Raw genomic sequence first — 126374 nt, 5'->3', positions numbered from 1 at the left:
TCTTTGATAGTAATAAATGGTACCCAGAAACAATCATGAAGCACTGTTTTTCTACATGAATATATGCATATTAGTTGTGTTGTCGCACGTTTCATGAACATGAATCAAATAGCTGGCCTGCCACATATATATACACAGTTATCCTCACATTCTTGGATATGTTAAATAAAGAATCTCCTAAATCAGTTTAACAACTCCAGACTGAGGGCCTTAATTACATTTGTTGCTTGGCACTTGAAGCAATTTATGAAAATTTTCCATTTTCCAGTTGTTGGTGGCTTTGTTTGATTAATGGAAGTTTAAGTACAACCAGTTCCTAGTAGAACTAAACCAGGCAGAAACTTTAGCACATCTTTTGTTCAAGTTTATAATCTGTCCTTGCTGGTTTTGATCTGTCTGCGATAATATCAGAATATATAGACTTTAAGTGCAGTACTGAATCAGCTAGGGTGATTCAGACTTTCCATTAACATAGGCAAGAAATTTAACCGTGAAGATTGCCTGAGATATGCGTTTAGGGTTTGAGGCCTTCAAATGGCCTTGTTGATAATTCTACAAAAAAAAAAAAAAAAAAAATCGTTGGAAAAGATTTTTAGCCTACATTGTATACACCAAGAGCAACAGCCACATTTATACATTCACAATCCCACTCCAGCTGCCTTTTGCTTTTTGAAATTGTCTTTCTATTTATTTGATAGTGAAAGCTTAGCAGTTAGAACCTTAGCTTTTGCTTTATATTTTCCCAAAAGCAGTGATTTTTCAAAGGTAAATATTTAGGTAGGATTGATCTACATATTATATCATGTAGCCAAGTTTCAATCATTTCACGAAGCATACTGCTTTGTTGACAGTTTGGGAATTTATATTAGGTGATCTTCACTAATGCATCAACAACAGATAAACCAAGTCCATTTATGTATTTTCTTATTTGGAAATGTGTTTAGCAGAAAGTGAAAGTACTTTCATGGTATAAAAGTTTTGAAAAGCCGGAATAAGAACCAAAAAAAAAAAAAAAAATGCAGTTGAGAGTCCTCGGTTTCATCTCAGAGTTAATCTTTGTCGTAATTGAAATATGATGAAAGGTGAATTACCAAAAAATGAAAATCTATAAACCACAAATTCCGTTTCAGTCAAATTTTTTGCCTTAAAAAGTTATATTTGATTGGTTTGCATCAACTAAATAAAAGCCAAAAAAAATTCTTTGTTACAATGGAGATTTGCCGTCCAACATGAAAATAATTAAGATTGAGACTCAAGTGTAAGATGTTAATAATAACGAAGTGCAATTTAGTCAGTAGAATGTTCCACACATAACTGAATTCATTCAAGTTGTCAAAGATCAAATGAAGAATCACTATCGATTCTTGCCCCAAGAAAGTTCAATTACTTAGGGGGCTAGGGCCAGTCCAAGCTTACAGGACGGCGGGGATGGTCAAAGGGTTGATTCGTATGCAGCTAGTATTACTTAAGGGCTAGGGCTAATAAGCCCAGCTATAGATTTGGGTAGTATATGCCTATGTAATAAAAGATGCAGAGGTCTAGATCAGACATTTGACCATGAGCAACCCAACCCAGTACTGGTCCCTGCCTAAAACTGTAAAACTAGTTTTCGGCCTTAAACCATTTTTTGGCCTTCTAGCCATTGAGTTAGAAGTGCATTGTTATATCAAAACATTACCAAAATGAGCAATAAGATTTTGGGAAATCTTGCATGGAGAGGGTAAAAATTTCTACGTTTCCGTAAATACATTTTAAAATCACTTTTTTACCTTACATATATTAAATCGCTACGGTGCATTTTCTACAAAAACTCTGAAAAATTGTAATCCAAACACAAACTTTTGAAGTTATAGATACTAAGATGGAGGATTTCAAAAAAATTAAAGGCAACGTACAAATCATGGCCCAAAGCCGAAAACGTCGCTTAACAGAAATTTTCTTTCCTGTGATTGTTGATCGGTCTAGAATCAGTTGTTTGTTGTAGTATAAGGATTTAAAGATGGTGTGGATAGTGAGACTATAAGCAATTCGTCAATGGCTCAAAATAATGGATCTCCTGGGTCCTGACAATTCTAGAATCCTGGTATAAAATGGAGAAGCTTCAAACAATTGCCTGGGGGAAGAGAAAGAAAGCAGAGGTTTTTAGTGTACATTTACGTGGAAGAAATCTGCACAGGAAAAATGGCCATATCAGTTTACAAGCCAAAAAAAAAAAAAGGGGTGGTCTTACTAAGCAATTAAAGAAGTTCCATTTTCAGTTCGCATCAGAAGCCACATCAGTTCTCTGTGAGACTCGAGAATTTAGAACAAGTACCACATTTTTTTTTATGCATATATATTTCCAGTTTTGTTTTCTTTTAACTAGGCTATCAAACTAAAAGAAACATCAACGTGTCGGGGGGGAAAAAAGAAGTAGATAAAGGCTAAGTACGTACAAGAGACTTTTCTTAATGAAAGAAAATGTTTACTCTGAAAAAACCACCAACTTGACAAACTTTGCCCTCACCACATTGCAGCATTTATTTGCCACTGTTCTGCTTTTGGATTTATCAGCTTTTGGTACCACAATCCTGAGCCCAAATGTGTGTATTTTTCTCCAATTTGTCTACAGTCAAACTGCATGAAACTTGAATTCTTTTGCTCTGAACATGAAATGCCCCAACTTTTAGTTCCAATCCAAGATCAATTGAGAGGAATAGAGGGATGCGAATTTTTGATTTCTTGCTATTCATGCTTGTCTCAATTTCTGCAGGCAACTTGGATCCATGCAGCACAATTGATATAGCTGTTGAATTCCCCGGATCTTGATCAAAATTTTGGAATTTTCCATGCGCGATTTTCTTTTGCTTGAAGGACAGCGAAACATTAGAGTCTTGATCATAGGAAATGCTCTTATGCTTATTTGGATTACCAACTTTCAGCCGAATATCGAACTCTGAACGTGGCTTGTTGTACATAAGACGCTCAATTTGGAAACTGGGATCATCGAAGCCCACAAAAATATTAATGATGACACCAATGATGGCAATAATTAGGACAATTACAGCAACCAAACTGCATAAGCACATGCAGCGAGAGCAACAACAAGAACCGCGGCCTTTTTGGGGTCGACGAGAATCATCCTGACGCCCTAGATGAGCTGCATTTTGAGGCGATGGAACACGAAAAACTTGATCTTTGGGGACTTGCACGATATATGTCCCGGCACCAGAGATAGGTCCAAAATCGTGAGGTTGATCAGGCAAGGGTTGATGATGGTGGATTGCAAGATTGTCTGCAAATGAGAGAGTTCGAGTCTCCGGGATCGATGAGTTGTGATAATTTCCATGCCGACCACGATTTTTGGAAGGTTGCTCCCTCTCCTCCTCCATAGAGAATACAGGGAGCAGCGTGAAGGAGAGAGAGAGAGGGTGGTAAGGGGGAATTGTGGACAGGGATGGTAGCCTGCATGAGAAGAGGTCGTAGCATGAACAAATGTAAGGCTGAGCAAAGAGACAGGGTGGTTGAAGAGGATTAAAAGTTCGGACAAATCTTTTAATGCTACATGAGTATCATAACTAATGCTAACTTTCTTATAATAAATGTTTTTATTAGGAATTAATTAGTTTTGTTTAAGATTAGAAATAGTAATTATTTTTATTGGAAAAATCTATTAGGAAGTACTGAGCATATATATGGTGCTCTTTCATAAATCCCAAGCACTAATTAATTAGGGTACCATTCCTTCAAAAACCCAATTTTGTATGGTTAATTTAAGCAGCCTTGATTTTCAGAATGTTCTTCATTTTTTTGAGAAAAGGTCCCCTAGATTGTGAGATTGCATGTAAGAAAAACCCCTTAATTCTGTATCGTGCTTCAAAAATGTCTTCTCAATTCTGATGTCCAAAGCATTATGGCGTGTAGAACCGAAATTATCCCTACGAATACTTAGGACAAAAGCTAATAATGGAAGAAAAAAGAACATATAATAAAAAAATATATATCTGTAACAAGAGTATGTAGGGAATCACAAACCAAATTAAACACTAAGGGGTCATTTGGTAACGTTCATATTTTTTTGTTTATGTTCTTTTGAATAAATAGAACAAAACACTTATTCTGTTCTTTAAAAAGAACAATACATAAGTATGTTTGGTTCACAATACCGTATCCAAAACACAAGAGGTAAACACGTTTGGAAGTTTTCTATTTGTTGTAATTTTTCTAAATTTATGAAATTTTTTGATGAATCTCTATATTGCAAATGTATTAACAGCACAAAGTCATGTTTGAATTTATTATCTGTACCATTCATCCCATATTTTCTTATAAGAAGTACCACTATACCTATTGAAAAAAATAACAACAACGACAAAAATGTACAAATATTCTTTCTCTAGGCTTTTCCCAAAAAAAAAAAAAAAGACCACAAATAAAAGAAAGCAAAAAAAAGGCTAGAAAGTGGAAAGTGCTCGTTTAGTACATTTGGAAACTGTTTCGCTTTTCCGGAACTCATTTAGATCGCTATTTTTTGAAATTTTTGTACAAAAATATACTATACTATTTGATGTATGTAAAATAAGAAGGTAATTAGAAAAATATGTTCACAAAAAACGTAAAAATTTTTGTGCAAAATTGTAATCCAAACAATTAGTTTATTTCGTGGATCAAGTGTTTAGATAGACACCAAATAATGCAAGCAAAACCAATTTACTACCATTTTCTCCCCATGCTTTAGTGAAATGGAAACTTACAGTCAAGAATTGTTGAGTCGAAACAATATTATTGTATTGAGAGAGTAGTTGTTAGAGGGTGCAATTTCTGACTCAACATAAAAATATGGCATGAATCTAATACGAAATTAATGAATTTGGGTTAAGCTTTCACAAGTTTGAGTTAGAATCGAGTCAAACTCGATGAACTTGGAAAAAAAAAAGGTTGAATTCAGGTCATCGGAAGATTGACCCGATAACCCGTATATAAATTAAAAATAATTTATCTAACTAGACTAACTTACTCTTTTCTTCCCTAAGGCATTAAGTCATTAACCACTCAACCCTAAATCCTTATCTGATTATTTTTTTCACCTTTTTCCTCTAACCTCAGTACCTCACGCCATCGCCCTTTACCTGTCACTAGCAAACGTTGACCAACAGCAAGGTGGAACACCGGAACTGCCATTCTTCTCCAAGCTTAAGCATAGCTTCTCTACCGTCTAATTTCCGAACTTATGTGCCTCCTCTAAAGAAATCAGATTTCAAATCGATTACTGAATTTGTTTGGCTTGTGTGAAGCTGGAGTTGTTGTGTTTGGCAGATGATATATAACATTATTTTCTACTTTTATGGCGTCTTAATTTACTTTAGATTTGACCTAGAATTATTTTATCAGAGTCTTTATTACTTGATTATGTAATTGGTCTTATGCGGAATTGGGAACTACAACGGTAGATTAATAAATCGAAGTTATGTTTGAGATCATATCAGGTAATTCGGATGACCTGTTATCCTGAAAATTTCATGTTCGGATCGAGCATCTTGAGCCATTGCAAGTTCATGGGTTGTGTTCGGATCAGCAGGCTTCCTGTTATATCTGGGTGTCAATTCGATCCGCGAATTTGTTACTGACCTGATTGCCACCCTAATAGCTGTTAAACCGAAATTGATCGAACAAGAGTCACAGATTGGTTCTTACGTAATGGGCCTATCTCAAGCGTCCCCTTGTTGGGAATAAACCATTTTATAGTTATTGGAGCGGCTTTGGAGTGGAAGATTCGGAGGCCAGCCTATTGTTTTGCTTGGTCTCTTAGCCCAGTATCTCTTCCTTCCAGAGCGTGGATTCTTATCATCCTCCGCTGCGCCTTACATTTTATCAAACTTTAGTTTTTTTAATTGCTAAGTAATTGAACAGTAGCTGAAGAGGCTTAATCTAGAAGTTAAAATTGAAATTCCAAAATTAAAGGGTTCTTAAGTTCCAACCCCTCCTCTCCTACTGTTAAAAAAAATCTTTTTTTTTTAAAATTCCGACCCTCTCCAACTGAAAAATAAATAAATTGAAAAGCAGCATTTCTTTGAATAAATATTGAGAACACTAGTCTTTCCAATATCATTTTTCTTATGAAATCTAGAATCCAGTCCAATCTTTGAACTTAACATTAAGAGGAGCTGCCCCTTAATCTAATGAAAATGGTGGCTTGCCCATCATTAATGTGTCTGACTCCTTTGCACTCTAGCTGCGACTGTTTGTTGTGCTTGCTAATAATGACCAATTATCACATGTTTTTTTACCCCAAAGAAGACAAGTTTAGTGAAACTAATTGTCCTAAAACCTTTATATAGGTGACTTGACCTAATTCCTGATTGCTTAATTCAGTGGACTTCTTCTAGTGGCTTTTGCGTTCCTACCCGTGAATGCAACCAAAAGAAGATGACGTTTTCTCTCTAGGATCTATTTTATACAGTAGTAGAATACAAGCTTGTCTGTGCTTTTTCAGAAAACACGACTTCATACGGCATTATGAGATTTAAATTCAACGTAAAGTAAGTTTCAAATCTAAATTATGTTGACAAGTGTACACAATACGAGCCATATTTTCTATTCTAAGAAAAGGATCATCATAAAGCTACAATTCTGACTCATTGAATCGAAATCTATTTTATGTGATAATGGAATCACATGCCACTTGTACCATCCATCGTGGCACTTTTTAAAAGAAATTGACGAAGACAAAAAGTCTTTCTTTTTTCTTTTTTTTTTTTCAAATGCGGGTGACTGTCAAGTTTTCTCTTTCTCTCTTCTCCTTTTTATGCCACTTGATATTGTAAGTAAATGGAAAAAATTAGGGCGATACCCAACTGCCAATAGAATTCATATATTCTACTGAGTTTGCTTGATTTGGAAAAGCCTGGATGTGGCTCGACTTCTGTAATTCTGGAGTATTGAGGCTAAAATCGCTTTTTTTTTTTTGGTTGGCTCCAATTTCTACATATACTAACATTTGCAGGATGAAAAGAAAAGGAAGGAGCATAGCTAATTACTCACTCAATTATTTCTTGCTAGAAAACATGATGTGCCATACAGGGAACAATAAATTGCACCATGAACGCCCAGAGAATATATATATATATATATATATATATATATATATATATGAATTAATCTTTCCTATACTGACAATATATATACTGTCAGTTTGGATGACTAACTATTATGTAAAATTTAAATTTTAATAATTAACTTTTGCACATATGTCATGAATCCAACGGTGATAGTGTATATATTGTCAGTGTATATAAGATTTACTATATATATATATTTATTTATTTTCTCAGTTGATAAAGACAAACTCATCAAGTAGATGTGGAAAGCTTGTTTAATTAAAATCATGAGATCAACAGGCTGGTTAGTGTTGTAATTGTGATCCACGTCACTTTGATTCACAAATCTATTTGATTATCATAACATATTATTGAGCATTTTCATGTGGTTGCAATTTAATCTCTTGATCATTGAGTTCAAACTGATTTTTATAATGCATCACAACAGATGGTCATGCCCAAATTTGCTAGAAATCAGGTCGTGATTAATTTACTAATGGTCAGTGGAAGTATGAATTAGTCCTTTAGCAGACTTCCGCTGAAACTTGTTGGTTGGCTTTTCCAATGACAACAGCAACCCTGTTAAGTAAGTCAAGGGTTCGTTAGACGACCTATCCAAATCCAAATTATGTGGCCAAAATAAATAACAAAGTACTTTTCATCTAGAGTTTAGATAATTCAAACCATTAATACCGGAGAGAGACTGAACAGACAAGTTAACAAGAGTTCTCTCTTTTGCCTTGAATTAACTTAATAGCCAAGTAACTGTCGTGCTTTTTTTCAGTATAAATTTCGTCCACCATGTAGTCAAGGATCGTAATTTTCCAAATCTAAAAAGTTTAGGGACGAAATAAAAATTCCGAATATGCTTCGGAAAACTATTTTATAAAAACTCCCCGAGTAACTGGCATGCTTTTTTCATATAAGTTTCGTCGAAAACACGTAGTCAAGGATCGCAATTTTTTTCCGAATCTAAAACTTTAGGGACAAAATTAAGACTTTGAAAGTTTTTTATGAACTATTTTATAAATTTTCCTATCTTATATTTGTATCGGTTCAGAGGCAAAAATATATATTGCCGACAAGTGTACACAAAACGAAATCCCTTTCTTCCGAAAACTCCATTACATGTACGAGTTGTTGTCATTTTGTCATGCCTAAAAGGCAAAAAGCTCACAAAGCCTCATTCTGACCCTTTAAAGGAATTTCCTTTTTCTCTACGTTTAGCAATTGATGATACATGGTAGTGGTCCTTTAAAAAAAAGAAAAAGGTCCAAAGATCAAAATCTGAGTTATTCCTTTTTATTTCTTTTTTGGGGCTACTTAACTGTCATTTTCATAGTATTTGTTATCAGCTTAACAGCTGGGGAAACCTTTTCGTTAATGTTCATTAATGCGGTGGCAATCCGCCAATAGAATTAATTGAGCTGAGTCGGATAAACACTTTCGTTTACTTGACTTGGAACTTGCAAAAGCCTGGGGTTTTTGAGTGAATGTGGTTGGCCAGGGCCTGGGGTCGACTTCATTATCCACCATCACTTACTTCAGGACTCATCATATTTCTGGATTTCTCCTCCACGTCTTTACAGGGGCAATCTTCTGTAGTATGTGCCAATGGGGGATTACGCAAAAAATTTGCATAGACACGGGAAAATATATATATATTTGAATAAAGTTACTCTTAGAGTTTGCTAACATCTCCTAGAGTTACCTAGTAAGAGTTTTTTTTTCTTTTTTTTTTAAAAAAACTTTTTTAGTGGGAGTTTTCTTCTTTTTTAGAGATTTAGTAAGAGTTTTAGATAGTTTTTTTTTTTCATTTTTCTTTTATTAGATTTGAGTTTTTTTTTTTAAGTTTTGATTATCATATTTGGATTTCTCACAATAATAGTTGAACTTGAAACAATTAATCAGCAGGTTTTGCGATTAACTGCTTCGAGCATATTATTCAGATACGTAGTATCCATTTTTCAGATTTGTTCTTTTATATTTGTGTGTATGTTTGATGATCTAACTTTCATTATGAGTACAGATTTTAATGAAATTATGATATTTTATCCAAAAAAAAAAAACAACATATTTTTAAAAACTCCAACACATCTCCGATATCCGACTTTTCTTGTCGCATATACATGAACCTAAAAATTTTCGAAAGAAATAACACCTCAAAAATGAAGCTAAATCCCACTACCAATAATTTGCTTATGCAGTTTGTCTCGCAAGTCACAATCATCATCCCAGGACCCCAGCCTCAACTTGAGTTTAAAGTCGAAGTCATTGTATAGATTGGACGACCTTCTAAATGATTATTCTTTTTTGTTTTTTAGTTTATAGAAATATTAGCATTTTATTTTATCAGAAATTACAGTTGTCCCTAGGAGCTGGTTTCCATTATTGTCTTGCTCATCGACATCAAGATCTGAGTTTGATTCACAAATATATATATATATATATATTTTTTTTTTTTCTCTGGGGCCAATCATAACCCACTGTTGCGGGCTCCTTATCGCTAAGTACTCAGCCAAGCAAATAAATTAAAGCATCAAACTGAACTGTCACTTGTAGTAATATCCTAATACGTACTTATCAATTCATGGCTAAATTAATGAATTTGATTAATGCAAGTGGAACTATTATTGCTGGAAATCCGTCTAAACTTGGTTGGCTTAATACGGTACAACTGCGGATTCTTGTGAAGTCAAGGAATCAGAAGAGAAGCACCTTATCCAATTGGTGTGGATCATATAATAATAAAATGTGTTCATTAACAAAGCTCCAAGTGTGAGGAATTGCATCATCAGTTTGACATTTTCAAGAAGAGCAGTGTATTATATATATTTTTTTTTTTCCAAATTGTCGATCAAATGACTTTGGGCATAAATACAAGGATATTGCTGTTAACTAGCTAGTTGTCATGCGACCAGACAGACGGCTGGTTTTGGTAGCCAATCAGTTAGTAAGGATTTTTTATGCTTGTTTCTTCGAAGATGAAATAAAAAGATTCTTGATGCTAATTTTTTTTTTTTATTTTTGCATCCAAATAATTTATATAACGATTTTCCCTATTCAAATAGAAGATTTGAGCTACAGAAAGTTAAGAAGTGATTTTTTTTTGAAGTAGGAGTATAATTTGATTCACCGATCACAAGGTAAATGCTACTAATTCATGTAATTTTGCTATTTTCTTGCTTCCAGCTTGTGCAAATGATTTATATGGCCTTTTCTTCTAATATAAGTTACTTCTCAAAAACAAAAAAGAAAGATTCCAATATCTGGTTGGTATATACATATGAAGACCCTTGGCTTGCGTGATGGCTTTAGTTGACATATATAACCGGATGATAATCTATATGTTAGCCACATGATGATTTTACAAAGTCATGGCAAGTTTGTGACGAGTCAAGTGATAGTTTGAGTTGCAATTGGTCCATTGTCCTGCCCAAAAAAAAAAAAAAAAAATTGGTCCATTGTAATTTGAGTTGTAATCTATTAATAGTAAAAATAACTGAAACGTTATATTTAGAATTTATAGAGAAATTTAATGGAAGATAAATTACAATAATTCAAATATTTATGTTAAATATGCATTTGATAAAAATAAAGTATGAAAACTGAAATCTGAAATCTGAATCTATTAAATTATTGAATTGTTAAGTACTAAATCTGGCATATTTGAGTGTATCTTACATTAAGTGATAAATGAATAGTTTATTACTTATTTTTGAAAATAAGTTTTGCCTAGAAAATTCAGTGTCACTTAATTAATTCAGATGCTTAATTTTTGGTTATTAAACACATCCGAATATATTAAGATCTGAATCCTTTAAATTTAAGTGCTGAATTAGGTTATCAAACAAGGTCTAAGTGTTCAAATTTTAAAAAATTAAAATGCTGGTTTTTTTTTTTCTTTTACGAACAACTAAATTTCATTCTGACAAACCTAAGTAGATTCATGTACATTTGATCTTTTCAAACTATTAAAAACTTATGCACGAAAAGTATTTGATTGTTTGAAAACACATTCCATTTTGGTTCATTTATTAAGTGTTCAAGTTGATCAATTTGTTTATTAATTATACTTACCTCTATTAAGATTGAACTTGGTCATGCTCGCGAACAGTTGAGGCCTACTACAAAACCTTCGTTTTCAAAATACTAAACCTGCATCTAGCCAGGTTTTTCTACTCTATGTCTAACCTAAATTGAGAGTTTTCTTATTAGCAAAGCCGAAGGAATATTCAATTGTCGCTATCATCTAAGAAAGCCGTAAGAGTTCAGTTTTCCATTCTTCTTAAGAAACAAAAGCCAAATGACACAGTAGAAAATCAATAATGTGTCCCTCCTTAAACTTTGAAGCCTGTTTCTTTGTTATATATAGCATATGAAATTTTGAATGCTAGGACACATTTCTTTTTCGTCCAAAATTGCCTATTTATAAATTTAGCTCGTGGAACAAAACATTATTATTTGCCTGGTCCAATCATGACCCACAATTAGACTAGCATTGGACTTAATTTTCAATGGAAAATCCCAGTAAATATTGACTAACTTTTTTGCCTTTATCCATCATTGTCCACTTTGTCTATGGGATATCACGTGATGCTTCTAACTTCTACATCCAAAAACAAAAAGAGAGAACTCCTGATCCGAATCGATCATCAATTTTTACACTTCACTTCAACGGTAGGATTTACATTTTACAGGAGAAAGTGTCAGACTTCACCTTGGTAGGTTCAACAACTCTTTTCGGGAACACAAGCTCCCCATTCCCCAACAAGAAGAAGTATTTTTGCAAAGAATATATAGGAGTGTTTGGATACCTTCATTATTTCAAATAATATTTTGCTTGCATCACAAACACATTTTTCAACCTATTTTTTTATATTCCCAATCACCTTTTTATCTCACATACATCACATCACAAAAAGTGCTATAATAATTATTCCAAATAATATTTCAAATAATACACTATCCAAACAAGTGTTCGTGTATGGCTCTTCTTCAACCTTTGAAATATCTTCACGTGGATGCATAGTAATATAGGTGGTGGCTTCTTGGTGCCAAAAGCAAAAAAGAACAAAACATAGGTGCCTTGATATTCAAGATCTCATTTAGAATCAGATTCAACTTTTTTGCATAAAGGTAGTTCATCCATTTTCCTTTGAAATCTTTGGGCTTAGTTGTATTTTTTATTTCTATCCAAATTTTTTACACGTGAAAAATGCCCTTTTAAAAATCAATACCCGGATATTTTTTTTCTCCATCCACGTTTGAAATGCCATTTTTTCTTAGAAAAAATTTTACTTTTTTTGTAAATAAATTTTTTAATTACTTTTTTATCTTACATGTATCAAATCGCTACATTAGGTTTCTACAAAAATTTCAGAAAGTAGCAATCCAAACGGATAAGGATCCAAACTGATCAGGTAAAGTAAAAACAGTGGTCTCATGCAACACATCGAACAACTTTCTTACTTACTCCTAGAAGAATTAAAAAGGAAGAGAAGAAAACATTATGGTTTATACCTTTACGGTAACTCTCTAGTTGAGCAAAACATCATTAAGTGGATTTAAACTCAACTGATTTAGAGCATTATCCTAACTAAGCCCAACTAGGATGAGCTTTCAAAATCTATTCTACCTAAAGCTCAAAAGTCTCGAACTAATAAAACTATCAAACTTAAGTTTGTTCCTTGAGTAAAAGGTAAGTAACTACTGATGCGTACTAACTTCTAGGTACTCAAGTTTTTAGTTAGCTCCAATAAGTGCTTCCAAAAAAAAATGCTCCAATGAGAGAAGAATACAATAAAGAACATGGATCAAGCTATAGCGTTAAATTTTTAGCAAAAGTTAAATTATTTTTTAAACAAAAGTGTGTAAATACAGGAAGTGCATTAATATAAGTGTATTAATGAGCGTCCTAAAGATATTCGAAAAAAAATCAAAATAAATATATGATACAAGTAACCAACCAATGCCAAGAGAAATTAAAAAAAAAAAACTAACCCAAGCGAATTTCTCTTTTTCTCATAGATTGCCTCGATTCTTTAAGAATATACAGGAAAAAAAGTAAGTGGCAATCAAACGTGGATATTCTATCAAAAGAAGTACTGTATTATTGTTACAAGGGTTAATTCCACTTTGTCCCCCCAAACTTTGGACGATTACCCACTTAAGTCCCTAAACTTCAAAATGGGACACTTAAATCCTTAAACTTATAAATACCTCCCACTTAAGGAAAATTATTAACAAATCCTGAATGCCGTTGGTGGTCGAAGTGTCCCATTTTATAAGGGTTTAGGGATTTAAGTGTCCCATTTTATAAGTTCAGGGACTTAAGTGGGAGGTATTTATAAGTTTAGGGACTTAAGTGTCCCATTTTGAAGTTTAAAGACTTAAGTGGATAATCGTCCAAAGTTTGGGGGGACAAAGTGGAATTAACCCTTGTTACAACCAGACTAACCCTCAATATATTCTTTTTCACTTTTTGATTGATTCTCTGATAATGTACAGTCGATTGGATCAGTTCATTTTCTGACCTTGAAAGCTATAGCCTGCAACCCCACTAAGAAAATCTTGCACAGCCCTCATTTTCCTTAATAATCCTATGACTGTTGAGTCCCCAAGTCAAATTGAACCAGGTGTAATCCAATTATAAAATGGTCCCTCTGCGAAAAATATGCCCAAGCTAGTGTCCCACTAGCCACTCAGAGCAGTGGCGTGACCCATGAAAACAATACCAGAAGCCGCAGCCCACAGCCCGCATTTTACCCAAAAGGAGGCATAGGACAAAATTATGACCACTAACATCACCGCCCTTCATAAATTTTCTCTTCTCAAGACAAAGACCGGCAATTATGAATTATCCCCTTTCAACTTTTACTCAATTGTGAACTTGTGGCCAACGTAGCAGTTGGCAAACGTTTAATTGCAATTTTACCCAAATAAAGAAAAAAAATCCTACGTTTATTGCAATCGAGCAACAATTTAAGTTTAAAAAAAAAGATATAACTTTGTAATATCGCAAACTAACTCATAATTAGCTAATAAAAATATTATTACGAACCTACCTAAAATGGTGAAATAAACACTAATACATACTCAGATGAACACTAACACAAAGTCAGACTAAAATCAACATCAGATATAACGTGAATTTTAAACTAAGAACCTTCAATTTTTAGCATTAATTTTTTTTATTAATTAGGGCCTTGTTTGGATTGTCATTTTTTTTGTTTGCAAAAAAAAAATTTACATTTTTTGTGAACGCTTTTTTCAATCATCATTTTATTTCATATGCATTAAATTGGTATAATACATTTTGCTACAAAATTTTCAGAAAATAGCAATCCAAACGGGGTCGAAGATTTTTACTGATTTCACCTTTTTTATATTATATTCGATTTTTTTTTTTTGTGACAAAGGAAGGTTGATATAAGAAGCAAGGAGGTGGATGGGCGTTTAAATATAGAATTTATAATTCTTGAGTTCAAATAGATGAAATACTATATCATAAAAGAATTTCCTTTTTAAAAATTGTCACGTATAGAATTTTTTATATCCCTCACTTTTTCATAAGACGCACAAGTTTTTGTGACTATTTGGATATACACAATTTTTTCACCGTTAAATTATTTCATATTTGAGTATACACAGTTTTTCACAGTTAAAAAATTATTACATAACCAATAAAAAAATTATTACATAACCAATACTTCTTAGGTACATATTAAGAAGAGTTATTTACAATTAGTCCCCTCAAGGTGTATCCCATTTCTCACTTTATTCCCAACCTTTAATTTTTGTCACTTGATCCCCTATTGAACAAAATTACCCTTTTATTATTTGACTTTTTTCCTTTCCCTCCACCCCTACTCTTATATTTCTTTTTCTCTTTCTTACTTCTTCCCTCTTCCCATTCTTTCCAATAGAAAAACTCCATCTCAACGAAAAACATTATCTTGAGTTTGCAATTGCATTTTTGGGTGAAAAGTTTTAAAAGACATCAAAAGCTAATTTCGATCTTTTGTATGATGCCATGTGTTATAAATTGCAATTAATGATTATTAATTAGGTCACAAATTCGTCTTGTTAAATTTTCTTGAGAATAAAATAAGAAACTAAAAGCGCTTCTCAGTTAGGATGTTTGCGGAATGGCAATACCTCGTCTAGTTAATATGTAACGGCCCCTCTATTGTACCAAAAAAAAAACTGGAATGGAAAAGGAAAAATTCAAAAGAATTGAAAGGTTTAAAAAATGGTATTTTAGGGAAGTGGTTTGAATGTTTTGTGATTATTTGAGGAGAACATAGATCTCTACAATTTCTCTTTTTCACTTTCAATCACTAAGATGAAATTTCTGAGAAAGAGGAAAAATCAAAGAAAGAAGAAAGAAACAAAGAAAATAAAGGAGGGAAAATGGGGAAAGGAAAAGAGAGAGAGAGAGAAAAAAATAAGAGTTTAGAATAATAGAGAAATAATTATGTACCATAGAGGATACAATGAGACAAAAAAAATGGATTATTGGATAATTGAGAAATGGGGTGGGATTAATTGTGATTAACCCTATTAAGAAATTACCTTTTTTTTTTGGATGAAAAAATCACTCTAGTTAACGGGTCAACGGTCAAATCCGCAACCCCCTAGGACCACCCCCCAAGCAAAATCCGCACTCTGCCATATTTGGTGAGTTCTTCGAGCCTGCTCTCTTCTTCTCCTTTATATACCCCTATCGTCCCTTCCTCTTTCCTCCCCTTTCTTCTCTTTTCTCTCATTAAACAACCAACTAAATTTCAAAAAAGAAAACCACAGCCAAAAATTTCCCTTCCCCAGAAATGGAGATTAATGTGAAGCATCCGGCTTATGGATTCGATCAGTCCGACGGGTTCGACTCCATACCCGACCCGATTGTCCTCCACATCTTCAGCAAAATCTCCGACATCAAAACCCTAATCCGTTGCCGCTCCGTTTCCAAAAGGTTCAATTCGCTGGTTCCTCAAGCCGACTCGCTCCTCCTCCGAGTTGACCGAGTCATCTCTACGACCGATTCCGACGACGACGATGGCGACTCCTTCTTCCTCGCCTTCCTACGATCCATCGTTAAATCCCTCCATAATTTCATTTCCCCAAACAAGCATACCCATTTTGGCAGCCCGACCAGGACTCAGAACTCTCCCACCCAGATCCTCCGCGGGTTCGAGAACATCCGGAGTCTCCAAATCGAGCTCCCCTCCGGCGACCTGAGGTTGGAAAAAGGCACCACGATTAAATGGAAAGCGCATTTCGGGAAGACCCTGAAGAGCTGCGTGATTCTGGGGTTTCGCGGCGGATCTGAGGCAGATTTTAGCGGCGGTGGGTTGAAAATGCGGGTGGTTTGGACGATCAGTGCGTTAATCGCAGCCTCGGCCAGGCATTATATGATGCTCGATGTGATTAGAGAGCAGACGGATTTGTCTAATTTGGTTGTCAAAGATAAGGACAACGAAGGAATGGTTGTTATGGATAAGGGCGGATTGAAAGAGTGCAGAGAGCGGGGAGGAGAGGAAGAAGAGATGAACAATAACAACAACAACAGTAACAGCAATCGGAGGGCAGGGGTTTGGTGGAAAAGTAATCGGACAACTGTGCCTGCAGTTAGGATGAGGATGAGGCACGAGGCACGGATGGAGCTATCAAATGGGGTGAAATTGGAAGGGGCGACGTTGGTTGTTGTGAGGCCCATAAATGCTAGTGGATGTGGTGGTCGCGGAGGAGGGAGTGAGGCGGAGGAGCAGAGCGGGGATGTGGGATTGGCGATGGGGGCGTTCGGAGGCGATGGAGTTTATGGGGAGGCTATTGAGAGGTTGCTCAAATGCAGGAGTTATATTCTTGAAATGAACTCCTTTTGAGTAAGCAACTGTATGATAGAGATATCAGTGAGTTATATTCTTTAGATGAACTCTTTTTGATTAAGGAAGTGTATGATAGAGATGTCTGTGAGATGTGTTTTGTTTCCGACTCTTTGATAGCTAGGCGCCTTTTATATGGTTAATGATGACCTAGAACTGTCCTTGTGATTTGTATATATCCTAGTTTTTTTGTTAATGGGATTGTACGAGTTTTGATGCTTGTTTGTCTGTCGAAAATCTGATGTACTTTCCATGTTCTTGCAGCAGATTAACCATTATGCTGTTTTTTGTGATTACCTCTTTCAATGGCTTCCAAACTTGAGAAAAGGCCATAACATAAATTTGATGTTTGAGGAATTTCAGGTGACCCTCTGTGTATGTTTTCTGTTTCTGGCTGGCCGAGCTTTTGCATTCTCGTTCCTTCCAGTTTGGGATTATATTACAGTGACTGCATTTATGCTGATGAAGCCACCATGAAAATGAAAACAGAGTTGTTGGTTCTGTGATCGTTTACTTAATTTTTTTCTTGGTGATTTTGTTGGGATTTTTTTCTTTATTGCATAGGAGTTTTTGTTTGTGTTTCGATAGAAGGTTCCAGATTCTTATGTCGGTAAGAGTTGATAGCTGCGAGCAAATGAACCCTTACATTTTAAGAACCAGCGATGCAATGAACCTTGTTATTTGTCTTGGAAAATATACGCGACAATAGAAAGGAGTAATGCAATGTTTGCAGTTGTGTTGGTAAATCACTAGCCATCTAGTGTTCCGTTGTCCCATTAGTTGCCCAGAATTCAACACAAATTCAGCAACTCGACATGTCAAAGCGCCATGTTCAGTCGCTGCAGTCACTACCCACATCGGCATCGCCTTCGTATAGTTTACAAAATGGGGAGGGCTGGTTGGGTGGGTGACGCAGGAAGAGTGTAAATTAGAGGTATAGTTTACAAAATGGGGAGGGCTGGTTGGGTGGGTGGCGCAGGGAGAGAGTGCAAATTAGAGGTCTGAGTTCGAGATTTTCTATTTACACAAAGAAAAGTCTCCCCCTCTCTATATATATATATATAGTTTAGAAAAGAAACGACTGAATCTGTAAAAGCAGGCCACAGGGTAGATTCGAGATGACACTTGGGTGGGGGCATAAACAAACAGATTTCTTCTATTGAAGGAAGGTTCCGCATTTCTACTGCAAAAAAAAAAAAAAAAGGGGAGGAAAGTTCAGCAACCTATAGCTAGTTTGGGAGTTTAGGAAAGAAAAGAAAAGAACAGAAACCTTGAGTTAGAAAAGAAAAGAAAAGATTATAATATCTTTTCATGTTATTTGGGAGTTCTGGAGAAGAAAGGAGATGAAATAACTTTCCTTTGTTTGGAAGTGGAGAAAAGTGAAAAGACAAGATTCAATTTTACATAAAAATCCTTAAATCTTAAGATATCATGAGAATTTTATTAGGTTATATAGTTATATTTTAATCTTTTAAGGGTAAAAATGGCATATGATATAATTCATTTAACTCACTCCACTTTCTCACGTTTTCCGTCCGTTTTGGGCAGAAAGTTTTTCTGACGTGGAAGGGAGTTGACATCCGTCCGTTTCTTTTCAATTCTTTCCTATCCAAAGTCCCAAATGTGAGAAAGATTCAACTTTCCTTTGCAATCTTTTCTTTTCTCACCAAATCTGCTCTTCCAAACTAGCTATATGAAAGAAAATAGCAACGTCCACCTGAGATTGCGGGAAGGATAAAGGCATTCAATTATAACTTAAGCTGCTCATCATAAGAGTAAAACAGAAGAAAACCGTGATACATCATTACTGATGATTATGTTCCCCTGTACGAGAATAACAATCGATCATGACTCCTGAAAGGGAAAGAATTTTCAAAGAGCTGGTCCCCAGAAGAATCTGATCCCTCAAAATCCAACATATTGTTCGATTGGCAATAATATTTGCTAAAACAAAAATTTAATTAGATATTTTACATGTCTGAAACATAAATCCATGGGGGCAAAAAGAGTTGCATTAAAATTCGTGACTTGGATCTCCATCTCTGCGGCAATGAAGTGAAAAACTGGGGTCAGCAGAATCAGTGCCGTCTCTGTGTATGCAGTTGTACGTGCCATCATGTCTCTTTCCTATTCAAGTATAGACATTAGAACACCACAGGGTCGGAGCAATGCTGAAGCCAATATGCAACGGAAACTAAATCTATCCTCAAAACTCAAGTACCGATAAAAGCTTAAGAGTACGAACTGACCATAACCGTACATGTATCGGTGAATACAGATGACTGCACATAAAGCCTCTGTAACATTTTGCTTTCTCCCCCCTCCCAAAAACATCGTGGCAGCCTGCCTAGGTGCTTCCACAGGGATGTGCTATGTTTCGGACTCTGATAGATAGATCTTTGAAGTGGTTATTGATGACTTGGAGCAGTTGTAATTCGTATTATATATTTCAGTTTTAATTTTTGCTTTGATGGGATTGTACAAGTTTGATGCTCTCTCTTGTTTGCCGAAAATCTCAAGTATTTTCCATGTTCTTGTTCGCTGTTTCTGTCACGAAGAGTTTCTGAATTGCTCTTTTTTTTGGCAAGGGAACCCGCAGCTGTTACCTGAGAGTGTGCACTGAATAAATCCTATCCCACGCAACAGCTCACAAACTGCACGAAGGGGTAAGACGCACCAGACAAATCCTGTGCAACGGATAGATATTCCGGAAGAGATTCGAACCCGAATTGATAGGAAGACATTCACCAACTCAAGGGACTCTAAATTGCTGTTATTCATTGCAATTTGGGATTATAGCTGCTTTAATTGTGCTACTGAAGACACTGTGGAGTTGGTTTTGGACATTCTACGATATACATGTCATAATCCTTGCAGTTTTAGTCATTGATCTGGTTGATCTTTTCCCTGATATACATATCATAATCGTAGCAGCTTAGGATTTAGCTAGGGAAGTGGTTTGCTTTTGCTTTGCACTGTCGGAACTTTTTGTTGAGAATAATAAGGCCATCAAATGTTCACCACCTAATCTTGGCCATTTAGGTGAGGAAAGTGTTGCCGCACTTCCGACAATTCAGATACTTTTTTTTTTTTTTTTTTGATATTCATCGATACAAAATCTTTTCAAGCAAAATGTTGGCAAGAATTCCAAGGAAGGATGCAGTAGTAGTATTTGCTAATTGTGTTATGAATAACTCGACTCACTAGCCAACTAGTGTTTAACATCAGATTGAAAGCATTAAGCATCCTTTACCAAAGGACTGGGCCATGAAAGGAAATAGCAACGTCCACCTAATAATCATACCTGAAGCTGCTCATAAAGAGTAAACCACAAGAAAACCATGATAGCAGTACATCATTACCAATGATTATGTTCCACTGTACGAGAATAACAATCAATCATGCCTCCCAGACAGGACTCAGAGAAATCTGATCTGACAAAATTTAACATGTAGTCTCAATTGGCAATGTTTTCTAAAACAATATACTATCTAATACTACATGCAACGGAAACTAATCTATCCTCGAAACTCGAGTACCATTAAAGCTTAAAGTACGAATCGACCATAACCATGTGTCAATAAATACACACAGATCATTGCACATAAAGTCTATTTAACATTTTGTTTCTCCGGTTCTCCCCACAACTGCATAGCAGCAAGCCAAGGTGCTTCCAGCCACCGGGAAGTCTCAAAGACTATATATCAACTGGACGGCCGGCTTTTGAAACAAGGGTTATAGTAGTGGTTATTAGATAAGCCTTCGGGCTCGTTCTTGGGCAGACATGGTCATTCTTATGGAATGCTCCACATTCTTTGCAAACTTTGGTTTTTCTGATGTAATGGAGTCGTGTCATGCCTTGCTGTAATACTGAAGGAAGCAATGTAGGATGATGCACTCGCACACATACACACACAAACACGCTACGATAAAAATGAAAACACACTTGGAAAATTCAGAAAGCTGAGGATAAATTGACTGCTAAGTGAATCAAGCACCTTTCCTGACTCTTTGCCAGCAGTTGCTTTTACGTCTTCACAATCTCTCCCATACGCTCTACCGGTGCCGCAGATCTTTGTCCTTCTTGGGTTTTCGAATTTCTATACAAGGTAAATCAAAGTAAAAGCAGGTATCTGTATGAGCAGCTATCCTTCCCTACTTGTGTCTGGTTAAATTCGCTATTGAAAACAGAGACGATTGTTATACTGACAAGAAATAGGAGCCTTCTTTCACTCTTATATTGCTATTTCTTCAGTGGCACTTGAACTCATGGAGTTACGATCTCCTCTGGAGAGAACAAATGCAAGACAATGGAATCACAACCAAGTACTTGAACTTCTGCGCTTCAGTATAGCGTCACACGAGTCCCGTTTCCAAATCTCAATTTCTCAGAAAACCTAGCATAAACCATGGCAAGTTTAAGGAAAGCCTTGAGCACAATGAGTTGCAATTTAAGGAAAAAGATCTCAACACGGGTTAAGGAGAAAAACAAGAACGCTTTATAGTACTCAGAAATCAAGAAGCCATCAAGTAGTTGTAAGTAGATGCTATGTTTCTTCTAAATCAATGTTGCTGAATGTAGGGGATCTGGTAGATTACAGTTCCAAAGGGGCAGAAGTTTAATAAAATGCACTTCTCGATGAGTACAAAATCCTTGTTTCTGCATGAAAATCTCAAAGTTTCGAATGTTCACATGTACTGATACCGGAGGATAACCAGATTCTAAACTTTGTGACTAGTTAAGAAGAACTTCTCAATGTCAATGGTGACTAACAATTCGCCTGCAGTTAAACAAAGAGCCATTACTTCCTAATATCACAATTCTGCTAAAAAAAGAAAAGAATCCCTTGCCAGCAAAGTTTCTGATGAACCTCCAGTTACATCTGTATTGATATCATTCCAATTATTGTCACCTCAAAAGTCATTGATGGCAAAAAGTGTCGTCAGTTGCTGAACGGAATTTATATGAGGATGCAACAAGAGAGCACATCTTTTATCTTGCCAAAAGTGCATGATTGGAAGTATCTGCAGGGTTGTTTCTTGCAAGGGTACATCCTAGCACTCATCTTAACGTTATAACATCCACGTCTATGATATTACTCACTGAACTTGAAAGACAACAATAAAAGGAACACAGTTTTATCTTTCTCATGTTTTGGAGACTGCATACAAAGTATCAAATAGATATACATGAAGATAATGCACCCACCTACATGAACTAATTAAAGAGCTTGGAGCACTAAACAATAATCAGACAGAGTGATTAATCAACAGGCTATCTTTAGCAAAAATCAGTAAAACATCTCAATCCTTACAAGATTACAAGATTTGAAAGATTATAATCTTTACAAGAGATGCCATGAAGCACTAATCATTTACTTTTGGATAGACAAACAGTTATTGATCAGCTGCAGTTTGACTTAGAGACTTCAAATGTGGTCAGGTGGAAAGATGGCAAAGATCTGGTCTCGAGTCTTTCTGTCAAATTGTCATCTAGAATAATCAGACTGGGAAATATCCTTAGCCCATGCACCCTTTAGTAGCAAGTTAAACTCATCAACTTCATCTACATAAGGGAAAATGAATTTCTTTAAGAAATAAGAGTTGGAAGTCTTATATAATGTTGACAGACTAGGCCATTGCTTAAGTAAATTCCTAGTTTCCAAAATCTGTAAAGCATTCAGCCGTGGCTTGAGCCTCTTTTCAATACTGCAAGTAAGCACTTCGGGCTGGTCAAATATATCTTCCAAATTATACGCCCCAGAATCAAGAAAAAAATTAACTGTCTCCTTAATTTTCCTGCAGGAAACAGAAAATGCCTGTGGTCTTCGCTGGAACATTGATAGAACTTTGTCTTCCGAAAATCCCAAATCTCGGAAAGCATCCCATTTAAGTTCCCAGGCTACAGGACTCATTGAGGCCACACTCCGAAGGGCATGAAGAAGCATCTTGGATTTCGGATCACATCCCAACTTCTCGAGTTTTTCAACAAATTTCTTCATTCTTTGTGGCCTCTGTGTTAAAAACCTAGGAAAGATATATATATTTCTGATAATTCTAGGTTTGCTAATCCCGCAACTCTCCAAAATTTGAATATTTGGAACCATGGTCTTCTCCAAATCACATTTCAAATATACCCCGAAACCAGCATTCCTTAACACCTTAGCAACTTCTGAAGTAGAGCCCAGAAGATTCCTCAAAACCATAACCGAAGGAGCAATTGCATTATTAGCACTACGCCCTAAAATCCAAGGGTCCACTGAGATAATATCAGCAATATCAGGGGTTAAAAAGCCTAAATCCTGGAGAATCTTGATCTTGGGCTTGATAGACTTATCAAGATTAAGAGATATCACTTGAGGGTCTTTTTTCACGAGTGTTTCCAAGTGGGCTCTTGAAAAGCCACTATCTTTTAAGAATGATAATACCGAATCCCACTTTTGTATATAACCATATTTTTGTGGGATTTTCAGCTGAGCTAATTTATAGGCCACAGTAGTAGCAGCTTCAGATGAAAAATCATGTTTTCTCAGCAGGGCAATGATTTTTGGGTTAAGAATTCTTGAGGTTTTTTCTTTTAAGGATGAAAAGAAGAGAACAGATAAAGAGAAAGCCCCATGGCCATAGGGTTTATGGATGAGATGTGCAGGGTTTTTGAGAGAATGAAAGATTAAGCTTTTACATAAATGAATTGTCATTTTGCTGATAAATTCATTGACAAAGGTAACAAAAATCCAGAAGGAAAACAAGCAAAAGAAAGAACGTGAGTTGGCAGAGAAATAAAATACCAGGATCTCGAATGCCTTTCAGATTGGTAGCTTCCTTTGCTCAAGAAACTGCACCAACTTGAGATTCAGTAACATATTTTCACGGTTTAGGTTCACTTCAGGGTTGAGGGAAATGGGCTTTGCTAGGGTTTTTGGGATTGGTTCCGGAGAGAGAGAACGGCTAATTGAATTGGCCGGCCTTTTTATTTTATTTTATTTTGGTTTTGATTAGTTGTTTTTGGAGATATTTTTCAAAAACAAACTGTAACTGTATATATGAAAAATACTGCAAATGTTTTTTGAATTATTTTTAGAGATATTTTTAAAATGTATTTTTAAATTTTTATTATAATTTATAATTCTTTTAGGATTTTTTTTTTAAAATTTTACATCACCTACCACCACCCCCTCTCTTTTTTAAAATTGAGGAATCAAAAAACTTGTTTTTTTAATTTGCTTATGGGGTTGGGGATTAGGAGTTAACTAACTTCATGAAAATTTTTAGTTGCTAAACTTGTAATTGGTGTATCTGGCAAATCTTCATTTCAGTCCCCCCATACTTTAAAAATTAAATGGAGTAATTTGATTTATTAGGTTATTCACTAATCTTCATTTTTTTTTCTCGTAATAGAGGAAGATGTGGAATTTAAGAAGAAGAGAGGGAATCGAGAGAGTAGAAATTCATTTTAAGATTTTAATTTTAGCCATTGAACCAAAGCTTTCTCAACTCACTAATGTTTACTTGTTTGATATAAAAATCCATTTTTTTGATTATTTTGATTAAACAAAATGCCATGCCTATGCTAGATTGACTAACCGCGATTCTTTCTAAGGTTTGATGATTAAGTATTCTTCTTTTTATAAATTTCTGTTACTCCTTTTAATCGAGAAGTTTGTTAGATTGAGTTTTTGGTTTCATAATAATGAAAAAACAGATTATGTTCTAAAGATATATGATATGAAATTTAATAGATCAAATTGTTTTCTTTTCAGGAAAAAGATGGTTTCCTTTGATTATTAATTATTAAAGGAACTTGCCCAATAACTCACATGAGTTATGGAATCTAAAATGGATCATGACCTCACAAGTTGAGTTCCAGTTTAAATCGATTGATGTAATTCTTATGACTTTTATTATGAATTTATATAATTTAAGTGTAAATTTGGATCTATCAATTCATACAATTACATTGCTAATTACATATAAATTGTATGAATTTACATTAAATATAGCAAGAATTACATAAACGCATTTGAATAAGCCATAACTCAATTTGTGAGAGGCCCTAATCCATCTAAGATATCAGCTCAGAAATACTTTCTTTTGCAGTAATTTCTTAAACTAAAACATCAATGTGCTGCGGGCTAGGCTGAGTAAGAACTAGGCTGAAGCCTAGTTTCTTTCGTGTGTGAACTCAAAGCCAGATCCACGGAGGAAGCCCAATTTCTTCTTCAACTTCTTATTTTTGACCATTTCATTCAATAAACCTGCACTAATGACAGAGTTTCTTCTTCAACTATGACATACAAATTAAACAGGATTTGGAATATCTACAGTAATAGGTGCATTTGCAGAATTTTCTTTTTCTTTTTGACAAAAAAACTTATTATTCAAAAGAAAAAGAAAATGGAAAATGTCAACAGCGAACCGTACAGATATCAAATGCGAGGGCTAGGTCATGTAAGTAAGATTAAGCCTAGTCATTTCAATAAGCCCAGAACTGAATCTTACTTCTTTCTTCAAACTTGTCTCGGAGCCAGTTATTTCTCTACCTAATATCTTGTGGATCCTTTAGATTTCAATACGCAGATAACAGGAGCATATCACGAAGATTTGTTGTAATCGATCATTCATTCGTGGGTTCAAAACAAGACAACCAAGTTTGATTTAAATGTATTGCTGGAACAGGAATTTGAAGAAACAAGAGTAGCTGCCCCTGCTCCATGTCCAACATACCTTCACCAGTTAACAAGCCAACTGGCTTCATGAAATCTGACAAAATTCAACATATAATTTGTTCGTTCTTCCATGCAAAATCAATGTCACAATTTCCTCAAACATTTTTTATTCCAGCTTAAACTTATATACTTTGTCTTAATTCTGCAGGCATCAGAAAATCATTGATGGGCAATGTCAAGAACAAGTGAACAACCCACCCCCTCGCGTTAGTGGGACTAATTATATTTGTCCCGAGAAATGGCTACAATTGCATCGGGAGATTATACACTTTTTTTGGACTGCCGGTGCATGGAGCAACTCTACTCGCATTACCAGCAACAATTCCACTCATGGCAGTTTGGCCAAAAATGGCAAGTCATTCATCTCTTTTTCTTTCAACTTGACCTCAAAAAACCACCATTAGTTGGCTTATATACCACTCACCACGTCAACCGGAGAATTCAGGTTAATGCTGGAAATTTACAGGGCTTTCTTTTTTTTGGCACAGTTTTTCTTTCTGTGGATCTATGGAGCTGCTCATTCTAAACTGCTCTGGACCACATATGCAATGATTTGGTAGACTAAACTAGAGCAATTTATACGCTTGACCTTGACAAAATCCCGGTTGTAGGAAACCTAGCGTACACGGAACAACAGAGGACTATTATTTTAAAGAAGATTTTGGGTCCTGTAATCCGTAGTTACGGCATAAATAACACCTTGCATCATTACTACACCAATAAAAAGATTAAAAAAAAGAAGATGGAATAGCATTGTAAATGGTGTAGGTATAAGAATCCAAAATGACTTGTCAAATATGCGTTGGCAGATGGGGGATCATACCTTTAATCCTTCTTTTTTGCCACTTTTTTTTTTAATAATATACTGACACTTGGAACTAATTAGAAGTAATGTCAGTTAGGAGCCCCCAATTAAACTAAAATTCAATAGTCTAACAAGTGAGCTGATGTTATATTTTTAAGTGTATTTGACAATAATAATGATTCTGGCATGAAGTTGGGAGCTTTTAGTTTGCTTTACCTGCAGGCTTAAAACTACAGAACCTTGTTATCTCCTAGCCAACTAACTGCATTATTGGATCAAATTATTCCATCACCAAAATCATATCATTCTGATGGAATATCATGATCCCTATTTATAGGCTTGGTATGATGATGAAGGGGGGAATCTAATAGTCATCTGTGTATATAGCAGACTGAAGCTACAAGATTAAAACAATACATCACATGGTTTTTTCATGGTTTAAAGAACACATTTTTAAGTCCATCATCAGAAATTTCACACAACTCAACTCGTTAGTTAGGTCACCAGACTTTGTGGATCTTCTCAAGATGTATTGGCCCTCAGATAATACTAAGTACCACATTGGTGGTTACATTACAATATGCTATAATGCTGCATTATTTTTCCCAGTCCTTTCCTGATAGGAAGGAATCTTGAGGGAACTAACTTTACATCATCTATCCACCTCCCGCATTGCCAAATAGGAGTGCTACCTCAAAGCACAGACCTCTCAATTTCTGAGTTCCAACCATTTTCTTCCAACCCTACATGTCCATGGGCATGCACCTTAACAAAAGTTTATAGTGACCTATTTTATTGTACATTGCATTTGTTCTCAGGCTTTCCTGCTCCCGTTGGCCCCCGTGCTTTTAATGCCTACCCCTCTTTATAAAGCTCAACACCAAAAGTCAGCAACCTCTTTAAAGTTGAGAAGTTTCAGGGTCCTGAAAAAGATTCTTTACTTACTTATGTTCTTATTTTTTTAGGAGGGGAGGGGTTGCGTTGTCTCTGTCATTTCTGGACAGGGATATACCAGCAGCAGATTCGAAAGCCAGAGGTAAAATAGATAATGCTAAACGGCAGTAAGAAGCAATTGCAACAGTTTCTGTTGTGTTGGATTGAACTTCAGTGTTTGCTGATTGGGGAGGAAAATTAGACATTTTGCCTCCTCTAACCAAGGAAAATGGGTGCCATATGTATCCACTTTTTGTATTCAACCTAATCAAACATCTGAACTGGTTTCCTATGTGTCACATTTGCCTCTGGCAACAAACTAGTGTCCAACTCTTCATTCACTGACAATGTGTAAGGCTTTTTTCCAACCTGAGAATTGCAACCTCAAATTCTCTTAAAGTAACTAACATGATATAAACCACTGGCCCAATGGCTCAGTGGTCACCAGGGAGGGGCTTAAGTCCCTCCTTGGGCTGTAGGTGATGATTCAAATCTCACCTGCAGCGAAAAAAATCTAAGGGTTGTGTCAGAGCACTCCCTTGGTCTAGTTGGGTCTGTATATCCACTAGCTTCCTACCACAGCCTCCTTAGGCTTCCCCTCCCTCCTAGATTAGGATATACAAATGTATCGTTGCTTACAAAAAAAAAAAAAAACTAACATGATATAATATGGGCAACTGCAGAAGGTATAGGTAACGTGATATGAAATTCTTTTGTGGCTGGAATTGGAAGCCTTTTAGAACATGGACAGTGCCTGAAGAGCTTGAATCACTGTTTCGAAAGACACTAAACAGTGTCAAGACATCCATTTGAAGGCATTAATGGGAGCAAATTGCCTGAAAAAATAGTTGCCAACCCTTTGTCCAAGCCACAAGGCGGGACCTGCCCTTTTTTCCCTATCTCAAAATTTAAAGTGACAAAAAACTTCGTGGAAGGACCAAACCCAAAAGTTGAGAAGTCTAATCCTAAAGCAAGATGCAGTTATGGGTTGGGGGCCATCCCTTCATTATGGCATGCGCATCACTTTAGTAATTCCACATTTTGTTACCATCTAGCTAAACTTTTGGCACCCTTTTCTCTTCTCTGCCAGAGTATTTGTGGAGAATGCGGACTAGATTGTAGTTATATGCCTTCTCTTTTAGTGCATACTTCTAACGCGTTAACAAATGCAGTAAGAGGTGTGCAGGCACTGATTTGCTACACAAATATAATTAAGATTGAATGAGATTCGATGATTATCTTCCGCTGAAGAAGTCCCTCCTAGGATTTGAGCTCACCAAAGCCATTTTATAATCTAAAGGTTAATTTGGCAAAGAAATAAAGAGTTGTTTGGTTGTTGACTGGTTGGAACAATTTGTGCGAAATCAGGACTAGGAAAGCACTATGGCTAGCATGACCCTTAACTGGCATGGGCTCACTTTAAAGTTGAGAGCTAGGCATGATTGGATCATGAAACAAGGCTCGTGGGCATCAACTTTTCATTTTTTTCTCTTGCTTTATTTAATTTGGTTTGTCAAAAAAGCAAAGGCTAAGGAAGAAGTTCGGTATTAGACCAGTGACCCTATTTTAAATAAAGAGAGCAAAAAGGAGTGGGATTGCAACAAAATCGACATTAAAGATGGTAAAGAAGGACACATAATTCATAAACAAAAAGTTATAAAAGGAAAGCTGTCAGTGCTTTGCCTCTCTCACATTTATTTTAAATCTCATCAAACCAAAGCACCACTCAAACCCCACGCATCAAATTTCGCATATACAGTTCATCAAGCACAAGATCTAAAGCCATAGTAACTAGCAATAAGAAGAGCAACTAGAGGAGCAAGAGGAAGAAGAAGGCAAAATGAAAAGCAGAGAAGGCAAAGGGCCTCCCTCCACAGATCTATTAGTATGTTTTCCATCTAGAGCCCATCTGACACTAATGCCAAAGCCAATTTGCAGTCCAGCTAGGCCTTCAGAACCAAGCAAACGCCAGCACAACCAGCACCAGCACCAGCACCACCACCCGCACAGCCACCATCATCACAACCACCGCCACCACCTAATAAAGAAATCTAGCACAAGAAATGGAGTTGCAGGCCAAGCAAGCCCAATCCTGTGGGCCAAAAACAAGCCAATGAGCAAGGAGATTGATGAACCAACATCACCAAAAGTCACTTGTGCTGGCCAAATCAAAGTAAAGCCTAAAGCCAGCTCATGCAAGAATTGGCAATCTGTCATGGAAGAGATTGAGAGGCTACACAATAAATCAAAACACAAGAAGAGACCAGGTTGGGCTGAAGCACTAGGATTCAAGAAGGATGTCATGCAGTTCTTAACATGCTTAAGAAGCATTCGATTCGATTTTCGATGCTTCGGTGCATTTCCTTCGACTTCAATCACTTCTGATGATGAAGATGACGTTGATGAAGATGATGACGAATGCCACCAAGATCACCATCAAAATAACCATCTTGGCAAAGATGCAAGTGACGATCATGATAGTGAATCTTCAAGAACTGTTTTCTCCAAATGGTTCATGGTTCTTCAAGAAAACAACAGCACTAATAAGACTGAGTTGGTCAAGACAGACAATAAATTGATTAAAGAAGAAGCCACTGAAGCACCTTGTGCTCCTCCACCGAATGCATTATTGCTCATGCGCTGTCGATCTGCTCCCGCGAAAACCAGGCTAGAAGAAAAGGAAGAAGATAATGATGATAAAGAAGAGGAAAGGCATGATGATGACGATGATCATGATCATGAGAAGCAAACAAAGGAGCAAGAAGATGGTAAAAGGGCTGAGGTTCTAGCCATTGAAGAAGAGAAGAAGCGGAAGGATAACTTAGTTGTGATGAGATGTGGCACTGCTGATTTCTACAAATTTTCTTCTGATATAGCAAAAGAAACTTGGGTTGTTGGTGGGATTAAAGATTCACTATCAAGAAGTCGAAGTTGGAAGAGGTGATACATGATTATTACGATCAAGGTCCCTGCATTTCCATATTCTTCTTGCTTCAAATTTTCTTGTTAATTTTGATAATTTTTTTTTTGGGTTACGTGATATTTACCTCCTATGATTGATGTTATTTATATTCTGAAATTGCGTGGAAATCCTTGAAATTCAACTTTCTCTTTTTCTGCTTAGGAAGTTGAAGTTGTATGATGTGGTCTGATGTGCAAAGCAGATACTCTCAATCCATATGTATATAGCCATTTGAAGTTTAAAGTTCCCAGCTCAAATGCTACATCTGATAGAAAGTTATTCTGCCAAACGCATCTTCTTATGAGCAAATCCATTACATAATTAACAGTTAACTGATCATGCCATTTCCTAGCTCTGCTCTTTTTTGTTCATTAATTTGTTTTCGATCTGCTAAATTTTCTGATTGATGATGAAAGTTTGACATGAAGATGAAAGCTAGTTTCTTTTGGCATGTTTTAAGGGGATCAGCACTGTGGATGTACCAAAGAAGAGTAGGAAAAGCGTAATTTAATCTATATTTTTGTGCTTTTGTAGCAACAAGCGAAAATAAATGGATGCTTCCAATATTATTGAAATTCAGAAATTCTTGGCAAATTTGTGAATGTTGAAGGAAAAAAAAGAAAAAAGGTCACTCGAACCGAGGATGATCTAGAAGGCCCTTGGAAAACTCAGGCCTTCATGATTACTGATCGGAAATTCGGGATCTAAACTCTAAAGAAGCCGCTGCACATGACATGAAGAGCATCTTTCTTTTTCAAGGTGCAAAAGTTCTTCCTTAATTTCCAGTTAATTGCTTGGAGCATCATGCAAATGAAAAGAAATTATTGAAAAAAGAAAGAAAGAAACAGGAAGGCCATGAAGATGGAAATCCAATTAGTAATAAGCTTCTTCAGGTTTTTCAATTTGTAAGCCGATGTCGTAAACATAGATATACATTTCATAAACCATGTCTCCAATTGCTTTAAGAGGTTCCAATATTTAAATTTATCGGGAAAGAATCCAAATTATTTTAGTTTTTGGTGCACAATTACTTAATATTGTACTACGACGAGGTGTTTTTTCTTTTCCTTTCAAGCAAAGAGGTTGAAATTCCCAAGAAAAGGAAAAGAGGGGGTTGTAATTTAATTTGAACTTGAATTTGTGGAGGGATTTTATTTGGACTTGGGCATCGTACAATGACACTAGTAACTAAACTTTATACTTCAACGTTAGGTATTTCTCCCAAATAATCCTTGGAACTTATTTTTTTAACCTTCCAAGATAAAGGGGATGCTAAAAGCACAACTTTTTCAAGTGAAAATAACAAATTTACTAATTACATTGTTGGAATTCGTTCAGCATCATTTGCTCGACAAAGGTCAAAGGAAAATTCTGAAGAGATTCTAATTGATTGATTGACAGACTTTGCAAAATATGCTAACTACTATGTTACACGCATCTACTTAACTCACGCCTAAAATTCATCTAACTTCCATTTTGGACATACGATTAGAGCATATGTCCCAAATTTGCTAGCTTACACTCAGATGTTTCTATTGAATCTGGCAATTGAAAATCTGCTAGTTAGATTTTCTCAAACAATCAAGAGCATATGGATTGAAGATTTTCTCAATGAATCATTCATTCATTCTACCTCTTTCGTTATTTTCATATTGAGTTAGGCAGTTAGGTGGATAGCCACTGAGGGGGTGGGGGGATCTTCAAAAGGGACATTATTATTGCCAACAAAGAATGTTTGGTGGTAGCAATGATATTCAATTATTATGTCCCTCTGTTATTTCAATCCAACCCCAACCCTCCTTATTGCTGGTATTTGGATGAATGATGGTGCTCCCTTTGTCATGGACTTTCCAGGCAACGCAAATTTTCAGGCGGTCAAATTGTGAAATCAGAAATCATAACAAAACAAAACAGACAGCAATCAACAATCAGAAACAGTTTATAAAATGAATGCAAACAAACATTTGATGAATTGAATAATCGAAATTGACTAATAATTAGCTTAATATTCTCAAACAACTAATAGAAAGAATAGAATAGAAGACATGAAAGTGTACTCAAGGTGAAAAGATACACACCCAAAAAAAAAAAAAAAAAATTGAGGAAATATATACAAACTTCCACTTAATGTCTGACGGTTTCCTTTACTTCTTTAATCTCCACAGTTTCTAAATTGCTCATGTATTGGATTCTCTTAGCATCCAGAACCTGATACAGTCATTTGGCACCCCACATGAGCCATGGCCATCAGACATGTAAACCAAACAAGTTAAAGAAAGTCCTAGCAAATGCTGCATCTGATAATTTCCAAAAGTTGTTATCTAAACTTATATATTTGATCACTATCTATGGATAGTAGATACATCAATTTTCAAATCCCTTTATTGGCAACTTTATGTAGTTGAGGGGATGCAATGCAACTGCTCCCCCAACTTTGAGGAAATTATGTTTTAAGCTTAGAAAATTTAGATATTTTGAATGTTGTTATTTATTTGTCCCCCTCTACCCCCCTCCCCTTCCCTCACAAAAAATTTTAAATTTTCTTTCCTATTATATATTGCTCTCCCAAAAAAAAAACTAAAACTTCATGAATATTACCCTTTACAAGAGTGGAGTGGTAGACCTACGAAAAGTTAAAATATCAATGGAGAAGAAATTTTCACAACAAAACTTAAAAACAATTTAGATTCGAAAGCATATCTAATGTACAAAAACAAATGAAAATTTAAAATATACGTGTTTATTAGTTTTAAACCGTACTATTGCTACATTTCTTGTAGTCTCAAAGTTTGATCCGCCTAAGTTTGGGGTCTTTGACGCATAAATTACAAACCTTTTTCATGGTTAATGGGTGAAAATTTCTCTCAAGGTTGTCACAGAGCGGCCGAATTCAGTAGTACTAGTAGCAGCAGCACAATTTGCTCCACTGCTGGTATCAAAATCAATCCCATTTGAGAGCTTGAAGCTGGTACTACTACCATAGAACTCTGTATCCATCGAAAGCAGTAAGGAAGTGTAGGCATTGATAAACAATTAAACCCGATAAAAATACAAATGCATGCAGGATTGGCAATCAAATTGTGAATTACCGGCTGCTGTGAGAATTTTTCCCACTGGCTTGTTGCTAATGACTGACTTCAAATCAGAACTGGTTCTTGGCTTTTCTACCTCATAGTTGTGCTGCTTTTTCACCTGCTTTCTTGCTTCTTGGAATCCCTTTGTTACCTCCTCATCCCCGGGAACTACGTGCATCAGCGTCTCATAATCTTCCAGTGCTGCCTCCCATCTTTCAAGCTAAATCATATGAAACATGAGAGAGAATAAGCGATCTGTTGTTCATAGAATTGGAATTAAAGCAAGGCATCCAGGTTTTTGTTTCTTTTTTCTTTATACTGTTGAAAAGCCAAGGAAATTGGACAAGAAATTATGTCCTTCTACTGAGAGCTACCTTAGCGTTGCTATCCGCCCTTCGCAACCTGGCTTTGCTATACGAAGGTCGCACTTTAAGGGCCTCTGTACAATCTTCAACTGCTTTCTCATATTGTCCCAGTTTAGATCGGCAAGCTGCTCTATTGCAAAGCAAGACAGAGTTGTATGGCACTTCCTCTAGTGCTGAAGTATATGCAAGAGAAGCCTCAGCATACCTTGATGCATTGAAAAGCCTGTTTCCCTTTATCCGTGTTGATGCAACAAAATCAACCTTCTTTACAAGTGATTTCACATCATCACTGGAATCAAGTCGTGCTGCGTGTCTTGCAGCAGCCACAGCATCCTCAAACCTGTCAAACCATCAAAGGCAAAGTCCAGTTTAGAATATTAAATCTTGTTTCTTTATTTATGATGGTGTTACATAGTAGTAATTGGATTGTTTATCCTCCTTCCAAGACAATATATCTCGTACCACAGCTATCTTGAATTAACTGATTCCTCAAGATACATAGAGTAGGATTGAATGAACTTGTAGGCCCAGAGATGACTATTCTACTAACCTGCCTGCAGCCATGAAGATCTTAGATCGAACTACCAATAACTTAGCAGTTTCAGCTGAGCCAAGAAACCTAGTATGAAGTTCAATGTCAAAATCAGGTCCTTCATCATTAACTTTGTATGCCTCGTCGTCCCTGCAGAGCTCCATCAAGGCCTCTGCTTGCATAGCATAGATCTTCAAAAGGACAGAGAAACAGAAGGCGTCAAACAGTATAATGACTGCATGGAACATGGGACAATGAATTTTTAGGGATTAGAATTTTCTTCATGGAATAAAATATTAAACCTGTGGTGCTGAATCTGCACCCATTAATATTGCAGCCTGACTGTGATTGAGCAATGTCTCCCAATCCTTTCGTCTCCGAGCTCCGGAGCACCTATTTAGGTGTGTCTCAAGATTCTCAGCATTGGAAATGTCCTTACTGCTGGCCTTGCGCCCTGATTTCTCGAAGTGATCTATGGCTTTCCCTGCTTCTCCCAATCTGTTTGATTGTACGGACAACGATAAGTTCTGTTAGGTTTCAGACATTCCAGCAGATGACAAGATATCAAGTTTTCATTTATTCTAGAATGATTTCATTTTGAGCAAGTTCAGATTGTTATACCTGATAAACAATCTTGCCAAACGATAATGAGCATTATGATACGAAGGATCCAGTCGGATGGCCTCTTGACACTCAAAAACTGCCTCAATGAGATTGCCTAAACTCATCAAAGCAGCACTCTTGTTGCTATAGAAAGATGCCTTGCTTGGATCAATAGCAATTGCTTGATTGTACAGGTCCAATGCCTCCTCGAACTTTCCCTCCTGGTACTTCTCATTACCAAGACATTTCAGTGCCTCAGGGTCCAACTTATTCAACGAACCAGAAGTATGGTTCCTTTCAGTTGGCTTCTTCAGAATGTTCCCCATTGCAGCTGTGGCCGGGGCAAATTTACCACTAAGATTTCCCTTCTGAACAGTCCTAGAATTCGCAGAATCACTCAATGATTTATTGTGTCCTTTCTGCTTCAAGTTTCCCAAATGGCCTACAAGCATAACACTGCCTGTAGACGCACGATACAGATGTCCTTTGCTACTGACATTGGATTTCCTGTGACTTGTCACACTAAACTCGCTTGAAGTGAAGGTTGGTTCCCTCCTTAACATCCGAGTGTACTCAGAATTCACTACTTGCGAGGTACTGATCATACTTGAATTGTTGACAAATGACATTGAGCTTTTACTAGAATGTCCAGTTCTGTGGCCTTGTGCGGTGGAAAACATTGTGCTGTCCATGCTCGGTTTTCGCGGTGCTTTTTCAGCTAGCTTCAGAGGAGGTTTAGCTACAATTGAGGAGTCCATGGCGGCTGCCATATCATTTTCGTCCGAGCTGCCTCTTTGCCTCTTTGAAGCATAAAACCTCAGAAACTTTACAGGTGTTCTCTTGCTGCTGTCCCGAGGAATTGGCGACTCTGATGTCTTTCTTGGCTTCAACACCCCACGTTGCAAAATTGCTCCCACCAGTCCACACCCCTCCTTTCTAATCTCTGGAGTTTCTGCCATGGAAACCTCTTCTAACAAACTGGCTGTTCACTGAATTTGTCAAACAGTATAAAATCTACCTGATGAGTGATGCAAGAAACAAAAAATAATTAATTTGTTGCAGGAGCTTTGAACTCTCTGCTGTTACGTATAAAATAAACAGGTGATCATAAATCTTGATGTGAAGAATAAATTAGCATACCATTTTAATCTTCAGCCCTGTAAAGAATTTCAAATCACATAAAGGAGAAGAAGTCACAATATGGCTTCAGAGAGAAGAGTTCAATGAAAGGTCAAGTTCATCAAAGAGAAGTATATACATATATATACATCTTTGAGCCTCAAGAGTGGATGCCAAGGAACCAACTTTATATCTTTTGCCAGTTGAGGCTCTGCCAAGTCCAAATTACAAAAGACTAGCCAATAATCATATTAATATACTAGGATTTACTTGGACATCTTACCAACAGAGTTGTAATAATAATCTTGTACTTCGACAAAAATTTTATAAATTTTTGTGACAGTTTCCAATTAGTACTAGAAATAAGTAGGACCTGTTCAAATCATATCCAGTATATGGACAGTAAATCAGCTCAATGGTTTAAAATATTTCAAGTGCGAAAGCCTTTTCATGAATTAGAGCCGGTTCAATTCAATAATAAGGAAAATGTTAGATCGAATTTTTCTTTTTTGAGGAAACTCAATTCAAAAATCAAGACAGATAACAATAATGATGTAAGGAATTGGCAGCCTCCATTTCCTGGTCATATGACGAAATTGACAAACTCCATAGTGCACACAAGGAACCAAGAATAATTACGTGTGAAAAAAATGACATGCTTCATAAAATAAAAATGTCAAAAAAACAGTTGTCAAACGTTTTAAATTAAAAACCAATGATGCATTTACTCAATTGGCAAAGATCGATCTAGTTCACGTGAGGCATATATAATTACCAAAATATGTAAGATCTAATCAGCCAATATCTGAATTTCTTGAATCAAACAAAATTGTTGTATTGCCTTGTAAATTGTAATTGTGGCTTTTGTTTTACTATTGGAGCTCAAAAGAGTGGTTCTGGAGATGGATATGGTCATTGAACAGAAACTAACCCCCCAAAAAAAAATTAATGATCTCGTTTGGATAAAAATTACTTGTACCACACCACAATTTAGTGGAGACATGAAATATTTTTATTTTAGAGCTTTTAGAGTCGGTGCCCTCTTTTCCTTTTTTTTATTATTATTATTTTTTTTTTTTTTGTGCCTGAGTGGAGGAGTTGGAATTGTGGTTGGCTTGGTTATTTGTCTTTTAGGGTACCAAAGATAGCACAAACGGACTTTGCTTAGTATGACCTCTGATCACCACTTGGCTCGTTCTCCGCCTTTTTTTTTGGAGAATTATTAGAAATTAGTTACCGCCGGCTTTAAGTAATTGATAGTACAAATTAACAGTTATAATTAAAGAACCAGCTCCGGCCGGCAACACGAACCCCCTCACAGAAAACATCTCCATCAAGTTTGACCAGATCAAAAGATGGGCTAATTATCCTGAAGAAATTAAAGTGAAACCATCCATGAAAATTCCTTCATTGAGTAGCAGATGATAGGGTATGAAAGTTGCCTAATACCCTAAAATAGTTTATCTCAGTATCTATACCACCACGTAGGAGGAGAATGCAGACGGTAATTTTACGTCTACTGAAATATTACCTAAAAATTGATTAGGGTCAATTTTCATTTAGATGGAACTAATTAAAGAAAAAAATGAGAAAGTAAAACTTTTCACTTAACAAATTAAACAGGCCATTTTGATCTTTTTGGTGATGATCCATGCATGTTTTAACTGTAAACAGGCCAATTTAATCTTTATGAGTTGCAAGCCACTGTATAATTTTTTTTGCCGACAAAAGTGAAAAAAGAAAAGAATAAAAATTCTACAGTCCCTTTAGATAGAAGTAGATGGAAGATGATGAGGGAGCCACAGCCAAATGCTACAACGTGGCTCATAAACTAAATCTTATACAATCATCATCACTTCTTTCTGAACTTCCTCAGCTAAATGCCGAAGAAGTAGTCAAACTTCACACCTCATTTGACTCAAGCAGATCGATCCTTTAAGCCAAACAGAGGTTTTTGTACCCCATTAACCTTTAGTAAAATTTGATTTAACCTCTTTACAAGCATATTCTCTTCTCTTGGATGCTGTTCATTTGTGTGTAATCCCAGAACTGTGGAATGTGAACTTGTACCAAAACCTCTTGAAGAACAAGAAATAATGGGCTGAAGTGGAAATGTGAACAATTGGGTCCAAAGTCTATCTAATGCCGTATAAGAGGCAATTTTGTTGTGGCGACAAACAATATATCTGGAAACCAGAAAGCAGGAACTGGCAAGACCATTACCATTTCATCTTGAAGAGGACTGCATTATGAGTAATCTTTTAGTAATCATTTGATAAAAGTATTATTCCAGCTGTGTATTGGAGATGAAAATGTCCTTTGAGTGAACAGCACCTAAAAACAGAATAAAATTCTTGCAGATTTGATCCATGGGGAATTGGAAAGTAATCTTTGGAATTAAGTGGCTACATCTTTACATTTATAATGATATTCCAAGTTAGAAAGGGACAATTAGTTGTATATTATTCTGCCCCACGAATGATAAATTTATGAGTCGTCTATTGTTTCCCTATCAATCTTTGTAGGATGATTTAGCAGATAAGAACGAGTTTCTCAATGTTTTAAGCTAAAACTATTGCTTAATAACTCTTGATTATCATATACTAGTTATTTTCTTACTTCTTCCTCATTCCCTTTTTGAAACCAGAAACTCCTGGAGGTTTCAACGAAGCAAGAATATGGGACTACCCATATATTTGAATCCCCACTTTAGTGCAATTAACAGCTACCATATACTTGTACCGTAATTAGTAATTACATAACCAATTAACCATTTAGTATCTTCATGAGGAGGACTCATTTCTTCACTTGTTTTACTGCATTGCTTTGATCTACGACATTCGTAGTATAATATTTTTCAAACTCAAATTTCTCTTGACCGACAATGTCCACTGCTGCAAAAAGAATTAGCACTTTTATTCCGCCAGTCATATTAATTGAACGCATGGCTCATTTGGAAAACGGACTGAAGCAAGGCACACAGTATAGAAAGATCGCACACAATCTTTGAAACGTCAATAAATCTTCCAAGTTTGCATGCCAACCTAATTATTAGCCAGCCGTGAGCTATCTCCAATGGATTTTTGGCTTCCTCCAATTTTCACTTCTTTTTTTCCTTTTTCTGACTCTGACCCTATAGGGGAAAGATAGAAGAAGGGCTTTAGCTTAAGGATTTTAGAATTTACAAATTTTAGAAGTCTTCATCAGTGTTAGTACAAGTTAATTATGACATTTCGAGGGGTGTCACATGATTGAAAATTTATTCATAGTACAATAGATTGATTTCTTCTTTCCCCCATTTTCTTTATATCCGGCCAAAGTGGGTTTGTTTGGTCGGGGGAGTTATTATGGCTTTTTGGCAATGTTATGAGTGGAGAACCATTCAGCCTGTAGAAAGCAAGACAACATTTCACGTGCCAATCTGTGGAGCAGATGCTCACTTAAAAAGTGAAGCTTCAAACACAGTACATAGCAACACTGAGAAAAATATTTGGCACAGAATTGCTGATAAAGGTGAGTCCATTTTCTTGATTCTTAAGCACTCGAGATTCTTCTTCAAGCTCCTTCTTGTTTAAGCTGAAATGATATCGATCGTAGGGGGGAAAAAGTACTAATGAAGAGGAATTTTTGCTAGAAAGTCAAACGTAGAGGGTGAGAAAAGTGTAGGCACCAACTGCATTTTTTGCTATGTATGCACGTAAAGCAATAAAATCTGGACGCCTGATCCAAGAATTCAAGTGGGAGCTAGGTTTTTGCTTCATATTTGGATATGCCCTGCTTTCTAAAAGACATTCCCAGTTGGATCCAAAGGCTCATCCCATTCCTAGGGCTTTGGAAATCTTCCTCAACCAGCAATCCTGTTGGGGGTCCTTGACTTATCGAAGATAAACCTACACAAAATGCCTTTAATTCGCTCGAAATTAATTTATTGATGATGTACCATTTTTCTTAGCTCAATTATCCAGGATACTGTTGTAACTTGTACTTTACATGTTACATCCAGTTTATCTGAGAGTCTTTCTTGCAGTTGCAGTGAGTGTGCTTGGATAGCTCGTTATTTGTAAATATTATTATATTCACATCATAGACATATATTTTAGTTACTTTATTTTTTATTTTTTAATTATATTTTTATTTCACGTACATCACATTTCAAAAAATACTGTAATGTTAAAAAAAATTAGTTACATTACAATTAAGTTATTAATTCACCCGTTTCAAGCGCATGTCATTTTTCACATAAGTCCTTATAATACCAAGTTCCAACCAAATAAATCATGCTTCACACTATGCTTCAACTTTTGTCCTACTTGAAGCAACTTTTGTCCTACTTCCACAAAAAAATTTAAAAAAAAAAAGTTTGAAAAAGGGGAATTTTCATCGGTCGGAGCCCCAGTAATATTTGTGCTAATTCATTTATCACAGTCTGCTATAAAACCAACACAGAAGAAAGTTATATTCATCATTAACAGTTGCATGCAGGGGAAATATAAATTAAATTCTTCCATCCTGTTGTATGCAGGCCTTTGATTTTTTTTTAATCGAATTTTCTTATCAAAATTTTTGTTTACTAGAACAAACTTTAATAAGGACGATTAGATTATAAAAGGTACGGTTTTAAATGCTTAGAAAGCATTCTTTAAATAAGCATCTCGGAAACTAAAATTCAGGCATGGTCCCTTTGGCGACTTTTGATAGAAATCAAGCATGACTCTTAGGACTGAAAAAAAAAATCAAACTATTTGTCGAATCCAATTTGACTTGGCAAAAGCTCGTTTGAGTTGATTTGCTAACTAGTCAAATCAAGTATGAATAGCATTTTGTGTTGCATAACTTTTAAATTCGATAAAAAAACTCGTTCAATTTAAATTCGATCACTAAGCAAGTCAAGTTTAAACAAAATTTTAAATTTGTTAAAATAATCAAACAAATTTGAATATTAAGGTATTCGACTTGATTAGTTTCGTTTATCCCCCTAATGACTCTTTAGATCAGGCACTGCACAGGAAAATGGTAAAGAAAATGATGACAAAAATATGTCCAAAGTCAACTTTGTGAGGGCTTGAGACGCTGGACGCTAATACAGTCATTACAGTTCACTCTTTTTGATAGACATAATTAAGCGTCAAGTTTCAAAGCCCATTGACAAAAAATGTCACAGACCCGATCAAGAATTCTACTGTGCTGTTTAAGAAGGAGTGGCATGTATCAACAATGTGGTCCAAAACACTGATAATAGCCTTTGCGGGAACGGGCACTAGCTAGCAGATTCTGACTCTGAAATGGGCTTGGACTAATTCTCTGTCTTAATGGACAATCCAACGTAGAAAACCTCTCTTCGTTAATCTCGTCTGTCAATCCGGAGAGGCCCAGAAACTGACCACTGTTCGTGAAGAATATAAAAGCTCTTCAACAAGTTGTAATTCACCTTGTACATCTTAAAAAGATATATATTATGTTTAATTATTGTTCATGCGAGCTTATATATATTAATTGCGTTAGAATAATGTGACATTGGTTCTTGCATATTGAATTTTTTGTTTGTTGACGAAAAATTGACACATAACATATTGAAATGTATGACGGAAATTACGTGACATTTTTTATGAGAAAAAATTACGCAACGTCCATTCTTGGTTCGAGTCTAATATCCTTTCTTTCCCCAGAAGTGGAGTCTCCCTTAAAAAAAAAAAAAAAAAATTATGCCGATAACTTTGGACGGTTAAGCACATCTAGCAGTATATTTCAAAGTTGTCAAGACTCAACTAAGTTGATTAGGACACATTGCTCTCAGTATTTTGACATCCAAAATTCTAGTTTCATCATTGTTTAAAAAAAAAAAGGGTAAGATAACGTAGCATTATTATTCTCTCAACCAAGCAAGGGAAAAGCAAAACCAAGAGTGGGTGTCAAATGCTCTCAGATTAATCTTACAAACGCTGTTAAAGCAGTCAGTAAACGGAGATAAGACTTGGGCAGTGAGATTGAATTAATTTGGAAGGCATCTCTAGGAAAGGTCAGGTCAGGTCAGGTCAATCAACTAGTCCCTAATGGCAAAAACATATTCCTATCCTACACAGGATGGACGTTAAAGACAATGCAAGCAAGAGAAAGATGGTTAGTTATGAATAAATCTTCAATTGCATCCAGATGAGAAAGAAGAATTCAGGCATGTGAAAAACAATTAGGAGTAAATCAAAGGAAGAGTGCAGCTCAAACTAGAGTGAATGAAGAATCCCAAGTAGATGGAACCATCAAACCAACCAAGCAAATACTAGGTCACCAACCTATTAAGTTTTCGAACGCAATGCAATTAATCCAAGAACTCCCTCCCTATCATCTTTCAGTTTCAGCCACCAAAGTTCATCATTATCTTCTAAGTGGACCCTATTCTAAGTTGGGCTCCTCTAAGTACATTTAAGGTACAGTGTGTTACTTTGTAAAATTATTTCGATTTGCTATGCTAATATGCTATGCAGTAGTAAGATATCATCCTAATATGAAAAATAAATACTACTTATGATCTAAGATATAATTAACATCTTGAACCGAGTAGAAATTAAGGTTTTGACAGACATAAATTACTACTCACTAGTATATTCGTCAAAATAAGAGAAAAGAAAATGCAATTGAAATGCGGCCGCAATTCTTAAATATTCCGTGTGGAACTCAAGGAATTTGGATGTTAGAGTCTGGGAATTTGATTGGTAGGGTTGGCCAATAGGCATTATCGGAGGGGGAATATATTATAAAACAGGTGAAAGAGACGTATATCACCCAGCAGCAGCAGCAGTAGGATTTTAAAATTGATTCTTTGTTTTGGAAACACACATTGGATTAGTAGTAGTAGTAGTAACACGCCGTGGAATCTCTCATTCATCTAAATGACTCGGTTAAACCATCGATTAGCACTGATAATATTTGTTTAATGCCCATAAAAAATTGTATGGTTGCAGCTAACTGGAATGTGGTTCAACTAATCAATCTATCTCTATCAGAAGAAAATATATGTTTAGAATATCCACCCTCATGGGAAAATATGTTGTATAAAAGATTTTGCGAAAGATTGCAAGAAAATATTAAAAAAATTGTAGGATAAAAATGGTTCATGAACCTACAACAAATCCTGTGGCTTAGGTTTTACCTACGTAAACAATTCAACAAGCATAGGAAAAAAGTTAAGCTTAAGCAAGAAATAATTATGACTTGTAATCTTAATTCTTGGAGGACGAGGACTGTAAAAAGATTCCCTGATGTTGCTCTCACCTATAGCTTTTGAATACACCACTATTGTTTTCCAATTCTCGACCAGAATTTCTGGGTTCAAGACTGACGACTCAGTCAAAGACTGAGGCAAAGAGAATTTTACTTGGTTATCTATTGTTCGAATAATTGGGTAGCAGGTGGTAGTTTCTGATATACTCTCTGCCTTTTGGCCCTTTTCCGGCTTCTTCTCTTCTTTAACCCCCTCATCAACCTGCAAGAGAAGTCAAAGTTGCTCATGGTAATTTTTGTGGAGAAACAATCATATTGTTAATATGACTAGCAATAATATTGCGATGTTTAATCACTTTTCTGCTAAACATTTACGATGATATAAAATACTAATTGCTTGCTTGCATCTTTATTTATTTAGTAAAAAAAAATATTTACATATATATATATATATATATATATATGGCAATCCATCATTAATTCTTGGTGATATGTTCAATTCGCTGTGTATGTATGTATAAAATATGGGTATGCATGAATTATTATGATTCATGATAGCAGAATACAATATGAGATGAAATGAAATTTTGAGTTCCCAAACATGAAATGAAATTACTAGGAAAAATTTGATACAACAACTGAGATGAAGGTAGATAGCGGCAGAAGAAGTGGCTATGGTGGTACCAACTGTAATTTTGTTCCATCTCATTCTCTCCCTCACAACTACCTTTAGCCACCTCATTCTAGTTCAGTTGCCTACCATCCTTTTGGATGTTTTCTTTTCTTTTTTTTTTCTTTCCTTTTTCACTTTGATGATTGAATTACTACTATAGGTTCCTTGAATCATTTCCCATTTGTGAAGAGTTTTATTTGAACCTTTTTGTCACATATCCTTTTCTTGCTTTCACACTCAATTTCACAAAACCATTCTCTCAATCTCTATTTGAGTTTGACCCGTTGCCACCTACCGGCAGCTTCTTAGCTCTCCTCCTCCAATACAGACCCCACCACTCTTCTTCAATCCATAGAGGAAATGTCTCCCTTTCTTAGTGCTAGACATCCATAACCTCAAAAACTTCTTCCTCTTTGTTAGAGCTTCCTAAAAGGTTATAAAACCTCTCCTCTTCCATTTCCTCTTCTTTCTTTCTTTCTTTTTTTCCCTTTTGCCTTCTCCTAAAACCCTACTCCATAATCTCCCTCATCTAGAAAGAAACAACCCCTTGCTAGATGCCTTTTTCATTTATCTTATTTGGCTTTAGTTCCAGTGAGAATATGATTACTTTATGAGAGCTTTTTCTGAAAAATAAACATCTCTTCACTCACTTCATGGCTTGCTTTCTTGCAGAAGAGATATCTTGATCATTCGTGTCCATGAGAAGATTCTCTATTTTTCCTCAGAGCTTAGCCATCATTATTATTTGGTAGACTAGTAGTTTTTCAATTTTTATTTTTCTTCATCTTCGTGCCATACACAGGAGCAATTAATCAAGTAGCCGCCTGGTGGTAATGGATTCTGGGAATAGTGGAAGTATGCAATCTTCAAGCGGCGGTGATGAAGAGTATGAGTCACGTAGTGAATCGATCTCTTCCTTCTTGAATCCATCAGCCCATTTTGGTTCAATTTCAGACCATCCACAGGCTTCTGTTCCACAACTTCTTCCTCACCAACCCACTAGTACTTTGTTCAATCCTCATTCACAGAATAGTCTTGATGCTTTTCCACAATCGTTACTAGCCAATAACCCAAGTGGTGGAAATACAAATACTACTTCTACTCAATATGGTAGTAATCATGACCTCGTCTGGCCCAGAGGATTGAGATCTGAAGCCAATTATGCAAACTTTGGAAATGTAACAGCTTCATCATCAGCTCAATCAGTTCTAGCCGGTGGTGTTCAAGGCCTCAATAGTCAATCTCCATCTATGCTGCCATCCCTGGGTATTGAGGCAACAAAGAACGATGCTAAGGCTTCCCTCCTCCAATCTGCTGATCAACAACAACCAGCAAACGTAGTCAAAAATCCTAAGAAACGTACCAGGGCATCAAGGAGGGCCCCGACCACCGTTCTCACCACCGATACGACCAACTTTCGACAAATGGTGCAAGAATTTACGGGCATCCCAACAGCTCCATTTTCAGCTGCTGCCTCACCATTTTCAAGAAGGCTTGATCTTTTCTCAACTGTTGCCACATCAAACCTGAGGGCAGCTGGTCATTTGGCCGATTCACTAGGCTCCCTTTATCCTCTAAGGCCTTCGGCACAAAAGATGGTTCAGCTTTCCCCATTTGGGACTTCATCAAACACCATGATTGATGCTCTAGTTTCATCAACTACAACAAATGCTGCAGGCAACATTCCTAATATTCCCTCGGCTGGTGGGGGTAATAGCAGCAATACTGTTTTGCCTCCTGATCATCTTGGCCTTCCAAAACAGCCTCAGAATTTACTGAACATGCAAAATCAGATGCTTTCAATTCAACCCCTTCTGCTTAACAAGCATCAGCCATCTGCCACCCTTGCCACGAAAAATCAAGGGAATACAAGTCACGTTCCTTCCTTCGATGAACTGGGATTAGGCCATCATCCTGATCACCATCAGAATGTGAATGCAAACCTCAGTGGATGGAAAGATGGAGGAGGGACATTGAATGCTAGTCAAGAAAACTTGGGAGGGTCAAGTCAGCATATCAGTAATTACAAGTTTAACTGTTCGGCTTCAACATCAGAGTTTCAGCATGATAAGGGTTTGGAGAATGTTACCTCAGCGGGTGAAGGTACAGTGGGATCATGGATTTGCCCTTCTGATTAATTAATTAATTAGTCCTTTGTGTAGTGTACACAAATTTTAAATTAATTAGGATTATATAATATACCTTGAGGAAGTGTTAGGCCAGAAATTATATGCTATATGCTGACGATCATACATGTGTATGTATTTCTTAATAATTTTGATCAGTTATCACCTCCCTTTCCGGTTTTTGTGGTAATATTTCTTTATTCAGAATTGTTAATTTATATAAGTTAATTGATTCAGCATTTTTTTTCCCTTACGGGTTTTCTTTCCTTTTTTCGGTTTGAGATCTTAGTTTACTACGTGGTACTGGACAATACCAAAGCCGAAGGTCCTATAATAGTAGTGTTTATCAAGCAAATCTTACATTTTTCTCCAAAGGATTCATACATAGAACCCAAAAGTATGCTTCTGCGCATCCACGTAAATAAACGGTCTACAAATTAGTCCTTTTTTTTGTTTCTATGGGTTCAAGATTCCAAGACTTAGAAGTTATAGCCTTTTTAATCACCTTCTACACCACTAGTTCTATGCAATAGTTGGGAATCAAAGGATTACTGCCAGTCGTGCCTAATTATTATGGGATCTTTTTGGCTGCCACTTAAAATTCTATTGGTTAATGGTGGTATTAGTGGATTCATAAAAAGTCAGTAATTGGTCACTTCTTGAATTGGTATTACAATGAATGCCAATTTGTCAAATGTTTCAGCCTTTGCTTCATTCTTTTGATCCGTAACTTGATGGAAGTATGTACATTTATAACTCTAATCTGCATAGTTTTTCTCTTGAAAAATACTACTCTATTCAATCGATTGAATTGCAAATACTTTTTCGATCGTCCAAAATTACCGATAACAAGAAGGTCAGTCAATCAATAATCGCGTGAGTTAGCAAACTAATAGCTGCACAAATGATACAGAAGTTTCATGTAACTTTTATAAGTGGGCAATTACTTGTACTCCCAAGTTAATGGAGGATAGAAAGAATAAAGTTTGCAGCTATATATATCCTGGTCACCACGTGGAAGTAATATCCCCAAATTTGCTTGAGAAGCCTTTCTCGATCGTGTAAACTATACCGATCGAGGCATAAATGAGTTTTTTTTTTTTTTTTTATAAATATATATAATTCAAATGGGAAATGAAAAGTTGATCAAGTCTAAAGATATGAAATTTCCAATAATGTCACCTAACTTGCGGCCTCGCCATGACCTTCTTCAAAATATCTTAACAACAGTAGACCACACTAAGATAAACTAACATAGAATACTGCTTGTGATTCACACATGGATTTATCCTGCAGAAACAAGCAATTAAATTATTCGAATCTAGCTGTGCAGAGAAGCAGCAGTATCTTTGGTCTGCTTGCTTCGTATAATTTACTTAGTAAACGTCGTCTTGATTGATCTAGTTTCAGGCTTTACCGCACACCATACCTGTTTTCTTAGTTAAGTCCCCATTTTTGGGCTGCCGTCAACCATTAAAGAACATGGTTAGCTTTTTACCTTTTTTTTTTTCTCTCCTTTTATTTTCAGCAGATCAGCAGAATCAGCTACAATTGTTGACCAGATTTATTATTGTTTTTAGCACTTCAGCCCTTCTTGTTCTACTTAATTAGTCTTTTCACTCATATTCTTCTATCCTCTTATAAATTCATTCTCCCTGGTATTTTTATTATGTCACGTCTTCGGACTCGAACGCGAACGCGAAGTTTATTGATTTAAAGTTTGCTAATATATATCAACTTACTTAATGATGCAATGGGCAAACGAATTTGAATTATATATTGGTGCAAGAGTGCAATGGTATATAGTCTATCTTAGACCCTAACAATTAGCTAGGAATACTATGAAAAGGGGGTGAAAGTAGCAAGAAGAATGAAGGAAGGCAAATTAAATGTATGTGGCATGATTAGAGGAGGGCTATTGTTGTTGGCTTAGAAAGATCAGTTGATTGACAAGGATAATTCATACAACTTGATTTACTAATGAGTATACAATAATAATCTTCAATGTTCTAATTATAAAAGTAATAGCAGTGAAACTGAGGAGGGCAATACAAAGAAAGTGAAACAAGGATATGATTAGCTTTGAGATTTTATTAGGTTTAGAGAGGATATGGTGACATGTGAAACTCTCTCTTTATGGAATCATGGTGGCCCCTTCCAGAGTGCAATCTGGTTTTTAGCAATGATGATTATTTCTCCCTCATCTATCCATGAATCTATCAAATTCTCTGGCAGATCAGTTCACTTGTCTTGGCTCGTTCTTTCTCAAGGGCCATGTGAGAGGGACTATCCTCCTTGGAGCTAAGAACTCGAAAGGCAGGCCATGGCCATGGGGTCTCTCCATCTCTCTCACGGATATATACACACTTTCACACAGTCTGTGCCAGCAAAATCAAACATCCCAATCCTCTTTTTTTTTGTTCTGTTTTGTTTCGTTTTTGTGTGTGAAATTGTAGAGGGCTGCCAAATCCAACCGATGGCAAAGTGCCAAATTTTTCTAATAGTATATATATGAAAAAAAGAAAAAAAAAAACGTGTTCCTTAAAATAATAGGCAAGTTCCAATTTATAAAGACATTCAAGTAGTGACAGGACATTATCCTCATATGGCATCTTGTACATTTAATTAGAGGGTTAGCAGCGTCAAAAGCTTCTATTCATTCTCGTCCGTAGATGATCGTTTAGTCAATTTAATCCTTCAACTATATATCCGTTTGGGTTAACATACCAAGACTTTCTACCAATTAAATGCAGTCCTCGATCGATAGCAAATTAATCAAGAAGTTCATGGCCAAAACAAATCTTAGCAAATTAATTAATTGGTACTTTTAAACGAGCTTTTTGATTATTTGAGAAAATAGTAATACGTATATATATATATATATATATATAAAACACATCAACCCAATTTCTTTTTTTTTTAAAGGTTATTCGACCTTCTTCTTCAATACTACTTTCACAATATTCAAAGAGTAAATAAATGAATTTCTCCTAAGACTAAATCGATTACTTCGAAAAAAAAAAAAAAAAAGTTCGAGAGTTTTAACTCCGTATGATAATTAGAGTTGAAGAAAAGGCCATGTCCTGTCTTAATCTCATTATGAAAATTATACAAGGTTACAAAAATCTAATACTAAACACAATAAACTAAAATACAGTACATATATCAATCAAGCATACTATACTACTACGAAAATGAAAAATTCTACATTTATACGTATACTGATTGATTGATTGATTGATTTCCTCAATTTGCTCCATAACATCTTCTTAATAGATTGATTTGATTGTCATAATCTATCCATGGCTTATTCCCCCTTTTTTTTTTTTTTGGCAAATATTCCATCATGTCTTATTCCATTTGCTATTACTACACAAGTATACTTGTTTCAAACTCTCTCTATGGGCTGTCTCCTGCCTTCTTCACACCAGCATAATTTGCCTCAATTCCAGTATTCTACTCCAATTTCAGCTATTTACATTTTAGTACATGCGTAAGCAGTGATGATTGTTGAGTTCAACGTGGCGGACAGCGGTCTTTGAAGAGTTGCAACTCGTGTTTAGACCGAATGCCGCGGTGGAATTAGACCTTCCCTATCTGTTCCAAAGAATACAACAGTAATAATTAACATATTATTATTTGATTCCTCTTGGCAATTTTTTCTGGTAAACGGCCGTGGCTGCGTTAAAATTTAGCCCCATGAAAATCAATCCACAGCCCCCTTGTGACCACCAAACTTGTCAACATATGGGGATAGAGTTTGGACCAAAACCATTACGGCTAGCAGATCCTGAGGATCAAGTATATGGACGTACTTGTGGCGCAAAAAAAAAAAGTTTTCAATAAAGAAAAGTAATCTCCTATTGTATTTACTAGCTAGTTATGTTTACACGTACTCACATCACATCTTCAAAGCCTCCGATTCGGGTTTGTTTGGATTGCTTCATATTTCTCCAATTTTATTTGCTTACATCATCTTTACAATTTTCAATACACCTTTTTATCTTCCCAATATCTTTTTATCTCACATACATCACATCACAAAAAGTGTTACAGTAAAAATATCCCAAATAAGCCCAAATAACTTACAATCCAAACAGAATAATCCTTTATGGAGATCACAAGATTCCCTCTTACCGTATTACTAGCTAGTGTACAAAACTATGGCAACTCATGTACCATGCACAGTAACAATAGTCAGGTGATCAAGAATTTTTTTTATTTTTTATTATTCCACTCTTGAGTTCCTTCTGTCCCACCCTTGTAACCCTTGAAATATTCTTGAAATTAAAAAAAAAAAGGTCGTCCAACGAGCACTCCTTCCTGGTTCAATTTTCTTTCTTGTACTCTATATATAATGTATTCGGTTCAACATGCAATGAGTTCTAGAGAATTTGACAGAATGTATATTAAACATGACCCTTGAGTTCAGTTTAGTCAAAAGTCATGTTCCATAAGATTTGAGAGCTATGATAAACAAGAACGCTAGGTGTTGACATATAAATTGTGAAGCACATTAGTAAACAAGTCATTTAGACTCGAAAAGTTAACTTGGAATTTGCTCTGCCCAAAACGGAAGGCTCCTGTCCAATACATAAGCCACGCAATCAGCAAATTCCGGGTTCTTTCAAAATTTTCCATTGAAACCATGCCAAAATTTCTCATGAATGATGAAGCCATATGATCATAAGCTGTAGAACGTGCCCTGCCATCCGGCAAAAGAATACCCCCGCTAGCTCCAGGGCAGGCAAAGAAAATGATATACACAATTTTGAGAAGTTGGTGAGCTACGTTATTCAGAACCTAGACCATCTGCTTGTGGTTGAGTCTTACGTGTAGATGTCGGTGCATTTGAGGTTCATTTATGAAGATTTGACCTTTAACGTGTTGGCCATTTTTTCCAGATGTTGAACCATTTGATAATATCAATCTAGGATTCCGGGAAATTTACGTTATTAAAACAATTTAAACAAAAGTAACAAACTTAATTTCAACTTTACAGTCGATAAAGCCTTGATCTAATGACTACTGTTGAGGTTTTAGGAATTAAAAATTTGGGTTCAAGTGTCATACTATATGAGCTTTTTCTCTTATGATAAGTGGGTAAATCTATAGGTGTTATTGAGTTATAATTCTTATTAGGGATAATTTCAAAATTTCACTCAGCTTCCCCCAATTTTAGAAAATTACATTGACCTCCCTTGCTTTTACTGTTACTTACCCATCAGGCTAGAATTATACTTAAGTATCCTAAAATACCCTTATGCAATATCATACATCAAAAGAAAGTGAAAAGAAAAGGTTTATTGGTCAATTTAACCAAAAAAAAATAACACTTTCTTTTAAACTTGCTATGCTTCCACAATAATTGTAAACCCAAAATTTCATCAACCTGTTCAAGCAAACTGCAACTTAATCCCCAAAATTTATCAATTTTGGCATCACTAAAATCCCAAATTTACCAAAATCGCACTCCAACTTAATCCCCAAATTCTATCAATTTTGGCATCATCAAAATCCCAAACTCTACTCGATTCACTTCCTTTACAAATCGACAATAACCACCACCACCAACTAAAATACCCTCAAAAAGCTTCCCACCCCAAATTAACACTATATTTTGTCTATTGACTAATTTCATATCTCAAATTATGAACCCAACACCTATCGCCTATCACCTTCCTTGAAGAGAAAAGAACTTGACCAACCACTATTGATGCCTATGCCAAGAGCAACCCCACACTCCAATGGCGCTAGGAATAGAGAAACTAATCTTTGTGACAAACCACCACCAATACTTGTAAATCAAACAAAAATGAAACCAAATAAAGATATTAGATTCTAGTGTGTAACAGACATAATAACATAACCCAGATTCATCCCTTTTTCTCTCCCAACCATAGCCCATTAATTTCATTTTTTTCCCCTTCTATCACAACCATCTTCATCATCTCCATCTAATTTGACCATGAAATTTTCATTTGCTCTCTCAATTTGTAATTTTGAAAATTTTGATTCTTTAATGTATGCAAATTATAATACGAGAAAAAATAAACAAGAGGGGCTGATAGTTAAGTACCACGGAAGGAGAAGTAGATAAGAAATAAACACTTCGGGTAGATTTGCATGGTGGTGTAGTTGATAGGTGGAAGAGATTATGGGGTTATAGGCAGAAAGGAGAGAATCATAAGAGATGTAAAAGAAAAGAGGGAAAGAGAAAAGAAACTGTTGTTAATTAAAGTAAGGTTAGAGATGATAACAAGTTGTTGCAGGTTTTATTTTTTCTTTTATTTTTGGTTTGGTTTTTGTGTCCCACATATGTGTTAAATTATCTATTAAATAGAGGGTATTGTAGTCATTTTATTGAACAGAGGGAGGTCAGTATAATTTTCTAAAATTAGGGGGAGTCGAGTGAAATTGTCAGAAACCTCAAGGGAGGTTTCTGAAATTGTCCCTTCTTATTGCTTGTCAGTTAGTTTGTTAGTTGTGAGTTCCTTATGCCAAAGGCCCAAAAAAAAATGCAAAAAAATTGAATTTTACGTAATGTTCATGTTATTCTCTCTCTCTTTTTTTTAAACAGAAAAAATATTTTTAAAAAATTACGTGCTAGTTAGATAAATGCATATAATATATTTCTTTGTAGGATTTTCAAGAATTTCACGTTTTACAATATGGTTAAAGAGTTTAATTGACAATAAATGATAATTTATAGTAATTGGCTGTACGTTCAGACAAAAGGTTTATGAAAAATTCTCAAGTAAAGTACCTGTAATGTGTTATCTATGAGAATATTGACACGAGTTTTCTTTTTAAGCACTGACCATCTATTTGCAGTTAATCTGGTTTGCTTAAAAGTATCTTTCTCTGTCTCTCCATGTCTGCCTGCGCTTAAGATTTGATAAATAGTGCATTTTATCATGAAAAGAAAGATGAACAATGCATAAAAACAACAAATTCAGGATTCTAAGAAACACGAACAATTGAACACCTTATCTGTGCCTGCCTCAGCGGCTGATACGTGATTTTCATGTACCCCACCTGTTCCCCGCAATTGTTTGCCTTTTTATCAAGTGTGCATCGGAAAAGTGCTTACTAACTTCCCTCTTGATGGAATTGATCAGATGCAAGCATTCGTGCTTAATTTTAAGAAATATGCAAATGGAATCAATTACTCATTCGTGAGGTAGGGAAGCAATCGATTATGCTATAATATAGTGGCCTAAATTTCAGATGTTTCATTATGGTGTACGTAAGTGGAATGATTGCGCACAAATGTTTATGAAGTTCAGAGCATTGGAATTTGAACCTATTCCTTATTTTGGCAAAGCCAACAACTCACTCAGTGTAGCCACTCGCCATTTGGTCCTGTGGTCATTACCATATTTGGTGATGCTGGAGGTCAGGGTTCAATTCCTGCCTCCCACAAATTTGCTACAATATGTAGTTGGTCTTAGTTGACCATCTCCCTTTACCCCTTTCTCTAGATTAGCCTAAATTAGATTATAAGACATCTATCGTTGCAGGAAAAAAAAAAAAAAAAACTTGCTCAGTGTAGGGTTTCTCATAAAATGCCTGGTTTCTGTTTTATTACTAGCAGTACAGTTTTACTATAGTATTATCCAACGGAGGATTACAATTAGAATTAATCAAATTACATGATTGGAGGTGTTTCTTAATCAAATTAAAGTCGTGTTACTTGTGTGTGAGTTCTTATTGTGATTTACCATCAAAATAGATGAAAACTAATATCTAAATCTTGAGTAGGTTTAACTAGACAGTTAATACTCGAACTAGATGGGAATGTCAACGCAAAGAATAATAGTACATACACATAGACACACTCGAGACATAATTTAAAGTTTGTTCATGGATCATGTCTATAGAGATAATTAGTCGAGAATGCAAGAATGCAACTTAGAGTAGGAATTTGTCGCTCGATCTCAGCTCAAATGACCAAAATAATAATAATGTTTTTCCTCTGTATTTACTTTTGCATCAAATGGACCTCTTATCTTAGATCTTTTACGCACCTTCGTGCAGCTACGACGAAATTAATAGCAAAATTCCAATTAAAATTAAAGAGAGACTGCTTCGATCAAACCTTGTAAGGAAGTTGCTAGAAAGATATCATAAACAAAAAGAGAATTAATTATCTGCAAGATTCCAAAGGGGGTTGATGACAATTGCAGCCAAATCCCCCGACGTTAAAAATTTACACTTTTTACAGTGTTGTAATTGTGCAAATAAATGAATCCTATTGCTGAGGCTAATAAAATTTTGTGAATACCATGGGCTTGTCAAGTACTAGTAAACATCCTATTCCAATTTCCAAAGTCAACAAGCGAACATTTAATAACTATGGCTCTAGAGCCATGAGTTTTGTAGCTCAATGGTATTATATTTATTTCCCGTAAGCTTCGAGCTCGAACCATAGCCAGAGTCAAATGTTAAATGCAAAAAATATATATATATGATTCCATCCTACATGTGGCACGTTGTTTGGATAGAGATTATTTACTAGAATTTGTTATTTGTATTATCAACATATTTTTTAACTATATTTTTATCTTATATATATCACATTAAAAGAGTGTTATAATATACATATTTTTTTACAAAATTATTCCAAATAATCTACAATCCAAACACAACGTGCTTGAGATACGAAACAAGTTATTCAATGCTTATGATAAGACTTCATTTAAGGTTTATTTGTCAACTAATCAAACTAGTTTCAAATAATATTTTGTATTCGATAGACTTTTAAATTCAACTAGAACTTAACTCGAGTAGTATAAAAGTGAAACTTACATATAAAAAATCTAACCTACTCAGGGAAAAATCCACTTTTCGTCCCTAAATTTTGGGTTAGGGACATATTTCGTCCCCAAACTTTTAGATGCACTATATTTAGTACATGAATTAATTATTTTTTGCCACATTTAGTCCAAAACGGTAAATTGCTTAATTTAAATTGAAAAAGTCACGTGTTTGTCACGTAGCCATTAAGTAAAAACAATTTCTCAATCAAAATTAACGGCCACGTCAGCCTTCTCCATCCAAATTGAATATTTTACCGTTTTTGGATTATATGTGACTCAAAATAATTAATTCATATACTAAATGTAGTGCACCTAAAAGTTTGGGGACGAAATGTATGCCTAACTCAAAGTTAAGGACGAAAAGTGAATTTTTCCCAACCTACTCAAACTCAATTCGTGTTTGATTTGATAAAAGCTCTTTTAAGTTCTTGATTTGATAAATAAGCAAGTCAAATTTGAATACAGTTTCAAACTCTCAAATAATAAAATAAACTTAAGCGATTTGATTAGACCGGTTCACATCCCTAGATAATCCCAGTGTAATGATTCACGAACCATATCTTTCAAGTCCTAACAAATATTCTTTTACCTAAAAAATGTATAAAAGAAATAAATATACCCAATTCGTTTTTGGGAATAAAAACATATAGTTGACATTAGTTTCGAATAAAATTACATCAAATGGCATAGATCGCGACTTTAAAATGGGTGACGCAAATGAAAACGTCAATGGTCCATAATAATGTGCTAGGTTCCTAAAGCCGAAAGATCGGACCGATAAAGGATTGGAGGCAAAAGCCGTGAATCAAGGAGGCTACTCCACGTGGCGGGGTAGGATAGGCGTTCCCTCGCTGCCCGAGGGAGATTAGCATCTCTCCAGTCCTGTCCACGTCTATTTTAGACGTGGGCTCCACTAAGGAGCTGCGGGCGGTGCTATCCGGTGACCAATGGGCCGTACAACTTACTCTTAGCGTGAATTTTCACCATTAGAAATAGCGTGATTTTGACCCTCAGAGTTGGACTGGATTTTAATGGGTTTTACAAAAGGCCCAAATTCGCTGTATGTATAGCTATATCCATCCAATTGTGGTTGCACCGGGGGCGTTGGGGAGGTATCCTATCCCTTTCATTTGAGGACAAAGACCATCATAAAATCCTTGAACGAGGATGAGCGGAATTGGTTGGCATTTTGGAATGAGTGGTTAGGGAAGCAACAATGTTAAGGAAGGACATATCTCGTGATTTTTGGGCAAAGAAAAGTTTAGGGCGGCAAAAGCTTTCATTCCACAACAATTTTCAAAACCTCATTATGAGCCACAATTTGTCATAGAAACATTGAAGCAAAGTAGTATCATTGTTGAGAAAGGACTTTACCTAAAGCGTACGTGTTTAGTAGTAATACTTTTCAATGCCTTTAAGAATGGAGCGAGTACGCTCTCAACAACCCTAATTCCATCGCTGGTGCTCGAGATTTGATTCCAATCCAAGGGTGTCAAGATCCAAATCTAGAAAAGTCGAATGCAGGGCTTAAACAAAATGTGATTTGTGGTTGGAAATTTCGATAAATTGTGGGCGTGGAGTGGATCAAGATTGTTGTTTAGATATTTGGAGATTAGAAGTTCGTTTTTGTCAATTGTTTAGAAAAGTCTAAGATTTTTTATGTATTTTGAACTTGCTAAGAACGTGATTCCATTGTCCTTGTGCAATTTATTGCAGGGAGAAAAAGTCATTTTGTAGCTACCATAGAATTGATAGTTGGTATAGTGTACAAGTGGTTGAAAAGTCAAACGACCTAGGCACCATACGAATATTAAGATGGTAGATTGGTATAGGCCCATATCTAATAGTAATATCTTATGGCGATCTTCATGAATCTTGCCCGATTGTAATGGGGTATGTGACGTGGCCGCATCGAAAATATTTTGCTTCATCTGAGCCAGTGGCCCAGTTTAATACTCTTTTAACTTTTCAATTCTCGAACGACTAATGGTGAATGATAATGGCGAGCTATTTTCTTTCTCTTTTTGTTTTTCCGTAGGGCGACTCCAAAGGAAAAGAGCAAAGGAGAAAAAAGAATTTGAAAGTCTAACCAACAATGTCACCATAACATGTTAATATTTTTTGACTAATTGAGTTCAATTTTGAAGATGGATTAGGATTGCGAACGAATCAACAAGTCAGTTCGAACTAAGGCTATAAATGAGATAAGTTGAATTAATCAAAATTCAACTCGAACTCAGTCAATATCAAGTTCGGATTAGCTTGGCGAGTGAGCCGAGTCGAGATGAGTTGAATACACAGATCGTTAGCTTGTTGGACCAGTTAGAATTTATATATTTTTAATAGTAACATTATACACATGTCTCATATATTTTTATTATTTAATTAAAAAAAGTCAATTTTATCCATTCTGAAAAATATAAAAATTATTTTTATTTTATTTTGAATTCGAACTCGAATTCGACAAGGATCAAATTGGAGGCGAACTCAAACTTGAGTTTTAGAATAAAAATCCATAAAACTCAAGCCCAAATTCGAACCTAGTCAAAATTGAGTCGAACTTAACTCATTTAAATCAAAACTCGATTCAACTCTGCTCATCGATGGCGTAGGACTGATGAAAGACAAACTAAATTCCACCGTACATGTATATTCGAACCAGTTGCCGCTTCGCACTGTAAACTGAAACAGATTTAAGCTGACATTCACTCCAAAACACAATTTGGGCCGGCTGAATTTTGGATGTTAGCTTCTTACTTGAACCACTTTGTTTGGCAACCATTGTAGATTAGACATATGGTGCTCCAATTACGAGCCAGAATACACGCCATCGCCATCAGGTATTTGCAGGTCCATTGAAACCCACAGTATGTCAGCTAAGTCAATCTATTTCGCCTACAATTCCAGGCTTAGTGAACATCATATCTGCCTACAAATTTAATACTACAAAATCAAGAACACCTGAATTCCAAGAAAAATAAAACGTCATGTCGGATTCCAGTTCAGATGCCAACCGTACTTTTTCCAAAGAAAAAAGCAATATTCAAAGGATACAAAAGTTTATAGGCTTACAAAAAAGATATTTGTCCTTCTGGTATTTCATTGAGAAGGCGTTTGATGATATTCCAACCAAACCACTTGCAACAAAAGCTTTCCAGCTCACTATGCTTTAAGTTTCGTCAATTCTTTTTGTTCCTTTTAATCATGATGCAATTTTTGTTCCGTACAGATTTAGGGACGGAAACAAAAAACCACAAAGACATGGAGACAGAGATATTACTACAAAAAATCTGAGTCAAGAATGTGTTATTGCAACACTTTTATCAATTACATTTCCGTATAAACTGTTACAGTTTTGATTGAATCATAAATTTTTACCGTCTCTACTGCAAAAATGAAATAATTAATGAGAGTTTACACAAAAATGTGAATTTTTTTCCCCTCCCATATGCATCATCCTTCACTACTTCAGCTTCAGTTGGCATACTCTCTGAATGCGTACTCTTCTTGTTCACTGGTGGAAGGCGCTTTTCCTTCGCTGTAGCACTGGCCACAGAGACTGAAGTGGGATTCCATCTCTTTAAAGCGAGAACCAATGATTGCAGAACGGCAGGTTGCACAAACATAGCTACCATTCCTTTTCCCAGTTTCTAGCTTCAACAGAGTGGAAATGATACCAAAACCCCTATCCGGATCATCAAACATTGCCAGGAACTCTGTCAAAGAAACCATTGATTCATTGGTGTCGTCTATTTCGAGAATATCATTAACACCAAAAGAAGGGATGTAGATGGCCCTCAACAGTTTTATGTACCTTTGAGCATCACTTTTCTTTATTTTGCTGCTACCTTCATTGCCAGGCCGGCATAGAAGCGCATGATATGCTACCCTTTTTCTCCTCTCCAGGGGACTGCTGCAAAGAGGGGCAATAACAGCGAAAAACAAGTCTATATCGATGTTACCTGTATAAACTTCATCAAAAACAGAGAGAATTTTCTTGTTTATTGCTTTAACGGAACCTACGAAGGTCTCAGGCTTCAAAAAACTAAGTAATTCACGGAGAATCCCCTCTAGGGAGGCCTTGCGGATGGATCTTTCTGCAAAAATGCTCCCAGAATCAGAATCTGGAAGAGAGTATTCATTAATTTGCTTCTTTATAAGATCAACATCACATCGACTCAGTCCAGTAGTCCTTTGAAAAGCCCGGATATGAAGAGCATTAGCTAGTTCCAACCTAAGAGTAGTACTGTCGTCTGCCATCCTGAACTTCGATGGTTCCACAATTATATAGGCTCCCTCCCCAAAGCCACCTTCTTTCCCCTTCAACCTCTTCTTCTGGAGCTGCTTCAAGTATGCTAAGCGATCATGCAATTCAACTCCATTCACCATTTTCAAACCTTCTTTCAAAGCTTGCTTAGCTTCTTCAATTTCATTTTTTCCAAACAAATATACTGCCTTACTAAGTTGGGCTTTCCAATGATTCGGCAACTCTGCTAATACCCGAGTATACATCTCAAAAGCTCTTGGATATCTACCCGTATCCATGAAAAGCTCACCCAAATTGTACAGAGCATCCACATGTCCAGGTTTCAATTCAAGAACCTTATAAAACTCCATAATTGCCCTCTCTTCGTCACCCATAGCGACTAAAGCTGAAGCCAAATCATAGAATGCATCGACATAAGCTCTGTTCAAAAATACAGTCTCCTCTAAAGCTACAACGCCTGCCCCATACTCGCCTACAGCAACAAGTGCACTCCCCAATCGTTTCAAAGCTCTAAAATGAGTTGGACACAAAATAACTGCCTCTCTATAATGATCACAAGCATTAAAAACCATTCCTTCATTTTCAAGCACAAGTCCCAGATTCACATGTATCTGAGGAATTAAGTACTCCAAATCTCTAAAATTTACCTCTGAGGCCTCTAATGCCAGCAAAAACTCCTCTTTTGCCTCCCCATGCCTACCAAGCTCATACAAACAATTCCCAGCTCGAAAATGAGCGACCACATTTGTTGGCTGCAGCTCCAAAGCTCTCCTGAAACTGATCAAAGCCTCGTTATGGAAACGGTAATCATATATAACTCTTCCGATCGCCATATGCCGATCACATGCCTCTTCCCTCGAGCCATTCTTATCGGCCCTTGACCTCAAATCAACCAAATCCTTCACGAAAACAGTATAATTTTGACCTGACTCCTCCCAATTTACTTTCTTATCTGACATCTGCGGCTGGGAAATTTTATCTGAATTATTGCCAATTTTCTTAATCTTCCCATCTTTGGCTTGTTTCGGTTTTTTCAACTTTCCAATCAAAATATCAAGATCGTCCAGAAACTTATAAGTTTCATGGAACACTACCGTGTGGTTGAGATCGAGGCCAAGAACATCGAAGTCACGGTCAATGTCTCCGGCGCCATCGTCGTAGGAGATTAGTAGTCCCTCGAGCGTCAAGCCCTTTTCACCATGGATGAACCGGGCATAGGTTCGGAAAACCTCGTTGCTCATGGCGTCAATTTCGTAGGTGCTGAACTTGACCATGGGGTTTGTAGCCACCACCAGGGCAGCCACTTCGTCCCGGTTCAGACCGCCATCCCTGTTCGCGTCGAATCGGTGGAAGACTCTCTTAACCTTCTCCAATCTGGTACGGATAGTCGTGGGCTTCGATGAACCCCCCACATCGTCGGGGACGGGGGTGTTGAGGTCGAGGCCAAGAGTATCGAAGTCACGGTCCATGTCTCCGGCGCCATCGTCGTAGGTGCATAATAGTCCCTCGAGCGTCAAGCCCTTTTCACCGCGGATGAACTGGGGATAGGTTCGGAAAACCTCGTTGCTCATGGCGTCAATTTGGTCGGTGCTGAACTTGACCATGGGGTTTGTAGCCACCACCAGGGCAGCCATTTCGTCCCGGTTCAGACCGCCATCTCCGTTCGCGTCGAATCGTTGGAAGATTCTCTTCACCTTCTCCAATCTGGTACGGATAGTCGTGGGCTTCGATGAACCCCCCACAGCGTCGGGGACGGGTGTGTTGAGGTCGAGGCCAAGGGCGTCGAAGTCACGGTCAATGTCACCGGCACCATCGTCGTAGGTGCACAATAGTCCTTCGATCGTCAGGCCCTTTTCACCATGGATGAACGGGGCGTAGGTTAGGAAAACCTCGTTGTTGATGGCGTCAACTTGGTCGTTGCTGAACTTGACCCTGGGGTTTACAGCCACCACCAGGGCAGCCATTTCGTCCCGGTTCAGACAGCCATCCTTGTTCAGGTCGAATACCTGGAAGATTCTCTTCACCTTCTCCAACCTGGTGTCAGTCGTCGTGAGTTCTGTTGGAAAAGCTAAATCTATTCTCCCCATAATCTTCCGCGCTTTTCTCTGGATTTCTTATTTCTCCATTCTCCTCCTCCTCAGCACCTATCGGAAGTCAAAAAGGAGAAAGACTCAAGAGAGGAGACTAACAGAGTAATACAGAAAGTAACAAGAAGCTTTCATGATTGGGTTCAATCAGAATCTTCCTTTTTTTTTTTAATGTCTGCAAGTGTTGATTAGTCCCACTAGACTCTCCTGCATGACTCTGGCTTTTCAAGTTAAGCTTTAAAAACTGATGAATCCTGAACGAAAATAACAGTTTGAATTTTTTTTTAATCCAAAATTTTACCACAAGAAGGATCTAATTTTATAGGACTATGTTACTACAACAATTGTATAGTCCCTTTAATCTTTTAACACATGCCTTAAATTATGCATTTACCTGTTTCCCTGCCAAATATATGATATTCACAGTTCACGACGACATGTCTTCTTCTTCTTCTTCTTTTTTAATCCTCTATTTCCTCGCCACTCTTTTCATCCCAATTGTCAGGTTCATGATTCGAACTCTGAATCTTACAGTAGTAGAAACAACTCTAAAAGCTCTTCCCTAATCGAATCTTGCAACGTATAGAAATCTGCAAGAGTCCACTCGAACAACCCCATTGATTTTACAAAGATTTCATTTTGGTTCATTTCCTATGCATCTTTTGTTGCTTCAGCTTGACTTGGCTTATTGTTTAAAAGCACAATCTTCTTGAACTCTGCAGGTGGAGGAATCTTCAATTCCACCACTGTAAGAATATAACTACACTGTGGGGGCTAAATTGAGATTTTCTTTTTTAATGCAATTGCAACAAGTTGCAGAAAAATGGCTACCCTGGCAGCAGATCAGCACGCAATTAAGGGCAGCAGATTATCGCAATCAGATTTTTAAGGAATATACCACTTTTCTTGATCCTAACTAAAAAGAAACACGAGAGACAGATCAAAGTACTCGTCAAAGATTACCCAAGAAGAAGCAGCATGAACAAATGAAATTGTCAAAGTTACTACCCAGAGCAAGAGTGATTTTGTATGAGTTGACTTTCCATATTCAGGAGGAGGTAATTTTGCCTATATATCATTTCCTTGAGTTTTTCTCTTTCTTTAGAAGTTTGTTTCTTGGGCGTCGTTTTTCATTTGAGATATTCAGTAGTTTCCTTTTCATTTTCTTCGCCTGCCAGCATTGACCCCACAATTAGGCAGGAAGACCACGTGGCATCCTACAGGCTCATATTGATTATTGACCCGGGACCCGTAGGACGCACTTCGTCATCTGATCTGACTGCGCCAGCCGCCAAGTCTGTTCCGCCACTGCCAGCAACTTCCGCCACCACCTCCTCGGTTGCCCCGACAACCTCCGAAAATTCCTAAAATTCCGTACGTTTGCATCCCAGAATTCCGTACTCATCAAAACCAGCCAAACTTTTTCCCTCCAAAATCACTGAGAAAGGAACTTGAAGAAAAATGAAGGCAGAAACCTTGACCTTAATACTAGTAAACCTAGCTGGAATAATGGAAAGAGCAGATGAATCACTGTTACCGGGAGTTTACAAAGAGGTTGGGGAAGCTCTCCACACGGGCCCAACCGGGCTCGGAGTTTTGACCCTTTTTCGATCCATGGTACAATCTCTTTGCTACCCACTTGCTACTTATCTCGCTGTCCGCCATAATCGGGCCCACGTCATCGCCTACGGTGCATTTCTTTGGGCTGCCGCCACTCTCCTCGTTGCCTTCTCCTCTACCTACTTTGAGGTCCCCTTTTAATTCAACCCTCTTTCTCTTGATTTCTCCGATTCCTTGTGCTTAATTTCGTTTCTACTGTTTGAGAACTAAATCCTGGTATATTATCTCGGAGAATGCCTTTGCCAAGTGAGCCATCCGTTGCTTTTGAGCAAATATTTGGCTTCATTTGGGATAGATGATCGATCAATTTCAAATAAGGAACTTTATAGAAATTAGCCGTGTATAAAATTGTGATTCTCTCTTGTGTGAAATTTTAGTGGTTAGGGAAGTGGATTATATTGAATAGCTAGACACATTAGACTAAAAAGGGTTTCCTTCTGTTTCTCCTGTCTCAATTGCACTCTCTTAAATTTTTGTGGTCAGGTGGCAGTTTCTAGAGCATTGAATGGAATTGGCCTTGCTATAGTAGCACCTGCTATTCAATCCCTTGTGGCCGACTCCACTGATGATAGCCACCGAGGTACAGCTTTTGGGTGGCTGCAATTAACCAGCAATGTTGGATCCATCCTCGGCGGATTGTTTTCTTTACTGATAGCTCCTATTACGATATTAGGAATTCCTGGCTGGAGGATTTCTTTCCATCTCGTTGCATTTATCAGTGTTGTTGTGGGTCTTTTGGTTCGCTTATTTGCCAGGGATCCTCACTTTCCAGATGGGAGTGCAAGAGCTGTCAGTAAAGTCCCTAAAAAGCCCTTCATGTCTGAAGTGAAAGATTTAGTTCAGGAAGCAAAAAATGTTATAGGTATCCAGTCTTTCCGGATTATTGTGGCTCAAGGTGTAACCGGTTCATTTCCTTGGTCTGCTTTGTCATTTGCAGCAATGTGGCTTGAGCTCACTGGCTTCTCTCATGCAAAAACTGCCTTCCTCATGGGCTTATTTGTGGTAGCGAATTCACTTGGAGGACTCTTTGGAGGCATGATGGGCGATGTGCTGTCTAGACGTCTTCCAAATTCTGGCAGGATAATCCTATCACAAACAAGCTCAGCTTCAGCAATTCCCCTTGCAGCCGTTCTTTTGTTGGGGTTGCCTGACAACCCATCAACAATCTTCCTACATGCCTTAGTCCTGAGCATCACTGGGTTTTGCATATCGTGGAATGCTCCTGCCACAAACAAGTAAAGACCTGCTATCCAAGCTTTGCCATTTTTTTTTGGCTTTTGGCTTATTGTGTTCACTAAATCCATGCATTATATGCTTATCTGCATGGTTTACATTGCTTTCACCTGATTTGTTAGGTTGCAAAAATCATGCCTGCACCCTTTTCCTACTTTATGGAGTGTGTGTTTTGGGATTCATTGGGTATTGATCTTTCTTACCTCTCTTACCACAATGAATTGACCTAGTTATGAGGATTCTAGATTCTATTCAAATTATTTGGTCGCTTAAAGTGGAACCAAAATATCCTCTGCCTTTGACAACATGTTTGACACTGAAGTTTCAGAAAGAAGCTCTTGATTGACTAACAAGTTTTGATGCTGCTTGTCTCCAAATAGTTCCCTCTTCTGGGTTAGAAGGAAGTGAGAAAGGGATTGAATGTTATTTATTTAATGCATACGGTTGTGATTAACTTGGACAAGAAGATTTAGCATGATAATAACATTTTCTGGACAGTCCAATTTTTGCAGAGATTGTTCCAGAGAAATCCCGAACGAGTATCTATGCATTGGATCGGTCGTTTGAGTCTATATTGTCATCATTTGCTCCGCCTGTTGTTGGATTATTGGCCCAGTATATCTATGGCTTCAAACCAGTTCCTGAAGGTTCTCTGCAGATTGCAACGGATAGAGAGAATGCTACATCTTTGGCTAAAGCACTGTATACAACCATTGGAATCCCAATGGCTCTATGTTGCTTTATATACTCTTTTCTCTACAGAACCTACCCAAGAGATAGGGAGCGGGCTCAGATGCAAGCACTGATTGAATCAGAAATGCAACTAATGGAATTGGACACCTCACGTCCAAGAGGAGTATATGGTCAGGTTCAGAGCTCTGATCCCAAAGAACATTTTCTTGATGATAGGACCATTATTGATATGGACTACGGTGAAGAAGAATTTGATTTTGATGATAGTGATGAAAAGACAGCAATTTACCGGGCATCTAAAGCTTCGAGTTCCGGTGAATAGGAACACACCTGGAGAAGCTGCTTTTAAGATGAATACTTGCTGCTAGAGTTAGCCGCCTCATTATCTTATCTTATTCGGTATAATTACCATCAGGCAGATAAACTTTATGTGCTTTTGGTGAAAAGCTCCAACAGAATATCCATTTTCTGAAGAGATCTCCCTTGGCTGGGCGATACAACAGAGCAGATATAATTAAATCGACCTGCTGAAGGCTATACACAAGTTCTTGCTTGCAAGGAAAGAACAAATTGTGAATATCTGATACATCATTGCCAGCTCCATGGTTTCCCTTGGCTTCGTGATGCTACCATTATTCCCTTTTCATTTATAACTTTACTTTTTGTAGGAACCGTTGGAATCCAATTGAAGTAGAGCAAGTTCAAGCAACAAAATACTTGTAAATTATGAAGCAGAAGAGTGAGCATCGGATTCCATCATTGATTTGTTTCAGCAAGAGGATACAGATGCGGGCGGGGAATTCGTGATAGCGCATGCTCGTCCGTTTATTGGATTTTGTCCAAGACTTTTTAAGTCAACGAACGTTGTTAAACAGATTGTCCGAAATTATTATTGCCCCCAAGCCAGTTAAGAACATATAAAGAAGCTCTAAGTTTTCAATTGACCACAGGCATATTGAGGCTCGAAATTGGTTAATGTTGAAAGGATAAAACATCTTGAGCATTTATCTCTCGAGAGCTTCGCAACGAATTTCCAATTTTGCTCTGGTTTCTGAGGTTCCAAGTGAAGAAAAATCTCTCGAACGAATTTCCAATTTTGCTCTGGTTTCTGAGGTTCCAAGTGAAGAAAAATGGTACAAAGTAACAGAAAGACAAACTATGGATAGCATTGTAACATTTGCTAAGACTAGTTATCCCACACCCTTGAAATCAAAGAATGGCAAGAACCAGTACCCGATAGTAGTCTCAAATGATTTTGGCACCAAACCTGGTTAGAACACTTAAAAGCTGTAAATTTTTTATTGACCACAAGCATATTAGGGTAAGAGAAATCATTACCTTTGAGAAGATGTACATCTTAAGCATTCATTAATCAAGAGCTTGGCAACAGAACTATACATGTATTTCGCTATTTGAACGGTCCAAATAAAAATCCTACCAGATGCATGGATGGCTATAAAGAATAGAAGGAAAATGAAATGGTAACTGACATCTATCAATAGATTCCTGTTAGATACAGAACTATGTAGCATTCCAAGGACAATAAATCCAGGCCCAAGTGAAATTGCAGTCATGGCTCAGCCATCTCTGAGCAATGGCCAGCAAGAAACTGCGACAGACTTATTTAGGTTTCGTGGCGCATATCATCACAAACATTCTATTCCTAGTGACTTTAACATCCACAAGACCACAAGCTGTGCAAAGATCTTCAAGTTCCTTATTGGATAGGAAAACGTGACTTCCAGAGACCTGTGCAACGTTCTACAACAACAACAAAAAAAAAGGGAAAAACATGAATCATTTCATACATGAAGATCTTCAAAGTCCTGTTTAGGATAGATTAAGATTGTGCCTGTGCTAAAAGCATACATTCCTGACACCTAAACAGCTTTCAGGATTGACAATGCACATTGCACAAATTCAAATATGTTTTGGATTTTTCACTTGTGCAGTGAATCCTTGATGCTTGAGGCCAAAATCATTCTATGTGACCAAGTTGAAACATTTTCAAGCCCTTAGATGGGCAAAAATAGAGCCAAAAAAATTTTGCAGCATACTGAGTATGTTCCGAATGCCATGACAGAAATCAATTACTTAGATAAATCTCCGCAATCAATTTACTTCACTCAGACAATTACAAAGTGCAAGAAATTTTTTTTTTTTAATATGTTCAATTATTTTACTACGAAAAAAGGACAGCGTGCTTTTGTAACATCAATCTGTGATTTTTCCAGCTAATTCCTCTCTCCACCTGTTCCCTCCATTGCTATTGGTAATCCAAGTCATTCTTTCCAAGAAATGTAGCTAATATGTTGGTCGAAAAGACCTTTTCAATCTAAGAAAAACCTACCTGCCGAAGAGGCCTGACTAATGGGATATACGAGAATAGACCATCTAAAATGTAGGTGGTAGCAACAAACATTCCCCCAGGTCTTAGTACTCGACTTATTTCAGCAACCTGTAAAGGCAGTGCACAAGACACAACATCTTTAAATTGTTCCAAACAAATTTGCAACCTGAGCCTGAGGTACAGTTGGGATCTCATTGATAATACTCTAAAATAACCAACCCAGTCCCACAATCAACATAAACACAGAGTTGTATATAAGTTGAGATAAAATCAAGAAAAACCAGACATGAAACCTCGTGGAAAACAGTTCACAAAGAAGTATTTTGAGCTCTCAAACAACCATTGAACTCATCAATTATCTTCCTGTCACCATAAATTTCAATCTTTAAAAGAAAAGTAGAAAAATTTAGAATATCTAAGTGTATTTAGAATATAATTTCAGTCCCCTTTTCTCCACCCAGAGAGAGAGAGAGAACAAATATAAGCAAGGAAATAAAGTTGTGCCAATTGTGCCTTTTCTTTTGTTCTTTTTTAAAGTTGGAAGGAGTTCAACAAAAATACAGGATTCTCCATAAAAAAAAAATATTGGTGTCTAGGAACAGCTTACAGCCACTGATGGTGAAGGCCAACAATGCAAAGCAGCACCAGCATGAACAGCATCCACAGTACCTGATGCAAATGGAAGCCTAGAGATATCTGCTCTGACCAAGATTATTTTCCTTGAATAAAGAAATTTATATTAGAAAAGACACATAATCATTATGAGAAATGAATTCCATAGGTATGTTTTTTTGTTTGTTTTTTTTTTTTGGGAGGGGGGGGGGGGGGAATTTTACTCTTTGGGAAAGTTTTCCTCCTGGTTAATAAATTCAGAACACTGCCGCAACATGGCTTCTGAAAAGTCCAAGGCAACAACAAGAGAAAACAGTCCACTCTTGGCAAAAAGCCTGGAAAACATCCCACTTCCACAGCTGGCATCAACAATAGTTCCACCCAAGACTGGGTTAAGGTAATCCTTGATCAATTCAAACTGCAGTCAACGTTTTTACATAGTCAGTTGAGCTTAGCTGGCAACAGAAAAATTTATTGTACAGGAGAAAGTAGGAAAAGCACTATTGCCACTCAATATCTATTGTTTGTGACAATAAGCAAAATGTTCCACTTAGTAGCCAACTTCAAGTTACAAAAAGTCCACAAGATTTAAATTATCAGAGTTTGTATGCCCTGATTACACATAAACTCAACCACTGTTCCCAAAACACAATACATATTACAGCTCACTTTATGTATATATAAGAAACAATGTTCAAGATTAAGTAGCTCTTCGTTATTATGCTGTCTTAATTCCTTAAGAATCTACTCTGTTTTTACAGAACGACAATATCTAGAATAATAGAAACATGATTTTTTTTTTCAGATTAAAGTTACCTGTGACCCAATGCTTCCTATGCAGCACTAATCATAAATAACAGTTGCAGTTCACTAAAAATGAACAACTGTGCCATAAAACTTAAAGATGCCTCATAGAAGATTTCCTGAATAATGCAGATAAACTATGATGGACAAGCTTGAAATTTACCTCTTTCTCTGGACCTGGAAAACCACCCCATATAGAAAAACTTTGTCGCCATCCTCTCTCATACAAAAAGGACACGAAAGGAAATCTGTTTCAAGAAACATAGATCCTCACAATATGTAATGATCATCACTTGATCACTCTCAAATTGCAAACTTCATTTGTGTTTCTTCATTAGTGTTATATCATGCAACAGAACATTATTTCTCAGTACCAAACTATTTACCTAATCTTTGAAGATGTTATTTTACAAAACTACCTTCAAAAGAAGCAAAACTTGGATATTAAATCGTTGCAAAAAAAAAAAGCAACAAAGCTATTGTTGCCAACTCAACAGTAAAAGACTGTCTATCTTCATTGACCTATTGCATCTAACTGAATTGGTTGCATGTAGTTGTTTCCATAATGAATTTTGATTTGGATCCTTGCTTTTCGAAGTTCACCTAACAAAGTGAAATACTTGGTCCCATCAGAAAAAACTGGTCACCAACAGAGTGTGACATTTAACTGTTACTATACAAAAATAGCAGCCCATACCCATTATGAATGGCATTAGGAAAACAGGTAAGCTACATAGCCTAAGGACGTCATACATCGTCCTAGAATAGTGCAGTTCAATCGTCTTTGGTGCAATACCTGAAAAGCTCAGTAGAAGCTGGCATAGCTTCGCCATACCCCTTGCTACCACTAGTGATTGTCAGGTCAAGATGCGTGTCATTTCCAGAATAAGCCTTCCTGCAGGTTCTGCACCGTAAATTGGGCCGTGCCGCAGAGTCCCTAATATGATCAACAAAAAAAGAGAAAAGGATTCAATCATGATAATTTTTAACAAGGAAACAGAAAATAGCAAAAGCGTCATTCTTATATAGAAGCAAGAATGGATATGGATATCATACTTACGCAGGGAAGCTTGAATCAGCAGTGTAAATCAGAGGGGTATAGCAAATAGGACAAGCTAAAGTATTCTTGCAGCTGTCCAACTTCTTCTCATCCAGAATAGTATCCTATATGAATCAAAATTAATGCATATATTAGTAAATATAGTTATCTTCAGAAACTAATCCGATTTCATTGCCAAGAATTAACTAGCATACATTGATCATCAAGAAAGTCAATTAATCAGTTGTTGCAACGGGCCTAACAGTCTAATATTTGCTCATTTATTTACTTTACAGAGTCGCAACTCCCAAACATTTTTTGCATATGAAAAAGACTATTTTCTTGATATAGTCCACTGGTTTAAGAAGTTTTATTGCTCCTCAATGACTTTCAGGTTCCATCCTCACTCTTGTCTATCCCTGTCCTTTCCCACTTATTCCTGCTAAAAGTTAACCCACAAAAAAAAAAAAGTAAATAAATAAAAGTAACCCGCCCCGGACAAAGGAAAACAACCAAGGACATTATAAAAGGAAAAACCAGAAGGAGAGAGAGGGAGAAAGGAGATTACAGGCTTGGTTTCCACAAGAAGAGTGGAAGAAGCTCGAATTCTCGTAGCTGCGAAGGCATTTTTAATGGTTTGTGGGATGAAGCGACTGGCAGTAGTTTTGAGCAGCAAAAAGCGATCTTGTGAGTTGTTATGACCGAGGCGACTCGGCAAGAGCAGCGAAGACAAACTTCCCATACTGACCACCGTGGCCATTTCAGCCGCAAATGGTGATTGGTGAGTCTTAAACCCGGGCGAGTCGAGTTTCTGTCTGTTTCCGTGCAAAACGATTTTCGATACCAGAGGACAGGATTAATGTTCCCGAATTTCTGTTTTCATTTCTTTCTCCCATTTGACAGATATTTAAAAGGTTAGGTGACGTGTCCCAAGAGCTGCACCCCCAACTGCCCAACATCCACATCGTACTTGACACGAACGGTGTGCTAGTAATACATTGGAGAGTCTACTCGGACTTGCTAGTTTTGTCATGGGATGCTCCGGAAATGGAGGGAGGCACAATTCAAGTGACCAAATGGATTTGGATGTGGTTTACATGTTGTTGTGTTTCATTATTGTTTTCGTAGCCTTCTATATCTTCAAATTGATTTCTCTTTACTGCTTTCCTTCTTCAATAGAAATCCTTGCATTTTTTGATGGGAGGTGATAGCCATTGAATTACCATTTGATTGTGTTTTTAGTTAGCTAATCGGGAATTCGGTTCTTCTCCAGTTATTTCCTTTTCTATTTTTTCACAATATACAACGGGATGCGAGACGTGTATGTGTTTCATCTATTAATAACAATTAGGGTTTGTAAAAAAAAGTGATCATGACCTTTCCTAATAAATGAAACACATGTCATGTATCCAGTTATGTATTTTAAAAAATGAAAAACTCTACTAACTAGAACGAGACTAAATCGAAATGGAAACAGGACGGGTTTAGGGCTAAATCCCAACTAATCAAAGTTTTGAAAATCAGATCGGATCGGTCGATTTGACCGATTGAATTGCGAACCGGTCATGCCTCTAGTCCGGTTCAATTAAAAAACCAAAAAATTAATCAAACCGATCAAGAACCAATTGAACTGGTAAAAATCGATAAAAATCATGAGATTCAACCAATTTTTATTAAGTATTTATTTCTAAAATAAATATTTTACCCTTATTCAAAATTTTTAATACTAAAATAAATAAAAAATTATTCAAACCTTTGAACCGAAATCAAACCGTAAATCGGAAGACTTTTCGGTTCACTCTCCTGTCCGAGTTTAAAACATTGCAACTAATTGGTAGGATGACTGTCACACCATTCAAATCACTATGCTTCATTCTTTGAAGCTCATTTGTCCCAAATCAACTAAAAGCTGCAAGAGATCAGATGCACTAATTTGTTAAGGAAAAGATACAAGAAACGAAAATCAAAACAACAATTTGTGATTATAATTGGTTTGGAAGGGGTGAATTCGTATTCCTTGACTCTAAAGCTACATTTTATATAAATTTAAGTCTGATTGTACATGTCATAAATGCATCAAATATATGAATTTGGGATGAGGAGCTCTGAATTTAGCCCCTTCAAATTAACTTAACGCAATAAAAAATGAATTAGAACATAGCTACTCCAATTCAAAAGAAAAGGGGACAACATTAAGTGTATGGAGCAAATCCTGAGAGTTGAGACCAAATACATTGTCTGCATCTTATATTTCCTTTACAAAGTCCCTTAATTCTAGATTCCTGCATTGTTTACATAATTCCTAGATTCATCTTCCAAATCTGAAACCCAATTGACTCTAGTCCATCATTCCACCAAAAAAAATTAAAAAAAAACTTCCTCCAGTCCATCATTCGTTCACCACATGGAGGCAACCAATTTGCTGCCTCTAAAATTAGTCATAAAAAAAGTACTGGTAGATTCTTTCTTTCTATTGAAAGTTAGCCAGGAGCCTAGTAATTGAACTCTTGAGGACCGACGGTCTAAGGTAGACATTCAACTTCTAAATTGCTCTGGAGTACACAGTAAACATCCTACCACAGGTATTAGCACAAGCCTAAAATCACTAATTTGCATTATTTTGTTTATTTCACCTTATCAAGACACCATATTTATCCATTTACTGCTCAAGGAGTCTCAAGAAGCGGCGTCTCACTGGATTCTGACCAATCAAACAATTATTGTAACTTCTCTTCTTCTTCTTCTTTTTTTCTGGGCTCCCCTAAAAGATGGGGTGAGAACTTGTGCTCAGAACCTCTAATTTTAAGTTGAACCGCAATTAGTGCAATTGGTAATCCGATTTATGATTTGAAAAACTAATAACACTTGGACATTATGTCCGGTTAGACAAACTCACAATAAACAGGATGAAGTGCTCATTGCATCATACAAGTAGATATGGAAATCGTAGAGAACCCAATTTCTTGTTATTAAAGACTCTGAAAAAGTAACACTGAAATAGAAACATCTGAAATGACTTCTTTTTATAATTTATTTCATTACATGATTAACGTGTCAAAGTGCCCGTCTAGCTCAGTTGGTAGAGCGCAAGGCTCTTAACCTTGTGGTCGTGGGTTCGAGCCCCACGGTGGGCGTTCTTCATTTTTCCCTACTTATTTTTTAGTGCTCTCTATTCCCTTTCCACGTCTTTTTCGAGACTCCTTCAACGAAACAACTCCCAAGAATCCAATGTCCACTGGACCAATGCCATCACCGGATCACACTCCTCCTAACAAATTTTATTTAGTTTGGTTGCTCCAAAAATTTGGATGTTTTAAAATTTGGTTGCTCCAGAAATTTGGGGGTGTCTTCTACTTGGATTACTATTACAGATTAGGGTATGTTCTCGAAATCATAGATTGTTTATAGTAGTTATTACAGATCATTCATTAATACAGTTCTCACATTAGTAACAATATTTAAATACACGATCTTTTGTAAGAAGATAGTTCATTCTTATCAATTGAATCAATTTGTGTTAGGTTCTCCTAACAAATATCAACATAATAAATGGCTAAAATCGGGACATCGAATAACTGATCCTTCTGCTTTCAAATTGGTCACCGTCAGCTGTTAGACGATAGTGATACATTGTAACTAAAATATTCACTTGCAAGGACATACATAGTCTGGAATTGTACTCTACATTTTAGTATATATATATATATATATATAAATATATATAATACGTGTAACATTTAGCTCTACTTTGCTTTTACTATGTTAGTATGTTAAGAGGGGAAACTAAAAAGGTAACGAAAAGAAAAGAATGGATTTTATTCAAAAAATATAATAACATTTGTTTGTGTGGTTTGGATAATGCCATGATTTCATCATTGATAATCATAGTTAGCACGAGGATCAGACGTTAATGGTGTGCTTTGCTTTTTCCAACAATCCCGCCCGTGCAGATTTTGGATGATTAGATAGGAGTTTATTTTCCAAAATGATCATGGTTATTTTTCAATATGATCATGGAACACAATCAACGACTGGGTTTCCGTCTTAAGTGTCAGAGTTTGATTGCGGGAAATGTTGCAAAGGTTCGCGAACTATGAACCATTGGCCTTTTTTAAGTTTTGCGATCCAATCTTTGGTAATTGACAGCATATATGATTCATGGAATAATTTCAGAAACCTCCCCTGAGGTTTCTGACAATTTCACTAGCCTCCTCTAAAATTTATAAAATTACACAAACCTCCCCTGAGGTTAAGATTTTGATAACAAAATTAGTCCAATTAGAAAAAGTAACATTAAAAAAGTATTTGAAGAAAATAGATGAAACTTTTATTCCATAAATACTCCTTATGCATATATATAAGTTATATTAGTAAAAGAATAAAAATAATTAAAAGTTAGAAACAATTAATACACATATTTCACCACTCAAAAAATTCACATTTAATAAATTAGACAACACAGTTAAGCAACAAAAGTGCACTAATGATCACAAAAAAAATTTGCTATGATTCTTGTAACAGAAAAATATTTCAAATTTTGCCTTTCTTTTCCCTCGTTCCTTCGTCAGGTATATCAATTGATGTTATTTTCTGAATACAAGTCATCATTCATCATTAAAGAAATTTTTAACAGTTATTTTCATTAATTAGCTACTAGTAGTCTAATTACTTAATCGTTAAATATTAGTAAAGGAGAATGGAAAGAAAAGAAAGGCAAACTTTAAAAAATTTTCTGTCTAAAATCACAAGAATTATAGCAAAATTTTTCTGTAATCATTAGTGTAGTTTTGTTTCTCATTTGTGCTGTTTAATTTATTAAAAATGAACTTTTTGAGTAGTGAAATGCATGTATTAATTATTTTTATTTTTTTACTAATACAACTTACATACATGCATAAGGGGTATTTATGAAATAAAAGTTTCATTTCTCTCCTTAAAATACCTTTTTAATGTTGCTTTTTTCTAATTAGACTAATTTTGTTATCAAACCTTAACCTCAGAGGAGGTTTGTGTAATTTTGTAAACTTCAGGGAAATCTAGTGAAATTGTTAGAAACCTCAGGGGAGGTTTCTGAAATTATCCCATGATTCATTGACTGGAATATTTTTTTACTACATATTTTAGGAGAGGAAGTTACAAGTGATACATTAAATAATCAAACAAATAGAATTAACCTTCAACAAGTCTCTCTCTCTTTTTTTTTTTCTGGTTTGTAGCGTGTGTTTCAATTTAGTTTGCATAACCGACATGTAATGTAGCGTCATCTCCTTCGAAATTGGTCCTTGTTAGTTGTGGACGATGCTAATACATTGTTATTAAAATATTCACTTCCACAGAAGAAATATTGGTCTGATTGCTTGAAACTCCAAGAATTAGAAGTTCTTCTTTCTTCTGATCTTTCACCTACCCTGCTAAAAGAACAAAAGAAGAGGCATATTTTCAGTCACAAATTCTGCTCTACGTTTTACTCCTGGTGTATGCATGTAATTTAATTTACAGGGTAGCACTAGTTGCTTTTCCTATGTTAAAGAGAAAAGATTAAAAAAAAGAAAGAAAGAAAGAAAGAAAGAAATGCTGCTGTTGGTTTTTATTCAAAAACATGATAGCATTTGTTTACGTGGTTTGGATAATGCCAAGATTTCATCATTGATAATCATAGTTAGCACGAGGATTAGACACGAACAGTGTGTGTTTTCCAGTAATCCAAAGCATGCAGATTTTGTCGTTTGGAATAATTAGGTAGGAGTTTATTTTCAGGAAAAATCAATATGATCATGGAGCACAATCAAAGGCTAGGTTCCCGTCTTCAGTGTCAAAGTTTCATCGCAGGAAATGCTTGAGTGGTCCATGGACAAGACAATGAACCATTACATTATTATCTTTTTCCCATCTAGCTGACGAGGCTCAATCTTTGGAAATTGACAGCTTATATGATTCCATAAACTATAATAATGTTTCATACTTCATCTTAGGAGAGGCAGTTACAACTGATGCATTAATTAATCAACTCAAAGATCATATGAATAGTCCTTAATTAAACCATGGATTAAGGATGAATGAGTCTCTAGTGTAGCCTTTTTGAGGAATCTTCAATTTTCCTTTTTTTGTTTTTTTTTGGCGGGGGGCGTTCGTAGTGTGTTTTCCAAGTTAGGTTTGCAGAGCCACGGGTCAAGCATCATTATAACCCACATGTAATGTTTGGTCTATACTCTTCATCCTTCCACCTTTTTTGTACTTTTTGTTCGCTAAAATTCACCACTGTTTTGTTTTGAGTGGGAATGGAATTTTTTTTTTTAATTAACTTTTGCAGGGCAAAAATGATGAAAACCCCACGTAAATCGGTTAAGACTCAAGAGAATCAACCCGGACTCTTGACTGTAGTCAAGGCAATCTAGTCTAGATATAGACGCCAATTATGAAAAGTCAGTGCATCAAAGTTGTATTGTTAGGGTAGGAGAGCTTGGACTAATTTGTGTCGATCTCAACTGTTAATGGCAATCATATTAGCCCGACTCGTATTGTATTGTTAGAGTAAATCTTATATATATTGAGACTTTATCATTGGATCCATGATATATGTGTAAAAGTTAGATTTTAAATTCAAATTTTATATAATTATCATTCATCTAATACTAATAATGTATATACTGTTAGTGTAGAAAAGATTAACCCTTCTTGCTATAGTGCATATTCTTATCATATTTGAGTCCATTTTGATTGAAGATTTATTAGACTATTTTTTTTTTATTTGCAAACAGATTTTGTGGTAAGATCTGTGTTAGGTATAAGAAAAAGTTGCTGAAAAGACAAGAAATTAAATAGGAAACTTGGGCTACAAAAATTGAATAGTACTACACGATAGACCTCAGACTAGTGTAATTACCAGTTAATGTGTGATCTAACTAGTACTAAACTACTAACTTGTTAAAATCTCTTGCCATTCATTCTATGTCTCCAGGGCAAAGTGGAGTATCATTTGGCACAATTTTTGTCTCTAAGACACTTTCTGAGCGTACATGGAGTTGTTTGTAATTTGAACCACCTAATTTTCAGAAGATCAAGTTAATTACTACCCTTAAACTTCTGTTGTTGTTTCACTAATTTTCTATGGATGGTAGAAGTGTTGCTTGCAGCTTCTTGAAAGTAACAAATCTATATATTTCGTCTAAGTTCCTAATGCAGGTTGTTTCGTTAGGTGAGTCCATATCAAAGTTTTGGACGTTTAGTGGTCCTTTTAAGGCTTAAGCTGGTCCAAAAAGATCAGATTTAGCAGACGATTTGATTGATCAGTCGCATTCTCCATAGACAATTGTCCCCTCGATGGTATCACAACACTCATTTGTAGCTTCCACTCGTAATTCATTTGATTATGAATTTGATTCGTCACATACTTGTAGTGCAGCATCGGATGCAGTATCCTTTGGTTTGTTGGCTACAACCAATAATGATTTAAAATCTTTGTGAGATGTGAGGTCAATGTTCTAATCTTTAACTCTCGTCGCTTTGTCACTACGTGATTTCTCCAAATTCACACGGATGCATGATGCATTCATCTAATCTGATAATAATTTAACACCCTTTGATTTTTTTCATTAGCCCAATTAGGCTTTTCCTTAGAAAAGAGTATGAGGAGAAAAAGTAGATTGTAACAATTGACAAAAGAAAAAGAATAAAGCATTTCTTTGTACTTACCTGGAATTTCCATAAAGCACTTGGGTTTTAGTAGTGTACTAGTTTGTTATGTGTTACCATATGTAGAATGAAGAGCACGGCCTAACTTTTAAGAAGAGGAAAATTGTTGGTCCAAATGGTTTCCTAGTCACATCAATTAATCATGATGTACCAGTATTGAGTCTTACAGCAGGGTCGATTGAATAAGAGACCTTGAAGCTTGTAGACGTTAAAAGAAATAAATTAGAAATCCAGAATCTGATATTTTTTATTTTTGGGTTTAAAATAGAAAATTATTATTTACACTTCTTTTTTTATTAATCACACTTTTACCATCATTTTAATTATATAGTTTTCGTTTATTAGACTATATAATGAAACAAATGGTGGGAGCGCAAATGATAAAAAATTGAACACAAATAACATTTTCCTGACTGTAAAACTTCAATATCTATTTATGCTTCAACAAAAACAAATAGAATGAAAAAAAAAATTAAAGGATAGAATAATTGAATTTAAATGCAAAACTTCTGGTCTTGCATTTACATGTATATATATATATACATCACGTAAGAATTAGTACAAGTGAAATAGTAAACAGAGAAAATCATGTAGATAAAAAAAAACCGATTTTATTTCCCTTTTTTGCTAAGTCGAGAATAAAATTTGATGAGTGAACTTATAACTTAATACAGGCACTTATTTCAAAATTATAAGCAAAAGATATTAAATATTTCAAAGAACATATCAAAGTAAAACAATAGAACAAGAGAGTAGTGTAGCTTCTCTTTGCTATTAAAGAAAAAGAAGATGAAGAAAAATGACCTACTAACGGCTAGTGAGAGTTTAAACTCTTTAATGACTTTATTAAGCTGAAGATTAAGGCTCCACTCAGAGCGGAAAAGTCAAAAGATTGAATTGAAGGCAAGATTTCCACCATTTCCGATGGGGCTTTTATGTAATTTGAAAATCAAAATTTTTAAAAAACCGTTTTCTGAGTTACTGTAGAGGAGACGCAACCGGAGCCGAAGGCAAAGTGAAACGAAATGTCCAACGGCTAACTTTATCCTTACGTCAGGTACCGCAAAAAAAAAAGTCATCTATTCTCAACTCAAGGAGACTCTATTTGGTCTTCCACGTGACGTAATTGCCCTTTCACAAGAAACCTTTTTTTTTTTTTTTAATCTTTTTGACTTTTTTTATGTTACAAATCAACATGATTTTTTTAATGTACTTACTTCTTTGGGCATCCTTCTATGTGGATAAGGTTTAATAGCAACTTAATAATCATACCATGTGAAGCTTTGAATATTATTAATCATAATTATCAGTATATGAAAAATAAGAGTCTTTGATAGATTGACATGTACACGATCATAAGTGATGATTATTCAAGTGATTACAAGGTAAAATGTAATTATAAGTGATGATTGTTCTAGCAATTACAACATTTGCGTAACAGCATCCAAAAATGAAAGTCGTGGAATATTTCCAATTCATTTGAGCCGAACAAGCTATAGAAATACTATGTACACATGAAAAAATGTGCGCATGTAATTAGTGTAAATCTAATTTGTATTCGCTTGATTGAAAGTTGAGTTCATACAAAACAAAAAAAAACTTTTACAGGAGAATTCCAAATAATTAGCAAATTTCACATTAAATTATGCCAATGTTTTTGGCAAGCTGCCCAGAAAACGAACCAGCTAGTGCTCATAAAAAAATTGATGCTGAGCGAATCATATACTTAACTTTTTATTATTGCTACTGTTTACTTCCTAGAGAGGGAAAAAAAAAAGGAGTGCAAATTCAAGAAGGCCAATTTAGGAAATCACAGGGACAATTTGGTAAAGTAGAGTAGAAGCAAGTGGGACCTGATCTGGCGACCGACACGTGCCTGTCCCTTTAGTGCACATGCTCCCGAATGGAAACTAAACTAAAAAGGCACCCCTTCCCTTCTTCCGAGTTCTGAGGCGGAAAAGAAATTCAAAATCCCTTTCGCAAAAATTGCAAGTCACCTGACTCTACTGACTACTTCTACAGGTGGCCTCGGTGGTTAGTAGAGACTAGAGAGAGAAAGAAGATTAGTTAGAGTGCCTTTTAGTCGACGGTTTTAAAATCCCAGAAAAACAAAAGATAGTAAGTAGTAATTGTACTACTCTAAAATCGAATAAAATTGAAAAAAAAATAATAAAAAAAAAATCCAATACGGTCTCTCAAAGTCCCAAAGTGGTCTCTCAGACGGACAGACACAAATACTACAAAATAAAGACACACAGTCACACAGTACCCAACACAGTCCCCATTTCATCATCCTTCTTCACTCTCTACTCCTTACTGTTTCAGGCTTTCGGCTCCAGAGAAAAGAGAAGAAGAAGAAGAAAAATAATACTTAATAATCATTAGCATTAACGAAGAAGAGAACCTGGGAATCCCAGAAAGAGCAGGAGTTATAGGAACGGCAGCATTGGAATTTCAGAAGCTCAGATCTTTTTAAGAAAGAGAGAGATTGAGATTTCGAGCGAAGAAAAGACTGAAAGATTAGGTAATGGAGAGAACCACACCGGTTAGGAAGCCTCACACTTCTACAGCAGATCTGCTCACTTGGTCGGAAAATCCGCCGGAAAATTCTGCGGAACTGGGCTCCGCTTCCTCCGCTGCTCGGTCCTCCGCCCGCTCCCACCAGGTGCTCAGCTCATAAAGTTCCCCTTTTTTTTAATCTTCTTTTCAACATTTTTTTTCCTTTTTGGGCTTATTTAGAATTTCTTTTGGTGGTGTTTTTTTTCAAAAAAACTTTTGGTTGTTTTGGAAAACTCCAATAGCCGTCAGATGGAATCAGAAAGGTTGTGTTTGGAGGGCAGGTGACGGATGAAGAAGTTGAAAGCTTGAATAAACGGTATAAGATCTATCCTCCGTCTTGATTCCTTGCTTCCCTTCCCATTTACATTGTTTTATGTATTTACCTTCTACTTCTGCATTTCATTGTTTTTTTAAATAAAAAAAAAAATTTCTTCCATACTTTTGGCGATGGGCCGCGGGGAAAGTGACCAGTGAGCAATAAATGGGGTGATAATTGGAGAAAGTGGGGAGAATTTCGTTTGGTCTGATATTTTGGCTGTATTATTTGTCACGGTCTTTACAGCATTTGTTTTCATATGTATAAAATATCAGAACCATTCAAACATAGCATTCAAGTTTTTGGTTCTTAAAATTAATCACAATTTTGTAAACTTTAAATAGTCTAAAAATCTCCTTGTTTGATCTTTTCATCATATGTACTACATTACGGGATCTCTCTCTTTCAATTGTTTGGATGATTGAACCAGAATTATTGATAACCTGATTTGAATAGTTTGAAATGTTACGTTTACTGCCGATTTCCTAAATTTGAGTTATTGGAGGTTGTCTGCTAATTTATAGTTTTTTCCATCGCTCGCCTCTTATTTTTCTTTTGTGCTCAAGGATTGTTGCTATTGGATCTGTGGCAAGATGATCCAAAAAATTTAATTAGTTCTTAATAGTTGGCAGGTCTTTACAATCATTAGGCTATTAGCTACCCCTAACAGAAGCAGAATATTGACCTTGAATTCCATGAGATAGCACCTAATGCAGATAATTGAAGAGCAAAACCAGATATCAATACTAATTGATGGAAGCCCACAAGAGTAGTATCTTAAACTATATAGACTAACGTCTTTAAAATTTTTTCTTCGAAATAATGTAATTCGTCATTTTTTTCTGAAAACTTCTATCATGGAGAAAGTTGACACCAAAATGTGCTTAAATTCATTTCATAGCCTAGCCCTTTCTATGTTCCAGGAAGAGTACATTAATTTAGCCTTTTCTGTGTTGCAGGAAACCATGCTCAGACTATAAGTTAAAGGAAATTACAGGTAGCGGTATTTTTAAGCCAGGTGGTGAGAATGATATCCTTGAATCTGATAGTGCTGACCCAAGTGCTGCTAATAAAACTGGTTTACGCATGTACCAGGTAAACAAACTATCTTACTTATCGGTAAGACTTCTGAGTTTAACAACGAATACCTCTTGGTTATTTTGTTAACTGCTACTATTCTCAGCAAGCGGTTGCTGGAATCAGTCAAATTTCCTTTGGTGATGAAGAAACTGTCACTCCAAAGAAGCCTACTACTCTGCCTGAAGTGGCAAAGCAGCGGGAGCTAAGTGGAAACCTGGAAAGTGAATCTGAGGCACAGCTGAAGAAGCAAATTTCAAATGCAAAGTCGAAGGAGCTTAGTGGCCATGACATCTTTGCTCCCCCTCCTGAAATTCAACCTCGACCATTGGCTGCTCGTGCACCAGCTCTAAGAGAAAGCATTACCATTGGAGAAACTGCTGCACGCAATGTAAGTGCTTTTGTCGAAGTCTGTATGGCCACTCACTACAACTATACATTGCTTCTCCTTTTGCCTCGGTCTACCTGCACAATTATATTATCGATTCATGAGAAATCAAGACCTGTTATTGGACTGCTGCAATTCATTGGTTGTACAAATACTTGAATCCAAGGACATATATTATTTGGCTATGCTCATATTGTGCCCTTAAAATTTTTAAAATGTGTTGTCTGAGTGTGTACAAGAGTCTTTAGGACAATTAAGGCCCAAATGTTGGTCATAATGGATACAAGTTGGAAGGACTTCATCAAACTAGGTTTTAATTGAACTATGTGACACGAGTGCTTGCTATTCATCTAGTTATTCCATTTCTTCTTCTTTAGCTTGAAACCTCCTTTTGCTGTTCTATTTGTTCTTGGATCATGTTCAATAGTTTCAATTCCCTTCTCCCCTCCTTTTCCATTACCTCATGAGCTCAAAGCTCCTGGTCTTGTCTATGTAGGCCACTGGAAATGCAGGCGATGAGGTATCTAATGAAGAAACAATGCTTAAAACAGCAAAAAAGATTCCAGAGAAGAAATTTGTAGAGCTGTCTGGAAACAACATTTTCAAGGGAGATGCACCTCCGTCATCTGCCGAGAAGCCACTGAGTTCTGCGAAGTTGCGAGAGATGAGCGGGAGCAACATTTTTGCCGATGGAAAGGTAGAATCTCGAGATTACTTTGGCGGGGTTCGCAAGCCCCCGGGTGGTGAGAGCAGCATCGCTCTGGTGTAATGTTATTAGGTCTGACTCCATTAAATTACATTATTATTTGTGTCTTCGTCTCTCCTCTCCTAGTGGAGATTCGTCCTCAAACGGAAGACTTTGTGTTCTGGCTTTTGGTGTGGCTCAGGTTAACATGTGCTCCATAGTTATAGACGATTTGCTAATTGGGTTATATGTCCATAATCTTGTTTTCATGCTATTTGTGTCGATGAATGGTTTTGCTTGCTTTAATATATTGATGTTTTACCACGTTCAGGACTGGAAGCTTATTTAGCTGTTTCTGAATGAATGATTCTTTTTGTCCTAAAACTGTGTACGTTAGCAAACATTTACAGAGCCCATGAAACTAAACTTGTAAAGGCGATTACTTAGAAACTGTGTGTTAGAAATTGAAGACTTTTGAGGTTCCAAGTAAGGGCAGAGAGTAGCATAATTCCTTTATTGGAGGGCATAAATCAGGCTAAATCATTTGGCTTTTAGTGTTTCTGATTAGACTGCATTTGATTTGAAATGTAGAAGCCAGTTGATCTTGTGTGCAGATGTTATGAAACGGTAAAGGTTGAGCTGTGCATAACTTAGGTTACAATTACTTGTGATGGATTCAGTGCCAAATCTTAAAAGCTAAATTTGATGGAATAACTTGAAGGAAGAGTGAAAATACTTGTACTAGACTACATGTGCAGCTGTCAAGATTGTGCGTGATAAAGACTTTAAATGGATGGGCAAGTGTTTCACAAAAGGCGATCAAAGCAACTTCTACACTTTGCAAAATGACAGGAGGGACCGCAATTTATCCGGCTATCTTTTTCTTCTGGACCGCCTGTCAAAGTCTGAAAAAAGAAAGTGGGCAACTGACCTGCCTGGATGAATATTGTACCTCATTGATTGGCTTGAGTAATTCATACTACTAATGTCTACTAGTATCAGGAGGGTTCCATGATTTGCGTTGCACCCTTCCTTGTCGGGGGAGTAAAGGAAAATAACCATGCACAAGCTTTTTTCGGTGGACTCGAGAGTTGCCGGGAGAGTTGTCCGTTTTGTTTCCGTATATGCTTTTATGTCGCGACAACCAAAACAAACGCTTGTCGGAGTTGGGTTTATCCATTTCAGGCAGAAATGTACTCCGGTTTCCCCTTTATAGCTAATTCGCTTGTGCCAACTCCGAAGGGGAGGGAGGGAGGGAGGGAGGGGTTGAAGAAATCGTAGTTTCGAAGGAAGAATTGAACACCGAGCGCTCAAGAAAGCAAAACTTTACATAAACTGGAAGTTGGAGTAGGCTAATCAGCTGCAGTAGTCCAGTCCTGGAAGTTGGACCTCCTAGTGGAGGTGAAGCCATGTTTTGCTTGGAAGCCCAAAGCAACATTCAGTTTCTCATCTGCAACAGCGTCTTAACACCTCTTGCTGCCAACGTTAGTGCAACATTATTGTTACGAAGGCCCACTGATGAATCCAGTAATATGAATTTTCTTACATCATCATAATCATACATCACGTTGTTTTACGTCATTATATCTATAATCTATCTGGTTATTTATTACATATACTAATTATTGAGTCCGTAAATGTCTATTTTTCCCCTCCTCGTCTAACAATTATGTCCATTTTTAGGCGTTTGCAATTTCACATCTTGTTGACCTCTTTAGCAAGCACAGCTATACGGATTTCTAATTTTACTTTGAATCCACTTCTTATCCATTTACAAGAGTTACAGAAAAAAAAAAGTAAAATTAAAATGTCATTATTGTCGCTTTGGTGTGGATTGTGTTTCTTAGAATTTTTTCTATTAAAATTAATAAGCTTTAACTATTTTTGGAATATAATATATGTGACATAAAAAGATAATTATAAATATATTATACATAATTTTTAATCAATTTTTTATTTCATATATATTACATTATAAAAAGTGTTATAATAATATTTCAAATAAATTTTTTCTAAATAATTTTTTATTATATTTGGAGGAAATAGATTGGCTAATACGAGTTGAAAAATATAAGTGAGAGATTTCGAATCCGAGATTACTGGCCTATGCCTACGTTTAAAAGAAATAAAAGTAAAAGGGACACGTTTCATATCAAAAGTACAATCAAGTAATAGCACCTGCCACGTCATCCGTCAGCTTTCTCTGAGGTAGCCATAGCACACTCACAGTAGACTCATAGGACACTGTAAAGTTGCTTGGTCCTCAAGGAACATAAAAAAAAAGAAGAAGTCATATTACTAGTTGGACTTTCGAATTCTTGTTTCTGAAAGAGCGGGGGCATAATTTCAACAATTAAAAAAAAAAAATTCTAAGTATAAAAGTTGTTACTAATATATTCATTGTTTTAAATAAAAGGTAATTCAAATGTAATAAGTTCGTCAGGTGCTATTTATCCTTTATTAATAGTCTAAAGTAATTTTTTTTTCTCTCGTAGTTTTTGTTCAATGGTTGAGTGTTTATTCTCATGAAAATAAAAGTGAAATGAGAAAGAGGTTAGAAAATTGGGAGGAAAAGATGAAAGTTAAAAGCCGATTGGATGAATTTAATTTCCACTACAACTCGAACAATTCCCCATTGTGACATAACATCAACCTCTTTATCAATTTCAATTGTGAGTTGAAACTTGAAAGTGGCAGACGATTGCATTTCATTATCTATCGAGCAAATTATACTGGACGATTTCCAGCTAACTCATTAATAATATTGGCTTTGTGTTTTCTATCAGTACAGAAAAAAAAGTAGTATCGTAATGTAATGTGCATATACTTTAGATGAAAAATATGAATGATATTCGACTTTCAAATAACTTTTTAAATTTTTGTCTTTCTTCATGTAAAATTTGTGTTTGAATACCAAAATTATTCCAAATAATATTTCGCTTGCATCACAAATACATTTCCCAACCTATCTTTTTATATTCCCAATCACCTTTTTATCTCACATACATCACATCACAAAAAGTGCTACAGTAATTATTCTAAATAATATTTCAAATAATACACTATCCAAACAAACTAAACTACGGTGCCAAAAGCTATTTTTTCAAATGCAAGTATAAATTACCAACAAAAAAATTGTGAGCGTATATTAAAACTTTACTTGACACTTGTTAGTTAATAGAATGTATGAAACTAGCTTTTTCTGTATTTTAGTAGGAATATTTTACAATTTCGTTACCCCTTCATCACTTGGTCATTGTAATCATATCTATACTTTTTAGTGAAAAAAAAAAAATTTTAAAAAACTCAAATCTGATTACTTTTTGGTGGATTTTTTTTTTTTTTTTTGCAGGATTCGAATTACTTTTGGTCGGTACGGGCTGGTCACTTCTGGCTAGTATCATTAAAATTCCAGCCATGTCAGACACACATATTAGGGTCGTAGCCGTCTCGGATACTTATTTCTCATACGGATCATTCCCTTCCATTACTTTCTTTCTCTTTCAGAACTGATCTTGTAAATCAATATGCTTTTAAATGCTTCTACATTTTTCATAAAAGGGACAGACAACAGCACAAGTTATTAAACCAATTACTTAAAACATCCAGTCTACAAGCCTCATTTCTACTTCGGCATGGGCATTGGTCCCTATCCAATGTTTGTAGACCTCGCCCCGACTCACATGTTCAACCCGATTTTCCTCGGTCTCTTATAAATGAACCACTAGAAGTAGAAAGAGCGGTTAGTTCAGTTGGTAATACGGCCGAGTTACTTTCTCGATAAATACTGTGTGTTCGAGTTTCATTATTAATGTGATGACTGCGCTTTAGTGAGCGATTCATAAAAATTTCTATAAATGACCTATGAGACAAGCTAAAATCAAACTCACCTACTTTTTTTTTTACCCAAAAATAAGAGGAGGAGCAATTGCAACAATAGTCATCATATGATATTATTTTGTTCTTCGATTTTGATCGAAGGTTAACAATTATGGTTGATTGTTAGAACAATTATACAAGTGATTGATATATATATATGTATATTAGTATATGTCTTATATAAGAGGATAGGGCCTCACAAGATCTATTTCAAATCAGTTTGATCCTAGGTATAAATAAAAGTGGGTCTATTGTATAAAAAAATTTCCGTAGGATGTAAACAAGTTTGAAATATTGTGTAAAAAAATTTAAATTATTGTTCTACTTGAGGACTAAAATGAAACTTGAGGCCCCCAATCCTTATATTATATACCCAAGAACAAACGATCAACAAATACATAAAGATAGGGGTGCTATCGAATCGAGTCGAACTCAAGTAGTACCATACTTGAACTCGAACTAGATCACTATCAATGCTACTCCAACTCGAGCTCAAGATCGAAGGAGTATATAAATTTGAGGTTGAACTCGACTCAACATAATGCACATTAAACTCGAACTCGATTCATTTGAATTCGAATAAACTACAAGCCTTATTAGGTCGAGCTTTTCTTTTCTTGTTTTTAATTTTTTACATTTAGATTTTTCAAATTACGATTTTGTCACATAATTAAAATATATAATATATAAATACTCGATTAAACTCATCGAGTACTCGAGTAGTTACTACTGATGCTTGAACTCAATTCCCTACACCGAACAAGTAACTCGAACTTGAGCTTGAGTTTGATCAAACCAAATTCAAAGCCAAACTTTTAACTAAACCGTTCGCAAACTACTTGTGAGTGACTTGGCTCGCCCACACCATACATAAAGAGATGCGTTTGCGCATTGATCTTGTAAGCATATTGTGACGCTAAGGATAATGCAGTCAATAAAGTGTCGAAAAGATGGTCAATTGACAATAACTGAATCTCCATTTCGAAAGAACTTATATTCATTACTATTTTTTTTCTGATCAATTGAGGTACATAATTGTTCATGTGGAGTATAGACCGTTTCAAAGAACTTATACATCGCGTGACTCAAAATTTCTAATTGAATATGTTACTTAATTAGTACATGAAGCTATAATTGTCTCATATATTTGAGCCAAAAAATTAATTGTGCCCCTATTGTGTTCAAAAGCAGCAAAAGATCGACAATTCATAAAGCTTACAAGGACCCATGTTAATTTTATTTTAATAAGACCATATCCAGTTCACAATAGTGAAATCAATATCAACTGTCAATAGATTACAGTTGAATATTTCAATAATATTTGCAATCTAATCCATATTTAAAATCTGAATTATATATTAGACGTGTTCTTAGAAAACACAAACAAACAATGCAATTAGATAGTTACCTTATGACAAAGTAAAGAGATTCATGAAAAGAATTTGCTATTAGGACGGAGATTAAATAAAATATAAACAAAAAAAAAAGAAAAAGGAAAAAAAGGAAATATCTTAGAGGGCATCTAACCGTATAAGCTCATAGCATTTTTTTTATTTCAATTTGGAGAAGTATCCTAGAATCACCTAAACTAATCTCCTTGGTCGGGCAGAGCTTCCCCAAGAATGCTTAGTAACGATAGCAAGTGAGGGTCAAATCTGGAATCTTGCTGTAAAAATAGACGATTAGTCCAACGAACGATCACGGGGCGTATAAGCTCAGCGCATTCGGCTGTGTACTTTTCTTTCATTTGGTAATGCGGAGTCAGACATGTATATTGTAAAGGGTCTATGATACTATACGTAGAAAATGTCATAAACTGAAACGTGAATTACCTAATAAGAGTGGAAGATACATAACATCCTTAGATAGAGTTATTATCTAAAATAATTATCCTCGAGAATGAGATTCAAGATAGGAAAATGGGCTGTGTTTACGAATTACTTCTATAAATGGAATACGTTATGTCACATGATTTCTAATTCGACTCACGTTATTTTCCCGTAAAAATGTGCTAATTATAACCATGATTTGTCGATTTCTAATTCGTCTCACGTTATTTTTCGCGCAAACACATGATAATTATAACCACAATTTATTTAAGTGCGTGCAAATTGATACGTTACTTTATAATTTTCATGAACAACTCTAAAGGTAAAAAGTTGACAAAAAGCAAAAAAGAAAGTTCTTAAATTATATAAAAAAAAAAGAGCAAAAGAAATATTCTACTTGTTATGGGATTTTGAACCTAACCAGTCAGGCTTGGGTAGGGAGGGGGAAGGTAAAATAAAATAAAATAAAATAAAATAAAATAAAATCTACCATTAGTTTCCAACAGAGATTCCATCGTAGTACTAGTGAGTCAATTAAAAAAAAATGAAATTCTTTATGCTCATGAAATAACTCTGTTAAATATTTCCTCAATTTTAGGGAAAAAAATAATAAAAAAGAAATCCTCTATGCTCATGAGATGACATTGATAACTATTGATCCTCTATTTCAGAACCATTAAAGCCTCCTTAACCAAATCAAAGCTTGGCCCTAGGAGTGTGCATCTCTAATACTACTGTGTATTTTGTGTGTGTAGAGTGTGAGTGAGAATACACAAAGGCCATTGTGAATGCTTTTTCCTCTGCAATTCTGTTTGTCGCTTCTGGGCTGTCCACGCCACCTATAAGGCTATAACAGCGGCAAAAAAGCTGTTAGTGGTTTTTTTGTTGCTGCTCCACATTGTTATGGCGTGGCTTTAGCCAAATACTACTGCTGCTTTTTAACCATATTAAAACCCATCACTTTCCTTGTACTGCTAGCATCACTCCTCTCTCTCTCTCTCTCACTCCCAAAACCCCAGAAAGATTGTCCCCTTTTTTGAATTTGTCTTTACCATCTCTCTCCTTGTTGAAGTTTTGTTCTTGAAAAATTCTAGCTTTTTTTTTTCCGTAATTTTGTACTTTCTGTTTTTGTTGATATATGTAGTATCATATTTATATATATTAGTTTAAGGGCGGTCATGATGTTTAGAGTTGAGGAAGAAAATGTTGATGGAAAAATGAAGGGGGTCATGATGAATGAGACTTCTTATGCGAATCATGGTTTTCTTGAGAACAATCAGCCTAGTATGCTTATGAGTAGTGGTCCATTTGTAGCCATGAATTCGGGGTTATTTTCTGGTGTGTTTGATGCTATTGATAATGGGTCATCGTCACAATCAACAGTCATGACCCCACTTAGCTTTGATGGTGGGATGCATCAAGAAAAGCTGAATTCTGCTGCTAGAAATATGGGTTCTGGGGTCTTTGAAAAGCCCACTGGAGAGTCCATGTTGAATGTACCATACAATGCGGGATTGTGTGAAAACTTTAGTAGAATGCATGTGGGGGATGAACAGAGAGATTACTGTAGTACTAGTAAGTTTCGGGTTGACCCGGATGGGTTTTTGGGTGGATTCAATGACCGTTTGTCAAATAGTGTTGTAGGATTTAGCAACCACCATGTTTATGATTATTCTATGGGGCTGGGACAAGTATGTGATGTCAAAGATTTTATGGGGCCTTCTCCTTTTCTGACAAACAGGCATTCTAATGCTTTATCTAGAGAGGACCAGGTAGATTATTATATGAGGCTGGTCAAAGAGCAGGGGAGAGGCTATTGCAACCAAGGAGTTCAAGGAAATAGAACTTCAATGGTGAATGGTAGGCCTTGTTTTGCTGATGATTTTTATGACACGCAGCAATGTGGAATTCTGGATTATAATGGCTTGGATTCTTCTCAGTTAAGTAATCCCATGTTGGAGATGGATTTAGCATATAAACTTCTGATGTTAAATGGAAATGCTAGAGGAATGCCAAATGCTTGTGTTAATTTAGGTCGACCAATGTTTTCAGTGACAAATGCAGGGGAAGTTGGAGCTCCCGGTTGTGAAGATAGCTTCATTGTGGATGGTGAAGGGAAATGTTCGAAATTTGTAGCTGAAAAGAAATCTAATCGATCAAAGGGTGACAAGAAGAGTTCAAGGAATGAGGCAGTTATGTCAAAGTCAAGGGAGACAGATCTGGTTTTGGATTTTGTAATGCAATGCCAAGGTGTTTGTGCAAATAGTGCTGGGCATGCTCAATCACAATGCAAAGAATTATGTGAAGATGGTTTGAGGCCAAGGAACTGTAGCTCATTACCCGCACAGCTAGTCTATAGGTCACCAGCAGAGTTGCAAGGTTACATATATCCAATGTGCAAGCATCAGTTGGGTTGTCGGTTCTTGCAGAGGGTTTTTGACGAAGGAAATAGTCAAGATATTCAAATCATATTCACTGAAATTATTGATCATGTTGTTGAACTCATGGTTGATCCATTTGCAAACTACCTTATCCAGAAATTATTAGATGTCTGTTCTGAGGATCAAAAATTGGTGATTGTGCTTAAGCTGACTAATAAGCGTGGAGAACTTGTTGACATTTGTATGAACACACATGGGTAATCTCATTGCCTTCTGCTCAAAGCGTTGTCTCCATTCCCAATTGAATTTTCTGTATTACGACCTAAAGTTCTAACCATCCTGATGGATATATTGACTCTCATTTTCAGTACCCGTGTAGTGCAAAAGCTGATAGAAGCCATCAAAAGCAGGCAGCAAATATCACTGATTATGGTAGCCCTGAAACCAGGTCTGCTTGATCTCATTAAAGACCAAAATGGAAATCACGTAGTGCAGAGATGCTTACAGTGCCTTACCATTGACCAAAATAAGGTAAAATCTCTTTCACCTAGTCAAAGTTTGCAGCGTTTTTGGGGATAGTAAACACTTCCTTTCTTTTATTAAATTTAATTAACATCATTGGACTATACAAAATCTCATATTGTCAAGCTATGATACATGAATTTCAGTTTACCATTCTATTAATGCAATACAGTTCTTTAGTGAACCACTGAGTAACATCTGTCTCAGTTGAAAGCCCAGATTATCAAGTTTGGAATTTTTGAGTCTTCATTTATTTGGTCATCTGCAGCTGCTATTGCTTCTTTTCGTACCTGTGTTTTTGAAGTATGATACCTGTCTCTAGATTTTACTCCTCTGAGGTGCCATGTCTTCAATCATTACCTATTGATTGGTCTGTCTTTGGTATCATGTAGTACGAACCATCGAAATTAGTCTTAGGGATATCCATTTGCTTATTTTAGCAATTAAAAAGCCACTGATTTGTCAAGTTTGGTTGGAGGTCTTCCATGGTAGGCTCATTTAATTCTCTTCTATATCTAGTGTTTGTAAGTTCTACAATACACTCATGGTTCAAGCAGTTCTTGCCTGGTTCCTGCGCACTCATATGGCTAAGCCGAAATTCTTACCATTTGATTCTAACATTTTGTTCTATATTTTTTTGTTGTTGTTCCTGTGTGTACTGGACTTGGAATTATGGACTGATCATGAAGTTGTGAAACTGTGTTGGTCTGTGGTGCAAGGTCAAGTGAACATGGAAAGCACTAATTCAAGACTAAAAACATAATGAAATGAATCTGCCATTTGAAGTAGATGAGATTTTCTTTTTTACTTCAAATAGCACTCGAGGAGGATCATGGTGACAAGCACATTTTTATATGACTGAAAAAGCAGACATATCAAGTGTTGATTCCTTAATCAAATGCTTGACTCCTCACAGCTTAATTTGGAGATAAAAAAATTAGGAAACTGAGAACCTGTGTAGCACAACATACCTATTAGACTCCGTAAATTTTCCCTGTTATCATGTTCTTTTATAAAGAATTGACTAGTTGTTGTTACAGTTCATATTTGATGCTGCTGCAAAGTTTTGTGTTGACATTGCATGCCATCGCCATGGGTGCTGTGTCCTGAATCGGTGCATTGCTTATTCAAGTGGGAAGCATCGAGAAAAGTTGGTTTCGAGCATTTCCGCTAACGGGCTTCTCCTATCCCAAGATGCCTTTGGGTAGAAATCCTGAACAATGTTTTACTTTTCCTCTGATTGTTTTCAATCCTCTTTGTTTCATTTTTTAAGGTGAATCTTTACCGGTTAATTGGTCTGTTACCATGATTGCAATTATTCATTTGGGTATGTGGTCATGTCCTGGAGAAAGAAACAAAGCTTCCTTAGAGAGAGGATGATGATGATGGTAACTACTACATTGATGAGGTGAAAGGGAGGAATGAAAAGAAGTGTTCGCATTTTCTCATAAAATTTGAATTATAGTGTACAATGAGAATGGGAAGTATGGGTCGAAATGGTGTATAGACTTGCTAGATTTCCTAGCTAATTTGATACAATATCCTATTAGTGGGCAAAAGGCAAGTAATGAATGTAATGCTTCCTGTTGGAGACAGAGAGGCACGTAATATATGTAGTGATCCCTGAGCAAGAAAGTTTTGCAACATGGGAGTTGGTTCAGCAATATCTTACGGGTTTGGGATATGAAAATTTCCCCCGTTCGATGGATCTAAATTCTCGATTCCATATGACTAGTGTAGTGCTGATAAGCATAAAGATTTCATGTCTTGCTTTCGGTTGCTTTCTGCTTCCCTTTCTTTTCTTTTGTTTGTTTTTTAATAAAGAGATCATTAATTTGGTTAATTGCTTGGATTGGAATTAATTGGAGCCCTGAATTTGTTTAAAGGAAAAAAAAAAATCACTCTCCACGTGTTCTTTACAGAAACCATCATTTTGTTGATAAATTCCTGCCAAGCCTCTCATAATTTCTTCCATTATGCAATTCTTTGAACCTTTGCAATGTGATGGTCCTACGTGTTTCCTTTATAATACATCTCTTACAGCTAAACTTGTACTGAACTTCTCCTTGTTGCAGAAATTATGTTATCCAATACATCATAGAGCTTAAAATTCCATCCGCAGCTGCTACCTTGCTTTCTCAGTTTGAAGGTCACTTTTTATTCTTGTCTATGCAAAAATTTAGCAGCCATGTTGTTGAGAAGTGCCTGCGATGTCTCAAAGATAGCCAGCCTAGAATCATCACAGAATTACTATCTGTGCGCCATTTTGATCAATTGCTTCAGGACCGATTTGCTAATTATGTCGTTCAATCTGCACTTGAAGCTACTAAGGTCTGTAATCAATCTCTAACATCTATCGTCTTTTGATGGTAATGTTATTTTGACCTTGTTAGAAAATGAAATGGGAAACTTGCCTTTGACCTCTTGCCAAAAGGTGGATCAATGTATGAAGAAACATTGGAGACTTACAAATTTCATAATTAGATCACTTTGATGCTGGAGAAGTTGCTTCTTGTATTGAATTTCTCAGTTTTAGCTGACGTTAACCACATTAATTCTTCATTCATTTGTCAATGAGCTGAATCCAGAATTATGCACCTTTTGTTGTTCTCTGCATCAGGGGCCCCTCCGTACTTTATTAGTTGAGGCAATCCGTCCTTACAGCGAAATTCTGCGCACCAGTCCCTACTGCAAGAAGATCTTCTCACGCAATCTTCTGAACAAGTGATGTTGGAAATGGTGGTCAATTGCTGTGGTTTTTAGAAAAAATACTACAAACGTTGTGAATAAGTGTTAAATCTCTTTTTGGTGTGGCCTTATGTATATTACCTGACCTCGTTTTCCTTCATGTTCAAGTGTGGTGACAACTTCTACCTTAGCCTGAGAGAGAGTACCCAAACTTGTGACTCTTCCTTATGTTGTAGTGTTACTTGTCAAATACCTTACATAGGAGATAATGCAGGCAACGAAGCTTCTGTTGTTACCTGTTCTGTATTTCTTTGGATAATGTTTTTTTCCTTGCTTTTATTCAAATACTATGCGGATTCTTCCCCCATTACAGACTCTCTCACGTATTTTTTTCTAATTAGAGGTTCATTTGATGATCTGATGATAGTCAATGCCATTCTGGGAAATGCTGGCAAAAACCATTGTAATCATTAAGTAGGTGAGTTTAAGCATTTCTGCCTGTTTAATAAAGGGCATGAGACAGAATAAGCAGAGGCTCAAACGTATAGCTTTCTTGTTGCAAAGCCAACTTCAGGACACACGTCTGTCGACCAGCAGAGATAAATGCTTCTCATGGGAACCAAACCACATCTTCAAATTCGTCCTCTTTTCTCTTTCTTCCTGTTTTTCTAATGGCCTGATTGAGGACCTTAACTTCAATAGGGGCTGGGATTGACTAATTGGCCTTTGACACTACTATATCTCTTCTAAGTTGCTTTTGGGTGGACCACAACGTGTTAATGCAAATTTAATATAAGAAAATGTGGATGAAAACTAAAATAGTTGAACAGGACCCTTAATTGTTTAGTCTCTTGCCTGCTAAGTCAGTTTTGTGGGACCAAATTCAAATTGATTATTGAAGCATTTAATCTCTCGTCTGGAATGACAAACTTCCTGCCTGCCTGCTGTATTTCAATTGGGAACGTGATCTCAGGCATTTCTGCCTGGTTAGAACGACGGTCAGGCAAAACATCAGAAGGGGAAAGATGGCAGATTTTGGACGAGTCAGACTTCAGATAAGATGACCCATCATCATCTCCTGCGTGAATTGCTGGAAGTTTCAGGCCAGTATGGTCACCACAAAAGTCTCTCGTCTCATGACAGCTTATATTAGGCATTTGCTTCTTGTTTTTCTGGTCGTCAAACGTGAACATGAACTCCTATAGTAGATGAAAAAATTTGAGGGAAATATGACAAGAAGGACCAGGATGAACTTTCTACTCAAGAGTCACCATTTTTTTGTACCTTTCCATTTTTCCGTTCTCTTTCTTGTTCTTCTGGATAGAAATTATCACCTTTTTCTGTTTTAATTACCAACGGATTCTCCTACCAAATAGATGCAAAATTTTTTTATTATTATCAAAGAGGACAAACGTGCAAGTACAGCTTCAATCTCCAGCATCCGAACATACAAGTTATATTATTGATGATGACAGAATACTCGCAAACCAAAGCTCAACAAATCACACCACCACATTGAAGAACAGGGCAAACTAAGTTCTTGTTCAAGCGGGATAACAGGCATAACGCTAATAACAAGCGCATAGAACTTGACTGCTATTAGATTATTATTGATCTTCAAGCATCATCCTCACCAATCAGAGCAACAAGCATTTTCTCGTAATCTCCGTGTGTGTCCTTGACAATGGCACGGTGCAGAGGGACACTGTTTCTCTTGTGATAAAGGTCCTTGACAATCTTCAAGTCGACCTCGGCCCTTGTAGCGACAATTCTGGTGAGAGCACCTTCATCAGTCCCCCTCTTGTTGATTGCTTCGCGAAGAACTTTCTCAAAGTAGTTCTCAGGGTAGACCAAACACTCAAAAGTGGCTTTTAATATAGGAAGGAACTCATTGTCATCGTCATGTTCCAAATCCTGCCAATTCCAGTTGGCAATTCAATAGATTTCAAGATGATTTAACGTCTGATGTTGTTAAGATTATGTACACGCAGGAAATTCAAGAATCTACCAAAGAGATAATGTAATCGTCTTCATACCTTGATTATATCACTACCAAACTCATTCTTGTATTCATTCAATGTTGCATTGACCTGTGCTTTGCTCCTTGTGGCCACAATTCTAATTACATCATCATCACTGTAATGCTTCCCCTTAATCTTCTCATGGAGTATCTTAGCCTCTGACTTTGCAAGGCGCAAGTTTACCTCATCACCTTCATACCTATATGAGCTGACTAGCGGCAACAGGAGCTGTAAAACAAAATACACGAGATAAATAACCCAAATATTCACATATTTGTCCAGTACATTTTACATTATACAGAATCTAAGAACTCAAATACCTTGGGGTGCAAATAAGTATCATGTAACCAAGGCAACTGCCAAAATTTCTCCTAATGGACACTACTCTCAATTATGCCATATCCTACAAGTTCAAGCAGCACTGGATATCTACTCAGACATGAAACAGAAATGCTAGTATACATACAAGTAACAACTTACTCTCATGCAAGTCATCACTTAGCCTATCACTTTCACCGATGGATAAACTGGTTCCATTTATTTGGATGAAACACAGAAGCTTGAAAATGGGAGATAATTACATTTATGTACTTCACAAAGCAAAAGCTTCAGAAAAAGATGCATCAAGTAAGTAAAAGTTTTGAAGCGTGCAGACTTAATATAATGAAACCAATACAAAAACAATACCCTTGTGCTGGTTTACCTTACGAAAGTCCCCAGTTGTGTGATATGCAACATCCTCTTCAAGGGATCTCTTAAAACGAGAATGATAAGCTTCCCTGACCAAAATCAATCCTTTTGATGGCCTTGTACAAGCTATCTCCACAAGAACCTGATTGCTTTTTGTCCATTTCTTCGTAGCTTCATCGGTCAAAACTGCATCACGTTCAGGAGGGTCCAATGTCCAAAGCAGAACCAACCTCTAGTAAGAATAACGAAGAAATATATTAGCCCTTATTCTTCAGCAAAGATTGCTTCTTTGTATTGATAGAATGATCATGAACATACTGATCTTCAATAAAACAAAATAAAAAAAATATCATCTAAAAGGAATTATGATTACACATTGTCATTAATTAGTGGAAACCACATGCCAGTAAAAAGCAAAAGTATGTAAATCAACCTCAAAATCGCTGGAAAGCTCCTTGTCTAGGTCTTTGAGGAGATCTTTCCCATAAGTCTCAGCATAAGCATGTCGAATGGCCCTACGCTGGCCGGCATTCCTATGAGCCAAAATTGATATAATCAAATGTTCATTTGTTCCCCATCCTGCAAAAAAGTTGCCACTTTAATCAAGCAGACCAAAAACCAAAAAACAACAATTCAAACCCGTAATGAAGCAAGAGAAGAAGAAGATCGTCCTAAGCAAACCATCAAGTGATCTACAGAGACCTGTTTGTGTTACATTGATTAAAATACACCTGGAGCGTAATAGCAAAGAAAGAAGCAGATCAAGGTCCTCTCATGCTAAGAAATAGTTCAGAATCCACTGCAGTACTGTCAAGATCTTATTGATCAATGATGTCTTGTAACAAGCTCAACGTCCAAGAAAAGCTTAGCAAAAGCTGCGCGAAAGATAAACTTTTAAGTAGATCACATCCTAAACGTCTATAAGTTCACATGATACCTGAAGTACTTCATTTTGAGTTGGATCAGAAGACTTAGAATTCTATTTCACCCGTAGAAGCTGTATATATTCATCAAGAAACAGAGGCAGCAAGTAAAGTACTCGAGAAAATGTCGACAATCATACAGCATCACAAGGTTCAGGAATCAGGGGAAAAAAACATGAAAACCGTTTCGCTATAAACGAGATCACACCTAATCGCGCTGTATATGAAAGATTACAATGATCAGATCAGCTGATCACCGAGACACTGAAAGAACAAAACACATTTCTGCAGGCCATCCAAGATGGTCACATATAAAACTAACAAAAGACTGAATCTCTGCACAATGTCCTTAAACAAGAAAACCCAAAAAAGACCTCATAGCAGAAGCGCAGAAAAGCATTGATCTTGATCTTCAAGTAATGATTAAAATCGCAATGATCTTAAAAAAAAAAAGGAAAAAAAAAAGAAGTCTAGCACCTTCAAAGGCTTTGTGGAGTTGTTCAGAGTCATCAGCAACAGAAGGGACATGGGGTGGCACGATCAGAGTAGACATTGCTGGTATTGTGATGAGAATGTGAAGTGCGAAGATTGGAGTGTTGTGTGAGTGTGTGTTTGTGTGAGAAGAGAAAGGTGCTATTTTAAGACGAATGAAAAGATATGGATGGACCGTTCCGGTTTGTTGGAAAAAAAAAAGGAAAAAAGAAAAGATATGGATGGAGATTGCAGGTTTCAATTTTTTATTTTTTCTGATTTTTTTTTCTCCATTCGCCACATATAGCAATACGTGTTTCAATCAATTATAGGCGCATGGGGTCCACATCAAATCTCTTCGATAAACTTCTTTTTTGTCCTCAAACACCAATTTTCAATTAAAGCAAATAAATACAAAAGAGGGTAGATAAAATTAAATAAATTTAATGAAGGATAATAATCATTAATATTTATATAAACATAATAAATTAAGTGAATTTTAAATATATTAAAAAGTATTCAATAGATACTCGTAAGAAAGAACCTTATACAAGAGACGGATTTTTCAATGTGAATCGAAAATGATAACATATTGTGGACCATTTCTATCAGAAAAATTTAATTGACTTCGTCAATAAATAAATAAATAAATTGATGAATGATATGTGTCGCGCCCCATTTTTTGATAAAATAAATAAATGGTTTAAAAAACGTATTTTTTGATTCAATTTGTAATTGGAAAATGAATTGTTATTTAAAAGAAAAATGGGTCTAAATGGGGGTTTGAGAATGCGACGATTTGACCCAAAATTATAGTTTAAAAAGGGTTTTTGAAATAAAAAAATCGGAGTCGCCACTTGGTAAAATGAATTTTTAAAGAAAAATAGGAAAAAGTAGTAAGAAACCCCTTTTAAACGACTCCTAGTCCACGCAAACCAACGAAAAAGGTTCGGGAGTCACATTTGACGAAGGGGAAGGCGAGGATAAAAATCCAAGGCACCCCTTCGACCTAGCCAAAGCTAGTTGCGTGATTTAATCAAATATTTTCTTGTTTTAACCAAAGAATTTATTACATTTGGATGTACTATATGAATGCAAACCCTAGACCTAGGGGTATTGGGGGAAATTTCTCTTCAAAGGTTGAATGGTGCCAATCACATAAATTGTGAAGCCCAATAATGACCCTTTGGAGAGGTCACGAATAATGCGAGTGGGATGCAAATGAATGAAATGCATGTATGCAATGTGAGGACATGAGTTTGAAAAAGTAATAAAAAATAATAAATATGTAAATGAAAATGTGCACGTGAGTGGGCAAGGTACGGTATGTGCAATGCTAATATGAAGTGCATGTGTGCAAGTGATGATAAAAGTGTTCGTGTGCAAGTGAAGAAACATAAAGGTGCACGTGTGCAAAATGGGAGGAAAAATGAAAGTGTGATGAGGGTATAAAATGGTAGAGTGGATTTAAAAATGCATGAGCCTAGGGAATTCATGCATATTGGGTACGGGGAGACCTAAATCGTGACTCAATTTGCTCTTTTATAGAGGGAATACAAGCGTGCTAAGGCTTAGAAAAAGCCACACTCGTCTATATCCCATATTTAAGGGGACTCTCAAGCAAATGAACCCTATAACTAGCATGAAATGCAAAAATCCTAAAAATGGAGGGAAAAGGGGTTCGAGGGGCATGCAAAATGATAAAACTAGAAAGAATGCATGACATGTAATGAACATGCAAACATGTACTAACGAGGGGAAATTCCTAAGGGTCTAGCGTTGAACTAGCCCATTCTATGAATTCCGACTAGCGTTGGACTAGTGGAAACGTACATTCATCCATCACATTCACTCATGCTATGGAAAGCGAGTAGGCATGCCAAACACTCGTAAACACATAGCACGTAACATTTAGCATGCTCGACTAGATGCAAGGCCCTAACAAAACAAATTAACACGTAGCAACTAAGCATGCGAGACACATAAGACAATTAAATCCCTAACTATTACATTTTCTAGCTAGGCACACGTCTTCGATAGGTCTTCATTGAATGCTCCTCCAAACCCTATCTATTACATTCACTAACTAAAACAAAAAGGGGGAAAGGGAAAATGGACCAAATTGCTCGCCAAAGCCCTATCTATTACAAGCCAAGAGGTGTACACATACCCCATAAAGAATAACTTAAATAAAAAAACAAAAGTAAATGGCATAAATAAAAGAAATTAAAGAAAAGCTAGGAAAGCAAAGTAGACATGCATATTCACATAACACGTAGGAGCACGAAGGGTCAAATGAAGTGCAAATGAGGGATAGAGTGTACCTCCCTTGAATTGATGCCTTAAATGGAATGAAATCACTTATTTATCCTCCAAAATAAAAAAAATGGTCAAGGTACCAATTTATTTGGGAAAATTAAAAGAAATGCGCAAATACAAAGCTCACTTAATCGTAAAGCCTCTAAAGTCATGACTTAAGTGCAATTGACAAAGCATGGTAGTTAATTGAAGCAAAACAAACAATGAAATTGCAAAAACTAAAGCTGCCAAGGCCCAAATTGATTGATTTCCAAAGTTTCTAGACCATAACAGAGTTTTAGGGAACTTGGGGGCTGAAAACAAAGCCAAGGTCAAGCAATCACATAGCAATCACATAAACATGGAATTGACCGGTTAGAAGCATTTAAATGCCTAAGCATTCCATATTCATGAAATAAGGCCCCAACTATTGTGATTAAAATCATCAAAACATCCAAATTCCACATAAAGCCAAATTATCCCATAAAGTTCTTGAAACCCTTTGAACTCATCCTAAAAAAACCTTACAAGAGTCTAACCAAAACATACCAGCAGCAATGAAGACTATAGAGTAACAAGATTGATCAAAATAAGTCAAGTAATTGGGCCATAGTGCATTGCTGCGAAATCAAAGGGACCCAATTGATTAAATTTTCAAAGTTTCTGGGCCTTAGTGGCTTAAGGGGAGACTTGGGGGCCAAAGCGCAATTTTCAGAAAAATTTCATGCAAACTCATGCAATCTCACGGAAAAAAAAATTGTCTCTGCAATATTTCTGCTATGCTTTCACCAATCGATACCACACTCAAACACATAGCTTGTTTTCGGAAACAGGTTTCAAATCCAAAACCCAACTTTAAACTAAGCAGCAACTATATCATTACCATCATCCAAGCAGGTAGAAAACTTAGAAAAATTCCATACAAAATTCTGGGCAAGTATTCAAACATTGAAAGAACGAAACTGCTGCAATTTTTCTTAGTTTCACCTATCAAGATCAAATTCAGATTCAAACCTCTACCTTAACCAAAGTTTCCTTGATCTAACACCTGAACTCTGAACTAAACAAACAAGACATCGACAATCAAACAAACAAAGACGTAAGAAGGAGTTCAAAAATAGAAAAAGCTGATGCAAAATTTCTGGAACAACACTCAAACACAGTTTTTTTTCCTTTGAAGGAATGAACACTGCTGCAATTTCTCCATAAACTTCGGCTTTTCTCGCAACCACATTCGTGCCATTTCCTTATTCAGTTTAAGAGTGTTTAGGCAAACAAACCAAAAAGAAATGGGAGGGAATCATTATCTAAACAAAAACCATAGCTGAAAGTCCGAAAGAGGAAAGACTAAACTCAAGAGGCAAGACCGAAAAAAATCTACTCGGCAATCTAGAATTATTCTTCCTGCAACGTTTAAGCCTGTTTTCAAACTTTTCCTTAAACAAACACACCAACATCAACTCCAAACCTTCCCTATCATCCCTTCAACACCAAATGAAACAAGCAAAAGATGACCAAAATCAGCCCTGATAACTCCCTCGGATAAATCACATAAATTTTCCAGCACTTGGTTGGTCTTAAATCCGAATTTACCTCGGTTGAATCATTGTGTTAAGTACCCAAAACTAACATGCAAGGCTACTTAATGAAATTACTATCATAACTAGTTCAAATCAAGTTCGGTCAGCAACTATAATCATCCACAATTCCAGAAATTCTGTTCACCACCCTCGGATGAACTTGCATGTAGCAGTTTTCTGTTTCATATTTTTTTTCCTTGCTTAGCCGAACTAATGAACTTCATGCAAAGCTTAATCACCTACTTCTTAGCTAGTTAATCACATTTATAAGCTCAGCCTGCCTCAGGGAAACGAAATTAAAATTGCATTTCCATTTCAGCTTCTCGGCAAAGCTGGAAAATTGGTTTAGCAGTCCAATACTTCCAATAAAAAAAAAATCCAGCCATGCAACCGAAATCCTGCCCATAAAGTTCACATGCAGTACCAAATAAAGAGCTGTCTATCAATTTGGATCCAAAACTAAGCTCAGATCATCACAAATTAGCAAGCTGAAGCTGAAATTTCCAACTCAAGCTCTCGGCAGCTTTAATTCTTTCCAAATCAGTTTTCTTGTAACTTAATTTTGTCATCCAACCGCACAACTCCACATGCATGCTTATAAACAACTTCATCAAGCCATAATCAACTAGCTTAAGTCCAGAAATTACCTCAGCTTAAGGCTCAAATCACGCAACTAGCAGCTGCAAAAATCCTCTACTCTCGGCTGTCCAGAATTTCAGTCCGCAACTCTCCTTCTCCTTTGCTCTAGCTTGCGACTAGTATGAAGACAATATGGCTCCCAATCTCTTTCTAGTTTACAGACGAAAGGAAATGGATGAAAAACTCACACGGACAGCAGCTGCAATTTTTCCTCTCGGCAGCTCACGCACGCGAGGATGGTTAGTCTGAATTCAGTGGTTGCAGCTGTAGTGGTTGTGACTGAATTGATCACGGCTCGTTGAGGGTGAAAAAATGGAATGGCAGCTCCCTCTCCCTCGCTGGTTTCCTCACTTCGATGATTCCAAGGTAGAGGGTGTTGTTGTAGTTGAGGTGAGTTAGTGGAGAAAAGGAATGCACTTCGGCAGAGATGGAAATGTTATTATTTTTTTTAATTAATTAATTAAACAACAAAAATGATAATAATAAAACAATAATAATTAATGATGAAAACAACTTAATTAACATTAGATAAAAATAAACTAAAAACAACAAAAAATGCAAATTTCCATTTTTTCATTTTCATTTTTCACTTTTCACTTTTCTTTTGTTTTCGAAATAACCTAACCAAAAAATAAATAAAGTCAAAAGATTGAATTTAAAAAGAAATAAACCTATTTTGTGAACAATTTTCCTTTTTCTCTTTTTTTTTCATAATTTTTCTACGCTAAAACTTAAAAATAAAAATAAAAATAAAAACTAGAAACTAAAAAAAACTAAAAGCAACCACGACAAATGAGAATAAAAAGTAAAAGAAATTACACCAAAAATTTGGTGTCTACAGTTTGCCCCTCTTTGTCTGAGTTTTGGAAAAACTTGAGACAAAGAAGTAGACACCAAATACTTACCTGCTTTATTCTGTGGCAAACGTCACGAACGGTGGACGTTTTAGAAATAAGGACTGACCCCTTTTGGCAAAACTTTTGAAATGGAATTGACTTAGACAGGAGATTTAAAGCGGGATTGACCCGAACGGAATTTAAAGACGGGACTGGCCCAAACAGGAACTTAAAGCGGGACTGACCCGAACAGGAATTTAAAACGGGACTGACCCGAACATGGATTGAAAACGGGACTGACCCGGACAGGAATGTAAATGAGATAGACCTGAACAGAAATTTAAATGGGATAGACCCAGACAGAAATTTAAATGGGATAGACCCAGACAGAAATTTAAAACGGGATTGATCCAAACAGAGAAATTAAAATTGGGACTGACTAGAGAAGGAAATTCAAATCATGGGACTGGCCCGAACAAGCTTTAATCGCGGGACTGACCCGAATAAGCTTTGAATCGTGGGACTGACCCGAATGAGCTTTTGATCGAGGGACTGACCCGAAAATGCTTTTGATCGAGGGACTGACCCGAAAATGCTTTTGATCGTGGGACTGACCCGAAAATGTTTTTGATCGAGGGACTGACCCGAAAATGTTTTTGATCGAGGGACTGACCCGAAAATGTTTTTGATCGAGGGACTGACCCGAAAATGCTTTTGATCATCGGTCAGTGGGATTAAACCCGATCCTGCCGTGACGAAATTTGATTCGATTTTGGTTTTTGATTGATGATTTTTGCTTCTTTTTGACTTTTCAAAATCTTTACAAAAAATTAATTTGCCCCAGTATGATGAATTTTTGCTATTTGAGTCCAGAGTTGATTCTGTATCGCCATGCTGTTGCATTTTTTGATGAAATTTGCTTGCGACATTTTCAATCTGCCTTTGTTCACCGGAGGACTCTTTTCGACACCGATTCCAGTGCGAGGTGTGCTTACTTTCATCTGTGTATGCAATTTCCTGCAAAAGAGAGAAAAAACAAAGAAATTGCCACCATCATTTGATCCGTTTTCCTTTGAGAATCGTGTAAACATGAGTCTTTCAAGGCCTTTATCAACTTTTGCTGCGGCAGTCGATTGAGTTGGATTTTTCACCCTAAGGCTTTTCCGATTTACAAACTGATCAGGTATGTGCTTGGCCATATTGTGAAGTCTGCGTAACTGACTTTGTTGAACCTTAACCCTTTTCAAGAGATGACTGAACCCAAGTATGCTTCGAATAAACCACGGGGGTTGTTATTCATCAAAATTCAAAGATAAAGAATGAAGTATGCAAGAAAATTCACATGTCATGTAAGAATAAATATGCACAAGAATGCACACATAACCATTTGTGCTTAAATTCTACAAAAATGCCATGAATGCAAGTAATTTGGAAAAATGAGCTTCCTAAGAATGTATTTGCAAAAGAATATTTTACAAAAAATGACACAGCTTTGGCCAACAGATGTCATGTTCAAATCTATGGATATCTTTATTCTGGAATCCAACATTGGTAGAAGGATGACAAAAAAATGAGGAGAAATCCAAATGAACCAGGTCGCCAGCCGTTCCTCCTCGTGCTCGCATGCTGCAAAAAACCTACCTTGGTGCCCTTTCGGGTTTTCACCAAGGTTGCCCCACTCTTTTTTTTTTTTTTTTTTTTGTTCGTGTTTTTCTCTTTTCTTTCTTTTCCTCCTTTTCTTTTGAGGTGTCCTTTCGGATTTTCACCTAAGGAAGCAAATGGAAAAACTCAACCATGATCGACTCAGAAATGTAAGTTTGAAAAAAATGCTGACATCAGTAAAATGCGCTCCCCTTATAGACTTAAGCGAAGGCATCATGGACATCACTTGTCAGTTGATTAGCGAAACTTCCCAATAGAAATACAACAAGTGACGAAAGCCAGGACTTTGGGCTTTTGTAATGAGGTCAGGTGGGGTGTTTTTCAAGAAAAGTTGAGGCTTGAAAGCAGGTTTGATGAAAGGTGTGAAATAACCTGAGATTGCATCATTTTGAAATTATCTCTAATTTTGAACGAAACCGAGGAAATTTGCCCCAGTTTGATTGGATTTTCTCTTTCTTTGCATTTTCATTGCATATTTCTCACTTTTGCATTTTTCGTCAAAACTAAATTTGCCCCAGTGTGGGGTTCCTTCTTTTCCATTTTTTTCTTTTTTTTTCCAAAAATAAATTTGCCCCAGTGTAGGGCTTTCCCTTTCTGATCATCTCTTTTCAAAATGAATTTGCCCCAGTGTGGGGTTTGCAATCCTCAGGGGCTGCCAAACGAAAAAATTATTGTTCTGATAGCTCAAAAGGGACGACTAGGGATGAAATGTTTTGATTGGAAAGGAAGATGGCCTGACTTTTGCCTCGTCCCTTGCATGATTTCCAAAAGAAATTTGCATAATCAGAAATAAAACTTCTTACACATGTCTGAGTTGATAGGTTGAGAGAATATCTGTCTATCCATGAATGCCCCGCCAGGTAATACCTTTTGAACACCCAATGAGCTTTGCCAATTTGAAGCAATTTTTGCCTTTGGCTTCATCTTTCGTTAGCAAAATCACTTTAGCATTTTGTTCCCTCCTTCAAAGGATCGGTGGCGGACCTTTTTGTTATGAACACAGGCCATGGGTCTTGGCAACATTTGGCCATGGCACATAGCATCCAACTATTTCTCATCAATCAAAATCAATCATTGATGACGCTGCTTTAACCCATCAGCTTCCAACCTGGCAGGAAAGGGATTTTTCAATGAAGAATTTCTCAATGAAGGGTTTTCTCAATGAAGGCTTTCTCAATGAAGGTTTTCTCAATGAAGGTTTTCTCTCAAAAGAAGAGGTTTTTCAATGAAGAGCTTCATCAGATTCCAGAACAGTGATATTCAAAGGATCAAATAATTTCATCTTTGGCCATCTAAAAGAATTAAAAAAAATTCATGACAATGATTAAATAAACAAATAAAACCAATTGTGCATTTCATGAAACTCCAAATCAAAGCGAAAACAAGACAAAACTCAATTTGCAAAAGGCGCTTTCATTAAGCTATTCACACATGCAAGAAAAAGTTTTTGTGAACTTTAGCAAATGACAACCCCTAAATTTATCGAAATTATCTTCGAGGGGGAAGATAGTCAGCCATTCAACTTGTGCAGAGCTCCTTTAGGATTTTCAAATTTCGTCATTGGAGGTGGATGCCTCGAAGGTGTCCTGGTGTTCAGGAAAAGGATTTGTACTTATGATCGGCCCTTGTTCACCTCTTTTCCTTAGCACTATTTCTCCTGCCTCGATCATGTCTTGGACTTTGTGCTTAAGTGCCCTGCAATCGGCGGTTGAGTGGCCAGGTACTCCCGAATGATAGGCACAAATAGCATGTGGATTGTACCCAGCAGGCATGCCATGAAGGTAAGTTGGAGGGGGAATCACGCCTATTTTGTTGGCAACCTTCAATTGCTCATACAATTGGTCCAAAGGCCTGCCTAGGTTGGCGAAGGTTCGGGTACGGCTTTGATTGTAGGTTTCAGTGGGTCGGGGATAGTTGTAGATGGGTCTATTTGGTGGGGGAAATCTTTGGTGGTAAGGAGGTCGAGGACGAGTTTGTTGAAAGCTTGGTTGAGATATTTGGAAAGGGGTTGTAGGCGGGTTGGCATAATTTGGGCGAGGTCGAGGATGAGTGGTATTGGTGTGATAAACGGGATGATGGTTTGAATGGTAAGGGTTTGAGTAGGTAGGGTATTGTCGAGGTCTGGGTCTTGGGACAGGGTTTCGATCCCAGACAAAAGCAGTTTCCCCCTCTTGCTTTTTGAATTGCTGCTTCTTTCCATTACTACCTTGGCTTTGCAAAGCTTCCACTTGAGTTTTCAGGGTAGACACATTAACAATCTTTCCAGCCTTTACGAAATCATCATATTCTTCAAGCTTGTTGACAATAGCGGCAAACGAGCATCCAGTCATGCGGAAAATTTCTTCAAAGTACGGCGGATCCTGTGCCTTAATGAAGGTGCGTATGATTTCGTCCTCAGTCATTGGTGGCTCAACTTTTGCAGCTATTTTTCTCCACCTCTTGGCATAAGTCTTGTGGTCCTCAGAGGGTTTTCTTTTTGTTCCTTCTAACGTGGTTTGCGTCGGAGCCAGCTCGCAGTTGTACTCGTATTGCCTTATAAACACATTGGACAGGTCTAGCCAAGTCTTTATCTCCTCAGACTTCAAAGTTGAATACCAATCAAGTGCGTCGCCCTCCAGACTTTCTGGGAATAGCCTTAAAGATAAATTTTCATCATCCACCGGCCTACCCAATTTATTGGCGAACAATCGGAGATGTGTCTTGGGACTGCCCGTGCCATCGTATTTGTTGAACTTCGGAGTTTTGAATCCCTCAGGCAATTGCACATTTGGGAAGAGACAAAGCTTATCGTAATCCAAGACTCCTTGTTTGTTCAACCCCTGACTTTTCTTTATAAACTCATCGAAACGGTCCAGGCGTTTGAGAAGCTTTATATTAACGGGAGCGGAAGATTCCCCAATTTCTGCCTTGGTTTGAACAATATGGTCTAGTAGGAATGGCTCAGCAACAGAGTGATAAAAGGTATGCGGCTTAGGAGGTATATTCGAAGTGATTTGGGGCTGTGGGCCTTGCATGTAAGTAGGGAAGAATGAAGGATCAGGAGGGCAAGTGTATGGCAAATGTATGGTGGGATAGGTGAAAGTTCCTTCGGGTGGAATAATGAAGGGTGGAGTAAAAGTAGTTTGGATCGTGGCTATGCCAAACGATTCTGGCTCCGGCTGACTGTCGGGTTCAGGCTCAGGTTGAACTCCACTACTGATAAGCTCATCGATTAATTTCTTTTGGACGGCCATTTCAGTTGCCATTTCACCAAACTTCGTAAGCATCTCGGTCAGTTGGACCCCCAAACTTGCAGTCTCAGGTTGAGCTGTAGTAGCAGACCTATCTGACTGTTCCGGTTGTGAACTCATGTTTACACGACTCCTCTGGGCTTGACTACGGGATCGCGTTATGATGGGGCTTCGACGAGAAGCTATATTTAAATATTACCTGAGAATTTTTAAAAGATTGCCTTTAGATTTAACCCTCGCTTAGTTATTCCAATAAAAACAAAGAAAAAGAAAAGAAAAAACAAGAGTTAGTAGATATTCAGAAAATTCGGATGCATGTCCTATGGGGGAACCCTTTTGTGCCAAGGGTAGGCCTAGCATGAAAATGCAGTCCTCCAGAGCAGGCACTATACAATACCTGATGGATCTGATCGACTGATCGTGTGAGGAATGATTTGAAAAATTTGGCCACTTGGAGTGAGAAGAGACATTTGCCCTAAAACATGAGGACGAAGTCGGAACGGATTGCTTGCTTTGATCTACACATAAAATGATTTGTGAAAGGGATTGCCATGTCTCGATTAATTTATTCAATGAACCCTAAAGGGGAAAAAGCGAGTCAAATGGATAAAATTGGTGATTTATTCAAAATCGACCGATTTACCTAAAAATAGGTAAGCTGGATAACATTGACGATTTATTCAAAATTGATCGAATAGATAGACTTGGTCAACTGAATTGAATGAAATTGATGATCTCTTCAAAATCAACTTGATTTCGCCCTAAAAATGGGTAAATTGGCCAAAGAGATGAAATGGAGTTAATGATTTATTTTAAAAAATCGGCCAAATCCCTAAAAGGGTAAATTGGTCAAATGAATTGATGATTTATTCAAAAATCGACCGGATGACCCTGAAAAGGGTAAATTGGTCAAATGAATTGATTTATTCAAAAATTGACCGGATGACCCTAAAAAGGGTAAATTGGTCAAATGAATTGATTTATTCAAAAATTGACCGGATGACCCTAAAAAGGGTAAATTGGTCAAATGAATTGGATGAAATGAATTTACTCAAACATGATTAGATTGAACTAAAATTGAATGAATTGACAAAAAATGGATTGGATAAAATGGATGATTTGTTCAAAAATCGATTGAGTTCTCTACCCATTGGGTAGTTTCAAGAAATCATTACAATGCCTTAGTCTATGAGCCTGCTAAAATCAAGATTTGGCCTCCATTGATTTATCGTCTCAATAGTGAAGAATTATTTGGGTTTCTTCAAATTAATGTCCTTTACGCAAGGGATTTTTACCAATTTTGATAAAGTGGCCAAAAGGTGATTATTAGACGCTCATATTCCAAAGATCGCTCTATGAAAATGATCGGATCCTACCTTACCTTGTGCACTACCCCTTTGGATGATACAAAAAATGTAAACGTGCAAGTCTCCTTGGATTAAGTATCCGAGACATATGGTGGCTTATTCCTAAACACGGGATTCCCTATGTGGCATTCCCTTTCTATGGTTTATGCATGATGCCATTTATTAAAGCAGTAAAATATGCAATTCGAAATGAAACGTGACCTAAGGAACCCTTTATTTGCCGGGGTAAGCCTAAAATGGTATGACATTATTAATTTATGAACAAGATATGCCACAATTTTTAAACGTGCAATAGCCTATCTACAAGGGCAGGTCCTAAAAGAAGGTCATGCCAGACCTCTTATGTCCTAACGTTTGTGAATGCAAAAGACAAGAGACAAGAAAACGTGAGTTTAACACATAATCACATAACACATTGGACAATTAGATAATATAAAAGGCAATAAAGATAAATAAGGAAAGAGGGTTGGGACCCCTCCCCTCGTGAATAGTGTCCCTAGTTTAGGATAAGGCCGACTCTACCCTAGGCAATCTAATATGGATGCATGAGGTTGGGGTTCGCTAATGCATCTAGACTCGATAAGCTCAGGTCCCCGAGCCTTCAGACTTAGAAACCAAGGGTCATCAATCCCAAGATTCTTTGTCGGTGTCTCGAGCGATTCCCCAAACACCGCTACGCACACATCGTGTCACGGCTACGTGTTTGAGTGAATCTCTCAAAACCTCAATCTTCGACCAAAAGCTAAAGGCTATCAACCAATAGCTTTAAGCGGAAGATTGAGTGACCCATTGGAACATGCTACACACACATCGTGTCGTGATCACATGTCCAAGTGAGTCACCTAATCCTAATAGGGTGGAGTGGCGTGACAAGCCACTAAAGAAAAATAAAAGGGATAAAAGAAGTAAAGCGTATGCTCGTATGCTAGTGCTTGTTTGGAGGGGAAGGGTCAAGAACCAACGCGAGGCTCTAGGGTAGAATCCCCTCCCAAATGCAATGCAAAGCGCGGAATCACATACAAACATCCATTCATCAAAACAATCGTAGGCGAACGTGTGAGGAAGTGAGTTGATACGCGAAATGCAAAAATCCTAGAAAAGGGAAAAATGCAACCCTAAACATCCAATGTGATAAATAAAAAGGTTTAAAAGAAGAAAAAGATTGATTAAATCAAATTTGCTCGGACTCTCGAATGTCCCCAGTGGAGTCGCCAACTGTCGCGCCCCATTTTTTGATAAAATAAATAAATGGTTTAAAAAACGTATTTTTTGATTCAATTTGTAATTGGAAAATGAATTGTTATTTAAAAGAAAAATGGGTCTAAATGGGGGTTTGAGAATGCGACGATTTGACCCAAAATTATAGTTTAAAAAGGGTTTTTGAAATAAAAAAATCGGAGTCGCCACTTGGTAATGAGTTAAGGTGTACCAAGTCACCTAAAAATGAATTTTTAAAGAAAAATAGGAAAAAGTAGTAAGAAACCCCTTTTAAACGACTCCTAGTCCACGCAAACCAACGAAAAAGGTTCGGGAGTCACATTTGACGAAGGGGAAGGCGAGGATAAAAATCCAAGGCATCCCTTCGACCTAGCCAAAGCTAGTTGCGTGATTTAATCAAATATTTTCTTGTTTTAACCAAAGAATTTATTACATTTGGATGTACTATATGAATGCAAACCCTAGACCTAGGGGTATTGGGGGAAATTTCTCTTCAAAGGTTGAATGGTGCCAATCACATAAATTGTGAAGCCCAATAATGACCCTTTGGAGAGGTCACGAATAATGCGAGTGGGATGCAAATGAATGAAATGCATGTATGCAATGTGAGGACATGAGTTTGAAAAAGTAATAAAAAATAATAAATATGTAAATGAAAATGTGCACGTGAGTGGGCAAGGTACGGTATGTGCAATGCTAATATGAAGTGCATGTGTGCAAGTGATGATAAAAGTGTTCGTGTGCAAGTGAAGAAACATAAAGGTGCACGTGTGCAAAATGGGAGGAAAAATGAAAGTGTGATGAGGGTATAAAATGGTAGAGTGGATTTAAAAATGCATGAGCCTAGGGAATTCATGCATATTGGGTACGGGGAGACCTAAATCGTGACTCAATTTGCTCTTTTATAGAGGGAATACAAGCGTGCTAAGGCTTAGAAAAAGCCACACTCGTCTATATCCCATATTTAAGGGGACTCTCAAGCAAATGAACCCTATAACTAGCATGAAATGCAAAAATCCTAAAAATGGAGGGAAAAGGGGTTCGAGGGGCATGCAAAATGATAAAACTAGAAAGAATGCATGACATGTAATGAACATGCAAACATGTACTAACGAGGGGAAATTCCTAAGGGTCTAGCGTTGAACTAGCCCATTCTATGAATTCCGACTAGCGTTGGACTAGTGGAAACGTACATTCATCCATCACATTCACTCATGCTATGGAAAGCGAGTAGGCATGCCAAACACTCGTAAACACATAGCACGTAACATTTAGCATGCTCGACTAGATGCAAGGCCCTAACAAAACAAATTAACACGTAGCAACTAAGCATGCGAGACACATAAGACAATTAAATCCCTAACTATTACATTTTCTAGCTAGGCACACGTCTTCGATAGGTCTTCATTGAATGCTCCTCCAAACCCTATCTATTACATTCACTAACTAAAACAAAAAGGGGGAAAGGGAAAATGGACCAAATTGCTCGCCAAAGCCCTATCTATTACAAGCCAAGAGGTGTACACATACCCCATAAAGAATAACTTAAATAAAAAAACAAAAGTAAATGGCATAAATAAAAGAAATTAAAGAAAAGCTAGGAAAGCAAAGTAGACATGCATATTCACATAACACGTAGGAGCACGAAGGGTCAAATGAAGTGCAAATGAGGGATAGAGTGTACCTCCCTTGAATTGATGCCTTAAATGGAATGAAATCACTTATTTATCCTCCAAAATAAAAAAAAATGGTCAAGGTACCAATTTATTTGGGAAAATTAAAAGAAATGCGCAAATACAAAGCTCACTTAATCGTAAAGCCTCTAAAGTCATGACTTAAGTGCAATTGACAAAGCATGGTAGTTGATTGAAGCAAAACAAACAATGAAATTGCAAAAACTAAAGCTGCCAAGGCCCAAATTGATTGATTTCCAAAGTTTCTAGACCATAACAGAGTTTTAGGGAACTTGGGGGCTGAAAACAAAGCCAAGGTCAAGCAATCACATAGCAATCACATAAACATGGAATTGACCGGTTAGAAGCATTTAAATGCCTAAGCATTCCATATTCATGAAATAAGGCCCCAACTATTGTGATTAAAATCATCAAAACATCCAAATTCCACATAAAGCCAAATTATCCCATAAAGTTCTTGAAACCCTTTGAACTCATCCTAAAAAAACCTTACAAGAGTCTAACCAAAACATACCAGCAGCAATGAAGACTATAGAGTAACAAGATTGATCAAAATAAGTCAAGTAATTGGGCCATAGTGCATTGCTGCGAAATCAAAGGGACCCAATTGATTAAATTTTCAAAGTTTCTGGGCCTTAGTGGCTTAAGGGGAGACTTGGGGGCCAAAGCGCAATTTTCAGAAAAATTTCATGCAAACTCATGCAATCTCACGGAAAAAAAATTGTCTCTGCAATATTTCTGCTATGCTTTCACCAATCGAGACCACACTCAAACACATAGCTTGTTTTCGGAAACAGGTTTCAAATCCAAAACCCAACTTTAAACTAAGCAGCAACTATATCATTACCATCATCCAAGCAGGTAGAAAACTTAGAAAAATTCCATACAAAATTCTGGGCAAGTATTCAAACATTGAAAGAACGAAACTGCTGCAATTTTTCTTAGTTTCACCTATCAAGATCAAATTCAGATTCAAACCTCTACCTTAACCAAAGTTTCCTTGATCTAACACCTGAACTCTGAACTAAACAAACAAGACATCGACAATCAAACAAACAAAGACGTAAGAAGGAGTTCAAAAATAGAAAAAGCTGATGCAAAATTTCTGGAACAACACTCAAACACAGTTTTTTTTCCTTTGAAGGAATGAACACTGCTGCAATTTCTCCATAAACTTCGGCTTTTCTCGCAACCACATTCGTGCCATTTCCTTATTCAGTTTAAGAGTGTTTAGGCAAACAAACCAAAAAGAAATGGGAGGGAATCATTATCTAAACAAAAACCATAGCTGAAAGTCCGAAAGAGGAAAGACTAAACTCAAGAGGCAAGACCGAAAAAAATCTACTCGGCAATCTAGAATTATTCTTCCTGCAACGTTTAAGCCTGTTTTCAAACTTTTCCTTAAACAAACACACCAACATCAACTCCAAACCTTCCCTATCATCCCTTCAACACCAAATGAAACAAGCAAAAGATGACCAAAATCAGCCCTGATAACTCCCTCGGATAAATCACATAAATTTTCCAGCACTTGGTTGGTCTTAAATCCGAATTTACCTCGGTTGAATCATTGTGTTAAGTACCCAAAACTAACATGCAAGGCTACTTAATGAAATTACTATCATAACTAGTTCAAATCAAGTTCGGTCAGCAACTATAATCATCCACAATTCCAGAAATTCTGTTCACCACCCTCGGATGAACTTGCATGTAGCAGTTTTCTGTTTCATATTTTTTTTCCTTGCTTAGCCGAACTAATGAACTTCATGCAAAGCTTAATCACCTACTTCTTAGCTAGTTAATCACATTTATAAGCTCAGCCTGCCTCAGGGAAACGAAATTAAAATTGCATTTCCATTTCAGCTTCTCGGCAAAGCTGGAAAATTGGTTTAGCAGTCCAATACTTCCAATAAAAAAAAAATCCAGCCATGCAACCGAAATCCTGCCCATAAAGTTCACATGCAGTACCAAATAAAGAGCTGTCTATCAATTTGGATCCAAAACTAAGCTCAGATCATCACAAATTAGCAAGCTGAAGCTGAAATTTCCAACTCAAGCTCTCGGCAGCTTTAATTCTTTCCAAATCAGTTTTCTTGTAACTTAATTTTGTCATCCAACCGCACAACTCCACATGCATGCTTATAAACAACTTCATCAAGCCATAATCAACTAGCTTAAGTCCAGAAATTACCTCAGCTTAAGGCTCAAATCACGCAACTAGCAGCTGCAAAAATCCTCTACTCTCGGCTGTCCAGAATTTCAGTCCGCAACTCTCCTTCTCCTTTGCTCTAGCTTGCGACTAGTATGAAGACAATATGGCTCCCAATCTCTTTCTAGTTTACAGACGAAAGGAAATGGATGAAAAACTCACACGGACAGCAGCTGCAATTTTTCCTCTCGGCAGCTCACGCACGCGAGGATGGTTAGTCTGAATTCAGTGGTTGCAGCTGTAGTGGTTGTGACTGAATTGATCACGGCTAGTTGAGGGTGAAAAAATGGAATGGCAGCTCCCTCTCCCTCGCTGGTTTCCTCTCTTCGATGATTCCAAGGTAGAGGGTGTTGTTGTAGTTGAGGTGAGTTAGTGGAGAAAAGGAATGCACTTCGGCAGAGATGGAAATGTTATTATTTTTTTTTTAATTAATTAATTAAACAACAAAAATGATAATAATAAAACAATAATAATTAATGATGAAAACAACTTAATTAACATTAGATAAAAATAAACTAAAAACAACAAAAAATGCAAATTTCCATTTTTTCATTTTCATTTTTCACTTTTCTTTTGTTTTCGAAATAACCTAACCAAAAAATAAATAAAGTCAAAAGATTGAATTTAAAAAGAAATAAACCTATTTTGTGAACAATTTTCCTTTTTCTCTTTTTTTTCATAATTTTTCTACGCTAAAACTTAAAAATAAAAATAAAAATAAAAACTAGAAACTAAAAAAAACTAAAAGCAACCACGACAAATGAGAATAAAAAGTAAAAGAAATTACACCAAAAATTTGGTGTCTACAATATGTTTTTGAGCCAAAGGCCAAAGAAGAAACTCCTAGGGTTGTTAACATGATTACAAGCTCATATTGCAAAGTCATAGTTAGGTTGGTAAATTCTTATAGTTTTCATTTTTTTTGGATACAATTAGTAAAATGGGAATTAGTATCCAAATTGCTTTTATATACCGCTCAATAATTATGGTTTCAAGGTCATTAGAGCAATAATAAGTCTTTGGAATATTGCTAGGAGATATAAAATACTTTAGCTACAATTTTATTTCTAAAAAAGGAAAAAGAAAATTGCATATTTTTCTTTCAAACTTTTTATTCTTTGCCTTCTTCAAAAAAAAAAAAAAAGTAGTAGTAGAATAAATAAAACGACGTCTAATTGTCTTCAAGAATCCATGCTACTAGCAAGGCTCTATTTGACACGAAATATAATAAATGCAAATGGTGTGAGAAGATTTGTTGCTTTATTTCAGGGAAAATACCACAACTACTTAATATATTCATTAATTATTATAATAAAAAATTGTATTGGAAATGAGATAAAAAAAAAAATTTCACCAGAAAATGTGGGATAGCTGGCAAGTGAGTGGTCATCCAACAAGTGGAACAGAAATTCTAGTACATTGGATCTTGAATTCGTGTATGGATATTCCGAGAATTAGGTCCCACATTTACCAAATGCCACGTTTGGGCCATGATTGCTTTCCACTTATGCAGTCCTCTTGTCCTACTTCTCTATGTTGTAATGGCCCATTTGAGGGCCTTAATTATCGGGTAATCAGTGATGAGACTCAAACCACCAAATTATTAGGTTATTGATCTTTTCAGCTTCTTTCTTATCCCTTCTTTAATTGATCTTAATTTGATTCTAGAAGATGTGGATGCAAATTTAAAACTTGAGAGGAAGTAAACAGGATGGAATCTTAATCGGTTTCGTTGGAAAGTGGAAAGAGCTTATAAAAATAATGGAAACATTGAAAAAGAAAAAAAAAAAGAAAAAACAGTGGGAGTGGTTCAAGTTCTACATTTTTTTTCCTTTCCATAACATGATAATCAGTATTTTGAGAAATCAAGAAGGGGGGGTTCTAAAACTTTTGGAGATTATTCTCATTTTAGAAACTTAACATTTGTTTTTGCTTTTATGTGCAAGATGAGAAATGTTTTCTTCGCCGATTATTGGGTCTGGTTAAGATTGTTATTTCTTGGATTTTTTTTTTGTTAAAAAATATACTGTAACGATTTGATATATGTGAGATAAAAATGCGTTCATAAAAAATGTTACTAAAATTTTTCCTTGGATTGCTATTTTCTTCACCGATTATTAGTTGCCTTCTATAGTTTTGTAGTGATCAAGAAATAATTCCATCACCTATCTTTTGGATTGCTATTCCTTTTGTTAATACTTTTTTTTGTCAGCAACGATACATTTGTATAACCTATTCTATCCTAATCTAGGGGGAGGGGGAGCCTAAGGAGGCTGTGATAGGGGCTAGTGGGTATACAGACCCAATTAGACCAAAGGAGTGCTATGGCACAACCCTTAGATTTTTTTCGCTGCTGGTGAGGTTTGAACCCTTACCAACAGCCCAAGGAGTGACTTAAGTCCTCTCTGGTGGCCACTGAGCCATTGGCCCAGTGGTTATTCCTTTTGTTAATACTTGCCAAAAAAAAAAAAAGAAACAAAAGAAGTTAAAAAGTACTATTAACTAGTCAGTGTTGTCGGCAGAGTGACATTTTTCACTCCTCCTCGTACTCTTTGCAGTAAAATTTTCATTCACCAACTATACTTTTAATGTGGATGGCGATTAAATCTCTTGGGATTCCGTGTATAACCATAACAGCCATAAATTTGTACTGTCAATGCAGACAAAGCATTGGCTCTCCAAGGAGGTAGGGAGAAAGATTGGAGCAGTTTTTAAAGAAGTAAAAGAGGTGATTGTACCTCAGGCAAGGGGAAAAGAAGGAAGACATCTTAAAGTTCTTGCCCTGGTAGATTTGTCTAAACCCCTTCTCAGAGGAACGTTGGTTAATGTAGCAGAGTCACTCAAATGGGTTGCCTTTAAATATGAAAGATGCCTGGATTTCTGTTATAGCTGTGGAATAGTTGGGCATGGGGAACGTACGTGTAAAGAGCAAAGGAATTCATCAGGGAGCCTTCTGGAGCATCAATATGGGCCTTGGCTGAGAGCTGGAAGTAACAGAAGTCCAACAAAGGATAGGATAGTGAGAGAGGATCTGGTGAAGGATAAAAGGTATTGGAAGTTTCAGAATGGTGAAATGCTTGAGAGGGAAAGGACCAGGATACAGTCTGGAGAGAAACTCCTGGAGACGTTGAGGTCTTCAGGGCTAGGAACAAGGAGTAATCTAGAGGTAGTTAAACAGCAGGAGGAGGAAAGGGTGGAAATTCTTCGAAGTAGCCCTCCAAATAAGGTGGGAAGTAGTGCGAAGGAAAGGGACCTTAGTGATGACTCACAAGCCTTGACTAAGGAAAGGCAGGACCTCTCTCTGATTACTCAGGTCAGAACTGAGGAAAAAGTGACTCCAGTTGAAGTGGAGGAAATGGAAGAGGATAGAGATAATAGGGCAAAATGGCTAGAGCAGGAAAACAGCCTACAAGAGATACCAATTTTTGAGGCAGCAATGCAGGAGGAGAGCCTTTGTGAGGTTAAGAGGCAAAGAGCCATGATAAAGCAAGTTAAAAGGTCTTATAAAAAGCTGAAATCTCCAGTTAAGACAAGGAGGCCTTTGAGAGAGAGAAATGGTCAAGAAGCTAACGCAGTGGGCAGTGGAAAAAGAAAGATGCTGGTTTTTTATGAGGAAATGGAGGACGTGCACCAGAATGAACCAGTAGGTAAAAAAGCAAAGTCTCTTGAACTGTTTGGCTACACAGGTTTGTCTGAGGTGGAGATGGGGTCTCTCCCTCATGGGGCCCCCCAAAAGAAATGAGAGCTTTGGTGTGGAATTGTCAAGGAGTGGGGAGCCCCTTGACAGTTCCCCACCTGAGGGAGGTGAATAACCTCCTCTCTCCAAGCCTTATTTTCCTAAGTGAGACAAAAAACAGAAAACAGGTGTTGGATAGGATTGCTAGAGGTTTACGTTTTGACAACAGTGTAGTGGTAGAAGCTATGCACAAGGCAGGAGGAATGGCAATTTTTTGGAAGGAGGAAACACAAGTTCTGGAAGTTAATCTAACAGCCTTCACTATTGAAGTCAGGTTAGAGGATGACGTTAAGCATTGTGACTGGTGGTTTATAGGAGTTTATGCGAGTTGTGATAGTCAGATAAGGAAGGAACAATGGAGAGTTTTGAGAGATAGAAGCAGGTTGTGGGGAGATAGATACATGATCGCAGGTGATTTTAATGATATAGTGTCAAATGGAGAAAAATGGGGGGTATCATCAGAGAGGAGAGAAGCTTAAGGGATTTTAAGACCTTTATAGAGCAGAGTAACTTGATAGATATAGGCTTTGAGGGACACCCTTGGACTTGGAGTAACCATTGGGAGGATGAAGGAGAAATTAGGCAGAGATTAAACAGATGCTTGGCCAGTTATGAATGGGTTCAAACTTTTGATAAAGCTAAATGCCAGCATATGGACACTTATGCTTCTGATCACAGCATTTTGTGCTTAGATACTGATCCAGAAAAGGGGAAAAGGAAACAAAGGTTCTTTTTTGATAAAAGATGGTTGCATAAGGAAGGGGTGCAACAGGTAGTGGAGCAAGCTTGGCAGAAGGATGAACCTGGTTCACGTATGTTTAAGATTACAAGGAAGATCAGAAACTGTAGAATTGAGTTACTAAAATGGAGGAACACGTTCCAAGCAAACTCTAAAAGGAAAATTGTGGAGGTAAGGAAAAGACTGGAGGCCGTAAGTAGCTCTGAGGCTGCTAGTAAGAAGGAGATGATGACTGAGCTAAAGAACCAGCTTAAGGAAGCATATCAGGAAGAGGAGAAATTCTGGAGCCAACATGCAAGGCTTGACTGGCTCAGGGAAGGAGATAAAAACACTAAGTATTTCCATGCCTTTGTGAAGGGGAGAAGGATTAAGAATAGAATCAGGAAACTGCAGAGGGAGAATGGCTCTTGGGCTGAAAGTGAAGAAGAAATAGTATCAGAAATCTCTGGTTTCTTTCGAGAATTGTTCACAAGTGGAGGAAGGAATGATATGTCAGAGATCCTTGAGGGTATTCCCCATTCTATTACTCAGGAAATGAATACAAATTTGACTAAACCAGTAGAGGAAGAAGAAATACAGTCAGCTATTTTTTCCATGCAGTCTGATAAAGCTCCAGGTCAGGATGGCATGTCCCCCTTATTCTTTCAAAGGTTCTGGAGCATTATCAAAGGGGATCTAATTCCAGCCATCCAAGCTTTTTTCAGCTCAGGTTTCATGCTAAAATCTATAAATCACACTGTTATTTCCCTCATCCCCAAAACTTTGCACCCAACTTGTTTGAAAAACTTCAGACCCATCAGTCTGTGTAATGTGATTTACAAAACCATCTCCAAAATCTTGGCCAATAGAATGAAACTGGTTCTAGGAAAATGCATTAGTAACACCCAATCAGCTTTTATCCCGGATAGACAAATTTTAGATAATGTAATCCTAGGACATGAGTACATGCATTACCTCAAAAATAAAAGGCAAGGGAAAGAAGGTTTCATGGCAATCAAGCTTGACATGGCCAAAGCATACGATAGAGTGGAGTGGCATTTTTTGCAAGCTATGATGCAGAAGATGGGCTTTTGTGCAAGATGGATCAACTGGATTACTAGCTGCTTGAGTTCAGTATCTTATTCCTTCAATTGCAATGGGGAATCTAAAGGTTTTGTTACTCCAGAAAGGGGAATAAGGCAGGGAGATCCTCTGTCTCCATACTTATTCCTGATATGCTCAGAAGGATTCTCCAACCTTTTGAAGAAAGCTGAGGAGAGGAAGGACATAAATGGTCTGAGGATCAGCAGGCAAGGTCCTCTCATCACACACCTTTTCTTTGCTGACGACTCACTCATTTTTTGCAAAGCCAACAACAGGCAAGCCACTGAAGTCATGAAGATTCTCAGAACCTACGAAAAGGCTTCAGGACAGTTGATTAACTTGGATAAATCAGCTATCTTTTTCAGCAAGAATGTGTCGAGGGAGCTCAGAAGAGAAGTGTGCAGTTCCTTAGGAGGAATGGCTGAGATGAAACAAGGCAAATATTTGGGGCTGCCTATGGTGATTGCCAGGACTAAGGACCAGATATTTGGGTTCATCAAGGAAAATATAAGAAGAAAGCTGCAGGACTGGAGGAATAAGTTTCTGAGTAATGCAGGTAAGGAAGTGCTCCTCAAGGCAGTGTCAATGGCAATGCCTACTTATGCCATGTCCGTTTTCAAACTACCTAGGAAGATGTGTAAAGACATCAGCTCTATGATGGCCAACTACTGGTGGGGAGAAACAAATGGCAAGAACAAAATGTATTGGATTTCCTGGAGGAAAATGTCAATGAAGAGGAATGAAGGAGGCCTGGGATTCAAGGACATTGAAGCTTATAATAAAGCCTTGCTTGGGAAACAGATTTGGAGAATAATCACTAAACCGAACCTCCTGGTTAGCAAAGTGCTGAAAGCTAGATACTTCCCCAAAGACTCCATTTTATCATGCAAAACACATAGGAATGCGTCATGGTTCTGGCAAGGATTACTAGGAGCCAGATGCTTAATTGACAAAGGGATGATTAGAAGGATTGGCAATGGGAGGAGTACAAGCATCTGGGATCATCGATGGATTCCTGGATCTAATTCTGGGAAGCCAACTACCCCAAGACCTCTAAATTCTGACTGTAAGATGGTGCATGAGCTAATCAACCAACAGAGATTGAACAGAAACACCATTTTCAAGTATTTCAATCATAAGGATGCTGAGAAAATCTTAAACATCCCCTTAAGTCTGACTGGGAGAGAGGACAGTTACTATTGGCAGCATAATGCAGGGGGGAATTATACGGTCAGCTCAGGCTATCAATTCCTTATGAAAGAGAGAAGTGAAGCTGAAAAGGAGCAAGTAGAGGCCGCTGGTTCAAGCATCAGAGAAGGAAGTCAGCAAGCCAGACAAATATGGAAAACATTATGGAAGCTCAACATCAAACATAAGATCAAAATCTTCATTTGGAAATGCATAACAGGTGCACTACCAGTGAGAGCTGAAATCTATAGGAAGACAAGGTTGGGAGATCCAGTGTGTCGAATGTGTGGGGAAGAGCAGGAATCAGTGGAACACTTATTCTTCAGCTGCCCTCACACACAGGAGGTCTGGAGGCTGCTCCAATAAAGTGGGATGGTGTGGTGGACCAGCAAGGGAGTTTCAAACGATGGTGGATCACAGTTTCAGAAGCTAGGAGAAGGCCAAGAGGGAAGGAGCATATTGGACTGACAGCGAACATTTTATGGCAGGTGTGGAAAGAAAGGAACAAGAAGGAGTTTGAAAACAAAGGCAGCTGTTTACCAGCGAGGACTATAAGTAAAGCTCATAAGGAGTGGTTGGAACAGGAGGAAAGCTTAAGTAGGATAACTAGGCCAAGCACAGGAGAAACAACTCCCAACAATGAAGAACCTATTCAGGGGCTAGAAGAAGCAGAAACAATTGTTATGGAGGTGGCAGCAGAGAGTCAGTTCGGGAAGGTCTCTTTGGGGATTGGTGTCAGAGTGCGGAGGCATCCAAACACTCTACTGGCAGAATGGGCACTTAGGGAGAGAAGTTTGGGTGACAGAACCATTAATGATGCAGTGGCTATAAAACTGATTCTGTGTAAAGCTCTAGAGCAGAGATGGAGCAGGATTGTGATCCACTTTCAAAACCAAGAACTGATGAGACAGATTAGCAATAGGAGCCCCTCCAACAGCAGTTTAGCTACATTGATAGAGGACATTCTTAACATGCAGAGAATGTTTCGCATGTGCTTGTTTAGCTCTGTTAGGGACGAAAGAATAGGAAGAAGTAAAAGTTTAAGTCATCATGCCTTTTGCATTATTGTGGATGAGGAATGGATTGTTCCTCAGTGCTATTGAGCACTGTTTGTACAGATATATCGAGCCTTTGCTCGTACTGTGTTTTTTAGCTCTTGGAATGAAATGATTCTAACATTTCGATAAAAAAAAAAAAAATGCAGACAAAGCCAATTTATTGATTGGCAGGTCGCAATTTGCTATGGGATTGCTGTCCAATATCGACACATTCTCAATTAAGTGAAGAAATTTGTGATTATTTATTTGTACCCAATAGATCCAAAGCCACAATTTTGAAGATCGGAAAAAGAGCCCTCTTTTTGCAAAGTGCTAACGAAATCCTGAGGATATGTAATGTATTGTAAAGTTCTGAAGATCTTATACTCATTCAAGCTACAAGTGTTATTTATGCTTAATGCTCTAGTCCCTCTAATTCTTCTTCAACAATCTTTGTCAGATCTGCTATCCGGGCTGCACTATTTTCCACTACACACAGGAAAAGAGTAGGAGACAGTTAATTGATGAGAAGCCATATAGAAAGAAAAGAATCTGACAAGAAAAGGTTTTTATGCCTATTTTTAGTTGTTACTCACCAAGATGTTGCAGAGATTGAGCACCCCTTGCTAACGACTCAGAAACAATGTGCATTGTTGGCCTGGATTTTGGATTAGCAGCCACACATCCCCTTGCAAGTTTGATAATGGATTCCAGAACCTCTTCAACCTTTTTAGTTGGACGCGAAAGCCGTTGGTCTAAGAAGTCTTCCAGTTGTAAGTTTCCAGGTGAAGCACACATAACTGGGGATGTGTAGTCACCTGGATGCTCTCCTTTGATTACTTTCAGGGCCAGTATCCCAAAGCTGTACACATCACATTTTTCAGTCACTTCCATTGTGTAGGCAAACTCTGCGAGGGAAAGATCATGTCATGAGTAAGAACTTGTGATTGTGCTCTAAAGTTACCTGCTACTGGATTAAGAGAAAAGATGGTCAATTACCTGGTGCAATATATCCATATGTGCCTGCTAGCGCGCTCCAATTGGATGAATCTTTCTTCAGTAGCTTTGCAGTGCCAAAATCAGAAACATGAGCCTCATCTTCTGAATCAAGAAGAATATTCTTGCTCGATATGTCTCGATGAACTATTGGTGGTGAACAATCATGATGCATATAAGACAGAGCGTAGGCTACGCCCTTAACGATGTTCACCCTTTTCTGCCAATCCAATTTCTTAGCTGCTTCTTCTTTGCTCAAAATGTCTGCCAAGCTGCCTCTTTCGAGGTATTCATAAACCAGCATTGAGTGTTTGGAATCTGAGCAGAAACCATAAAGTTTTACAATGTTTCGATGTCTGATATTCGTCAAGGCCCTTATCTCATTCAAGAAACCATTTCTATTTGTCATCTCAGATGATTGATGAAGTTTCTTTACAGCTGCTACATCGGCTGATGGAAGGTTTGCCTTGTAAACACTCCCGTAACCTCCCTCTTCGATACAAAATGTTGCATTGAAGTCCTCTGTCGCTTTTAAAATCTGCTTAAACATCTCTCTGCCATCAAAAATGGCTACGGAGTAGAAGCCGTCTTCATCCACATCTGTATCTTCAGCTCTCTCTGTTCTCTTTCTTCTATAACATAGAAGGAAGGCTCCAGCAAACGCACAGAGAAGTAAAAGTGATCCTAAAAGAGGGAGCAAAATTATGAGGACAAGTTTCTGACCCTTGTGCGTATTATGCTTTCCTTCGACAGGAGGACTTTCACAAGGTTGTAATCCTGTAATATTTCCGCACAAAACTTTATTCCCCTGTACTTGTTCTATCGTGAAATTTGCAAATGCTCTGCCAGGCGGAACAGGACCCTCTAAATTATTGAAAGATATGTCAATGTGCGTGGAACCAGGCAGTTCATCCAAATCCTGTGGAATGAAACCAGAGAGATTATTATGGGAGAGATCCAACAGTCCTAGACTTTGCAGATTTCTAAACAAAGATGGTATCTCTCCTTCAAGAAAGTTGTGACTAAGATCCAGGGAAGAAAGTGTAATTAAGTTTCCTAACTGAGTAGGTATATTTTGGTTCAAAAGGTTGCTGCTCAAGTTCAAATAGAACAATTGCTTGCAGTTCACTAGAGTTTCTGGTATTGAGCCATTCAATGAGTTTGAAGAAAGGTCTAGACTGAGTAGTTGAGTTAGTGATCCCATTTCTTGAGGTATGCTGCCTGATAGTTGATTATCTTGCAAAAATAAATTTAGCATAGATCTTAGCTTCCCAAATTCCATTGGAATCTTCCCAGTTAAGTGGTTGGAGGAAAGATTAAGTACACCTAGTTGAGCTAAATTTCCTAATTCGGGAGGTATACGACCTGAGATGGTGTTTTCTGCAATCTTCAGAGTACGCAAGTTTCGACATCTACCCCAATTACAAGAGAGTTCTCCATTGAAATTGTTGTTGCTAAGATCCATGAAGTCCAAGTGTGGATAGACCCCAAACATCTTTGAGAGGTTTCCAGTGAGCTGGTTCCCATTGAAGACAGCTCTAAGTAAACTTGTGCAGTTCTTCAAGCCTCTAGGAATTGGACCTGTAAGCATGTTGTCATCTACAGTGAAGTTTCGAAGCACTCCACTTTCGCATAGCTTATCGGGCAAGTGACCAGAGAATTGATTTTCAGACATGATCATAGCAACCAACTTTGTCAAGTTTCCAAGCTCTTGGGGAATAGGACCGGAAAGATGGTTTCTGCGGAGATACAACTACTGCAAGTTACTCAAGTTACCTAGTGTAGCAGGAACGGAAGCACTTAGCAGATTATCGGCAAATTCTAGATCCTCGAGAAGTTTCAGATTGCCCAACTCCTTGGGAATTGAACCAGAGAGTTGATTGCCATATAGGTGCAGGAGAGTCAAACTGGCTAGATTGCCTAGTGATGGTGGGATTGAGCCGCTTATACTGTTATTGAATAAACTCAGACTATGCAGTGATGTTAGATTCCCTATCTCAGGAGGAATGAGACCAGTGAGTTTATTGCTGAAAAGATGCAAGACCTCTAGTTTGTTCAAGTTTCCAAAGGAGGGTGGAATAGCACCTGATAACTGGTTTCCGTACATGTAAATCTCAACAAGATTGTAAAGATGTCCTAATTCAGGAGGAATAGGGCCAGAAAGTAGATTGTCATAGAAATACAAGTAAGTCAAGTTTTTCAAATTGCCCAAGGAAGCAGGAATAGGGCCATCAAGATCATTAGTGGCCAAAGCCAGATCACTTAGAGACCTTAATTGCCCTATCTCCTCAGGAATTGAGCCATTTAACTGGTTGTCATTTAAATGAAGGGTTCAATCCGCGTTGACGCTGCAAGTCTTCCTATCTGAGGTGGTATGCTCCCAGAAAGATCATTCAGGGTCAGATCAACATATTCAAGATTTGGGACCATTGATACTCGAGTTTGTGAGGTTCAACCGGTTGACACTTCCATGAATGCAAGAGACACCATACCAAACGGCGGCGATTTCTTTTCGAGAATGAGAAGAATTCGCAGCGTTTGGCGGAAGAATCCATGAAGATAGCAGGGGATTATCCGGGTTCTGAAAACTTGCTTTCCATTTAAGAAGAGTGTCAGCTTCTTCAACAGAAGCTGATGCACTTCCCAGGAAGCAAAGGAATGAGGTTAGAACTATAATGATCATGGTTACTAAGTTAATGTGTGAATTCAAGATGGCTCAAAGTGTTGGTCGAAAAAAAGATGGCTCAAAGTGAACATTTAAATGGAAAAAATGAAAATAGTCCTCTCACATACGCTCGTTATTTGTATTTACTTTCGGGAATTGGTAGAAAATGAAAGTCGTAATCAATTGGTTGCATCATTTTGTAAATTAATGAGGCCAAGAAAATAAGAGTAGACTTGACATACTTTCGTTGTTTGTGTTTACTTTCGGGGATTGGTAGAAAATAAAAGTTGTAACCCATTGGTCACATCTTTTTTGCAAACTAATGAGGCCAAGAAAACAAGGGTAAGCTTGACATACACTCGTTGTTTGTGTTTACTTTCGGGGATTGGTAGAACATGAAAGTTGTGACCACTTGGTTGCATCATTTTTGTAAATTAATGAGGCCAAGAAAATAAG

At 36.8% G+C, this 126374-nt stretch overlaps 14 protein-coding genes, 1 long non-coding RNA gene and 1 other non-coding gene across 20 annotated transcripts; 8 read left to right on the top strand and 8 right to left on the bottom strand.

Annotated features, from left to right (window-relative positions):
- Positions 1-2549: 2549 nt before the first annotated feature.
- LOC113750303 (NDR1/HIN1-like protein 13) lies at positions 2550-5160 on the bottom strand. Its single transcript, XM_027294299.1, has 3 exons — positions 5081-5160; positions 4288-4326; positions 2550-3444 (listed from the first exon to the last, which is right to left on the bottom strand). Exons 1-3 carry the CDS (start codon positions 5158-5160, stop codon positions 2550-2552), a joined length of 1014 nt encoding a protein of 337 aa, XP_027150100.1.
- Positions 5161-15814: 10654 nt separating this feature from the next.
- Positions 15815-17256, top strand: LOC113749428 (F-box protein At1g78100). Its single transcript, XM_027293164.1, has one exon. It carries the CDS (start codon positions 15908-15910, stop codon positions 16958-16960), a length of 1053 nt encoding a protein of 350 aa, XP_027148965.1. The 5' UTR covers positions 15815-15907; the 3' UTR covers positions 16961-17256.
- A 3046-nt stretch (positions 17257-20302) lies between these two features.
- LOC113748695 lies at positions 20303-23912 on the bottom strand. Its single transcript, XR_003464448.1, has 2 exons — positions 23749-23912; positions 20303-21357 (listed from the first exon to the last, which is right to left on the bottom strand). It is a non-coding gene; the product is annotated as an uncharacterized LOC113748695 (long non-coding RNA).
- Positions 23913-29127: 5215 nt separating this feature from the next.
- Positions 29128-30643, top strand: LOC113749319. Its single transcript, XM_027293006.1, has one exon. The coding sequence runs from the start codon at positions 29265-29267 to the stop codon at positions 30366-30368; it is 1104 nt and encodes a 367-aa protein (XP_027148807.1). The 5' UTR covers positions 29128-29264; the 3' UTR covers positions 30369-30643.
- Positions 30644-32415: 1772 nt separating this feature from the next.
- Positions 32416-36182, bottom strand: LOC113749731 (inactive TPR repeat-containing thioredoxin TTL3-like). 3 transcript variants are annotated; one of them, XM_027293558.1, is made up of 8 exons: positions 36101-36182; positions 34979-35949; positions 34660-34855; positions 34376-34548; positions 33835-34165; positions 33476-33680; positions 33220-33373; positions 32416-32594 (listed from the first exon to the last, which is right to left on the bottom strand). In XM_027293558.1, exons 2-7 carry the CDS (start codon positions 35917-35919, stop codon positions 33231-33233), a joined length of 1989 nt encoding a protein of 662 aa, XP_027149359.1. In that variant the 5' UTR covers positions 35920-35949; positions 36101-36182; the 3' UTR covers positions 32416-32594; positions 33220-33230. The 3 variants fall into 3 exon arrangements, with proteins under 3 accessions (XP_027149359.1, XP_027149358.1, XP_027149360.1); XM_027293557.1 differs by having other exon boundaries at positions 34979-35978; positions 36101-36177; XM_027293559.1 differs by having other exon boundaries at positions 32416-32596; positions 33230-33373; positions 34979-35978; positions 36101-36177.
- Positions 36183-44338: 8156 nt separating this feature from the next.
- LOC113749485 lies at positions 44339-46260 on the top strand. The gene has a single exon (XM_027293242.1). The coding sequence runs from the start codon at positions 44801-44803 to the stop codon at positions 46103-46105; it is 1305 nt and encodes a 434-aa protein (XP_027149043.1). The 5' UTR covers positions 44339-44800; the 3' UTR covers positions 46106-46260.
- An 11995-nt stretch (positions 46261-58255) lies between these two features.
- Positions 58256-61514, bottom strand: LOC113748955 (uncharacterized TPR repeat-containing protein At2g32450-like). Its single transcript, XM_027292563.1, has one exon. It carries the CDS (start codon positions 61267-61269, stop codon positions 58390-58392), a length of 2880 nt encoding a protein of 959 aa, XP_027148364.1. The 5' UTR covers positions 61270-61514; the 3' UTR covers positions 58256-58389.
- Positions 61515-62187: 673 nt separating this feature from the next.
- Positions 62188-65684, top strand: LOC113748956. Of its 3 annotated transcripts, XM_027292566.1 has the most exons (4): positions 62404-63018; positions 63373-63469; positions 63563-64124; positions 64621-65684. In XM_027292566.1, the coding sequence occupies exons 1-4, from the start codon at positions 62731-62733 to the stop codon at positions 65135-65137; spliced, it is 1464 nt and encodes a 487-aa protein (XP_027148367.1). In that variant the 5' UTR covers positions 62404-62730; the 3' UTR covers positions 65138-65684. The 3 variants fall into 3 exon arrangements, with proteins under 3 accessions (XP_027148368.1, XP_027148367.1, XP_027148366.1); XM_027292567.1 differs by lacking the exon at positions 62404-63018 and adding an exon at positions 62188-62327 and having other exon boundaries at positions 63373-64124; XM_027292565.1 differs by having other exon boundaries at positions 63373-64124.
- A 465-nt stretch (positions 65685-66149) lies between these two features.
- On the bottom strand, positions 66150-70510 carry LOC113748957 (uncharacterized methyltransferase At1g78140, chloroplastic). The gene is made up of 8 exons (XM_027292568.1): positions 70189-70510; positions 69642-69745; positions 69378-69518; positions 68745-68829; positions 68002-68195; positions 67773-67884; positions 67166-67273; positions 66150-66576 (listed from the first exon to the last, which is right to left on the bottom strand). The coding sequence occupies exons 1-8, from the start codon at positions 70378-70380 to the stop codon at positions 66436-66438; spliced, it is 1077 nt and encodes a 358-aa protein (XP_027148369.1). The 5' UTR covers positions 70381-70510; the 3' UTR covers positions 66150-66435.
- A 2171-nt stretch (positions 70511-72681) lies between these two features.
- Positions 72682-72754, top strand: TRNAK-CUU. Its single transcript has one exon. It is a non-coding gene; the product is annotated as a tRNA-Lys (tRNA).
- A 6759-nt stretch (positions 72755-79513) lies between these two features.
- On the top strand, positions 79514-82661 carry LOC113748980. Its single transcript, XM_027292592.1, has 5 exons — positions 79514-79977; positions 80114-80187; positions 81147-81282; positions 81371-81655; positions 82149-82661. The coding sequence occupies exons 1-5, from the start codon at positions 79840-79842 to the stop codon at positions 82419-82421; spliced, it is 906 nt and encodes a 301-aa protein (XP_027148393.1). The 5' UTR covers positions 79514-79839; the 3' UTR covers positions 82422-82661.
- Positions 82662-89191: 6530 nt separating this feature from the next.
- On the top strand, positions 89192-93931 carry LOC113749769. The gene is made up of 5 exons (XM_027293608.1): positions 89192-90683; positions 90795-90957; positions 91989-92152; positions 93024-93279; positions 93569-93931. The coding sequence occupies exons 1-5, from the start codon at positions 89224-89226 to the stop codon at positions 93674-93676; spliced, it is 2151 nt and encodes a 716-aa protein (XP_027149409.1). The 5' UTR covers positions 89192-89223; the 3' UTR covers positions 93677-93931.
- A 1078-nt stretch (positions 93932-95009) lies between these two features.
- LOC113749012 (annexin D1-like) lies at positions 95010-97888 on the bottom strand. The gene is made up of 5 exons (XM_027292637.1): positions 97748-97888; positions 96781-96926; positions 96361-96579; positions 95673-95885; positions 95010-95550 (listed from the first exon to the last, which is right to left on the bottom strand). The coding sequence occupies exons 1-5, from the start codon at positions 97821-97823 to the stop codon at positions 95254-95256; spliced, it is 951 nt and encodes a 316-aa protein (XP_027148438.1). The 5' UTR covers positions 97824-97888; the 3' UTR covers positions 95010-95253.
- A 16872-nt stretch (positions 97889-114760) lies between these two features.
- Positions 114761-122323, top strand: LOC113750302. The gene is made up of 5 exons (XM_027294298.1): positions 114761-114838; positions 117137-118182; positions 118380-118621; positions 118729-121319; positions 121472-122323. The coding sequence occupies exons 1-5, from the start codon at positions 114761-114763 to the stop codon at positions 122321-122323; spliced, it is 4809 nt and encodes a 1602-aa protein (XP_027150099.1).
- A 349-nt stretch (positions 122324-122672) lies between these two features.
- On the bottom strand, positions 122673-124928 carry LOC113750301 (MDIS1-interacting receptor like kinase 2-like). The gene is made up of 3 exons (XM_027294297.1): positions 123257-124928; positions 122854-123165; positions 122673-122746 (listed from the first exon to the last, which is right to left on the bottom strand). The coding sequence occupies exons 1-3, from the start codon at positions 124926-124928 to the stop codon at positions 122673-122675; spliced, it is 2058 nt and encodes a 685-aa protein (XP_027150098.1).
- Positions 124929-125006: 78 nt separating this feature from the next.
- On the bottom strand, positions 125007-125936 carry LOC113750300 (MDIS1-interacting receptor like kinase 2-like). Its single transcript, XM_027294296.1, has 2 exons — positions 125739-125936; positions 125007-125561 (listed from the first exon to the last, which is right to left on the bottom strand). Exons 1-2 carry the CDS (start codon positions 125934-125936, stop codon positions 125007-125009), a joined length of 753 nt encoding a protein of 250 aa, XP_027150097.1.
- Positions 125937-126374: the final 438 nt, after the last annotated feature.

The sequence above is a fragment of the Coffea eugenioides genome, chromosome 10 (assembly GCF_003713205.1).
Source record: "Coffea eugenioides isolate CCC68of chromosome 10, Ceug_1.0, whole genome shotgun sequence".
NCBI classification, from domain to species: Eukaryota; Viridiplantae; Streptophyta; class Magnoliopsida; order Gentianales; family Rubiaceae; genus Coffea; species Coffea eugenioides.
Note: the sequence above shows the minus strand (reverse complement) of the source record. Positions and strands in the feature narration are given on the sequence as shown.

Excerpts from the sequence above, each read along its gene's own strand:
- LOC113749319 (XM_027293006.1), top strand. The coding sequence starts at position 29,265 with ATGAAAAGCAGAGAAGGCAAAGGGCCTCCCTCCACAGATCTATTAGTA.
- LOC113748955 (XM_027292563.1), bottom strand. The coding sequence starts at position 61,269 with ATGGGGAGAATAGATTTAGCTTTTCCAACAGAACTCACGACGACTGAC.
- LOC113748957 (XM_027292568.1), bottom strand. The coding sequence starts at position 70,380 with ATGGCCACGGTGGTCAGTATGGGAAGTTTGTCTTCGCTGCTCTTGCCG. Across the intron at positions 68,830-69,377 it reads GCTTCTACTGAGCTTTTCAG|ATTTCCTTTCGTGTCCTTTT; the intron begins GTATTGCACCAA and ends TTCTTGAAACAG. Across the intron at positions 68,196-68,744 it reads TTCCAGGTCCAGAGAAAGAG|TTTGAATTGATCAAGGATTA; the intron begins GTAAATTTCAAG and ends CGTTGACTGCAG.
- LOC113749769 (XM_027293608.1), top strand. The coding sequence starts at position 89,224 with ATGATGTTTAGAGTTGAGGAAGAAAATGTTGATGGAAAAATGAAGGGG. Across the intron at positions 90,684-90,794 it reads ATTTGTATGAACACACATGG|TACCCGTGTAGTGCAAAAGC; the intron begins GTAATCTCATTG and ends TCTCATTTTCAG. Across the intron at positions 92,153-93,023 it reads CTATCCCAAGATGCCTTTGG|AAATTATGTTATCCAATACA; the intron begins GTAGAAATCCTG and ends TCCTTGTTGCAG.
- LOC113749731 (XM_027293558.1), bottom strand. The coding sequence starts at position 35,919 with ATGGCAGAAACTCCAGAGATTAGAAAGGAGGGGTGTGGACTGGTGGGA. Across the intron at positions 34,166-34,375 it reads ATCTTCATGGCTGCAGGCAG|GTTTGAGGATGCTGTGGCTG; the intron begins GTTAGTAGAATA and ends ATGGTTTGACAG. Across the intron at positions 33,374-33,475 it reads AAAAATTCTCACAGCAGCCG|AGTTCTATGGTAGTAGTACC; the intron begins GTAATTCACAAT and ends CGATGGATACAG.
- LOC113750301 (XM_027294297.1), bottom strand. The coding sequence starts at position 124,928 with ATGTCTGAAAATCAATTCTCTGGTCACTTGCCCGATAAGCTATGCGAA. Across the intron at positions 123,166-123,256 it reads ATATGGATATATTGCACCAG|AGTTTGCCTACACAATGGAA; the intron begins GTAATTGACCAT and ends TTTCCCTCGCAG. Across the intron at positions 122,747-122,853 it reads TCAATCTCTGCAACATCTTG|TGGAAAATAGTGCAGCCCGG; the intron begins GTGAGTAACAAC and ends TCCTGTGTGTAG.
- LOC113748980 (XM_027292592.1), top strand. The coding sequence starts at position 79,840 with ATGGAGAGAACCACACCGGTTAGGAAGCCTCACACTTCTACAGCAGAT. Across the intron at positions 81,283-81,370 it reads CTGGTTTACGCATGTACCAG|CAAGCGGTTGCTGGAATCAG; the intron begins GTAAACAAACTA and ends TACTATTCTCAG. Across the intron at positions 81,656-82,148 it reads GAGAAACTGCTGCACGCAAT|GCCACTGGAAATGCAGGCGA; the intron begins GTAAGTGCTTTT and ends TTGTCTATGTAG.
- LOC113750300 (XM_027294296.1), bottom strand. The coding sequence starts at position 125,936 with ATGATCATTATAGTTCTAACCTCATTCCTTTGCTTCCTGGGAAGTGCA. Across the intron at positions 125,562-125,738 it reads TCGCCGCCGTTTGGTATGGT|TTAAATGGCTCAATTCCTGA; the intron begins GTCTCTTGCATT and ends AATGACAACCAG.
- LOC113749485 (XM_027293242.1), top strand. The coding sequence starts at position 44,801 with ATGGATTCTGGGAATAGTGGAAGTATGCAATCTTCAAGCGGCGGTGAT.
- LOC113749428 (XM_027293164.1), top strand. The coding sequence starts at position 15,908 with ATGGAGATTAATGTGAAGCATCCGGCTTATGGATTCGATCAGTCCGAC.
- LOC113750302 (XM_027294298.1), top strand. The coding sequence starts at position 114,761 with ATGGAATGGCAGCTCCCTCTCCCTCGCTGGTTTCCTCTCTTCGATGAT. Across the intron at positions 114,839-117,136 it reads AGGGTGTTGTTGTAGTTGAG|ACAAAGCATTGGCTCTCCAA; the intron begins GTGAGTTAGTGG and ends CTGTCAATGCAG. Across the intron at positions 121,320-121,471 it reads GTGAAGCTGAAAAGGAGCAA|GAAGACAAGGTTGGGAGATC; the intron begins GTAGAGGCCGCT and ends TGAAATCTATAG.
- LOC113749012 (XM_027292637.1), bottom strand. The coding sequence starts at position 97,823 with ATGTCTACTCTGATCGTGCCACCCCATGTCCCTTCTGTTGCTGATGAC. Across the intron at positions 96,927-97,747 it reads ACTCCACAAAGCCTTTGAAG|GATGGGGAACAAATGAACAT; the intron begins GTGCTAGACTTC and ends ACTTTTTTGCAG. Across the intron at positions 96,580-96,780 it reads AGCTTTCCAGCGATTTTGAG|AGGTTGGTTCTGCTTTGGAC; the intron begins GTTGATTTACAT and ends TATTCTTACTAG.
- LOC113748956 (XM_027292565.1), top strand. The coding sequence starts at position 62,731 with ATGAAGGCAGAAACCTTGACCTTAATACTAGTAAACCTAGCTGGAATA. Across the intron at positions 63,019-63,372 it reads TCTCCTCTACCTACTTTGAG|GTGGCAGTTTCTAGAGCATT; the intron begins GTCCCCTTTTAA and ends TTTTGTGGTCAG. Across the intron at positions 64,125-64,620 it reads AATGCTCCTGCCACAAACAA|TCCAATTTTTGCAGAGATTG; the intron begins GTAAAGACCTGC and ends TTTTCTGGACAG.
- LOC113750303 (XM_027294299.1), bottom strand. The coding sequence starts at position 5,160 with ATGGCAGTTCCGGTGTTCCACCTTGCTGTTGGTCAACGTTTGCTAGTG. Across the intron at positions 4,327-5,080 it reads CGATGGCGTGAGGTACTGAG|GTATAGTGGTACTTCTTATA; the intron begins GTTAGAGGAAAA and ends TTTTTTCAATAG. Across the intron at positions 3,445-4,287 it reads AAGAAAATATGGGATGAATG|GCTACCATCCCTGTCCACAA; the intron begins GTACAGATAATA and ends CTTCTCATGCAG.